The 144,179-nt window shown below is 35.2% G+C and overlaps 1 protein-coding gene across 6 annotated transcripts; it reads left to right on the forward strand.

The window, feature by feature from the left end:
* Positions 1 to 22,303: 22,303 nt before the first annotated feature.
* Positions 22,304 to 119,573, forward strand: LOC138715529 (putative polypeptide N-acetylgalactosaminyltransferase 10). 6 transcript variants are annotated; one of them, XM_069848571.1, is made up of 4 exons: positions 22,960 to 26,739; positions 53,069 to 53,211; positions 87,836 to 87,979; positions 92,991 to 93,551. In XM_069848571.1, the coding sequence occupies exons 2-4, from the start codon at positions 53,188 to 53,190 to the stop codon at positions 93,159 to 93,161; spliced, it is 339 nt and encodes a 112-aa protein (XP_069704672.1). In that variant the 5' UTR covers positions 22,960 to 26,739; positions 53,069 to 53,187; the 3' UTR covers positions 93,162 to 93,551. The 6 variants fall into 6 exon arrangements, 2 of the variants coding, with proteins under 2 accessions (XP_069704672.1, XP_069704670.1); XR_011336378.1 differs by lacking the exons at positions 22,960 to 26,739; positions 53,069 to 53,211; positions 92,991 to 93,551 and adding exons at positions 71,220 to 71,581; positions 113,242 to 113,387; positions 118,891 to 119,573; XR_011336379.1 differs by lacking the exons at positions 87,836 to 87,979; positions 92,991 to 93,551 and having other exon boundaries at positions 22,960 to 25,494; positions 25,534 to 26,739; positions 53,069 to 53,379.
* The last annotated feature ends 24,606 nt before the right edge of the window (positions 119,574 to 144,179 follow it).

Below are 144,179 nucleotides of genomic sequence, written 5' to 3' on the forward strand. Positions count from 1 at the left end.
ATTCAAGTGATTCTTTCCGTTGGTTACGTATCATTCTCCAAATTCTTTTTTGTGCTCCATAAAAATCTCTTTGCATGTCACTAGTATATGCCTGCCAATACTCTTGCTTATTTCTCTGATTCGACTATTACATTCATTTCTAATTTTCTTATATATATATATATATATATATATATATATATATATATATATATATATATCGTAAGCTGATTTTGTATTTTGAGATCTAGCTCTTAAGTAGGCCTCTTTCTTCTTCTGGGCTATGTCTTTAATTTCTTCGCAGAACCATGGAGTATCCCTCTTCTTTGTATTGGATATTCCTACTTTCCTACGTCCTAAAACTTCTTCTGCTACTTTTATAATGTTTTCTTTCAAGATTTTCCAATTGTCGTCTATTGTGTTCTCTTCTGATATTCCATTTTCTTTAATGGAATTTTCTAATCTTCTTTGAAAAAGATCTTGGATACTGGGATCTTCAAGAAGTTCTCTGTTAAGTTTCATTACAAAATTATTACGTTTCATCTTCTGCTTTTGAATGCATAAACGTATTTTGCAGAGAACTAACTTATGATCACTCCCAATATTAGCAGAATTCAAAGTTCTTACATCCAATATTTGTGAGGGGTGTATACTTCTATTGGATCTTGAAAGCAAGAAACTAAATCTAGAACTTTACTAGTTCTTCAACATTAATCGTAAATTACTTTACAGGACAGATAAAGGAAAGAGAAGGAAGAAGCAGTGGTACATCTGAAGGCTTCGCAAGCTAAACCAGGCTTCGGTATGAAAGATAAATTTGCTGCTACTGAAGTTCAGATGAACTTCGGATGAAGCATCAGCACAGCTTAAGCAAGAGTTGCGGACACTGAAAGAATATTTCAAAGTCATTGAAGAAGACGAAGGTAGGTTGGCTGGAAAATTGGCAGTGTTAGAGTCACATGTAAATGACTTGAAGAAAGAAAATCAAGTTCTTACAAAACAAAAAAAGCAATTAAAACAGGATTTGTGTGGCAGTAAACAGGAAGAAGCTGCACTGAAGAACAATATCATTGATTTGGAAGGAAATCTTTACATACTGGGAGACATCAGGGATCAGAGAGACAAACTACTGCGTGAAAATATTGGTCTTAAACAGAGTCTCAGTGGGACATATGACGAAATAAAAAGGGAGTTGAAAACTACTAGAGAATTGTAAAGGAATTAGAAGAGAAAGAACAGTTACTGTACAAAATTTAAGGTTGGAAGTTGAAGACCTAAGAAAAAAATTGCAATTGTACAGTGGCATAGAAGATAATTTGATTGCATTGACACAAAAGGCTGATGCGGCCGACAGATTAAGAAAAGAACTGGACAATTTTCATGGTCGTGGTGCTATGCCATTAAATTTCTGTTCCCTTTCTCCTAACTAATAGGCCATCTCTCTCTCTAACACATTCGGTCATATAAATTCTCGACTTATTTCAAAAGTCCATATTCATTTCCCATCTAATAGCAAAATTAAAATCTAATCCTTACACAACTTAGCCTACATATATTCCTCTTACCATTGTCATCAACAATAACAACTCCGCATTATGTCAAACTAGCTATATTGGGAATTACGTCTCTGCACGATGTCTGCTAAACTGCCTACATCCACAATTACATCTTCACACTATGTCTGCCAAGCTGCCCACATCGGCAATTACATCTCCATACGTTTCTGCCAAACTGCCTACATCGGCAATTACATCTCCATACGTTTCTGCCAAACTGCCTACATCGGCAATTACATCTCAGCACTTTTCTGCCAAACTGCCTACATCCAAAATTACATCTCCACACTTTTCTGCCAAACTGCCTACATCGAGAATTACCTCTCCACACTTTTTTGCCAAACTGCCTACATCCAAAATTACATCTCCACACTTTTTTGCCAAACAGCCTACATGGGGAATTACATCTCCGCACTTTTCTGCCAAACTGCTTACATCGAGAATTACCTCTCCGCACTTTTTTGCCAAACTGCCTACATCCAAAATTACATCTCCGCACTTTTCTGCCAAACTGCCTACATCGAGAATTACCTCTCCGCACTTTTTTGCCAAACTGCCTACATCCAAAATTACATCTCCACACTTTTTTGCCAAACAGCCTACATGGGGAATTACATCTCCACACTTTTTTGCCAAACTGCCTTCATCGGGAATTACATCTCAGCACTTTTCTGCCAAACTGCCCACATCGGGAATTACAGCTCTGTATTATGTCGTGGAATGCTGCCTCCATCCACTGTTGTGACTGCATGCTGTCTTCTGATGATGTCTTGCTGCATGACAATGGCAGCCCGCAATCTGCTACATCAACTAAAAACTTCTTCAGTGATTTTAATAGGAAGTGTTTGATCCCTTCAGAAGTGGTTGGGGGAATAGCATTTTCACTCCAATGAGGAGTTTTGGGACACCATGCAGACTTGGCTCCACGGATAGATGAGAACTTTTTTTGCAGAAGGTGTTGAAAAGCTGGTGCATCGGTATGACAAATGTTTCAATCTTCATGGTAATTATGTTGAAAAGTAGGTTAAAGGTGTACTCAACTTTTGTCAATAAAATTATTTTGCTAGTCACTCTGGTTTTCATTTCATGCCGTATCAAAGGTTTAAAAAAAAAAATAGCCCTCGTATATTGCTTACCTTTTAGATATATGTCGCACACCATGGAAAAATGTGTAAACTCCACTATAGTTACACGCTTAATATTGCAATGTTTTGGTTTAGGAGGATACCGATGGCCTAGGTCTAATACCACATGATTTTTTTCAAAATTTTCAGGAGAGACTTAAAACTATTTATTATTTATACATTCTATCTACCGTATTGGCCCGAAAATAAGTCGTCCACAGATATAAGCTGCACTATTAATATTCGAAGAGGAAAAAGAAAAAAAAAAAGTTTATTCACGAATATAAGCTGCACTTGGATTAAGGGAAGAAACATTTATTTTCTTGTACTTACACGTAAACATTTTTCCTAACAAATGGTACAGCACACTCGCACCTAACACATTACCTTTATTGTCGTATTCACTGTCAGTATTCACTTCATCACTCTCATTCTCACTATTTTCTTCAGTTGGATTATTTCTCGTGTGATAGACATTCCATCTTTCCTCTTATTTTGCACATAGGAAAGAATTCTAGCTTCAAGTTCCGGATATTTGCCACATTTTGATCTCCTGAACGATTTTCTCGTTGAAACTGCTTTTTTCCATTTTTCTTCTGAAGCAACCCAACGTCGCACATTAGATTCGTCCAATCCATACTTTCTTCCGGTCTTTCTGTTAGTTGTGGTTTTGGCATAACGCACAACTGCAAGTTTGAACTTGCATCGTAGCTATGCCGAATTCCTTGGTATGATGATGCTTTTCGCTCCAAATGATCATTCATATCAGCTTTCTTACCATTACCCAACTTTTTACTGAAACTGAGCTGAAAATTACAAGCTTATGGAACAATAAGTAAACACAATTTTAACGCTAGGTAGAATTTCGCATTGTTGCGTCATACCATAATTTTTAAACAGCACATGGTATGTAAAAGTGTATGTAGCGAAAGTGTATGATTTTTTGCAGTTGAAAATTGGCTAAATAGTGAGGCTTATGTTCAGGTCAATACGGTATATGAACACTTGAAAAAGCACAACAATCAGTAAGAATGTAGTATTCTTACTGATTATTGTGTTATTCAGAGGTTCAAATAGATAAAATGTATAAATAATAAACTGTTTTAAGTCTCTCCTAAAAATTTTGGAAAAATCATATACATGGTACCATATTAGATCTAGCCCATCGATATACCATTTGTCGACCCATGTTCAAAACTAAAATTCACACTGGGATAGAGTGAAAATAAACTTTAATTGAAACTGCTGCGGAATTAGTTGAGTCTCCCCTATAACAACACGGTTTTTCATATTTGCCCAGGGTTGCCAGATGTCCTGATTTGGCGGGACATGTCTCGATTTTCATATAAAAATCCCGAGTCCCGCTTCGATTCCAGGTGGGACGCAAAAAGTCCCGCCATTAGAAAATTAACGTCAGTTGTATAATTTTATCGTTACCTAGTAACTATTTTCTACTCAGTCTAAATAATAATTACATTAAATTTAAATTAATTTTTTTAACAATATAGGTTTGCACATTAGAAAAAAAATCTATTTTGGCAACTGTAAGGTTTGTGACAACAAATTCAGTTGTGAATATAATATTCCTGAAAATTTAAAAAGAGATGTTCATCAGAAATGCATGGCACAGATAATGGAAAAATAGTTTGTTGAAAATGCTAAAGTACAGTGATAAATATGTATATAAGCTCTGAAAAAGTATACCGGTACTGTATGTTAAATGATGGGTTTAGAGCGGTATATGTTAAGTCACAAAATAATTATGAATCTAGCTATCAATAAATTTTATGTCATTGTAATCAATGAAAAACATTGAAATTTAAATATTTTGTCATCTCATATGTGATGCTATCTTATGGAATATGTGCTAATAATAAACAGCTGGGGAAATCTATGAGACAGAACTACAATTAAGCCATTGAATTAATAATAATTTGACATAACATATTATTGTCACAAGCCCTTCAGAAAGATGCCAGTTGTGTAACTTACAGCCAGATAAATATTGTTTTGTGCTTGGAAACCTGTACCTACAATATTTATTTTATTAAAATTGCAATTTTGATATTCATATTATTAGTTTCTTTAACTGCATACAAAGAGATCATTTTTAATAATTTTTTGCAGTCACGAAAATGTCAACTCTGCCCACATTCATTTCACTCTTCCTTTAAGACAAAACATAAGTACTGTATGTGATGGAAGAAGGATGTCCCTCCTTGATAGATCTAAAATCTGGCAACCCTGTATTTGCCACTTGATTTGTGGTCTATATACCAAGTGTCAAATTCTTCTTTGGTTCATATCTGTTCATATTAGGAATAGAAACTACAACAGGGTACCATATTTTGAAAGAATTTTAAAATCAAATTATTAATCCAGTCAAGATATCTAAAACTACAAGTACCTATAAAATACAGTGATGAATGTCTTCGCATCATACAAGTGCCATTGTAAGTGCAGTGGAGTGTCTACAATGTCATTTTACTCATCAGCAAAGCTCGGAACTTGGGGACTTGCGTGTCGTGCGCTTGAGTAAGGTTACAGGTACAACATTCACAAAGCTCACGCTGCAAGAGCTCAGGGACAGTCGTGTGTACTAAGAAAGTGGTCACATCGAATGGCAAGAAGACGAACGAAGAAACTGTGTCATGTCGAAGCCAATGACATTAAGACAATTACAGGTAAATGGTCTCTTTGAGAAATTAAAAAAATGTATTTTCAAACTTCTATAATACCTATTCGAATAACAGGTATTTTCTAATTTTAGGTACAGTATTTAGTGGAGGAATTCGAAGGAGATGCATTATTTTCTTCGAATGGAGAGTTTATAATTTGTAAGTTGTGTCACACACAAACTAGAGGTTGGAAACGGGAATTCATTGAAAGACATTGGAGTCCTTTAAATTGATGGAAAATTTGACCATAGCCATGGATCAAGTCATAGAGGACCTGCCTTAGTAGTGATACACAAATTGAAAACTATTTTCGAGAAAAATTTAGGATATACTTATCTTTCTCAGATATCAGATCAGCTAGCAACTCTTGAAAATCGAATGGAAAACAGTGATAGTCAAATCATTCAATATTTTAAGTTTGCTCCCGTCACTTCATGTGATGTGGAAATAAGTGTTTCTCGTTTCAAATCATGTTTAACTAACAGGCGAAGAAGTTATGGGTTCGAAAATCTTCGAATGTCGAGTGGACATATACTGTAATAAAATGTACAGAGTAGAACAGTAAATTTTATATATTGCTCATGTTTACTTACTTACTTACTGGCTTTTAAGGAGCCTGGAGGTTCATTGCCGCCCTCACATAAGCCCGCCATTGGTCCCTATCCTGAGCAAGATTAATCCAGTCTGTACCATCATATCCCACCTCCCTCAAATCCATTTTAATATTATCTTCCCATCTACATGTCGGCCTCCCCAAAGGTCTTTTTCCCTCCAGCCTCCCAACTAACATTCTATATGCATTTCTGGATTCGCCCATACGTGCTACATGCCCTGCCCATCTCAAATGTCCGGATTTAATGTTCCTAATTATGTCAGGTGAAGAATACCTATATATGCTATAAAATTATGTACCTACCATAATACTTTCAATATGTTGTTCCAGCCAGAAACCACTTTTCTAGCAGACCTGGCAGTACCTCCGTGCTGGAAGAGGGAGTTTGTTGACATTGAAGTCCAGTCGTTTAGCCACGTGCAGACACAAGTCCCCAAGTTCCGAGCTTTGCTCATCAGAGACCTCTGGTATAAGATTTTGAATAATAAACAGTAATCCAACATGCAAAATTAATCAGATTATCAAATACATACCATTGGAGAAAGTACAATGCTTTACCACCTAAATTATTTACATAGGAAGGGTTCATTCAAAAAGTGCATAAAGTTAAAAATCACCTCAACTTTCCCAATCATATAGAAAAGTTTAAAATAAAAAGGAATCCATTAGAATTTGTTAATATCAACTCTGAAATCAGCCTTATGAAGAATTTAAGAAAGGAGATATTAATTTCAGTAGAAGCAAAACAACTAGCACTAGAAACAATTCATAATAATTTATTCTTCTGAAACCTGGCTTCATATTAAACGTACACTGATGGCTATTTTCAGGAGCGGGAGGCATATGTATCGGTAACTTTTTTCATTTTATGAAGCAGTTGGGAAGGGTACTACAAATAATTGATTAATTGGCGATTTTACTTGTGTTAATTATGTAAGCATGTGCGGCTTACAGCTGTTTCGGTGCTTTCGACACCATCCTCAGAGTCTACTAGATCTCGGCGCTATCTCAACTTTGCTGCCTGTTGTGTGGGTGCGTTGATGTGATGAAAAGTTGTATTAAATAGTGTGTGTGTTCTGAAATTGATCTGTGTGTTGAGAATTTGATTAGGGTGTGTTTTAGTGTGTCTGTATATTTCGTATTGTTCTAGTGTGTTGAGTTTTTGGTTTTTCGGTTGTATGTGTAGGATTTCCATGTCTGTATTTATGTTATTGTATGTGTGGTTAGCATTAGTTATGTGTTCGGCATATGTAAATGTATTGTGTCCTCTGGTTATTGCTTTAATGTGTTCTTTGTATCGAGTTTGGAATGATCTGCCTGTCTGTCCACTGTAGAAACTGTCGCAACTATTGCATGTGAGTTTGTATACGCCTGTGTGGTTGTATTTATTTGTTTTTTGTTGTTTGTGTGTTGAGATGTCTTTGTAGTGTGTTTTCTGTTCTGAATGCTATGTTGTATTTCTGTTTTCTGAATGAGGATGCGATCTTGTGTGTGTTTTTGTTTTCGTATGTTAGTGTGATGTGTTCTTGTGTTTATGTTGTGTTTCGTGTGTTTTTGTGTTTGTTCAGTTTTTGTTTTGTCTTCCTTATGTTTGGGTTGTAACCATTTTCTTGTGCTATGTATTTGATTGTGTTCACTTCTTCATTGTAGTGTTGTTGGCTCATGGGTATGTTGAGTAAGCTGTGTACCATTGTCCTGAATGCAGCATATTTGTGTTGTGTGGGGTGATTAGATGTGTTGTGTATGTGTGTGGTGGTGGTGGTGGTGGTTGGTTTTCTGTATATTTTGAAACAGCTGTAAGCCGCACATGCTTACATAATTAACACGAGTAAGATCGTCATTTAATCAATTATTTATATTCAAATGTTAAAAGTAGTGTACGAAAGATTCAACTTTGATGGGGATGTGGGAGTCATAGACACTGTTCTTAAAAACATAGTTCGAACAATCAAAACATTCTCCAGTGCTGTTATTTTTACTGAGTCCAAAGCCGCTATCCAGGCAATAGTCAATAATGATTCACTTCAAATATTCAAAGCATACCGGTATTAATGTAGTTACATGATGAAACAGCTCCAAAATCATAATAAGAAAATAGTTTTACAATGGATTCCAGCTCACTGTGGAATTGAAGGCAATGAATCAGCAGACCAGCTTGCTAAGAAAGTTATTCCCAACTACAACATCATATTACAACCCAACCTTACATTTACAGTGAAGGAATTATCTAAAGATCGTGCATGGTAGCAATTTCTCCTCAATCCCAATCTCATACCAGATAATCCTAAGTTAAGGAATTCTGATGTAGGAGCCTTTTCGTCTCCTGAGTGTACATGATTGCCTGGTGAAACACCTGTATAAGATTGGCACTATTCAATCACGAAATTGTGTTTTTTGTGGAAGGGATGAAGCCATGGACAGAAACCATCTAGTTAACTGCAAATTTCTCCTGAACATTCATAAGATTACGCAAATACTGGACTGCAAGACAGCTGATGGCTTCATTGCTAAGGAGCATTGGATAACAACAACAGCAACAGCAATGTCAATACCAACACACTATCATCGTTTTTTTAAATCTGCTTAAGAATATGCCTGTCAAACTGCAGCATGAGTTTCACTTAGCACTTCATTACTGAAATCGAATCTTTTTTTCTGATAAAGTATTTTACTTACCTAGGCTATATGGCTGCTATAAGCAGTAGAAGACAAGCTTGATATGCCTGTAGCAACAGAAAATGTTTCCTTGTTTGCATGTCCTTGATCCATATTTAAAATGTGTTCACAATAAACTTCAAATATGACCTTGCTACTTTCACCGGTGCACATACAAGTACTGGGTGCAATTTCTTTCATATTACATTTATCAGCACTTTTCTTCTGGAGAAAAAGGTGGAGGAACTCTCTGTAGAATATTTTATAGGAGGTGGGGAGATGATTACTGTTCAGTTCATGGGAATTTTGTCGTTTTTAACCTTCCTTTTCCTCCATCTAAAACAGTGGTCCCCAACTCAGAGCACTGTGTTGTCATCAAGCCTTGCCCGCTCGCTCGCTGGGCAAGGGAAAGTCGTAGCAGGGCAGGTAAGACGTTCAGCGGCGGGACCACAATATGAATTTACTGCATAGGTTTATGATTGTTTTCTGATGAAAAAAGATACGGGCTGAATGGAAATATCTAAATAAACTATCTTAAGCAATTTGAAAAAAAAAAAAACATTGTAGCCTATTTTCAACAAAGTTAGAAGTTAATAAGTTTATAATTACTTTCAGAAATATAATACACATTTCGTGTTAATTATTCGGGCAATGCATGGCAATTACTGTAAATGTATAAACTGCTTCTGTTAAAGAAAATGTTGAACAAAACACATAAAAACCCTAGGAATAGTAATGCAGAAATTTAACTCCATTCAGGCCACTCAACATGGCATTAGCACTGATTTTTCGGGATTTGTTTAATTCTCTTTCCCCTCAGCAATTTCTCAACGTTTGGAACTATTGTTTGTATAGTGCAAAATGTGACAGCACATTTTAAGTTGTGATCTGATACTTGGCTTCCATGACATGGCTTGTTTATCTTCATCATAGGAAAAAATTACTGTTCCCACAGATATGTGAATCCGAAAATGTATGTCTGTACAATCGGGGAAATCTAACACATGGAAAGTTCATATAAAAGTCAAACAACTTCTTTTGTTTTGATATTTGTCCTTCAATTCACTATCGTAAAGTAAATCAATGAGTTCCAATTATGAATAATAATCGAAAATCAAATCGAAAATTTTCCTAGTCTTTAAATCTCGAATCAAATTCCTGGCGCAGATTGCATGATGTGTGAATGTATTCTTCGAAATCCAAAGTCTAAAGAAACTAGTATGCCTATATCGTTGTTAATTTTGAAAAATGTGATGTAACTTATCCTTTCAGTTAAGCTAAGGTTCCATAATTAGAGATGGGTTCATATTAAACGCCTTCACTGTCATATAACTTTGTAATAATCTTGTTCTTACCTTGTAGAAAACACTTTAAAGCATTCAGGTAATTCCATTAAGAAGGCAAGTTCACAAATTCATTTTTTCATTTTTCAATTATGATACAGACTTTTCTTCTTTCTCCGTGAACGATGATGTTTCCTCCCTCAGTTCAAACAACCTATCCAATAATTTGCCACGACTTAGTCACCGCACTTTACTATATTATGACAGATCGCTAAGAAATAATTTCATGGGATAAATTAACGCTTTTCACTTTGTCCCTTAGACTCCTTATTACACCCGTTTTACTTCCAACCGTGGAATGAGCACCATTGCTTGCCAAGGATATAAGTTTAGTCCAAGGGAGTCCAAAATAATTTCTACAGCCTCTACATGAAAATATCGGAACCAGTAGTAGTATCTTTTATGAGAACAATATATAAGAACTCTCCTTAACCTAAAGGTTTTCAATAGCGCCTCTTACAAAAATCACCAGTTGGGGATTATCGCTCACATAAGTATTTTCATCTACTGCCAAAGAATAACAAATGAAAGACTGACAAACAATTACTAATTGCACCTGAACGTCCTTGGCTAGACCTCGGATGGGATGCATCATAGTGGAAGGACACAAACTGATAGATTCGAACTCCTACACTTGTTGTGAGAAAAATTCTTCAGTTATAATTAAACATTCTTCAAATTTTCAATCTTTAAAATGTTTCTAATATTTTACTATTACAAGTGAAATTTTATATCTGAGTCACATAGCCGATTCACTAGCACTGTGATCTTAAACAACTTCTAGCTCAGTTTCCTTGAATTGTTGAATTAATGCTGCACGCTCTTCTCTTCGTATCTGCCATATTCGTTCCTGTTAGTTGTATAATGCATCTGTAAGTTGTATTTCTTCAATGTGGCCTACGTTTTGAAGTGTTTTCTGCTCCTTACATCTCTTGTTTGAATGGATGGCAAGAACCGCCTCTGTTCACTACAACACAACGTCACAAACTAGTCCTCTGTCTGGTACAGTAAGCACGCATCAGCCAAGCACTGCCCACGCCCGCTCATACGCGAGTTGATGATCACTGATCTAAAACTTTCAAGGTCTAAGCAGAATTTAAAAAAAATGTTAAAAAGCAATTATTCACACATTTTTCGGTTCTTTGGTGAAAAATGCAACAGTGAGGTGCCAGAACTCTGACAGATTACTAATATTTTAAAGGCAAAGCCTGATATTATAGTTATTTTTGTCTTTAGAGTTCCCTTACCACAATGAAAACACAACATTACTTTGCACAGTCAAGATCTGTTTGAATTATGCCTGAATCTATAATAATCTCGAAAGCTCTATAATTTGGATTTTTATGACTAGCACTTGTTGTAGATGGAACAGATTCTACCACAGGTGAAGTTCTTTGTTATAATATTTCCATATTTTCAGTTTAAACCCATTCTTCACTGTTTTTTAGGTTAGGTTTTCACCATTTCTTTATCAAAACCCTAGATATATTACTCTGTTTAAAGGGTCTTTTGCCCTTGTTACGGAAATTTTTCAATCTTTTCATCTAATTTTACAATTATTTACCCTACTAACATAATATATTCTATTTTCACTGAACTAACATGTATTATAGGCCTAACAGTAGGCTGTATTCACTTATTTTCTTATATATAACTTGCAGAGCGTTCTTATACAGAACAGTCCCAGGTAGTAATGTTTCAACGGCTTAATGACAGTAGTGCAGAGCACCTGTCCTGAGGGAGCTAAGCGGTAAGGAGTGGAGTGGGACTTGTCAGTGTAGAGAAGTATGCACAGACTTGTCAGTATACCTGACCACTTGCCATCCTACAACAGATTTGTTGGAGGTTGGAGTGGGACTGGTCTGCATGGGAACTCTCTGTAGGCCTATACATTCCTTTATACTACTTACAAACGGTCAAATACACTAAAATAATATTATTCTATCTACAACACGTACTAACAGACGAAAGTTTTGTAAACATACCAGTGACAGATCACACACCATCGAACTAAAACCCCAATATGTTTTCCTCCATTGCTGGACAGCACAGGATTATCTTGTTATGTAGGATTGCCATATATTTTTGATTGAAACCCAGAATACATTCATTATCGACTTGTTATGCTGCTGAATTCTGTTCCAGGCTATATATTTTTTAATGCTCATACTGATTCTCCTAATATTACAAAAGTAACCTAAAATTATTTTAGGGGGAACTTCCAGCTTAACTGATACAAAAAACAGATATATTTTATTTTGTCCAAAATCTGGAGTACAGAATTTTCTCTTTTTGTCTGAAAGAATTTGATAAATTCCTAAATTAGTTTCCGAGCTATGGCCCAAAATATGCACCAAGAGAGTTCTAGTCAACACCACCTGTCTGTAAGTTTGTCGCTTGTTCTCTGAAAGTTAAAATTTTTTTAAATTTTCAAACCATTTCCCTCATAATGAAGAAACTATTAAAGAAATTTTACGTGGATAATATATATATCATGATCCAAAATGTGAATTAATATCTTATTACTAATAGAAGAAATAAAAAAAAATATTTGAATGAAAATTTTCAGGAAAATTAAAAAAATTTAAAAATTACTACTACAGTAACACTACAAATAATTGGATGATATTAATTCACACTGCTGCCACAACCTACTGGAACAGGATGGACACGAGTTTAAAAATACTTTTAAAATTGTGGGAGCTAAGGGGGAAATGATGTTTGGTTGTACAAAAAAAGATTCCAAAATTTCGAAATTTTAAGATATGGCAGAAAAAATTTTTATTTCAAGTAGTGGTTCTTGTGAATGAAGATGTGAATAAAAACCTTGTAAATTTTCAGCTTATTTCATTAAGGGATATATCAATCAATCTTCTTAATGTATCCAGCTGTTTGCTGACAACAGTCTATTCAGTTGTTTTTCACGAGAAATGAGGGCTATTTTGATCGGTGTTCATTATAGATGCCTGTTGCTAGTAGCCAGAGGTGGGGTGTAGTCAATATATACTGCAGGGCTATGTCTTCTGCAACTGGTACTGATGAGTTTAATTTACTTCTTTTGTGGTTCATGGATGGACAGTATAGAAGAATGTGTTCCAGATCTTCATCATGATTATTACACCACAGACAAGTAGGATTATCAGAAATGTGAAATCGGTGTAGGTATAATTGAGTGACAATGTGACCTGTTCTGGCTCTTGTTAAAAATGTTTGAACATGTCTGGGCAAGTTTTTGTACATTTCCAGGTCATTTGGTTTCTTTTGTACAGACTGTAAAATTTTTCCTTTGTCAGAAGAGAGCCAATTGTTGATCCATAGGTTTGTAAAATGAGACTTTACTGAAGCAAAGAACCATATAATGAGACAAAGAGGCAAATATAATACCAATAGGATTGAAGTGTGGGTCAGTCCAATGCAGAAGCAAAATCCATTCTCTGTAATATAAAAAATGAGGCTAAAAAGAATAAATTCATTAAGGGATACATGAGAAAATTAAAAAAAAAAAACAAAAAACAAAAAGTTTACTGGTAGGCTACAACTCTCGCAAAAGATTTGACAACCTCGCAACTGTTGAGATTTAAAACGCAGGTACTGGTTCCTGGTCAGGCATAAAGTCCACTTGCAAAACATTTCTCTCTGTCAGTCGTTCGCTCGCCAATAGGTGCTTGTAGTGAATCTCTTTGTGTTCCTCTAGGGAAGTTTTATGTATAGATATTCAGTGATAGCATTTATAAGTGTGTGCATGTATTATTATGAATATTATTGATTATAATAATTTGAATTACTAATGTAATCATAATTAATTTTTACCTGAAGGGAATATTGATAATGTGACATAATTAGGAATATCAAATCCAGACGTTTGAGATGAGCAGGGTATGTAGCACGTATGAGCGAACCCAGAAATGCATATAGAGTGTTATTTCGGAGGCTGGAGAGAGAAAGATCTTTGGGGAGACCGAGACGTAGATGAGAGGATAATATAAAAAATGGATTTGAGGGAGGTGGGATATGATGGTAGAGACTGGATTAATCTTGTTCAGGATAGGGACCGATGGCGGGCTTATGTGAGGGCGGCAATGAACCTCCGGGTTCCTTAAAAGCCATTTGTAAGTAAGTTGTTGTTTTCTCATGCCAGGTGTTTGACAATAAAGTCATTTAACCTCTTGCACTCCAATATTTTTCAAAGATATTGTCATGGTCAGCCACTGAAGCACAGATTTTGAGGTGTTCAGAATCCATTTCTTGATTTGAATTGCACAATGAGCAGTTAGGGGATTGATATAGTGCAATTCTATGCAGGTGCTTGGCCAAACAGTCATGGCCTGTTGCCAATCTAAATGCAATTACAGACGATTTGCGCGGTAAATTGGGAATTAACTGGATTATGATGCAGAGAGTTCCATTTTTTTCCCTTGAGATTGTGTTATCAAATTTTGTTTGTTGAAGTCTAATTTTTGTGAAACTAAAAAGTAAGTGATGACAGAAATCTGACAACTCAAGAAATTTTTTTGAAATATGAACAACGCAGTCTGTTCTTTTTTGTTCATGGCTTTTTTAACACTCTGACTGAAATAAACAACTTGTTCGTTAGGTGAGTGCAGTGGTGATATTCGGCCAGCTCGCACCAGTATTGACGAACCGGTTGTTAAAATATTTCTAGGTAATATTTGGAATTACCATGGGCATATACTGTATATGTTTAACATACATGAGAGAACTGATTGTTAAACTTTTTGAATATCACCACTGGGTGAGTGGTATTGTATAAACACAGATTGCTGTTTTGAAAACAAGTTGTTGGATTCAAGGAACCAATTGAGACGTGCAGCAATCATTCTTTCCATATTTTCCATATCTGGCTTGTCAGAGAAATAGGTCTGTAGTTATTAATATTAGATGAAGTTTTACCTTTCTTCAAAATGGGTATAATACTGGTAATGATTTTCTTTTTCAGTTAGCAGGTACCGGTACTGTAAAACGTTCAGTATGGTTTTTTAGACTTGTCTCCAAGGTTCTTGATAAATTCTGAATGAATTAAATCTGGACCAGAGACTTCATTGCATTTAAGAGTCCCAATAGCTGCATCTAGTTCATGGATTGTGAAACTAGCAACAAACACTTCTCTTGTGTTCATGCAAACACACTTCTTTTGTTCACCTTCATATTTTTTTCATGCTTTTTTCTAACTTTTTGTGAGTTGTTGTGATTCTATGTATTATTGCATATGTACTTAAAAAGGCGTTTGCAATAACCTGGGGGTCTGTTAGTTGTGTATTTTTGTAAATTATAAGTGAGTTACTTGGTGGATTACTCTTTGTGATATTAGATATAAATTCGGGTAAGCTTTTATACCATCTTTTCTATAGACCATTTTAGAGATGAAATTGTTAAAACTTTGCCTTTTGGCTGAGAGTACTTCTTTCTTAAATTTGGCCACTTTACAAGCTTCCAGTCTATAAAATTGTCTCTATTACTGTTCTCTTCTGCTTGTTTTCTGGCTGAATCACGAGCTACCGGTACTTTTAATGTCATTGATTCTGGTTCATGTTAACACTTTGTTTAAAAAATTTAAAATTGTTTAAACACACGTTAAAAGTGTTAAAATTTTTTAAAAAGGTTATGTACCTTAGACAGACGGCCCGTTTTGATGCCGGTTCTGCATCATCTTCAGTATCCTACGAACTACTGATGTTCCTGTTGATCTTGCATACTGCCATTTGCATTCGTCAGTTGTAGGGGTGGGGGTGAGTTGCTCCTATGGTGGGGGTGTTTGTTTGTGTGCTATGTATCATGATGTCGAATAATGTGTGGGTATTGAACTGTAATTGTGTATTAAGTATATGTTGTGGGTGTGTTATTGTATGTTTGTATATTTCGTATTGTTCTAAGATGTTTAACTGTGGACTTTTTGGTGTGATGTGTAGAATTTCCATATCTGTTTCTATATTATTGTAGTCATGATTATTGTTGATAATATGTTCTGCGTAATTTGATGTGATGTATGGTTTGGTTATATCTTTAATGTGTTCTTTATATCTTGTTTGAAAGGTTCTTCCTGTCTGTCCTATGTAAAAATGTGGGCAACTATTGCATTTTAGTTTCTAAACCCCAGTTGAATTATATTTATTTGAACGTTTGATATGATTATTTAGATATTTCTGTGTTGTGTTATTTGTTTTGTATGCTATCTAGTATTTTAGTTTTCTGAATGAAATTGCAATTTTGTAAGTATTGGTTGTGATATGTTAATGTTATTTATTTATTCTCACGTGGTGTTTGTGTTGGTTTGTTCTGTTTTTGTTTTGACTTTTTTATTAGTGTGTCTATCATGTTAGAGTTATACCCATTGTCTTGTGCTATATATTTTATTGTGTTTATTTCTTCAGTATAGTTGTCGTTGTTCATTGGTATGTTAATTAATCTGTGTGTCATTGTACGGAAAACTGCATGTTTATGTTGTATGGGATGGTTAGACGAATTGTGTATGTGTGTTGCAGTTGTGGTGAGCTTCCTGTATATTTTGAATTCATGTCTATTATTTGTTTTGGTTATGGTGATGTCTAAGAAATTTATAGCTTGGTTACGTTCTGTTTCTATTGTATACTTTAATTTGGGATGTATTTTGTTGAGTTGTTGATGTAGGTTTTCTATTTGTCTTTTGTTTCCATTATATAGGGCTATTATGTTACCTACATATCGATGCCAGTACATTATTCTCTCTGCGTGTTTGTTGTTGTCAGTGTTTAGTATGTGTGTTTGTTCTATATTATGAATAAAGATTTCAGATAATATACTTGATATAGGTGAACCCATTGGTAATCCTTCAGTTTGTGTATAATATTTATTGTTATGTGTGAAATAATTTTGTTTTGTATTAATCTTTTTTTTTAATGTTTCTTCCCTTTATATCCCAAAGCAAGCAAAGAGCTAGTGGCATACTAGTTGGCATCAAAAGAGGAATACGGTAACTTTAACCTTCAACATTATTAAACAAATGACTGAGGAAGACAAATCTGAAGTAACGAATATATTATGCAAATCTGGCTTTCAGGTAGAAGCTCCCTGTTGTAGAAGTGTCATTTGCAGAATTTGATAACAAATCAGTTCCATCAATTCATACCCTTCCAATTATTGCATTTATACTGGTAACGATAGAGTTATAAATTCCTAACAGTGAGTAGTTTCAATACTAATGTAGTAAAGTCACAAGAAGTATTTCCTTGATGTGCAATATTTCACGAGAATAAAATAAAATTCTCATAGTAACAGCTAAAATGCCTTGTCCATACTAGTTAAGTATTTAAAATGAAGCACGATTATGTACAGAAAAAGCACTGTTTAATAATGTAATTGAAAAAAAAATTAAAGAAACATTTGATATTATCAAAACTTCTGCATTTGTGTCTGACTTTATATTTCCTTATAATACGATTGCATAATTACTCTAGTCCAGTAAATCAGTCAGCTCTGTTACACCATTCTGTTCCTATGGGTACACAGTTGAAAAAGAAATCCACCAATGTCAGCACAAGCCAAGATGATGCACAAAAAACCATCTTGATTGTACTGCTATGTTCACCCATTTTGATTTGTTTGTGTGTCATACTCTTGCTTTATGTTTTAGTCTAAGCATTAATTTTTACTCTGTCAGATCTGTTAGTGTTGTGTTTTCCACAAATAACAAGATATAAAGTCAAGATCAAGAGGACATAATAGTACACGAGTGCAGTAGCTAAGTTGCTATTTTGGAGATTTTTAAGCCAAAAAAAAAAAAAAAAAAACTTTAGGTTCGCACATGCTTGTTTGCTTTGTCATGTCTGTTACCTGTCAGATCTGTTACTCCATGTCATGTCTGTTGCATCATTCAAAACAGAGCCTCAATTTTTTTCTAATTATCTATCATTAAAGAAATTAAAGCTCAAATATCTTCGCCTTAAGGGCAATCTACTAAGATAATTGTTACTGAAAGAATGGTTTGGAGACTTGAAAGCATATAAATGTCCTACTAATCGGTTGCTAGCCGAGGAGTAGTAAGTTCAGTGGTGGGGTTGCCACCTTATAGCCTTTGGACTGGCTTTGGGACTCCGTTCCAGACTCCCAAGACAAATTCTCCACTATATACCACATGGAAGACGATCTTTGGGACGCCCCCTGAAAAGATGGACAGAGACCATAACAGGCCACTAGGCCTAATACCTGCAATGACGATGATGATGATGACGATGATGATGAAGATGATGATGATGATGGTTTCTGTTAGTTACTGAACAAGTTATTATTTTATATTAGGTAAAAGATTTGATATTAAGATATTTAATATACTAATTGTTCATTTTTGATCTGAAGTTAGTTCTGTTACTATTCTAAGAACTATGCACTGTTTGAAGAATATCTGATATAAAAACAAAGGAATTCTATTTCTATAAAGATCCACTGTCTTGTCCCATAACACTCCTGACATTTCGTCGTGCCATCAAAGATTCATCGATGCTTGTAGAGAATGCTGTAAAGAAAGGTCAGTGTACAGTGGCTGATTACTATGGCAGAGACATTGCACTATATTAATACATGCAGAATATGCACTAAATAATACTTTAATTTTGACGTTCTCAATCGTCCATTTGTTATACAAATTTCGCAAATGACCCAGAAATGTATTGTAGTTCTTGAAAACAAAGAACTGTAATTGTTCAGCTGCAACATTGGCTTCCATTATTGCAAACATATCAATGTCTTTATCTATTAGAATTTTATGTATTTTAGTTTTCTTGGCTTGATTAAGGCCCCCAGCATTCCACTGTAAGACCTTCAGCTGAGGTAGAATTATATTGTGTTTTGTCTTCTTATGTGATGCTAAAATATTCCCCGTCCGGAGATCCGAATGAGGGGACTTTTTTACCTCCGAAATAATTTACTTCGGATTGTATTTGTCATTGGAGCATGTTGGATGGTCGTTTTTTTTCTATGTTCATTAAACATAGTTCAGGGGGTACCACGAGAAGGCGACCATCATCACCCCCAGAACACCAATATAGCGCGACATATTATTTTGGCAGAAGGCTAGCCTTGTTTCATACTGAGATGTAGTGAATTGATATCTCCTCTCTTGTCCCCTTCAAGCTTCCGAGTCAAGGTCGTAGCCATGCCTTTTTAGAGGTTTAGAGACTTCTACCACAAATCTCGCACCAAACTCTGCATCCTGGAATGACTGTCAACAGTGAAGGATGTGAGTGAAAACCAAGTGTTACGATACATCATTATTGCAAACGTATAGACCTATTGTTACTAGGTATAATAACTTAATTTTTTTGGGTCTGCTAAGAATCAAAATCTATTAATTTGAGAAAAAAAAATTCCGGCACCTGGAATCGAACCCGGAACCTCTCAGCTGTGCGCGCTGAATGCTCTTTCCATCTGACCCACACCGGGACATGATCCATGGTGACGGCCGAACTTCTCTCATTGTATTATCAATAGCCTACTACCTGCATTTAAGACATTCAAGCCATGTATGCAGGATTGCATATTTAAATGGCTTCATGGTCATTTTCAACAACAGTTCATGAGTTACTGTTAACATTGATATATACATATATATGTTCTTATATGAGGTCTCGCCATCCTCATTGAATAATCAATGACTATAAGCAGCCATCAGAGGTCTGCATCAGACGTTTTCGCTCGAGCGCTAAGTAGTTCATAGCATAATCGATAGGTAGCGCACATGCATGATGGGTAAAATTGTCACGAGCGATAAATCCTCGAACGGTATAAGCCGAGCGTTAGACATTCGTTCTTGTTACAGTGATGAACTGTGTAGTAACATCAAAGATGTTTATCATTTCAAAACTTTGCAGTGTTTAACTAACCTCTCCATAGTACAATTACAAAACTTGCATTAAAATGTAATATAAATATTGTAGGTAAATGTTCTTTTTTTTTTTTTTTTTTCCACGCAGGAATGATTCTGGTTTTGCCATATCTGATAGATGTTATTGGATGTAAATGTAATTATTATAAACGGAGAACACAATCACGATAATGCAAGAACTGTATCAAGTTTTCTAGTAATAATAATAATAATAATAATAATAATCTCTAATAATTAGTGTATCAATCTTTGCGTCTGTAACAGTTGTGCAGCTTGATTATTCGTTTTATTATATTTTCTGTGACGTTATCTCTGTACTAATATTGTTATTAATCTACTGCTATATCAATAATATTTTGTAAAACGTTTCTACATTGTCGCAGTATATAGGCGGAACACTATGTATGGACCTATCAAATTATATATGTGGTAAATCAAATACTGAATAATTATGAATTAGCAATAATAACTGTATATCGAAGTTTTTCATACTATTTTATTGATAACTTCATGTTCCTGTTTTGGTACGTTCCACTGACTGTTCCATTAAACGTTTGTCATAAACGCAGAAAATAAAGCCTTATTTTTACCGTGTGAGCAAAACATATGTGTATCTTATTTGTCGCCTTCCATACAAGATAAGACATGTTGGTGAGGTGACCTTGTACTGTGCTTCTATTTATTACGAGCATATCACGACCGATCTTACCTCACTCGAGGGTGCGACACTCGACCGAGTTCAAGTGAGCGATTTAACTCCAATGCAGCATTCTGATAGCTATACTGTAAATATCTATTAATTTGAGAAAAATTCGTTCCAGCACCTGGAATCGATTCATTGATTATTCAATGAGGATGGCGAGACCTCATATAAGAATATATATGTACCGGTAGGCTATATGAGCCTCAAAAGCCTCTTAAGAGCTTAGTCACTGACAGATATTCCCCTCAGAATTTGTCATTTGAGCTCAGCAGGCGCTACATGGCCAGCAGAGTAGGCGAACTGTCTGGTCTTGCCTAGGCTCTCTGCCCTGATCATGGAACCTGTATGTAGTTTCGAAACGTTAGAAATGTTAGCTCCAGGACATAGTGCAATATCCAAATCACATTCACCGTGAAAACCTAAAAAACACATATAATTTAAGGTTATATAGAAGGTCTAACTCCAAACTTGTTAGCAGAATTTTTGTAATGTGACATTGTTTATGCATTGCCAAGTAGAGACAAATGATACTTTGGAGAAATTGCATTAATGCAATCTAAAGCATAAATGAATTCAGAACTGTGTTTTGTACATGTCGAAATGGAAATTAAATAAAACTTGGTTTAATGTAACATAGTAGCAGCAGCAGTATCTATTGCCCAGACACTTGGAAGTTCTCCATTCACCTTCTAACTTTGCAGTATAATTTAGAGTCCGAATCCAAAAAATCTGATGCCAAAGCTGGACATTTTCGTAAATGTTCTTGATTCATCAAAGAGTCTTCTAGATTACACAGGATGCATTTTGGTGAACAAATAATTTCAATTTTAAACAGGGTGCTGCAAACAGTCATGACCGATTAGCATCCGAAATTTTGCTACTGAATCATGTCGAAAAGAATCAGATACCTTATATATTCTTTTTCAGTAAGTAATACTGACCAAGATTTATTATTGCTGTTTTCTTAAAATTTCTTCAGAATTTTCATTTGAAATTTAATTTTAATGTAACATAACATGACTTAAAATACAGATTAGCCTAAAAAAAGTATACACTGTTCGTTTATAAATAACTTAAGAACAAATTCAGATAAAATTATCATTTTCGGGGAAATTGTAGCTTAATGGATAGGTCGAAGAGGTGCTGTCGAGTACCCAGCACAGTCCCCAAACCTAACACCAATTTCTACATATGGGGGACCCTAAAGGATGTTGTTTATTGGGAAACGCCAGCTACACTGGATGTGCTACGAGAACAAATCAAAATTTAACGTCATGTGCAGCTATGACACTGGACACATTACGGAACTTAGTTCGTGGAACAGTTCGGCGGCATCAATAGTGTTTGGATGCTGTTGGTGGTCACTTTGAACAATTTCATGAAAAACGAGAATTTTTTCTCAATTTGTTTCACTGTTTTAGGACCCCATCTTCTTTCATTCAGAGCAAAACTAAGTACAGATCTAATACTTTTCTTCCTAGGCATAATTGACAACTTATCCAACTAAATATAACAACGATAAATAAACTGAACACTACAACTATACTTATTTCACTATTTTTAGGTCTATGTAAATGTTTCTGTGTAAATGGAACACTCAGCAAACGAATATAAACCCTCAACACAAAACTAAACACTCAACTAACGATTATAAATGCACAAAACAAACCAAACAAGGCTGCAGGCCGAGTTGATAACCAGTCTACTATTGCAATATGAAGTTACGACATGTGTACCGTACAAAGTTTCATCCGCTTTGATAAAAAAAAATAATGTAAAATTGAATATTGTCTAAATGTAAAATTTTTATTGCTAGCTATATACATTTGTTTTGTAGGTGATCGATTCATATAGAGGGCCTTGTACGAGAAACATTTGAAGCTATATACATTTGCTTTGTAGATGATCGATTCATATAGAGGGCCGTGTGCAAGAAACATTTGAAGAATGTTATTATTGTCGGTATTGTCACCATGACTATTTATAAATATAAGTGTCAATGGTATTGCATTAACAGCTGTACTGATTTATTAATTCCAACAAAATCGCGACAGAGGTATGAAGAGGAATATAAGAAGTTTTAAGAGTGTGTAAAAAAAAAGTAGAGAATATTTCTGAAAAGTTTATGCTTGAATATTGTTAAATGAAAAGTGAAAAGAAGAAATCAAGTTCTCAGTGGATTCATTATTCTATGCTGCGGTGTACGGTATCACTGAAGAAAAACGTGGACATCAATCAGTAAGTAGACACAATAATTGTTAGCTTTTTAAAGCAAAAAAGTGAATTGTGAAAATGTTACCATTAATGTGTATAACAAATAAAAAGCTTACAAGGACAAGGATCCTGCTGATCCAAAGTTGCACTCGGGCATGGGTTCAATTCCAGCTTGCGCTCATTACTGGTAGTTTTTCCGAGGTTTTCTCCAACCATAAGACGAATGCGAATGTCGGATAATCTATGACGAACCCTCAGCCTCATCTTCCCAAATACCATCACGCTATTACCAATACAATCAATGCCAAATATCCTAGTAGTTAATACAGGGTCGTTAAATAACCAACTAAAAAAATTGCAGAGAGCAATCAGAGTAGTATAATGAAGCATTAATGGTTGAAGTGTTGATCAAAACTTTTTAGTGGTTGTGGTAGCAGTATGTGTAAGAAAAGTAAATAGTTGGTGTACTATGGTTGATGTTTAAGAAAGTGCGAAGTTAATACAGTGCTAATAGTACCTCCATCCATGCCAACAACTCTGCTACAGAAAAGAATAATAAAGTTATGCCTGAATAAACTCTTGATAACCCTTCAGAACTGTTGTATTCAGGATTTAAAGTATTTGACTTCCATCAAATTTATAACAATGTATTATTGAATTTCGTACATAAAAACCGAAATATATTTAATTTATATTCACATAAATCAGTGATGTCAATTGATGCCCATAGGAGCAAGCGCGTGCTTTAGAGCTCAGGAGAGCCTGTTCAGGGATGGTCAGCACTAATTCAATAGATAAAGGGAAGAGAACTTATTAAAACTGTATCCATGTTAAATTTTAGATTTGTCTGGAAGTATTGCATTATAAGAATGTAAGTTTTAATTTTAATGTTCATTTTTCACAAGTTTGATTTTTTTGTTCAAAAGAAATATTTTCTCAACTTTCTTTATAGACAAGTGAAATTTTCAGATACAGGCCTATTTATTTAGTAGCCTTACAGAATGTTTTCGTTAATTTAATATACTGTAAATGCATATTACTGAAGATAGTGTATTGAAAGTTTTGAAAATATTCGCATGGAAATGAATGACTAACAAAGCAACTACTGTTACATCATAAGCAAAAGATACATCCCCATGTGTTGTAAAAATGTCAGCTCTATAGCTTCAGCACATTTCGAGAAAATAATTTAATATTCTGATGATAGGAAGTTGCTCACCAATATCACCTTAAAAGCATAATGTGGTAAGAGTTTTGTTATGGAATATTAGTTACACTTAAAACATATACAGCACCTAGGTAACTTTGCTTTGTACTGTAATATTTTCTTGATTAGTTGATTGATTATTTTTATAGGGCTAAAGGTATCATCAATATCAATTACAACTTGTCATGTCATACTCAATCTCTTTTTTTGGGATATTTAGTACAGTATAGTTGTACTACTATGGAATTTATGTGAATATTCCTTCTTAACTCTTAATTATGTTATTAACATTTAAAAACAACTGCAATATTAAGAAATTGGTATTAGTACTTTTGTTTTACAGACAATATAGATAATATCAAACAGAAAGAAGCCATATAAAAATAACGACATAAAATGTCACGTTCCGTTTGAAGTTTGTGCACCACTGTTTTCTTAATCCTACAGGCTGCTTACTCATATACACAACCTTTCCTCTTTCCATACTTAGCGCTTGATGCCCGCGCACGACGTCAAGGTCAGAAAAATGCGCTTGCTTTGACATCACTGACATAAATATAAAACCAAAAGATCAGAAAACATATATTATGCTTAACAGAACCTAAATGTATCATAACTGTAGCATATAATCACAGTAGCAATTTCGGTGCAAGGCTTTATAACATGGTAACTTAATAGCTAAATTCCCAAATATACACTATCTATAAAAAAGTAATTGGGCACTATTTTTGCCCCTTTAGAACCTCGTGGTACCACCTCTTGTTGCTATAACAGCAGCCACCCTTTCAGGCATGTTTTCCACTAGTTTGTGTGGGATATCCACTGGAATGCGTCGCCATTCCTCTTGCAATATGGCACTCAGTTGGACAATGGAAGTTGGCCGAATTTCCCGAAACCTCAATCGCCGGTCCAATTCGTCTTAAAGGTGCTCAATGTGATTGAGATCAGGACTCTGTGCAGGCCAGTTCAACTGGTCACCTTATTGTCTGCATACCACTGCACAGTAGAAACATGACTTCTAGCAATTACTTTTTGGTAGATAGTGTACAATTTACTAATGCTCCTTATTTTAAAAAATCAATTAAAAATTCCTGTCTAGAGAGAAAATTTAAAGTTCAATTATTCTGATATGTTTTTCTTCTTCTTTTTTCTTTTTCTTTTTTCTTTTTCTTTTTTTACTTTTTACTCTGTTATGTAATAAAATATCTTAACATTATGTGGAATGCCCTCTGAGCACGAGTACGTAACTTACTCTTTCTGGGGATGCTAGAATGTTTTTGTATAAGAAAGCAATATGTATCTTTGTTCTACGAGGGCTATTCATAAAGTAGCCATTTATTTTTTACAAACCTGTGAATGACGTTACAGAATTGGGTTAGAATACGTTTGAAATTGTACACTCAAATTTATTTTTCCACACATTTTCCAGTCACATTGAGACACTTGTCGTAGCATTTGACGAGCTTTGAAATTCCACAATCGTAGAATTCGGCCAACCTACGACGCTGATTCTCAACTCTTCGTCATTGTCAAAGCACTTCGAGCCAAGTCACGTCTTCATGTGCATGAAGAGATGGTAATCGCTAGGTACCAAATGTGGGCTATAGGGAGGGTGATCCAATACTTCCCAGTTGAACTTTCGGAGTTTGGTCACAGTATGACGCGCTGTATACGGCCGGGTGTTGTCATACAGGAAAATCACCCCAGAGCTCAACATTTGTTGTGACGTTTGTTTTAAATTGCGCTTTTCAAGTTTGTTAGTGTGTTACAGTAACGCTCAGCATTAATTGTGGCATTCCTCTCCAAGAACTCCATTAGCAAAATTCCTTTTCTGTCCCAGAAGACAGTTGCCACAAGTTTCCTCGTGGAAAGTGTTTGACGACACTTTGTGGAATTTTTCAGGGAGTGAGTATGGCCCCACTGCATTGATTGAAGCTTTGTTTCTGCATTCACATACCGCACCCAAGTCTCATCTCCTTTCATAATCTGATCGAGAAAAGCATCACCTTCTCTTTCGTAATGCTCAAGAAAGGACAGTGCTGCTCCCATTCACTGAGCCTTTTGTTCCTCAGAAAGGAATTTAGGCACTCATCTGGCAGAAAGTTTCCAGTAGCCCAAATCTTTGGTAATCACTTTGTACACAAGAGTACGACTAATCTGTGGAAAATCCTCACTAAGCTCTGACATGGGAAATCTGCGGTTTGCTCTAACCTTTTTGTCAACCAAACAAATCAGATCTGCATTCACGATACTCGGTCGAGGTTCTCTCTTCATCATGGACATTGGTTCGCCCATTTTTGAACATACGGCACCATCCAATTTTTAACAGTCTCCCGACTTCCGCATTTCTCTTCTCTTCAAACTTTTTCCTACCTTAGTTTTGCATAATGTAAAAATTAATTGAAACATTTAATTTTTACGTGGTTGAAGGTGATTTATATGATGGATTCTCTTGTTCCAGAGATGCCCTGGAATGTGCAGCTAAGCTTATACAAAGAGTGTTTTCTGTTATGAACATTAAGTAATCAGATATATACATACATTCGTATATATGGTCTCGCATCCACATTGAATAATCAAGACTACTATTTTTTGTTAGTAGTCAACATGTAGATACCTATTAATTTTGAGAAAAATTCGTTCCAGCACCGGGAATCGAACCCAGGACGTCTCAACTCTGCGTGCTGAGCGCTCTTTCCAACTGAGCTATGCTGGGACACGATGCGCGGTGCCAGCCGAACTCTCCTCATTATATCATCAATGGCCTACTACCTGCAATTTAGACATATACCGGTAAGTCATATATGCAGGAGCACATATTTAAATGACTTTATGGCCAATTTTAACAAGCTTGTTAACATTGATATATACCTATACTCACATATGAAGTCTCGCAATCCTCAGATGTTCGAAAAAGGAGCGCGACACTTTAATCAAATCAGAACTGCAAATCACAGTCAACTTCAATTACTCATGTAGGAAATTTTTACAATTTGTTTGAAACTATTATGCTAGGTAAAATATCTCAAAATACTTTAATTTAAGCCTAGCTGCCAAAATGTACAATAAAATTGTTTTTAGTGCCGCTAACTGAATTTAATAATTTTTCAATTTTTTATGTGAAATATTGTAGACCACTTAGTCTCCCATATTTTCTTCAAAAATAGTTGGCAACCCTAGCACCAACACTATTTCTACCCAAGTCTTCAACAGAAATCAGAGTGAAAAGTCCATGTGCTTGTGTAATACTCATACATGTTTTCCATCTATTAGGAATATTCACAGTTTGCTGTATCTTCAAATGATTCTTTGGACATTCTGTAATATTCTGTGAATTTGTCTGGATGCTGTTCTAACTCCACCAATAAAACACTACAAGCACCATGATTTTCAACGTTTTGAACCAATGAATCCGAAACCTATACCTTTATCTTCGCATTCTTATTATTGACAATAGCAGAAGATCTCCATCTGATGACTCCACACTGAATGACTCATTAGATCAAATAACATGGCGTTATGTGTCACGCTCCATGTGCCATGCATCATGTTTCTTGCATCATCCGGTGTGTTAACATGCAGGGTCGAATCTAGCTACTTGACGCCTCTAGGCAGAGAAAAATATTTCTGCCCCTTGTTTCGCCCTATATGCGTCATTTGGATCAAATGAAATAATTGATTCTGCATCATTATTACTGTTTCTAATATCAGAAACGCCTGACTAAAATGAACCACACGCTGCACTATTTTCGGTAACTGCTGTTCACCACGTTATTACACTCTGATGTACCTGGACTCGAACTGGAACAAGCTGGCTATGTTTGTTTTTTAAATAACACATATTTTTGCACTTTTTCTCACCATTTCCTCTCTTTTTATTGCCTTGTCTTTCTCGAGTTTCCGGTATTGTTGTTTAGTCAACTGTCCGAAGACAGGTCTGGAACCCACAAGTGACACCATCAAGGCATCACTCATAAGGCAACTAGGCCAGGAGATAATGGGGTAGGGTGACCAGTTCCTTTCCCCCTCCATTGCATACAACGCTAACTAGCTACATATTACACTAATGAGATTTTAGATGCAGTTCATCCTCTGACACATATCGTCAAATGAGATGTACTGTCTGGTAATAGATTTACATATCAGCCAGAACCTCAATAAGAGGTGTTTCTAGTATTGAGAACCACTGAGATTTTTCCGACTTTCACTCATTATAATGAATATTAAAATATAAATCACCTAGGTACAAAACAACTGCACCCTTTACCGTTTGAAATTAAACTGAACTCCCAAGCGTCCGGCTGATACAATGACTGGCGGTATTTTCTTTGAATTTAAGTCTGAATGGGGATTGCTGAGTGTTGATACTGGCTACTCTTATGACAGAGTTAGCGGCGTTCTCATCAGTTCATCACAAAGCTTGTGATTGCGAGCAACGAGATTTGCCTTCCTAACATATCATAATATAATACCATAAGTTCTTTAATGTTATTATGTGACACTCTCACAGTGAGAGGGCATAACACTTTTTCTGTGCGTTTTCTGACCATTAGTTAATGGAGAAAATGGTGTTAAAAGATAGAGAGAAAGACTCTGCGCTACACTACTACATTTCCAGAAAACTTTAATTTTTCTCTCTGAGTAAAGAACACGTCTGCTTGTCATGTGGTTCTGAAAATGGGTATATTTCCTGCTTTTGTTGTGTTTATTTAATTTGTGGGATAACGTAATAGTGTATTTGTGTATTACGCTGTGCTAAGTAGGCCTCCTTGAACTTATATTTTTGTAGTGAGTTATAGCGAGGCAATTACCACTTTGGCATCTGCCGAGTGCACAGGTAATGTGTCAGAAGTCTACAGATAGGTGTTCTTATTTTCTACCAATATATAAAAGGTTAAGTAACACCATAAAACACTATTTTTAAAAATGAAGAGAGCCTGAAAATTCATATCCACATCTTGCCAATTGGACGTACTTGATGCTAGAAAAATTTGAGCTTTAATTGAGTGTAATCAGTGCAGTGCTTGACAAGGTCAGGAGAATTGAAGGAACTCTCTTAATATGGTAACAGGCATTGTGATGGATGAACATTACAGTGCAATGTTGAGAACAATGTATACGGTAAACTGTAGAAAGAACTGTTTATAATAGCATTTGGACTTTGCTCTGTGTTATGGATGAACATTGCTACGTCTTTTAGCTAAAAATTTCCCGAAGATCTGGCATTCATTCTCTTCATGTTGCCTTGCTGCAGATGCCATCAGAATTTCAAATATGCCATATTGAGTCTCTATTCCTCGATTCTTCGCTTTTTAGACATGAAGGGCGGATATAAGGCGTATTGTCTTTATTATTGTTGTTCTTTCTGTTTCTTTTTTAGAAGTAATGGAAACCAGGAAAGTTCGAGGGGTCCACTCTGTATTATTCTATCTGTGGCATTTGAAGAGTCAACTTAAAAAAAAAAACTTTTATTCATTTGGAACAACTGGATAATGCATACCATACAGCAGTGCCAAATATGCTCGCCATTGGGGCTCATGACAGGAAGAACTTGGCTCTGAGATCAAACTGCGCATGCACAGACTTCTCTTGTAGTGTCACCGTGATCCTTATCTGGATTTATTTTCGCGTGTACATTCCTAATCAAATGAAGTTCCCTTTGTACTCCAGTTACACATCTTGTATATACGAAGATTAGGTTTGGTTAGTTTAGGTTTTTATTAACCCATTAACGCCCAAATTATTTTTATTAAAAAAAGAACGAAAATAATATATCTATTTCATAAATTTAATCCATAAGATGCCAAGAATATGTTTTGTTTATTCTGCCGTGCACCAAGTAGCTGAAAATCACCCAGTCTATAAATAGACCGCTGGGCACTTATGATATCTGCGTATTCATTTGCAATAAAGTAAATATATTTTTTTGTGTATTTAATGTAGTATAACCAGAAACATTTACACCAATATAAATAAATTTATTTATGACATTTTAGTATTTAATGCAACAATACAATGCTGCAGCAATAATGAAACATATTTATTTTAGTAATGTCTGTCTTTACCGAGTGTGGTAAGGCTCAAAGCATTTTTGACAGAGGGTTTAATCACACTTCTTGCGGAATGTTACTGGTCTGCATTTACACCATTCCATCTGGCAGTGTTTCTGAGAGGGTCGTTTTGCCATGAAATGACCTCTACTATCTATCCTCATACCAAATTTCACTCATCGAGGTGATGGAATAGGGCACTCCATTCTCTTGCAGTTCGAAAATATCTAGAGATATTGAATTCAAGTAGGTCCAGGGAGTCTCGTCCATGTATTTCTCTGTAGACAATCCAACCATTTACTATAGCCATATCCAGCATTCTGACAAAGAGATCTTAGTACCACTTTTTTCCATGAATTGAAGTGGCATATTTCCCTGCTAACCAATCATGATGGTCCACTCCACACATGTACTTACCGTATTTCTTGAGATTTTTCCGGAGTTTTCTCTCAGCCCAATATAAGCAAATGCTGGGTAACTTTCGGTGCTGGACCCCGGACTCATTTCACTGGCATTATTATCTTCATCTCAAACAGACGCTAAATAACCTAAGATGTTGATAAAGTGTCATAAAATAACCTACTAAAAAAATATGACCTGTTGTTGCTGCACACTTATATTCTGTCTTATATTTCTGTCCCACCTGCTTGCAGAAGCCCCTACATCAAAGTTTGATCCTACAGGTACACATCTGTTGTCATCCCACTTCACGAACAGAATTTCACTATTAGTGTCAAATGTATAATCGCAGGACTCTCGTACTGCATTCTGTAGTAATTTCGTATCCTGAAGAGTAAAGGCATCCATTCTGTTTTCTCTCACAGTTTCTGTAACCCGGAAACCAAGATCCTGAAGGTGGAGCAAAAGGTCTCTACTTATAAAAAAATTATCAAATTATGTGTCGTGAGCATGAGGATGTACAATGCAATCGAGCACATTCAGCACAACTCTGCTGCCTAAGACAAAGTCGTGCCTATTATTGACGTCATTTAAGCTGTGTCCTTACCAGAGATTTTTTACACAGGGAATAGAAAACCTCAATGTGATGTTGGCCACAGAAGAAATTAGTCAAAAGTGATACCATCTGACATAATATTACGAAAGAAAACGAAGCAATATGTCGTAAAAAAGTAAATCCTTGGTGCTACAGCCCATGAAGGGCTAAGACCGACCAGCCGGCTACTGACCTTACGTCCACGTGCCGAAGCAGAGGTGGACGATCATCCAATCAGAATAGAAGTACCGTGTGGTTAGCACGATGATCCTCCCAGCCGTTGTAGCTAGTTTGTGAAACCGGATTTTTGCTACCTATCGTAGCTCCCTAAGTGCATCACGATGCTGGGTGGGCACTTGTCCCATACACTGGCCGAAATTTTATGACAAAATTTCTTCCCCCATGAGGACTCGAACCATGTTCATTCCGTAACGCGAGTCCTAGACAGGATGCCTTAGACCATGATGCCACAGCACAGGACAGCAATATATCGTACCATCACAATATTGAATTTTTTTCTGTTTACTGTTATAATATGTTGGTGAAAATAGGATGCATGGTTTTCTTTATTGGTCGAGAAATATTATTGCATATTTTATAGACCTTTGGTGAGATGAAGTGAGGCCGAGGATTCGCTATAGTTTATTTGGCATTTGCTTTACGTTTGGGGAAACCTCGGAAAAAAAAAAACTCAACCAGGTAATCAGTCCAAGGAAAAATCTAACCCAAGCCCGAGTGCAGTTCCTGATCAGCAGCTAGCGAGTTTGCCGACTAACGTAAGTTACCCTGGAGTAGGTTATTTTACGACGCTGTATCAACATCTCAGGTTATTTAGCGTCTGAATGAGATGAGATGTGATAATTTGCTTTGTTTGCATTTATTTGCTTTCAATTTCCAACAACTGTCCAAGAGTTACAGAATGCAAAAAGGAAGTATTCATTTCCTGACGTCATTGAAGCTGTGAATTATACCAATATTTTTATTTAAAAAAATCAACATGCCGATGAGTATTTTAGCAAAACAAAAAGGTATTGCGAGCTTTAATGTACGAGCTACCTGCAATGTCAAGGAAGAATTCACAAGCGTGGATAATTATTTCTATATTAGGCCTATATGGAGAAATTCGGATGTTTCTAGAGTAATGATTGGCAATAATGCCAATGCACTTCTTCTAGGTGATATGGGCTATGGAATTATGTGGTTCCAAGGCAAAACATGATATTTAAATTTTTGTTGAAAATGAGATTTTGTGATAATGTGTGCATCCTGCTGGTATCTTTATTGTGGCAAAAGATAACATGTATATCTCTATTATTTTTTTGTCTAATCCATTGTTATGAAACACAATTCCTACGATTTTATAAGGTTATTCAAATTATATCTGTACATGCTCGCTCTTGAAAAGTGAAAGAAATGACATAGAGGCCTAACACATTTTGCCTTGGAGCCACAGAATTGCTCCTTGGCTTATTACTTTACCATCACTCCACAGCAAAGAGCCTACAATAAATATATACCGGTAACGAAAGAACGTGCGATTATAGAGGTGTTTCGGCCAAGTGAAGCAACAATTTCCAATTTTCCGTAGCAAAATAAGAGTTACAATGGAAATTGTCTTTGATCATATTGTGCTGCCTTATATCGCACGATGTAACTAAACACCTATTTGAAGATTATGAAGTTTCATTACTGTAGGACGAAGTGAAGGAAGATAGAGTAGAATTACCGAACAGGTTGTATCACTCAGACGAGTCATTAGACATGAAATACTAAAAATATACAGCGTATACATATAGGTAAGTTTATCATCACATTATATTGTTACACATTCATAAGATTTTTTTTTTTTTTTTTTTTGTGAAGAGGAAAAGACTTCCTATTTCTCATTTCCGGTAACTGATTTAGTGAATAATATGTGGTGTTGTTTCAAAATATTAACAAATGAAGTTTGAAACTGCACACTTTCCTCCTCTATGATAGAAACAAAAGTATATTTACAAATCGAATGTGAGGAAGACTTCCCTCTGCAAGGAGCTCTAGTCTAAACATTGATAACTTGCACAGCTATGTCTAGGCGATAAAATGCGAGTAACAACTCAGAGTCACGAGTGAGATATGTCCAGGAGGGGAAAATATTTATTAATATGAAATTCAGACTAATCACTCACTCGACCCTTTACCACTCACTGAGTTGTCCGATACATCTCACTCACTCTCAAGCAGTTTTATTAATATCTGCCATTAGCTCTCTTTCAAGGCTGTAGCCACAGCTGTTAAAACATGTTGAATAGGAGATAGGAAGAAATTCAGAGTCGGTTTCCAAATGAGATGGGACTTCTTGTGGACAAACCTAAACCAGGAGAGAGTGGAACCTCAAACAACGGAATACTCCTAGAAGATTCTTCTCAAATCCCGAATTAACATATTCATCACTGGGATAGATAAAGACTTAATTATACGTTTTGCAGTTGTTCTTCGAGTAATTTCTAACGGAAGATATATTAAAATTGATTCTTTGGATCAATATACGCTAGAAAATGCAAAATTGTTCATTCAGAAGTATCCCTAGTTTAACCTCCCAGCTAGCATACACAAAATTCTCATCCATGAGTCTCAGATTATTAACTCAGCTCTGCTTCCAATTTCACAGTTATCTGAGGAGGTTCAGGAGGCTCATAATAAAGATATCAAAATATATCGAGAGCCCCACACAAGGAAAAGTACTCGTAAAAATACAATGACAGATTTAGTCAACAACCTTCTCATATCTTCCGATCTTCTCATTTCAAATATCAAGAAAGTCACATAAAAAATACAAAACTTCCTTGTGGAAGGAAGGATTACAACTATTGAAAGACTCTAGTGAGGAAGAAGAAGAAAGTGCCATTCATGAAGAAAATGTCAGTAATGAAAATGTAATGATGAGGAATCAGATATTGAATAAAAAACTATTATGTTGTGAAAGTGCTTTTAACTTAAAGAAAAAGTGAAAACTATTGAATAACTATTGATTTTATGCATCCAAGAAAACAATAGAGACATAAAATAATTTTGTCCCATTTTGGGTCGATTCTGGCCCACTGTGAAGTGAAGTGAGTAGGCATTAGATACACGCACACATTTAAGCTAGTTTTTACTAGATGAAACTGGTTTTGACGGATTTCGGGTTTTAACGGTATTACCGGTAACATATAAATTTTCAAATTAACATACACATACAGCCTACACAGCATAGATTTACCTTTAATAAATATGGTTTCTTTGCAGGTAGATGAATGAAAGTTATTTAGAATCATATATTGATTTCCTGCTGCCTCTAACTTTTTCCTTTCATTGCCAGACTCTTTCAACCTTCCCTTCTTAATGACTGGTTCAGGAATTTGAAACAATATATTATACGCAAGTACCTAGTTATACTCGCTAAGCTATAACACCAAATACAGCAGACCAGCTGTTACAATATGTTGAAGGAGGGCAATGCACATGAAAATCATTGCTACTTGACACATTTGTAAGGAAACTGGCGTGGTTAACTGGGTTGTGACGTCATTGAAGCCATTTGATGCTCATACATCACTTCTACTTGAGATACGCTACTAGTTAGACGTGTGCAAGTGGTTCTATATTTTTGTGTAATAGTTTGTAGTAGAGAAGTGTCTAGATTCAGTGACAGTGTTTCAGTGTTTTTATTAAGCCTTTTTTTTCACGCTTTCATATTATTTATTCTTTGTTCGATAATCTAGAGCCCCTTCGGGGGTCTCTTACTACTCATACATGGAAAACATTCCGGAAATCATGGAGGAAGCTCTGCCCATTACATCATTTCCGATTGAGCAACAATCACTAACCAGTACCAAGCCCCTTTCATCACTTAGATCTAACGAAAACCAGGATAGGTCTGATATAATGAAACCTCAGTTATCTTATCAATATATATTTTCAGATTCTGGACCCTTCTTTGTCACTATTAGAAGCAAGACTGTGAACATCAATAAGATGCATCCGATGAAGTTCGGTAAATGGCTATACACTAATAATTATGACGTTTTGCAAATTTTCAAGTCAGGATTTAATCAACTTGAAATACACTTTACTTCAGCCGACCAGGCTAACAAATTCCTTGATTCTGATTTCGATGAGCTGTTTCAGACGAAGTCATTCATACCCAATTACAATATCATGGTGCATGGGATCATTGGTGGAGTTGACCCAGACATTTCAATCACGGATATTATAACCAATATTTCGGTATCTGAAGGATTTATGGTCACAAACGCTTACCGCCTGAATTATAAATCCACGGACGAGAATGGAAAAACGATTTACAAACCTTCCTCTAAAGTTAAACTTATATTTCGATCACAGAAACTCCCTCAATACGTGGTCTTATATTATCAGAGACGTGTAGTGCATGTATATAAGGAGCAAATTATACAATGCAATAATTGTGGATTATTAAATCACAAGTCCAAGTTTTGTCACAACGCTATTCATTGCATGAAATGCGGAGGCCCTCATACCACAGCTGAATGTCAATCAGAGAAACCTTGTTGTGTAAATTGCAAACAGGCCCATTATAATACGGAGTTGGATAAATGCCCGAATTATAACCTAGAAAAAAATATTGCCGATACCATACAAAGTCTCCCAGTATCCAAATATCAGGCGAAACAAATATTTAAAGGGCACACTACTTATGCCACTATCCTTAGAACGAACAATAACACTCAGGGTAGCCCAGCAGCTAACTTTCCGCCCCTTCAGACATCAGCACCAATCTCGCCAAATAGTAAACCATCATCTCACAACCCGTGCAATGCTAACAGTACCCCGAACCCCCATACATCTGACAAGAGAGGGTAACGAAAACTGCCTTACAATACTACAGGCTACAATGTTGCTGAATATAAACGGGCACTCAAAGACAACTTTGATCATCCAAGATCTAAAAATCTAACATAGGCGTCAGGAGGGGTAAATATGAGACAAAATCAAAACTTTAATGTTTTTAAACAGAAAGCAAATAGTTAAAATTTTGGTAAATTATTAAAATGATGGTAAACTGCATGTTGAATTCAATTTTATAAGTAATATTGCTTCAATTTATATATTTTTTCATCAATAAAATAAAAAGTGTCTTTTTTTTTACCCACCAAATGGGGTAAAAAGAAGACAGTTGGGGGTAAATAAAAGACAGCATTTAATCTCCATACCTAAGAGAGCTACAGGAATGGGAGTGCAAAAATAAGACACAGCAGTTTTTTTAAGTATAGTATGCTGAACAAACTTTTAATTTTCATTAAAAAAATACATTTTTATAAGAAATAAACAGACCCATGAGGCATTTTAGACGCTGATTTATGTTTATCTTAGTTTAGTTCAGATAGTATTAGTATTAAACAAAAATGATTGAAAAACATTCCAGACAACCTGCACATATTAGGCCTACTTTTCACACACATCAACTGGCTGTGCGAAGCAATATTGCATATGTTGTCCAGTGCAAGACATAAATGGTACTGGAAGTATGCCTATAATATCATTTTTGTGAATTAGTGACACATCTGCTTCATTCAACTTGAAAAGAGTCTTATTTCCAGATATCATATTCATACACATTACATCATACTCATCAGTTACAGGATATGTTTTCTGCACAACACAAACATATTTATAAATAACTGTTTTTCTTTTACCGCCTTTAAACTGAACTAACACATAATCTCCAATCTTCACTTCATTTGGCTCAATCACCTCACATATTTCTGCAGGTTCATCTTCTAAGAGATCAATGTCCTGTAAACTATCACCGCTTTCCAGCCATTCTTCATCCTCAGAAGTTTCAGGATCTTTTGGTATGTTTCTCTTCTGCTTTCCTAACTTAGTTTTTCTGTTTCCTACAGGTTTAGGTCTACCATTTTTCAGTTTGCCACACTTGTTCTTTATCAAAGTCATATCCTCTTCTGACGTAACAACTTCACTATGTTGTTTTGTTTCAGGAATGGGAGTAGTCTTTTTAACTTGTAACAGCAAATCTGCAAAAGTGACACTGCTCTTTCCACAGTTTTGCTCAAGAGAACTGATAGGTTCAGGCCCATCTGATGTATTTGAAGGTTCTGGAAGAGGCTGTGACTTGCTAATGAGTGATGCAATTGTGATAGGAGGCCTATTTGATATATTCGAAGGCCCTACAAGAGACTCTTTTCCAACAGGAGATACCGTTATGGTAAGAGTTCCAGGCTCTGATGCATTTGAAGGTCCTGCCATAGGCTCTGACTCTCTAACAGGTAATGGAGTTGTGGTAGGACTAACTACCCCATTTGTATGGCCTGTTTGTATAGTCATTGCATAATATTTTTCTAATTTACCAGGATCTAAACGATGTTTCGGATATTTCTCTCTGTTACAAGCAAATATCCCTGTTGAATTAAACCCTGCTGGGATAGTTTTTTGTGAAATGCTTTCCTCCCATATTCCACACAACAAATCCACCATTTCAGATCGAGATGTTTTCCTCATATTAAGGCGCTGCCACTCTTGTAGTCTTTCATTCCACATATCCTTCAGAGGTTTGAAGCATGCTTTGTCCAGTGGCTGAAGGGTTTCTGTTGTGTGTGGAGGAAGCTTTAATATGGTAATATGTTGCTCTCTAGCTTTTTCTAGAGTTGTCAGGTCCAAATGTGATAGATATCCATCAAATATTAATAGCAAAGGCCTTTCTTTAACCAGACTACATAATTTTATAAACCAATCTTGAAAAATGACTGAAGTCATATACCCTTTGTCAAAACTTGCATAAAAAGTTCCTTTTATGTCATGTTTTCCTTTCCTAGTTGTCCACAAGTGCTGACCAGTAAAAATTATTAATGGAGGAAGCACTTTTCCATCTGCTGAACAACAAGCAAGAATGCTAGTGTTGTCTTTGCCGGATCCTTGTACATTCTGATGTGCCTTCTGACCTTTACCAGCAACACATTTCAATCTTACAGGATTACTGCAAATGTAAGTCTCATCCAAATTATAAATATGAGATGGCTTACCCCCAATGCCTAATGAAGCAGTGACTTCTTCTAATCTATCATAAAATTAATATATGATAAATGGATCGGCAGTGGTTGTTCTTCTGTTCATCTATAATTTCTCCAAATTTCTAATGCTTAGGTTATGTCTTCGTAAGAAATTAGTCATCCAATCCTTTCCTGGCCTTCCTGTGTTGCTATTAAAGGGTGTACTGATGTTATTTTGGGAAACATAGTCAGCTACTACATTTTTTATTTCCTTAGTGGTTAAAGCAAATCCCCACTGAGCCATATCCCTTAAATGCGAAGCCAGCTTTCCTTCAGCCTCTAAACTTATTGCTGTCTTTCTTCCACGTTTCTGCAACATCTGTCCAGAAATACGCCTACTTAATAATGCTTTATCTAAATTTTACTTTTTTGCAATGTTTCTCAGTGAATCTTTCTTTTCTTTCCACTCTCCCACAGCACTCTGTGCATCATCTTCATTGATTTTATTCTTTTTCGCATAAGACCTAGGCATTTTTATAGGTTAGACCTAGGCAGTGCACAATGCTAGTCAACCTGCAACAAATGATGCAGCCAAAATAGCAATGGTTCCAAAAGCACCAATAACAATATCACTGCGAATAATTGCACATGCTCTTACCTGACTGTCTTCTTTTTCCCCCTCTTCAATATTTTCTTTTGAAACTGAATTTCAAATCTTCAAACAACACCATTTCTCTATCAACTCTGCAGCAAACTAACCAGAAAGCACTATGACTGCTGTAAAGCCTGGTAACAGTTCACCCACCGTGTAGATACAAAATAACTAGGAAAGTTTGGAGGGAAAATTTGAATTTGTTCTACGAAAATTAGTATGCATGCATTTCCCCCCACCCCCAAATTCATTAAATATTTTCTTACATTCTTTATCTTGTAAAGGATCTTTCTATACTTACTGAAGAGTGTTGTAAATTAAATATATATTTTTGTCTACTAAAATATACGCATAATAAACTTGTTCTACCCCACTTTCTCTGTGTCTCATATTTACCCCTCCTGACCCCTATGTGACTAATCCCACATCACCTAAGCCTTCTCAATCTACTTCTAGGACAACTGCATACCACAGCGAAGAGATAGAACACAATTCACAGGAATTGTCAACTACTCAAAAAGAGGTTCAATCTCAAAAACGAGTCTCTACTAAGCTAAATAAAACTCCATTCATTGCCTTTATTAATAACATTATACAGGAAGCACCTGACTATATCAGACCCTAGTTGGAAGATTTGAAAACTACTTTTGCATGGATAGACTCCAAATCCTATATTGGAATGCCAGAAGTCTAAACAACAAGATTCATGACATATCATACTTGGTATCCAAAAAATTTTATCATATAATCATTATTACAGAGACTTGGTTTCAAAATTATCGACAACAGAACATTAAATCCTACCATTTAATCTCCGCCAACCAGGAACATATTGGAGGTGGTGTCGCAATGTATATCCACAAGTCTGTTCACCTTACTAAGAAATATGAAATGTTTAATATTAATAATAAAATACAAATCATCTCTATCACAGTCAACAATATAAGTATCATGGGTGTATACTGAAAACCCAGGGAGAATATATCATTACACCAATGGAATCATATTTTAACAAACGTTTCTACTCTTTCAATACTAATATGTGGCGATTTTAATATAGCCAACTTTCATATGCATAGACGATGGCAGCAAATCCATCATCCTCTCATAGAATTTGCTATATTACATGATTGGCAACTTGCATCTGAACATATTTTAACTAGAAAAGGAAGATGGGGTCAGGATGATTCTCAACCAGACTTAATTTGGTCATCCGAAGACTTACTACAGCATATTAATATTAATAAAATTTTGGATACTATGAATAGTGGTCACTATCCGCTTGATATAGATTTATACTTAAACCAAGCCATTTTCCTCAATCAACCTAATCCAGCACAACCCAGACATATTAATAGTAACAGGGTGGATGAGATAATATCTAAATTACAGAGTTTTCAGGATACAATAAAGGATTTTGACGACATACATAACTTGTTAATAGAAGAATGCCGGAAATGTCCTCTCTCTAAACAATCTGCTAGAAATAAAACTCCTCCCAAACCACCTTGGTGGAATGAAGCCTGCAACAGAGCAGTCGCCAAACAAGAGGGCTTGATATATGAGAGGAGTTCATAAGCCGGATTAAGTGTAATCTGTCAAGAAGCTTCTCTCAACTACCAGAGGAGCGCCACAAGCAAGCAAAAAATTGCGGGAATTTCAAAAGACTTCTCTTCACCTGCCCTGTATAGCCTATTATTATTTACAATTTATTACTTATAAATACTCTGCACCTCTCTGTTATATTAATATTTATATCAATGTTTGAAATATAACCATCCCTATTAATATTTTGATTTTTTGTCGTTGGAATGAAGATCTCGAGTCAACACCATCAGCATTTTCAGATCGTGATATGCCAGGAAGTGAAGGAAGGAAAAGGATTGTGAAATATGAAATGAATTAGACATGACCTACCAAATCTGTCGTGGTTAGAATGCATTAAATTTATTTAGGTAACAATATTTTTTTCATAAACATACAATATTATATTTTGTTACAATTAACTTCTACAGTCTTATTGCAATACAGAAAGATTTCATGATCCTATTAGTGCAATAATAATTACAATTAACAACATCACAGGGAAGTGTTGTATAAAAAAATCATATGTATACTTGTCTATTGGAAATCGGAGATTATTTCATAAAAAATGTAAAGGCAGTTTATTTAATTTTCTTCAATTTCTAGATATATTATTAGAGTTATTGTGTTATCATCCTCAGTAGAAATCGAAGTCTGCAATGCTGTATTCTTAAAGTCTTATACAAATATATATTGATGTTGCAAATAAGCAGTTACAATGTGTGTGTGTTTTGCCTTGTGATAACATAGAAGGCTAGTGTAACTGTCATTGTGTTTAAATTATATGAAATGTTAAATATGATATATGCAGTACCTTTCACAAGCTTTGTTTAGTGTGTCGAGAAGATAGCTCCTATGTTTTGTATACAACCCTGGCCACAATGTGTATTACACAATAGTGCATTACCAGGATCACTTTCTGCATCCAGTTTCACAAGCACATGTAAAGTCAAAAAGGCACACAGCTCTTCAAATCTTCGTAATGAAATTTTTATTCTGATACACCATCAGTGCTAAGAGGAACACCTAGATGAAGAAGCTTGACATTGCCCCAGAAGTTTCTCCACTTAGAATGCAGACAGAAATAGTTGAACAACATTCACTCCCGTTCTCTTCTGGAAAGACAGTAACACCAAAAAGGAGGAAAATTCGAAGTCTTCGCATCCAACTGTACCGCTAGAGTATGGAAAGGGAAAACAAGGTACGAGAAGAACTGAAGACAGAACAAGCCCTGTGCACAATGAGGCAAGTTGTGCCTAGGCAATTACATGAACCAATAAAGAAATTGTACAGCTCTTGTTCACAATTTGCTCAGGGATGTCACTGCTCATCAGAATTGAAATGTAAAACCCTTAATATTTACTTACAAAGTCCAAGTGCAACAGAATTTTCAGAAAGTCATTGAAATTTCCTTCTGAAGCCATACTTCTACATAAGTTTGCTAAATATACAAATGATGCTGATTTTGTGAGAAAATATTATATGAGCTAAAATATGCTTGTGACAAAATGACTGCCAGGTGAGCCGCGCTGTCACATATGCAATGAAATGCCACTAAATATCAGTTTAACTTGTAGCAATAATAATGAGGATACTGTTGATGGGTTTGGAAACACTCATTATCAGGTAAAACTGCAAATCAGGTGCTTGTGTGTGTTTACGGCAACTGGTCTTTGTCATAATTACAAGCAGGTACAGAATTAGTTTTTAACAAATTCCGGTACTCCTGATACATATCTAGTAGACTTCATTTTCAATGCAATCCAGACATTACAGAATGTTGGCCTTAAGGTAATAGCAACTGTATATGAGCATAGGCTTAATAATCAAAAAGCTTACATCTTGCTTGGGGTAAAGCCAGATCAACCATTCTATTCAGCAAATGGTCAGATAAGAATTGTTTAATTTTTTTACACAAACCATCTCTTAAAATGTACACGAAATATGTCGAAAAAGTATAATGCAATAGTTCAAGACCAATATAGGAAAATGGAAACACGGACATTAAGCCATGCAGTAGCTGCAGACATTTCCTGCTAGCCAAGACTGGCAGTACATGCAGGAGATGCAACACATAGAGCAGAATTTGTAGGCAACATGGACAAGACATTTGATTCTCTGAATGAAAGTACAGTTTTCGAGAATAGGAAGACAGTATGTGCGGCTGTGGAAGAAAAGTCTATGCATGTATTCACCTGGAATGAAATGTTGAATTTTTAGTAGTGTCAATTTTATAAATAGTGACAAACTGTGCATGTGCCATCCACATCTCGTTGAATTTATGACTTAAATGGAGCAAAATTACTATGGGAAGTTGTTAAAAATTTACACTGATATGCACTCGCTCTAAATTTGGAGTATTAATCAAGATTATTTAGAGATTTACTTTTGCATAATTAGAAATAAGGATGGTAGAACAAGCCAGATAACTCTTCCTGCAATGATATTCAGTACAGTAATCGGGCATTGCTGCTTAAAATAATGTTATGTTCTAGTAACAAATGAAATTGTGAAAGAGGTTAATAGCTGGTGAGGGAATCTTTTAATTTCTCCGATGTTGATAATGAGATCGTGAATGCAAATGCATTATAATATATTGCTGGTTATATTGGTAAGAAGGCATGTGATGCTAAACAGTGTGTTTATTGTCGTGCAGCTCTTTCAGACAATGAAAAATACTTACAAGAGGGCATAACATTCATGTTCAAAGAATATGAAAAAGTAAATGAAGATCCTCAGTTGCCCTCAACGCATTTATTAGAATGTGTAACACTGATGACCAAAATGTTTCATAACAGCTTAGAAAATCTGCTGTCAGACAATGATATAATAAAGCAATTTAATGAGCTTTATTCATGATAGTGTTAATTTTGATTTTCTTTCACACTGTAACTTCGAATGCAAAAGTTATTTTTTTTCTCACTATAATGTTAAATCAATGCAAGACTCAGAAAACTGAATGAAAATATGTCTTCTGATAATATCAAAAAAAAAAAAAAACAAAAAAACAAAATTCATCTTGCACCAATAAATTGCTAACATTAAATAGCATAAATGTAATATAATCTGAAATTATATTACATAAAACTCCATTTTATTGATGCAGGACTTTTTTCATTTTCTTTCCTTCCTTTCTGTAATCATCACTTGACAGATTTTCATTCATTCGCCGTAATCTTGCATGAATCAGCACTCTTGTGAACAACGAAACCAAATATCTTTTACAATCAGAATTACAATTAGGTGCAAGGAAATCAAAACAAACTTCATCCTGAATGAGGCTAGTAAATCTCTGTACTACATCAGACATAGAAATCAGGTTTTTGAAGTTATTATCAAACTTATGTGTCATATCTTCAACACATTTAAGTAAATTCGCTGAAGGATATTGGAGAACATTCGTAACTTTTTCATATTCCTTAAAAATAGGAAATGTTATACCAGCTGGGAGGACTTTTTCAGAGTCAAGAACAGCTGTGCAACAGTAATTACAGCACTGTTTTGCAGAACAGAGCTTTTTGGCAAGATAACCAGCAACATAAAACATAGCATTGCTGTTAACAAGATCATTACTCAGGTCAGAGAAATTACAACTGCGTGCAATGAACTGATTCACCTCAGAGTTTGGTGGGTTAACCACCATCTCACAACTAGTACCTGTTGACCCTATAGATGCTAGGACAACATCATAGTCAATTTCACAATTTCCCTTGTCACTACATATTAGCATATTCTGGGCAGCAACTGCTCGGAAAGCATAACAAAAGTCGTTACACGAAGGGTTGTCTCTATTACCACCTTTCCTTCTGATTATACAAAATGTTTTCCAAACAATTTTGGTTTATCCTCCCCATCAAAAGTGAGTGCATGCCCTCTTTCTTAGCAACCTCCCACAACAATTTTGCAGCATAAAAATGTTGTACCCAACCATATGTGGATGGTGCATGTATTGTCTTTCCTTCAGTATTTATAAATTGGACAGACTGAAAAAAACTCGCCATTTCCTCCCAGACTCCATGGCGGCTGGTACCTTCCTTCACTGCACCACATAATGGCTTCATAATGTCCGTCATCACTCTGCCATTTAATGAATCAAAAGCTTTATCCACATAACCTACGAATTTTCCAGTGTGTACTCCTCCTTCAAGCATCCCAAAAGATGACATCGTGAGAATGGCTGCAGCAAACAAATGACTTAAAACTCTTGCTGCTGTGTGCACCCTCGTAACTCTGAAACCAGACACATAAACATCTTTATCAGTTAGTTTAGTCGCACGAAACTCATTATCTTTATCTGAGTTATATAACTGCACAATGTGCTCCCATTTTGCAGTGTAATTATCGTAAAACTTAGCAGAATACTTTTTGAACATGTTTCGTGTACTTTTAATCAAGTGTGGACTGTCAAAAAATGGTACAATTTTCCTGTCATTTATTGTAAAGGAGGGCTGATCTGTAGTAACTTCCAATAAATGATACGCCTTTTGATTGTTAGAGCCCTGATCACAAACAGTAGCTACTACTTTTAAACCAATGCTTCTCAGCTTCTCTATTGCTTTGACAATGAGTTCAACTCATGTATTGCTAGGGGTGCTTGAATGTGCTAAGAAATAGCCCAGAACTTGTTTGTAATTACTTCAAATATCTCTAACCATAAACACAAGACCTTGGTTGGCAATTCTATCTGATGAATAATTGCCAGAATACCTCTCAAAGCCATCTACGATGTCTTCATTACTATTGTAGCACAAGTTTGCTTTTAAAGACATTTCATCCCACATAAGGCAACACAGTTTGTCAGTCTCAGTTATCTTACTACAGGCATTCCTTAGTATGTCAAATAGTTTATCACTAAAACCATCATCAGTGGTAACTAAAATTAATGACGATCTGGACTCAATCTGGACATGGACACGGAAATTACGACTTAAACTAAATCCAGAAAAATCATAGTCAATCAATGTGGGCCATTCACGTTTGTTAAGCACTATTACCATACCAAATTTGTCCCCGATTAAAATATACAGCACCGAAATTCCGTTCAGTGAATCAGTAAAGAATCCAGGTGTTTATGTGGATAAAAGTTTAAATTGGAACATTCAAGTTTCAGAAACCTGCAAAAAAGTATTCTAATTAATACACTCGTTATGCGATTGAAGAATTTTCTACCATTTTCCATGAAAAAAATATTAATGCAAACACTCATGATGCCCCACTTCGAATACTGTGATATTCTGTTTACTGACCTAAGCGTTACTTCGGCGCAGAGACTACAACATGTTCATAATATGTGCGTCCGTTTCGTCTGCAATATTCGCCAGGCTGATCACATAACACCATCCCTCGAAATGTTGTCCTGGCTCCGTCTAGAAGATCGTAGGAAAATCCACTGTCTTTCCCTTGTCTTTCACATATTGCATTTCTCCACTCCTGTCTATCTTGTGCCTCGTTTTCAGAATTTATCCACCCATCATAACTTAGACACATGATCACAACACTCCTCAATGTTATCCATTTCCTCCCACCGAACATCCTCATATTCGTCTTCTTTCACTGTGGCTGTTCCTCAGCTTTGGAATTCCCTACCGAGTAATGTCAGGGACTGTCAGACATTAAACCAATTTAAGAATACGCTAACAAAATATTTTTCTAACAAATCTTTTAACAATAATAGCTGTTTCAGGTTTCTCAATGTTTAATGGTTATATATATATATATATATATATATATATATATATATCACAATTAAATATCTAAATTATCTCATTATTATTATTATTATTACTATTACTATTATTATTATTATTATTATTATTATTATTATAACTATTTCTTACCAATGTTTACTATTGTCACACTAACATTACTTATCCAACTTTAATTATTTACTTTCATGTTGTTTTATGGTCTAGATATTAATGTAATAACTATGTAAGCAATTGTATTCAATTAGAATTAGAGTCTGGCTGGGCGGAAGAGAAGGCCTACTGGCCTTAGCTCTGCCAGATTAAATAAATACATAAATTATTATTATTATTATTATTATTATTATTATTATTATTATTATTATTATTATTATTATTATTATTATTATTATTACTTTTGCAATACTCTAAGCAATGGAGGCTTTGAAGGGAAATTTAATAACTTCCTAATCATCCTATAGGAACTTGGGCTCTGTAAATAAATGTTAAGAGCCTTTGTTTTCATTTCTAGTGACCACCAATTCCTCTGTACACACCGTGCATCTGAAGAGATACAATTTCTTACTGGTTGATATAATGGCCCAGGAACCTTACTCTTTATACATGCAAGGGCAGTGTGTATCTTCGGTTCTTTCTGCGTAGTCTTGAGAACTCTTCCTCTCGAACGATGCAATTGTACTCAAAGATGCGAATCTTTCTCCTCTTTGGTGTTAGGTCCCGCAGAATCTGTATAAAACGAAACAACAGAAAATATATAATTATAAACTAACAGTAAGAGTAAGCAGGCCTATAACACCACGAATAGAGGTTGCAGTTATGGGGTCTACTAAGCCCAATACAGGCTACTTATCTTTTCCTATAAATAACAATTACATAATCTTCAATTTTGACAGAATATACTGTATGTGTGTAGTTCTGAAGCATTGAAATTGCATATCATCGGCTTATTTTAAAAAATCTTGTAACTGCATTTCAGAAAATTGCACATAAGAACTTTTTATTTTTATACCCAGCTAACAATTGTTATGCATTTGTTGTATACAAAAAGTAGAAGCATTTTCATACTAACGAGGTGTTATCAGGAGACGCATTTTAAAAAATAATAAATTTTGACTTGGTTTTAGAAGTAAGCTGATGATACCTAAGAAGTATATGGTTGCCTTGACCAATGGAGATAGCCTGAACTTTGCAAGGTATGGCTTCTCTATTCAAATGTGTGCAGAGGGTACTTGTGAAGTACTTATCTTCAAAATGGTCCGCACACACCGAAAGCTGTTATGCAATTTCTTGGGCAGATTCACCTTTAGGTCTTCTCTGCCCATTGCTTCTAGCCATCCCTTGTATCTGAAATAAAAAAGGGAAATAAAAATAATAGGATAAATATAAATAATATAATGTATCTATAATACAATATAATATAATATAAATATAAATGATGAGCACAGGAACACTATTTCGTGGTACCTTGTAAAATCACTGGGATATGCTAGAAAATGAAAAGAAATTGCTCCAGTGACCTTAAAGATAAAATATAAATAATTCCTCCATTTGTAATACTTTTTTGGTTAGCCTTTTTATATGTTGAAAATTTGTAGTAAAACGGTTTAAGTATAAACTACCATGTCTCAGTGCATCTGATCCCTTCGATTTTCTGCTTTATCTGAGTGATTTTATAAAGAGATACAAACAAGCGTTCCTGTGATTATCATTCGGTACTTTGCCTCATCACACATGACAGAATAAAGTTACTTAAATCACTGAAAATAACTTCTAAAATTGTAGCAAACCAGATAAATCAAACATCGGTGTCGTGTGCAGTAGGGTACCGGAGTTTCAGTACAAAGAATAACTGCAATAGATCCTTCTCTTGAAAAATATCCACCACGTGGTATTGTTAATTTAGATGAATACATAATACAGAAATTAAATATAATACATATATGTATTATGGAATGGCCATGGAATGAGATCGGAGAAACAGAACAGTTTGACGTTATTTATGTGAACTTATTAGTGTCATTTAAGGTGTTTCGACTTATTTTATGTAAGATATACATAGTAATTATTGTTTTTTAAACAAAGTGGTATTCGCATAATGATTTATTGAATGACTTTTGGAAAATAGCGACTTTTTCGCCTTGTTTCCTGCAATGTTGTGTGTTGCTATAGACATTTTATCAACAACGTCCAGGTTTTATTGGTTTTGCATATCGTGATATGAAAGTTTTATAGTTCTGTGCTGTGTCTGATATAAGTTTTGGAATATACTGTAGGTGAGACTATTGCGATATATGAGACTTTACAAATACCATATATTATTATTAATTTATAGACCCTTACTTGGTCAAGTATAAGCAAATCTTTTATATTTCTTACTACATGGAGGCTGCAACAGGAGAAGAGTCAACCGACATAAATAATATTTCTTTAGATACTTGTAACACAACGCAGAGTTCTAATCAAATTCAGTGTGATTATTGTGAAAAATGTTTCTTAAATTCAACATACATATTAGTAAATCCCACCCAGATATTCATCGAGAACGTCTCATTCGTAAACAACCCCGATGTTCAACCACCGTGTGGAAGAACAATTCCAATAATTTAACTAATAATTCTGAAAACGACTCTACTGCTAATACAAGTCCTTTATCCTTCTACAAACAAAATCTTTCTACTTGGAATGATAAATTTAGCGCACAGTTATCCGACAATGTGTTTGATGATGTGACACAGCAATTCCTGATTTTCTTATCCAAAGCAATTGATTATCTACCTGGACCCAAACATCCAACCAGGAAATATTACGAAGCAAGAAAACTAAAGAAAAATTTAAATAACCAGAGGACTTACAGCAGATCCACTAACCCAGAAAGAGCCACAAAACGAGACCGACAGAAAAGAAAAAACAGATTTCTTTATGAGAAAACACAATTTGATTACTTCAATCAACGGCGGAAAGCAATAAGAACAGTACTGAGTCAAAATAAACCAACGTGCAAATTAGATGTCAGCGAGATGCAACAACTTTACAGTTCAAATTTTTCTCAACCAAATAACAATATTCGATCAGAATATCCATCCCATTACACCGAAGCAGAAATACTCGAATTAGATGAAACATTCCAGAAATCTATCACCAAGTCAGAAGTTGCGCTTTCAATATCTCGAATCGCGGTGGACACCGCTCCTGGCCCAGACCACGTCCTGATGAGAGTTCTGAAGGATGATACTGCTGCAGAAATCATCTCCTCCATAGCTACAAGAATGCTCCATATTGGGCACGTACCTCCATGCTTCCAGACCGCAAGAAGTGTTCTCCTTTATAACTCTGGTGACGAAAATGACTTTAAAAACTGGAGACCAATTACTATTTGTTCCGTGTTACGTAGGGTAATTGAATGTGTCCTCGATAAATGCCTTCGGGAATACATAAAATTCAATCCTCATCAGAGGGGATTTACACATTCTCCAGGAACAATAGTTAATACATCCCTTCTCAGGTCCACTTCAATGTCCGCAAAATCTAAAAAATGTGATGCAACTCTCGTTTTCCTTGACGTTAGTAAGGCATTCGATAATATCGGGCACTTGTACCTATCAAACACATTAGATAGCTTGGTTATTCCAAGCTTGTTGAAAACGTTAATTTTGAAACTTCAACTAAATATTTCCACTAGAGTAGAAAACAATCATAAAAAAACTAATCCCATTGGTTTGCGAAAAGGAGTTATGCAAGGATTGCCCCTTTCACCCGCATTATACAATCTATGTACTGATCACATCCTTAATGAAATGTCAGAAGACTCGATCGCTGCCAAATAAGGTTTCAATCTTGTTTCAGGTTTAAAACCTATTACTGTACTTGGTTTTGCAGATGATACTGTTATCATAGCTAAAAACAAAAACTCTGCTTTAGAACTCACAAGGATGCTATTGATCGTTTCAAAGCTATTGGTTTAGATATAACTTACTTACAAATGGCTTTTAAGGAACCCGAAGGTTCATTGCCGCCCTCACATAAGCCCGCCAGCGGTCCCTATCCTGTGCAAGATTAATCCAGTCTCTATCATCATACCCCACCTCCCTCAAATCCATTTTAATATTATCCTCCCATCTACGTGTCGGCCTCCCTAAAGGTCTTTTTCCCTCTGATCTCCCAACTAACACTCTATATGCATTTCTGGATTCGCCCATACGTGCTACATGCCCTGCCCATCTCAAACGTCTGGATTTAATGTTCCTAATTATGTCAGGTGAAGAATACAATGCGTGCAGTTCTGTGTTGTGTAACTTACTCCATTCTCCTGTAACTTCATCCCGCTTAGCCCCAAATATTTTCCTAATCACCTTATTCTCAAACGGTTTAGATATAAATGTAAATAAATCTGTAGCTATTAATATTTCTCGCGGTAAATTGCATCCAAATCAACTAAACATTTCTGATGACACTACTATCACATGCTTAACTGCAAATGAGCATGTACGCTACTTAGGTGTTAATTTTTCTGATGTTTGTATATTCGATTCCCAAACCGTTTTAAACGACCTGAAAACTAGATTAGATTTGCTAATTTCGTCTCCTTTATTACATCCTGATCAAAAGTTTTGTATATTAAATTCCTCAATTTGCCCATCATTAATCTACACATTTCAGACAATACCCTTGAAAACAATACCCAATACTTTTTTAGATAATGCTGATAAAATTATTAAAAGCACTCTGAAAGAAATTTTGCAACTACCAGCTGACACACCCGATTCTATGATATATACACATCGTAAATATAAAGGTCTTGGTCTTTTTAAGGTATGCTGGGAATCCATGCTACAACACATTAACGGCTTAAGGGTATTACACAAAACTAATGATCCTTACATTACTTCCACTAGGGACCTTATTGAGGAGAGTAAAACATGTTTAAAGAGCCTTAAATTAACTCCTGCTAATTCTTTTTTAAATAATCGTGAAAATTTTGTGGACTCTCGAAAAGTTAGAGACGCTTTAAGAGACAAAGAATTTGAAAATTGGTGTACATTGTAACAAAAGGGTAAAGGAGTGATTCTTAACAAAGAGTTCCCCCCAGCAAACAGCTGGATAAGAAATCACAAAGGTCTAACGCTCTCAGAATGGATAGACGCCCTTAAAATGATAGGCTATGTCGCTCCGGTCCGAGCTGTACCGGGTAGAAGTCGGAATGGTACCCGCTGTAGGCGCTGTCTCAGCGAGATTGAAACTCTTCCCCTATAGTGAGGCCCTTCGCAACATCCGTCACCATGCTGTCTGTTCTATGCTGGCCGAGGCACTGAAGGAAGTAGGGTTTACAGTCCATCAAGAGGTGCAGGGACTAGCCACACAAGGAAGTGTTCGGCGAATTGATATCATTGCCATTAAGAACAACTCGGCATATATTCTTGATCCCACCATCAGATTTGAGACACATGCAGATCAACTGCATGAGGTGGACAGTGAAAAGAAACGGATCTATGAACCAACAATCCCGTTCTATAAAGATAAATATAGCCTGTCCCACATTGATGTGATAGGTCTGATGGTGGGAGCACGAGGTACCATATCCTCCTTCTTTGCCAACACATGTAAAAACCTGGGGCTAACCACAGCATTGTGAAGGAAATAGCCATTAGTGCCCTCAGAGGATCAGTTCAGATATTGAGAAATCATTTGTATGGGAGTGATAATGGAAATTTCAAGTTATCTTAACCGATGGATGTTAATTGGTTTAGATATCAATGCCAATCAATCCGTACTATTATTTTTCTCGTGGTATATGGCATTCAAATCATTCTAACCTATCTGATGATATTTCCCCCCCTTTCTTAACTGTAAATGATCACAAATGCTACTTAGGTGTAAATTTTTCTGACATTTTGCATATTCGATTTCCTAACCATTTCAAATGTATATCATTTTACCTTTTAGGTGTGTTTCCAAATTGTATGTAATACGCTTTATCAAATCTGGCAACCTTTCCATAAGGGAAGCTAAATTTATTATTATATATAGATATATATATATACATATACACACACACGAATAGTATCCGGTATCTTATATAATTTATAATGATGCACGTGACTAGAAAAATCTACAGTACATCAAATTTGTTTAAGTGATAAAATTACTGTTATTGTAAATGAAAACTCACCGTTCACTATCTCGCGATATTTTGAAGAAACACTTATTTGAGTGGCTGTCCTTCTTATTTCTATAATTCAAATATTCACACTTCACATACGATGGCATCTTTCACAGTACACAACAGATACAAGACAAATCAAGATGTCTTCCTTCTCCTTCGGTTCTTTCTTTCACCTTCCTACCTTAACAGGACTGACAACTTAAACCAAAAGCACGCATGCTCATTGTCCATTTCTTGGCATCTGAATTCAGTGCCGGAATGTTGGTAAGAAACGATGGTAGTGTTCGTAGTGTCGGTTAAAAGAGTTAGCGGCGATTGAACCCCTCTATTATATTTAAGTCCTCTTGGTCTGGAATCAATACTCCATTTCATATAGAAATATGAGAACAAATGGATGAGCCATTTGCAATGTATGAGATCCCCTAGAATCCCAAAAGCTATGCTTCACTATCAGTCCCATTGGAAGAGATCTCTGGTACGTCCCAAAAAGAGCTGGGGAGAAAATTCCTCTTTATTATGAGATTGTAATGGCCTACAACTTGTATAGATGATGATGAAGTAGAGGTGTTTGGGAATGCTTCTTGTAGCAAAGGCATAGTGTGGTGGTTTTGGTTTTTGCACACCCACACTGCATATGCAAGGAATTTATCGCCATTGGGTACAATTTAAGAGAAAAATATTATATGCTGACAAACATTTCAGAATATTATTGTTTTACAAAATATCTTAATTTGGGGCTTTATACCTGAAAATGTGCTACATTACATGCTCAGCAGTCTCTTATATACAGGAACACCTGAAATATGCAAAAATATGTAGAATTGATTTTGAACATTCTGCATTACAGCTGTTTAAAATGATTTTACATCACTTGCAAATGGACAGTAAAATATGCAGTTGCATATGACTCCTCACCCTATTAATATGCCATTCAATGAAAGCCTGTGAATGCAGTTAATTTTGCTTGCAGGCTACCCAGGACCATTCGAGGCCTTGTGTGTTATCCCGCAGCTCCCACATCAGCAGAAGATGAGGAGGAGGAGGAAACAACGAAGAGTTGCTGCTGTTCATGTTTGAGATATATATTTTATGGGCTTTGTAGTCGTTTTATGCGTAAGTAGTTATAAATTGTATGTCTAAAGCCATTTTTCAGATAGATCGCCCTCAGCCTGTTCTTATATTTCCCTCCCCACTTGTTCAAAGTTGAGCTGTTACAGTAGTAGTGAATTATGTGCACTCCTTAATGTTACCAACCATTAAATCTTTCATTTTGTTTGGCGATCTCTTTCTTTATGTGCTAAAAATGTCTGAATCTCATGCTCCGTCCCTTGGTTCCACTCAATGCTGCGATAATTAAGCACATGTGGTCGCATTTTCCATTTAATTCCTTCGTTTTCCGATAGGCACAACATGCTTAGAAATGTTTGGAGCTGTAGGCGTATTCTAAATTAATCATATTTTTATGGCCATGCAACAGGAAAGGGGTGTACGTTTTTCTTGGTTCTTCTTGTTTTAACACTTCGTCCCAAGAAATTTCTTTTCTTTTGCTGCCACTAAAGTGCACTGAAATTAATCTGTGAATGGCAACAGACTTACTGCAAGCTAAACTCATGCATTTCCTTTGTTTTCTTGAATATAGTTAGTAATTACGAATGTTCTAGAATTTTTAAAGATTATGTGGTATTTTGTTGGAAAGTATATTTAAAGACCATGTTGGGTCCGATAAGCTGTGAGAAATTCCAAAAGTTTTATTAATATGGCTATCAAACTTATCCAATTATATTACAATAACATAAATGTTTTATTTTAACATTTTGATGAATGTTTTCGGTTCAAGGAACCATCATCAGATCCCCAATTAACCTACAAAATCTTATGAACAAAGTATTATAAACAATCGGTGAAACCATGGGTTTTATAAAATAGATTCGGATGCATAATGAATTATGATATCACATATTGAGTCACAAGTAAATGAGTAAAATTCATAATAGTACCATAAAACAGTAAAAACTGTATGTACAAGAATAGAATTGTTAAAAAGTAAATGATCAGTCCACTTTTATGAGTATAAGATTAAGCTATATAAATAGCATAAGCACCATTCAATGTGACTGCATAACAAGATTAACATGAAGGCTGCATTTACAAATGTCAGATCGATATGCTGATGCGAATTGGCAGAGTAGTGAAGAGAGGTGAATATGCAGCTTCATGTGTGGTAAGACTGGAGTAACACTTGAGACATGCGTGGTCTTGTAATCTGAAAGTATGTACAAATTCTTATTTACTATATTGAAAGGATTAATAATGAAAATTATTTATGATTTGTAACCAAATGATGGTAATTCACGAAACACGAAAAGAAGGGGGGCAACCAATTAAATAAAGAAATTACTTACCTAGACGGAGCAGAAGAAAATATATCCGTTCTTGTATAAAGTTCAGCCACAAATGTTGACGAACGTTACGCTTACAAAAGGACTAAGTAACATCAAATTGAAGGGTGGGGGGGGGGGGGAAGAAACATATTGGAGTATCGGAAGTCACGTGTGTAAGGAGAATTTAAATTATAAAGCAGACTATGTATGTTTGGGAATTGCTCATTCAGAAGGGATAAACCATTATTTAATGCTTGTGAAATATAACATTCTTCAGCAATATGTATATGTGGATTGTCACCCATAGGATGAATGACCTGTAGTGTATTATTTATATTGGTTAATTCATGACCTTGTTCTGTCAGATGGGTTGCAAACTTTGATATTCGTTTACTGTATTTGAAATCGGAAACATTTTCATTAAACTGGGTTGGTAATTTCTGTGAGTTTGACCAATGTATTTGCTAGGCCAATTTTTCCATTGTAGCATATATATGCCACTATTTTGAAGTCGATCTCTATTATGAAATTTTTTATTAGGTATGACGTTATTTAATTTATTATTAGTGCAGAAGGCTATATTCATATTGTGTTTTTTGAAGAAGTTGTTCAATTGGTTAGAAATCGGTCCAAAGTAGGTCATGTTTGTCCATGTTTTTAGGGGTTATTGGTTCAAGAAAAGTGTGTTGAGTTTTTTGTAAGTTGTTGTTACGTTTTTGGAGGAGGCTGTCTACTGTATGTTTTTGGAAACCATTATCTTGGGCTAAACAGATAATATAATTATATTCTTTATTATAATTAGATTTACTTAGTGAAATAGTTAATAATCTATCAATGAGGAAACGAAATTTACTAATTTTATGAGTTTCTGGGTGGTTAGAAAGGCTGTGTATAGAATGATTAGTGAAGGTTGGTTTCCAGTATGTGTCAAAATTAAAACGGAAATGTTTTATAAAAGTTTTGAGGTCTAGAAAGTTTATTGATTGGTTAACAGCTGACTCGGAGGTGAACTTTATGATAGGGTGTAAATCATGAAAGGAATTGGTAATATTTATTTATTTCTCTAATGGCATGGAACATTAACAAATAGTCATCAATTGTCCATCTGATTCATTATCTTAATCCAGGCTTCCCAATAGTTTCTGTTCTGCGAAGGGCCAGGCATCACATTAAGTGGACCCTGTCCATATCTTCATCCAGATTACAGAGCATGCAGGTGGGCGTTTGAAGTAACCCAAACTGATAGAGCTTCTTGTCTTGGCCATGTAAAAAAGTCTTCCAGTTTGATTCTAAACTCATGAGGTATTGTTCCTTCATTTGTAGAGTTTAGAGCAGTGGTATGATACTGATTTGAAGCAACTAGTGAGCATGGCAGCTTTTTTCCTAATGTATCTGCCTGTTCATTGCCAGAAATGTGACAGTGTCCAGGGATCCACAGGAGCTAATTTGAGTTTCCTCAGTGTCTCGCAGCAGTCATGAATCTCCACTGATGCAGCAGCTCAATGGATTCTATGGCAGATCTTGAATCACTCAGGATGACAGTCTTGGAGAATTTTCCAAGATGCAGTAGAAGTTGGTTTAATGCTGTTTGAATGGCTTGATTTCTCCATCGAACGCTGTTTTGAATGATCTGATGGATTTATAAATAGTTGTCGTTGTTTTCTAATGCCAGGCATTTGACAATAAAGTCATTTGACCTCTTGCACTCCAAAATTTTTCAAAGATATTATCATGGCCAGCCACTGAAGCACAGATTTTGAGGTGTTACGAATCCATTTCTTGGTTTGAGTTGCACAATGGGCAGTTAGGGGACTGATATATTCCAATTCTATGCAGGTGTTTGGCCAAACAGTCATGACCTGTTGCCAATCTAAATGCAGCTACAGACGATTTTCGTGGTAAATCGGGAATTAACTGTGGATTATGATGCAGAGACTTCCATTTTTTCCCTTGGGATTGTGTTATCAAATTTTGTTTGTTGAAGTCTAAGTATGTAGATTTAATAAATCTTTTAACAGAGTAATACGTAGATTTAGTAACAGGTCTGTAAGTAGCAGTGCTTTGCTAAAGCATCCACATTCTAGTTTCCCAGGATTCCACAATGGGATGGTATCCATTGGAATACAATTCTTTTATTGAGTGATATTAATTGAGAGAGCATTTTAGTTATTTCTGCTGTTTGAGATGAAGGTGTGTGTTTAGATACGATTGATAGAATAGCTGCTTTGGAGTCTGACAATATAACTGCATTTTTAAATTTATTGATGTGGCATAGAAGATTCCTGAGACTTTCACTTATTGCAATGATTTCTCCATCAAAACTTGTTGTTCCATACCCAAGAGATCTATAAAGTGAGAAGAGACAGCACGTAACACCTGCACCGGCACCTTGTTCTCTGGAGATCAAGGATCCATCGGTGTATAAATGAAGCCAGTTTTGTGGAGGGTACCTAATATTAATTGTCTCTAAAGACAATTGTTTCAGTATTTCAGTGTTTACTTCTGATTTCAGTATTTCTTCTGTTAAATTTAGATTTATAAAAAATGAAGATGTAGCTGTATATCCCTGTTCCTGCATTTGGGTAACCATGTATTTGTGAGCCATCTGTGTATATTCTGAGCCATTGAGGTTCTGGGTATTTACTGTTGATAGTCTCCAAGGCCAAAAGCTTTAGACTCATTGTGTCTGTTCCTTTTTTAAAAACACTTTGGTTTAGGTCTGTGAAGCAGTCATGGTATTCTATTTCAGTTGGATTCTGTATCATGGGTTGGGGTTCATTGGATATAATTGAATATAGTTCTTTTAGCTTACGTACTTTCTTCGCAAATCCATGTTGTGTTTTGGGGTTTCTTTCTTATTTTCGTATTTGTACCAGTATTGACCATCCGATAGTCTGATTAGCTCTTCATACAACAGCATGGATCTCTCTGAGGGTCAACATGGCATCCACAGCAGTTATTTTTACAGTCTTAGAGTCGACCAATTGTGTGTTTTACATTCCAGGAAGAACATACTTTTGATATGTAGTGCTTAAAGTTGAGCGAGCACATTCCCATTTGCATCCTGGAAGGCGTTTTAGGATCCTCAGTTGGTTTGAAGTTTGGGAGCTAATTTTCTCCACTTGTTGTTTCCAGGATAACTTATTATCAAAGGTTACGCCCCAGTCACCTCCCAGTCAGCTGTTAACTGATCAATAAACTTTCTAGACCTCAAAACTTTTATAAAACATTTCCGTTTTAATTTTGACATATAATGGAAACCAACCTCCAATAATCATTCTCAACACAGTTTTCTAACCACCCAGAAACTCATAAAATTAGTAAATTTCGTTTCCTCATTGATAGATTATTAACTATTCCACTAAGTAAATCTAATTATAATAAAGAATATATTTATATTATCTGTTTAGCCCAAGATAATGGTTTCTAAAAACATACAGTAGACAGCCTCCTACAAAAACGTAAGAACTCAACACACTTTCCTTGAACTAATAACCCCAAAAAACATGAACAAGCATGACGTACTTTGGACCAGTTTCTAACCAATTGAACAACTTCCTCAAAAAACACAATATGAATATTGCCTTCTGCGCTAATAATAAATTAAATAACGTCATACCTAATAAACTTAATAATAATAATAATAATAATAATAATAATAATAATAATAATAATAATAATAATGGCTTTATTTAACCTGGCAGAGTTAAGGCTGTAAGGCCTTCTCTTACACTCAACTAGGATTAAAACTTGCTTACATAGTTGAACATGCAACTGAATCGGAATTAAGTAATTACATACTGATACATAATAGAGATCAATTTAAAAAAAGTGGCATATATATGCTACAATGCAAAAATTGGCCTAGCAAATACATTGGTCAAACTCACAGAAATTACAGAACCCGGTTTAATGAACATGTTTCCGATTTCAAATACAGTAAACGAAAATGAAAATTTGCAACGCATCTGACAGAACAAGATCATGAATTAATCAATATAAATGATACACTACAGGTCATTCATCCTATGAATGACAATCCACGTATACAATAATGTTATATTTCACAAGCATTAAATAATGGTTTATCCCATTTGAAACCTGTGAGCAACAGTAACAAATATGAATGATACTCGGGAGGAAATTAAACACAGAATAAATATGGGAAATGCCTGTTAGTATTCGGTTGAGAACCTTTTATCATTCAGTCTGCTGTTAAAAAATCTGAAAGTTAGAATTTATAAACAGTTATATTACTGGTTGTTCTTTATGGTTGTGAACTTGGACTCTCACTTTGAGAGAGGAACATATGTTAAGGGTGTTTGAAAATACGGTGCTTAGTAAAATATTTGGGGCTAAGAGGGATGAAGTTACAGGAGAATGGAGAAAGTTACACAACACAGAACTGCACGCATTGTATTCTTCACCTGACATAATTAGGAACATTAAATCCAGACGTTTGAGATGAGCAGGGCATGTAGCACGTATGGGCGAATCCGGAAATGCATATAGAGTGTTAGTTGGGAGGCCGGAGGGAAAAAGACCTTTGGGGAGGCCGAGACGTAGATGGGAAGATGATATTAAAATGGATTTGAGGGAAGTGGGATATGATGATAGAGACTGGATTAATCTGCTCAGGATAGGGACCGATGGCGGGCTTATGTGAGGGCGGCTATGAACCTCCGGGTTCCTTAAAAGCCAGTAAGTAAGGTATCCCATTTGAGTGAGCAACTCCCGAATATATATATAGTCCGCGTTATAATATAAATTCTCCTTACACACGTGATTTCCAGTACTCCAATACGTTTCCTTCCTCCCCCCCCCCTCCACCTCTACCTTTCAATTTGATGTTACTTAGTCATTTTGTAAACCTAACGTTCATCAACATTTGTGGCTGAACTTTCTACAACGGATATATTTTCTTCTGCTCCGTCTAGGTAAGTAATTTCTTTATTTAATTGGTTGCCCCCCTTCCTTTCGTGTTTCGTGAATTAGTTAGCCAGCATCGTGCTTTTTACCTATCATTTGTAAGAAGAGGAAATTCATAGTGGAACACGTGTGTTGTCAGCAAATAGCTGGATGACCTACGAAGATAGATAATGCACAAAAACTAATAATGATAATATATTATATTATATTACAAAATAACTGATTTTATACATTAATGTGACATATTATTGAAAATATCGTCACTGTCATGAAACACACAAAAGTGCAATTAGATCTTCATCAAATTGTTTGTACGACGAAAAATAATTGCAATATCAACATAAAATTCATATGGTAGATAGTGCTAACTTAGTACTACTCATTGCAGTAAAAATCTCGATTTCGCTAAAAATGTCAAATAGAACCTCATTTTTCTGAGCCCTCACAATGTTGCCAATGTGGAGGGGAGGTTGTACGATCATCCACTCCTTCTCTTTATCTTTCTTATATTGGCTGCTTTAGCCAGGTGGACGGCACATTGAAAGGATTGGGTGTGCGCAGTGGAAGACTTTTAGAATGAATAGTGTGAATTTGTAAAACAAATATAATTAACAATAATAAGTAACAATGTACATAAATGAAAAATGAAATAACAAGAAACATGAAATAGATAAGTGAAAATAGGACAAACTAATCTGAAATGATATCCCCAGGATATGTAAATCATGTAAGTATCACAAGACTGAGGCCAACACACTTATAAGTGATTAAATCATCTAATATGGCCGTCTCTCGACCATCAGTGACTAACCTATTAACCATATGTTCATGAACCACTCTCTAAATATATATATATTAACTATCTGAGTATGAATCTGAACACAACAGCCAGCCAGCACATTAACTTAATACATGATCCATTCGACCATAGATACCACTCAGTCTGACTAACCAAACTAAAAATACATGTACACTCAATAAGAGATAATCTCTACCCAGCATAAGGCATTACATGACAGATCACTATACATTACCCATTGCACATATTGGTCACATAAACTGTGCAAATAGCACCAACACAAATCTCTGCACTTTACAAAATGAATACCCAACGGAGAGAGAGAGGGATGGAGACAGATGCACGTAATAAGTAACGGACGATAATTCCAATTTCAAGGATCATTTAAATAGCAACTAAACTCGACGCACATGATATGAAAATAGCGGCGAAGGAAAGCGACAATCAAACTGGAGCAGGGAAAACACTAAAAGCATATGTGAGACCGTAATCGCTGCCTTATCACTCTAACCGTCTCGGAACATGAACTCACATTTCAAATCATATCTCCTTACATAATTCCCAATACAATTTACCTCAAACACATATATCTCACAAATATGTTACTCGATGCAAATACTAAAACTTGCCCCCAAGACGTATCACTAGCAAGCGATATTTCAAACTACGATCCACTAAAATCCCAAACACACACGACGCAATTTAACTACTCCACTGATCTATCTCCAGCATGTACAAAGCCCGAGTCACATTATCTATATCTGCCGCGTACCAAAATGCTAAGTCTTGTTAAATGTTTCTGTCGTGTACGAGAGCTTGAATCTAAGGCAATTGTTTCCGAATATCTCCGCGTACGAGAGCCTAAATCTTATTAAGTGTATCTGCCGCGTACCGGAACCCAAGTGACGTTCCGTGTATCTCCGTTAAAACAGGTAAACTCTCTCCCCCTCTATCCTCGTGAGACGTAATGACCCGGCCAATAGGATTATTTGGAAAGAACAAATGAAGGGATTGATAGCGCTATCTATTCTGTGACGTCTGAGAGCGCTCTGATGGATGAAGTGACGTAGTAGGTAAACGGCCATGGTAGTAGGCACGGCTCACCAATGATAAGGGAAAATTATATTTCCCAGCAACTCCCACCTCCATCCCCTACTTGAAATGGAAGGAGGTGAAATTAACTTCGGACATAATGATGTTTTCTTTTTTCATATACTATTAATGAATTATTCTATAAGCATTCATATTCCTGCTTAATATTAACTAAATAAAAATAGGTTACCAATAACAAAAGAAAACCTTTAATACAAAAAGGAAAGGAATAGGGAAATTCATTGCAAATGCTACATGGGATGTTAAGGAGAGAGAATGACTTTAATATTGTGAAAAACCAGTGAATTAAAAACAATATGTTTACTGTAAAATACATTTCGATGTGTGAGAAATATATATTACATAAAATTTAATACGAATTTATGCTCTGGTGCACAAGGTTTTCAAGGGGCAAGGATGGTTAAATGTGGTGGAAAACCAGTAAACTTTTAAATGAAAAATGTTGGTTTAAAATAATCTTTGAAATTTGAAAATTTCATCACACAAAATTTTAAATGTATTTAGAGCCTTTTGTCTGATTAGTTGAATATTACATTCAGTTTCTAGGGCAACAGTGATGTGGTTTTTGGTACTCCTAGGCATAATCTTAAGGCTGAGTTTTGAAGAACAGAAATTTTTTGTAGATGAGTTGCTGATGCTCCTCCCCATATTTCACATCCACAGGTCAATTTTGATCGTATATAAGCATTATAAAACAGACGCATTCCAAAATATCAAGAAAGTTATTTCATACCATGTTCATCCTCCTCCAGTCTTGACACTGAATTGCTAGCTATTGATGCTGCTCTTCAGTGTGTTACTCAAATTCCTGAAAAATCTATTTGCATACTTACCGACTCCAATTATATGATTAAATATGTACCAAACCTAAGTGCACATAGAATTATTCCACTTCGGAAACAACTAAGTAAACTAAAAGAACTCCAAAAGGAAATAACATTTCAATGGATACCTAGTCATTGTGGTATACCTGGAAATGAGAAAGTTGGTAATATTGCAAAACAGGCAACATACCGTATTTACAACCAAGACCTCTTCAAGTGGTATCTCTATCCGTGCATTTGCTTCAGTGAAGTCTCATTTTACAAACCTATGGATCAACAATTGGCTCTCTTCTGACAAAGGAAAAATTTTACAGTCTGTACAAAAGAAACCAAATGACCTGGAAATGTACAAAAACTTGCCCTAACAAGAGCCAGAACAGATCACATTGTCACTCAATTATACCTACACCGATTTCACATTTCTGATAATCCTACTTGTCTGTGGTGTAATAATCATGATGAAGATCTGGAACACATTCTTCTATACTTCCGTCCATAAACCACAAAAGAAGTAAATTAAAATCATCAGTACCAGTTGCAGAAGACACAGCCCTGCAGTATATATTGACTACACCCCAACTCTGGCTACTAGCAACAGGCATCTATAATGAACACCGATCAAACTACCCCTCATTTCTCGTGTGTGTGTGTGTGTACGTGTGTGTGTTTTTTTTTTTTTTTGCTCTGGATTTCACAATGAAGTCGTCATCCTTCTTGCTTCCCCACATTTACAATAAAAAAGTGGTCTTCCAATGGATCCCGGCCCACTGTGGACTGAATGGTCACGAGAAAGCAGATATGTTAGCAAAGAAAGGAACTAAAATCAGCTTAAAAACAGATTACAATAAGAAGTTTGATGACACAAAATGTGATGCACATTTATGAACCTTTTAGCTGTCACTTTTAAAGCTCTGGTGCACATAGTTTTTAAATTACACTAAACTTTGTTTGAAATTTCTGGTAACTTTAATTGTTTGCTTTATTCTCACACAAAATAGTTAATAACTTTATATCTCCGGAACTATTAATGTTATATGCATGATATTTGAAACACACATTCTTAGGCTATTAGGAAACTTTTCTGTGTAACAGAGATTTGTTATTTTGTTACTTACTTACTTTTGGTTTTAAGGATTCCAGAGGTTCATTGCCACATTTACATAAGCCTGTCATCAGTCCCTATCCTGAGAAAGATTAATCCAGTCTCTACCATCATAACCCACCTCCCTCAAATCCATCTTTATATTATCCTCCCACCTATGTCTCGGTCTCTCCAAAAGTCTTTCTCCCTTCGGCCTCCCAACTAACACTCTATATACATTTCTGGATTCGCCCATATGTGCTACATGCCCTGTCCATCTCAAACGTCTGGATTTAATGTTCCTAATTATGTCAGGTGAAGAATACAATGTGTGCAGTTCTGCATTGTGTAATTTTCTGCATTCTCCTATAACTTCATCCAGGGGCGTATTTTGCGGGCTGCCGGGGCTACCGGCGGTAGCCCAAGGAAATTACAAAAGAAAAAGTTTATAATATAACATAATGTAATAATTTTGTATTATTAGTTTTACCATAGTAATTAAAATTAAAGTAATTGTTAGATATATTTTGTTTAATAATAGGGTCAGCTGTAGCCCAAACCCTTTAACCAGTATACGCCACTGACTTCATCCTTCTTAGCCCCAAATATTTTCCTAAGCACATTATTCTCAAACAACCTTAACCTCTGTTCCTCTCTCACAGTGAGAGTCCAAGTTTCACAACCATGTAGCATACGTTTTTAGAAAAGTTTTTATGACCCTTAATTTTGCAGGTGTCTATGATCACAATAATTACAAGCTACAAATCTCTTTCAGTATATTTAGTCATGGATCTAAACCAGGGACAATCGTGTTCACATTGATTTCATGCAGGCATTGCCCCTGTAGTTTAAAAAACCCTTCGTGCTCTTCTGTTTGATGGGTTTTCTATAATGACTTTTAAAACAGCTCATAATGAATTATTATTATTGACGTAACATGATATGGACATAGATTTTATAATAAATGTTTAATGATGAATTTCTGTGAAGTTACATAGTAAAAAGGCAATATGAATACTGTATAATTTATGAATCTGATATACAGTAGGTTACCTTTTTTATAATCATTAACACTTTTGTTAAATGTAAATAACATGCAAAACAGACATTTCAAATAATATTACTGATGTAACATTCACTTGTTACTGACATAATCACTGCAAATTACATTTATCTCTGTTTAACTTATGGAAGAAATTTATCGTATTTAAATTACGATCAGAACAGTAAAAATAAGTATTAGAATATAAATGGACGATTCTCCTGGACTTAGTAGATATTGTAGAGTTTTCCAAGACGATATTGTACACTTTTTTGACAAACAGAATGTGGAAATATTCTGTTCTTCGCTGTGCATGGCATCTTCCAATATGGTTCTGTTGAATGTTAATGCTGCTCCTTTTACATGTTACACATCATCAGTGACCAATGCATATGATTTTGTACTGTTTAAAGTATTCAAAACAGCTGAAAATGTGATAATACCCTTGTTCACTCAATGTGTGGACATTTCATCCTTGTGTTTTATTCCAACATTTTCTGCAAAATCTTTTTGTAATAGCCTACAGCATGTTAGGTTGTAAGATTTCCTTTCAGATATTTTATTTCTTGCAGTTGTGTTTTTGCATAGAAACATAGTTTGCATAAACCCTTAAGATGTCTGATCAATATATTTCTTGCAGTTTCAGGAGGACAGGTGACTGCCTCCATTTTATGTGTCTGTCCACCTGTACTATCTGGGAATAGATTTGTTATAAACTGTTCAGTATTACTACATTTGGCTTTCCAAGTAGCATGCGATATTCTAGTCACATGTGGACATTTCTAATAATTTATTAGTAGAAAGGATATTCCAGTGCACTTGCATAATCCGTCAGTAAGAAGGTCCACATTTGACAACAGCAAACATTTTTATCTTTTTCAGAAACTGGAAGTATATACTGTATTTTGGTCGTAAACTAGCAAACTTAGATTTTTTAATTGAACATTGCATATTCACTTTTAATAACTATATGCTTCCATTGCTGTCATCATGAACACTCTCTTCTGTTTTCTTTCTTTTTCTGGATCTTTAATGATGAAAGTGACAAAATCTTTGTGCTCTGGAAATACAGTAGACTCTAGACCACTTTCGTAAAATTGTGAAACAGCTGAATAATCATGAGAGTTTTCACCTTCCTTCTGCTTAATTTCGCAAGTTTCTATGACTCCAAACTTTTCAGCAAGTTTCTTCACAACAGCACGTTTCTTTCTTGGAGATGTTGGTAATGACCTTTGTGCTCGATGTACTGTCTTCCCCAATGACTGAGACTTGGATGTGAATCATATCCAACATCTCTTAACATTGCTTCAGCCTTTAATTTCTCTCTGTACTTTCTCATTCGTAATTTACTATTATTTTCAGTTTATTTTTTCTTCTGCACTCTAGACCATTTCTTTCTTAAAGTGGTTTCTGCTGTGCATTCTTTTCTTGATTTCTTAATTTTTTCGTCACTTAGCTTCTCCCTGTATTTTCTAACCTTTTCAGCAGAAGATTTTGGAGGATGTTGTCCTAAACCTTGATATTTGAAGTTGATAATTAAAGAGTGTTACGTCAGTAACATCAATAGCTTCAAAATTAGTTTCGAAAAAAAATCACAGATTGCATGAGCTGAATGGTAATTAAGTTTGTTAGAACCTGTATAGTCTTCCCTGATAACAGTCACGCTGTCCCCGCAGTGTTCAGGCTTAGGGTGAAGCATGCGTCTTGCAAAATATACATTACTTAAACTGATTTATTATTAATTAAAGTATTAAAATACTCTTGAACCATAAATGTAATAAAAACATTATGCAAAATTATTTGTTGCAACTGAAAATAATAATGTGGACATGTTTACAAAATGGGTGTTTGTAAATGTGTTTAAAAGATAAAGGGATAAAAATAATCATAATTATAATTGCTATTTATGCAACAAGTTGCGAAATAATAGCATTTTAAGCATGACAAGTGAAGATTGTCCAACACGGCAAGTGCTTAAAACACTGGTTTCGCATGTATTTCGTGCAAAATATTTTGAACAGTCACTCGAGAATCCTAAATGTATTTATATTTTAAAGAGAATGAAATTGTTGATTCGTTATCACGCAATGGCGAACTTATGATGTTGAAGACGAAAGTGTATTATATTCGTATAAAAAGAGATAGATTTCATGGCCTTTGGATATGTAGTGATTGTTTTGCTGGTTGTTATGAAGTTGTTTTCTGCTTGTTATGTAATTTGGAATATACAATTATTACAATGAAAGTGATAAATGTAATTAGAAAAGTGAGTGATTCGGAAGTGAATCATTTATATATCAAATCTCCAAATGTAATTTCAATTTTAAATAATTGTGTTGAGAATATTTATAATAAATAAATAATTGGAATTTATGTTTTCAGTATTTCTAATTAGTGTGCTTAAAAGTACTTCAGGCATGGAAATTTACTTTTTAAGCACGCTAATATATGGATGCAGAATTCAATGAATTTTTTATGCTAAAATGAGAATCGAAAAGTCATCACCATGAAACGAATGTCTAAAAAATAATTATTTCTGAGAAATGTTAATCTTTCGAAATGATAATTGTTTCTCTTGAAGTCGTCAGCATCAGCCTCCCTGTATTTACTCAGTTGCATACCGACACCTCTTGTAAGGCACTGCTCTGTATTATATCCCAAAATTGTTAGTCTTAATTATGAAACAATCTGTTTATCTGTATCCAATTAGAACTTCACAGAACATTTACCTTCAATAAATAGCAATACTCTCTAGTTACTGCTAGCCTCTTCATATAAACAGCATAAAACACATTCTTATTATTTTTGCAGCTATCTGTGTTTGAAGCTTGTAGCTATGTTTAAACACAGGTGTAACGTGGCTTTCCCGCAGTGAACAGTTTCTCAAACTCCAACCCATGGAAGTTATCCTTCTGTTCTGCAGGACTGCTTCTATTCCAACAAATGTAAATCAAATATTCAAAGTTCGTGATTTCGCACCCAGCTAAACTTCACATTAATTTGGAAAGTAATCAGTAATGACGAGGATTCCTCTGCTAAATTTCATATCCATATGTCCTAAGTGAAAAGCTCTGAGAGGATTGCCTACAGGTTGTCGTTTGAGAATCACTTGTGCAAAGGTTCACACCCGTGGCACTGGACAGAACCAGAAATCTGGTGATGTCTGGTGGAAACCATCACCTTGATGAGGTCTGGAAGCTTCTGGTTTGGTGCCGGCTTGAAGGTGAAGTTCTGCAGCAGGACACTAAGGATCAACCACATGTTCTGCAGCCAAATGTCTGACCCACACACACACACACACACACACACACACACACTTCCCTGCAACACATTTCGAAATTATCAGATGGTACAGGAAAAACATTGACGAGAAAGTGTACTAGTGAGCACTTGAGTAAGTGAATAAGATACTGGGTAGTGAACCAACAAATAAATTAGTATGACTTGAGGCTTTCCCGGCGTTTGATATAGAATAACTCTTCTTGGGTTCTCAGCCAGGTGAGTTGGAGATTAGATTCCAATCTTTCGACGGCTAGCTCTGCCATCTTCTTCAGGGAAGAAGCGCATGTATGAGGGATTATGTGGTTGGAGTTGTAGGAAAATGGACGACGTAGGTATATAGGCCTAATGACGCAATAGAGGAATGGGGCGCGGTGTTGCATTCACCCGTGACTCACATCGGACGCAGGAGCAGCAAAATCGGAATCCCAAATAGAAGTTTATTTTCGAAACAAGTCCAAGGTTATAATCTATCCATCTGTGAAGATTCTCACCACCATAACTCTGCCGAATGTGCAGCGGGAAGAAAGCTGATGTAAGTAGAGCAGAGAGGTCACCAAATTCTAACTGCAGTCCAAACAACACCCTTTACCCTCGAGCATATGGATGCTAGAGCCCGATAAAATGTTAAAGAAAAGAACATCCAAATTGGCTACTCGGAGGAGACTTTTTTAGAAAACGAGAACGAAAGGGCTGAGATTCCCGCATGCTTTACTATAAATCATTCCACATTAAGAAAAAGTCATTGGTTTCATGGACCTTGCAGAGCACATTGTGGAAGCTGTGGCAGGCAGGCGTTTCTGTGCCAACTGATCATTTGATCGAACAGCCCTATATGCTCAATGCGTTTTTCTTAACGTGGAATAAGTCTATAGCAATCAGTAAAAAAAATGAGCTTCTCCACCATTCCTGACAGACTTTACGTGAGATAAAAGTTTTTGAGCCTATCAAAAGTTGTTGCTTTGTCAGCTGTCCGAAGACAGGTCTGAATCTCATAAGTGACACCAATAAGTCATCACTCATGAAGCAACTAAGCCGGAAGATAATTGGGTAGGTGACCAATTTCTTTTCCCCTCCATTGCATACATCGCCGACTAGCTACATATTACATTAATCAGACTTCAGAATTATATGATACAAACAATTGTTCTTCCTCTGGCACGTATTGTCAAGTGAGATGTACTGTCTGATAATAGATGTACATATCAGCCAGAACCTCAATCAGAGGTACTATCAAAAGTGGCTGGGAATATTTCAGCCTTAATTCTGCAGTAGCCAACGACTGGACAAGAAGTGTATGGTTACAGAAGTAAGAGAATTGATAACTTGAGTTGTCAAACGAAAAGACGAATAAAGGATTATGAGAGTAAATAAATAGGTCTATACAAATCAGTTTGCTATTATATCACTGTCTCTATAGCACTGATGAATTCTTAGAGTTGCTCTATCTTAGATCTTGTCTTCAAGATAATTCAGAGTAGTTAGATGAGAGTCTATTCTACAATTTTACAAGTATTTGGTTTACACACTGCAAATGGTCCTTTTAGCTGAAGTTGGCTCAGCCTATAGTTTTCTAAAATTAAGTTCCAGATTTTGTGTATTTGTATTTAATATTATAGTCATTTATTATATTTAATACAGCACTGACGAAAACGAAAATAATGGCTTTTAAAGGAAAGGACCCAGTGAACTCAAAAATTGTAGTTGATGTTAAAATTTTCAAGCAGACGTCACATTTTAACAGTCCAGGTTACAATGTTTATTATAAGAAGGGTATACATGCAGATGGGGCTCATTGCAATTTTACGAAAAATTGGTTTATTGGCTCCGTCTATAGCATTTTCAGAGGACTTTCATTTAACATAAAGTGAACTGGAAAAAAAAAAAAAAAAAAAAAAAAAAAAGACTAACAGCGATTAGTTCATTTTAAAAAACACTGAAATTTAAGGGGACCTGGTAAGCCAAAAAATCTTGAATTTTTCATTTTTCATTTATCTTTCAGATGAGCCATGATTTAAGTTTGTATCTTATTCCTAAGTATGTTTTTTTTTTTCGGTTTAAATGAACAGTGACATTTAAGTGGGCGTGTCCATAGGCGGAGAGAGGACCATTTCCTTGGGGTGGCAAAGAAAGACATAATTAATTACCTCCTCCTCCGTTATAGCTTGACCGTGGTACAGTATATTGGAATATGATCAGTTAATAAAGGTATTTTCGGGGTGAGGGGCATGTTTTTTACAGTGTTACATCCATATCGGCGATGTTTCAAACCGAGTTGTATAGGGCTTGAACTGTAGGTCTGCTACAAATTATAATAGGGCATAACTTAAAACAATCTCCCTCTTTTTCTCTCTCGTGCAGAAACACATGCATACATCAATAAAACTACGTAACAGTGCTAACAGAAATATTTTTATATGAAGCTTACCTTCCGAAGATATATGAAATGTAAATTCTAATAATTATTTTATTTAATCTCATTTTTTAAGTTTACACATTATACTGGATCACTTTTCTTTTTCCTGCATTGTCGTGCAGTATGTTATTCATACATTTCGAAGTGGTGGCCTCAACAACTGCAGACTTCAAAGACAATAGTACAGGCTGTTACGAAAGAAACATTACAGTGCTTCCATTCCTCAAATGAGGTAGTATAGGAATTCTTATACATTCAGAAATTTAAAATAAATAGAGTATTATAGTCCAGGCACATTATCATCAATTTAAGCACAAAAACTTAATCATAAACAAAAACAAAAAAAAAAAGATCTTTTGAATTCAATAGAATAATAGAAAAAAAAAAAAAGAGATCAGACAAGTTGGGGGGGGGCAGTGGCCCCCATTACTCCGCCTATGGGCTTGTCTCCTGTTCATCTAGCACACTACCACAGTCTACTATATACAGTCACGAAGGTTGAGTTTTGAGGGTGCTAGAAACAATAGACTGTGACGGTACTATTTTGTATTGCCTGTAATGAGGCGATATTAGCGATCCTAGTGGTGAGCAACTATCTAATGTTTGCATATTTACTACGTATTGAGCTTCGCGACTGTATATACTAGACTGTGATACTACTATGTTAGTTTCAAATTTTGCGCCTTATGTGCGAAATTTTTTCATTGTAGGGAATTTATGTGTATTGGTACACCTGGTTTACCGTCTGTGCTTTGTTTCGTAGCAACGGATTTGTTTACAGTGTTGTGATGTTATACACGTGCTGTACGGAGTTCTATTATTAATTGTGTTACGATACAGTTCAGTTGCATTATAGAGGTGCATTTTGTGATATTTTCTTACAATATGGGTTACAAAAGTAGCTTGAAAGTATTTAAGAAGAGAAGAAATGTTGGTAAACGTAAGAACTCTGTTAGTAAGGTGAATTCTAACCTACAACCCTCTAGCACACGTGGTCAGTGTGAATCTGTAAATAGTGGCTGTGCATCAGGAAAGAAACTTGAAGATTCTAAAATCAGGTATGAAACCCTCAAACAAGAACACAGTGTTAGTGATACCAATGGGGTTATAGATGTTGGCATATTATCTAGTGTACTGCAAAATAATGTATTCTGTAAAGGCTGTGGCAAAGGTGGGATATCTCTTGAGGTAAAAAAGCACATTGGTCTTGCTGCAGAATTAGTTTTAAAATGTAAATACTGTGCGTTTGGTGTAAATTTTTACAACTCTTCATCTATTGATATTTCAAAGATAAACCCAATAACATGTAAACTCTACACAATAAATGTTAGACTATGTATGGCCTTAGGGCTATAGGAAAAGGTAAGACAGGTGGAGAGACTTTATGTGGCATTTTGAATTTGCCACCTCCTCCAACCAGGTCTACTAGATATAACATAATAATTGGATCTGCGATTGAAAATGTTGCATTACATAACATGAAGGTTGCTGTGGAAGAAGCAGTTGCAGGAAATGATAATGTCAGAGGCATATCAGCTGCCTTTGATGGGACGTGGCAGAAAAGGGGTCACATTTCACTAAATGGCGTTGTGACGGCAACTAGTGTGGACACTGGCAAGGTAATTGATTTTGCTATATTATCAAAACATTGTAGGTGTGAAGGTAGAACAACAAATAAACATGAAACCGATTGTGAATGTAATTACAGTGGGTCAAGTGGTGGAGTGGAGGTTGCAGGTGTGACGAACATTTTCAATCGGTCACTCAGTTCATATAATGTGAGATATGTGAAATATTTAGGAGATGGGACTCTAAGTCATTCCTTGCTGTTGAGGAATTGAAACCACATGGGAATGACGTACAAATTAGCAAATTAGAGTGCATAGGCCACATACAGAAGAGAATGGGCATTTTGAGGAGACTGAAAACCAGTGTGAAGGGACAAAAATTATCGGATGGTAAGGGTTTATTAGGAAAGGGGAGGCTAACTGACTCAGTTATAGACAAAATTCAAAACTATTACGGCATGGCCATAAGACTTCTATTTACTATTTTCCCGAAACACATAACCACAGTGGACCATATGACGATTCACCACTGTTATTCTCATCCCAACCGACACTTGAGACAGGCATTGACAAGAACCGAGTTCTGAATGGGAGAAGTGAAGGCTGATGGGTGGGGGAATACCTGCTAGGCCACGAGGCCACAAGAAATGTATCTCAGTTTCAGCTTTCCCAGTGCAACCATAAAACCCGGGGAAATGCAGAAGCCAGACACGGCATGAGTGATCCTGGCTTCAGGAACAAATTTTACTGCAAGACAGGTCTATATACATCACAAGGTTTTCTACTTCTACAACTCTATATGCTTCATTGAAAGAACTAATATAATAGCTATGATATATACGACTAAAAACCACTAAAATTTTGAGTTTAAGAAAACAAAGTGACTGAGGCCCAGCCTCACTTGCCTCAGCCAATCAGCCGCCACTGTACAAATCTACCAACATGGAATTTCATCTCAGACTAAAACCTGTCTTGACCCTTTATACCCATTGGTGACTGCACATGATAAGGTCGCAGGGCAGATCTTGCCTCCTCTGCTATACCAGATAATGTTGTTGTTGTTTTCTAATGCCAGGCGTTTGACAGTAAAGTCATTTGACCTCTCCCACTCCAATATTTTTCAAAGATATTATCATGGCCAGCCACTGAAGCACAGATTTTGAGGTGTTCCGAATCCATTTCTTGGTTTGAGTTGCACAATGGGCAGTTAGGGGACTGATATATTTCAATTCTATGCAGGTGTTTGGCCAAACAATCATGGCCTGTTGCCAATCTAAATGCAGCTACAGACGATTTTCGTGGTAAATCGGGAATTAACTGTGGATTTTGATGCAGAGAGTTCCATTTTTTTCCCTTGGGATTGTGTTATCAAATTTTGTTTGTTCAAGTCTAAGTATGTAGATTTAATAAATCTTTTAACAGAGTAATACGTAGATTTAGTAACAGATCTGTAAGTAGCAGTGCTGCTCTTCTTTGCTAAATCATCCGCATTCTTGTTTCCCAGGATTCCACAATGGGATGGTATCCATTGGGATACAATTCTTTTATTGAGTGATATTAATTGGGAGAGCATTTTAGTTATTTCTGCTGTTTGAGATGAAGGTGTGTGTTTAGATACGATTGATAGAATAGCTGCTTTGGAGTCTGACAATATAACTGCATTTTTAAATTTATTGATGTGGCATAGAAGATTCCTGAGACTTTCACTTATTGCAATGATTTCTCCATCAAAACTTGTTGTTCCATATACAAGAGATCTATAAAGTGAGAAGAGACAGCACGTAACACCTGCACTGGCACCTTGTTCTCTGGAGATCAAGGATCCGTCGGTGTATAAATGAAGCCAGTTTTGTGGAGGGTACCTAATATTAATTGTCTCTAAAGACAATTGTTCCATTATTTCAGTGTTTACTTCTGATTTCAGTATTTCTTCTGTTAAATTTAGATTATATTCTATATTTAATAGAATTAAGGGGTTTGGTTTAATTTGTAAGTTTTCTTTTAAATTTGGGATATTGATTTTCTGTTTCAATTCTTGAAACTGTGGAGAATTTAAAAAAAATTCTGGTGGTGTACAGTGCAGATAATTATAATAAAGTCTGAGCATGGAACTGAATTTCAATAACTTAAAATGAGTAATCTTGATATCAATAATCATTATTTCATTAGTTTCAATATATTAAATTTGTGCAGCTCTGTTTATAAATATAACATAGTATTCTTTTTTAATGTTTAAACATACTTTTTTGTGCGTATTTTAGTGTATAACTAAAAATTTCAGTGAAAGAAATAAGTATGATACGTTGATGTGCCTAAAATGCCTATTTTCATTAAAATAGAGCCTAATTTTACAAATTTTGAGCTTATTTTAGGCGCCTAAAACTGCAATTTTTAGTGCCTAAAAATCCGATGTCTATTCATTATTCAAAAACATAATTTAAATAAATAAATAGATTTTCAACTACAAAATACATTATGTTGTTGTTGTTTTCTAATGCCAGGCGTTTGACAATAAAGTCATTTGACCTCTTGCACTCCAATATTTTTCAAAGATATTATCATGGTCAGCCAGTGAAGCACACATTTTTAGGTGTTCATAATCCATTTCCTGATTTTCTGAGAGTATATTGGCTAGTTCAGTCTTCTTAGCTGATATTATACCACCAGCATTCCATTGTAGGATATTTAGTTGATTCTGTACGATTAAAGTAGTCCCCCCCCCCCCCCCAGAGATCCGATTGGGGGACTATTTTACCTCCGGATAATTCTACCTTAATGGTACTCATTTCATATTGGAGTTAAATGGCAAGTTGTAGCCGATTTAAGTGAACACCATATTTTAACGTTTTGGTGACTACACACAACCCCCAGAATGTCTGGAGGCCACACCTGCTGTTGGTCGACGGGTCCATTGGACCTAGCTGGGAGATCTTATTGATCACCAGCTTTCCCTCCTTAAGCCACTGGAGGACGATTTTAGTGCCATAGCAGGTCAGCACTAGGAACAGAAAAGTAGAAAGAGGAGGAAGGAAAGGGAAATGAACCCCAAGGCCTCGAATGCTCTAATACCGTTGGGGTCGAAGAAAGTAAGAGTTCAGTCAGAGGACTGGATAGGAAAGGGTAAAGAGGGAATTAGGTATTGAATAGAGGAAAATTATACCAAATTCAGTCATTAACTCATCAAGCTGACCAGTGCTAATTGATGAGTAGCCCCTCCCTTTAAAATATTGTAGGCCTATTAATTAGTATATGATTTAGCCTAAAATCTTTAACCAAACAGATTACCGCTGTCTAGACAGTTCTCAATAAAAATCTTAAATACATTTTGGGGGCAAAAGCTTTAGTTTCGACTGTAAAGAAGAGACAATATATGAAAGTAAAAAAATGTTCAGTCAATGTAAAAAATCTCTTGCATATGTCTCACTAATAACGAAGGTAGACCTAAATTACAATCACAAAACAAGGCAGCTTGTTCTTGTCTTATTATAAAAGTTGAATTAAAATTTTATTTAATTTATTTCTCAAAAATATATTTTAAAGCATGCGGCAACTAACAGTTACAAAAATGTGTACATTATTAAGCACATTAATAAGATAGGGTAAAGGTTGGTAATATCGTGATATGAGTAATATCGTGATAGTTGGTATGAGAATTTATTACAATTTTACTTATCGAGACAAAAATCTGTTTTTTGTGACAATGTATTAAGGACAAGTTCGTGGACAAGTTGCTGCATGAAATCGGTCCTTCTCTCACTCTGTAAAAGCATGATAAGAAGCTATCAAACACAGTATCACGATATTACTCTTATCACAATATTAACAAGATTTACCCTACTTCGTTTTCCTCTCTCCTACAATTTGTTATTCCATTTGAATGAAATATATTATTTCCTTCTTTTAAAGTATTGACAATTCATAGGGAATGGAATATTTCTCGAATTTTGGAAAAAAAATATTTCTCAACATCTAATTACAGTAAATATACATTCTTCAATTCATTTATGCCTGATTTGAATTCGTGAAACATCGCGAAATCCGTATCAAGTCGGGAATGGGGTTTTTTAAGCAATTAGCGAACTATGTGCGCGAATTTTCAATTTTTAATTTTTTTTACTGCAATCGATAATCGATAGCTGTCGCACAGATAAGGTCGATATTTATGGTCACTAGTATTGCACATTCGATTCTGAATCTGTTTTAGTCAACGGTCAACGAGCTAGAAGGTTTTAATTCAAATACCTGGTCTAAACACACTCCTGACATCATATCTGATATATGTAGCGATGTGCGAGAATCGTATTGTGAGCGTTGTGAGTCTGCTGAATGCATATTACTTTGGAGCGTGTTGAGTGTGTTTGTTTTATTTGTTTATAGTGTCACACATAGGCGAAATAACATTATTGTGTTCCCGTGCAAGTGAGGCTACAAGAATGCTTAATAATAAAATAGCTCCAATAGAGCTTTCCAGTATATAAGGCATAGGTTTTATTGCACAGACAAAAGTACAGTCATGTGTAAATTTTGTAATTGTGAGGTCTCGTGGGAAAGAAGAGATACTGTTGAGAAAGATTCGAAGTTGGTAAAACATGCATCGGCAATTAATTTTTGCAAGGAAGACGAACAATCTCTTGTGCTGACTTCTATTGCCACTTGTTTTTGCAGTGTGCAAAACAAAAAGAAAACTTGCGAATATCTGGGAAAAAGTGTTGTAAAGACTTTATAAAAATGAACATACCAATTTCCAAGCTCGAAAACGAACAATGTGAAAATACTGAAAAATTCAATTGAAAGCACCGATTTTCCCATTTGAAAATCCCACATTTTGCACTTTGAACTCAACAAAAAATTCCAGTCTCTAACGATTCAGAATGCTTTATGGTTGCTGGGTCGTTAGTAGTCAATAACATTTAAGCTGTGCTCATGTTTGAATCTAAATCCACACAGCAATCAAGTCTTCAAAAGGCTTGTTTTTTAAGATCCGATGCATGCGAGGTGAGAGACCACACTATACGAGCAATAGTGAGTGGTTTGTAAAGCTAAGAGGTGCGCAGTCAGAAGTGCATTCCACCTTGATTGTCTCAAATTCGGCAATCCTGAGTATGAGGCTTTTACATGAGGTGGGTCCTTCATCTTTCCAGGCAAGAAATGTTTATCATCAGAAAGATTGTCAAGGGGTGACAGTACAAAAGTTCATGTCAGTTCACATCATGTTTCAACCAAGCTATCACTGGTGAGAGAACAACAGGATGGAGTCTGCAATAGATCGCCTACCAAGAAAAGTTTATCTTCTGAGAGAACACTAAGTCTGCCAGAGATACGTACATGATACCGAATCTCTTACAGTCCAAATAGAAACAGTAAGATTAAACATGCAAAATACATTCGATACCCTCAGTCAAGTACTTAGTTATGTCAATATTCTAGAATCTGACATAAGAGATCTAAAAGACAACTCTTCACTTAAAAATTACATGTGTTTGCTAGTAGCTAACAGAAATTCCTCCAGTGTCTTGACATGGTAGTGTGGTGCAAAAAACCGAACTTTAAAAAATTCAAATTCCCACAAGGCTAATATTATGCATTAATGTGTAAAACAAGCACAAAAAATTTCATTAAAATATTACCATTTACAAGTTGCTCCAGAGGTGAGAAGTTTATAATGTGTAACATAGTGAAAGAAAAAAGTCAGAGCAGCTTTTGAAGGAGTAGAAAACTCTTATCAGTGTTTGGATAAAAGTTATAGAAGAAACTGTTTCTATTCATCTTCGTCAATGTCTCATTGTACTTTTGGAACAGGTTGATAGTGCGTTCTGTCGTGTCATTTACTACTTTCGTCTAAGAGGAGCAATCACGAAGTTCCTTGAAAACCACTCTTTAGGAAGTCTGTGCAGGAAAGATTGAGATTTGTCTCTTCCTATTTCAATCTTCAAATAAATAACCGGTTCTTAATGTTACAGGATTCTCCAATTTCAGGTTTTCCAATTTAGCCATGGTCTGTAGTCATTGAGGAGTATCAGGTTTCTGTGGAGGCTGCAAGTTTGTTACTATATTTTCCTTTTTTGCTGGTTTAACGAATTGAGTCCACAACAGACCACATTATCTAAAGCCTGTTTAGTAAATGATGATGATGTTGATGATGATGATTTTTCTTTTTCTCTGTGGTCACTTGGTCATCAAAAAAGCAACTAGATGCTCAGAGAGAAACCAAAGATGTTGGCAAAATGCCGTAATAGCCTATAATTGTTCTTTCTTATCTACAGTTTGGTTGGGATATTTCTTATGGAGAGTAAGAAGCTTGTGGACTTTGAATACCAACAAATACTCTCTAACATTAATACTGGAAAGCTTTCCTGTTTAGCATTGCAAGCGGCGGCGAAAAGTGACAGTGCTGCCATCTAGTGGCTTGAAACGTTCACACACTCTGTGCGCCGTACTGGATTACGTGAAGAAAAGAGGAGAGGTGTGCATTTGATTTCAATAAGAAGCTGCAAAGCAATAAATAGTATACTTTAGAGTCACTTTGTTCATAACATTTTTAATTAATAACAAATTACAAAGTTATTAGAATAGAAATGAATTGATAAATTCTCATATTTTCAAATTTGATGAAATTTAGTTGTGCATGACTTTAGCAGCTTTCATACATCGCTTGTTTTGTTTTTTAGCTGTATGGTTGTCCATTTTATTTTTGCTGTAACAATTTATTAACACATTGAAATATTTATCAATGAAGACATTGGCACAGTCACTGCAAATGGACATGTTAACAGGGAGCACTACCATTTTAACTAGTTCTTTTTTTACACCAATTCTAGTTTTATAAATAACATGATCAATTTCTTTAAAAACATCAGAACACAATTGGCTGAGCATTAGAGAAACATCATTAGGAAAAACAATTTTTGAATCTTTACAGTATTTTTTATTTGCGATGTGCGTTGTTACGTCATTGTTGGGGTTTTCTTTACAAGATAAATTTCTTCGACAAATTTCGTGATTTATTCTGCTACACACCCAACCTGCAACATAAGCCCTTGCATTTTCTTGCAACACGGTTTCTTCATTTGTATGCTGTACATTTTTGTCATCAACAGTTACATCCAAATCAGAGACATCTGTAATGCCTGGACTGCAAAAATTCAATTTAGCTGCCTCGATATCTTCTTTCTTGAGTAAGAAAGAAGAAACATCAGCTTCACAGTTGCTTGTTTCAGGAGGACTTAGGAATTGTTTCGTCATGGTTGCCCGAATTGTAGCTCTAAACTTCGATTAGTCTGGAGTTACGTTGTTTCCACCTTTAGATCGAATAATAGAAGAGAGATTTTCTATGCAGCCTTGTGTTAATCTTCTTGTTATTAAAGATTGTAAATTTTCTAGCCAGCCATTTATACATCTTGGGTTCATTTTCCTATTGTTTATTACCTGAATATTTCCAAATGTTTTTTTCTATTTCATTAGAAATTTGTGTGGAATTTTCACTTAGTGGCCTATTTAAGGCTTTACTAGTTTGGAAACTAGAAGAGTTAAAACAATCAAAAGCTTTATCCATGAACAGGATGAAGTCTGCAGTAGGTTGAGCCTCCTCTGGTAACTGTTTGAATTTTATGAGTGTTGCCATAGCTTTTCCTACAGAATGACTTAATAACTGTGTAGCAAGGCACACTCGCATCGGTGTGAATGGTGGTAGATTCAAGTGATTAAGTTTTACTTTAGGACAAAGTCGGGGATTCATGTCTTTATCTATAAAATAAAGTTTTTCTAGGTATTCCCACTTAATTAATTTATCAAATAGCTTAAAATTATAATGTTTTAAATTATTCCTTATGCTCTTAATCAAATGTGGTGTATCATGAAACAAATAAATTTTTTTCACCATCGTGTTCAAAATAAGGCTGTACTTCATTACATCCAAGCAGTCTTGTCAATTTAGTGTTGTTTGATCCTTGGTCTGAAACAATTGCTTTAGGGATAAATCCCGTATCTTTTATTTCATTTATTTCATTTCAAGCAGATGTGATTTTAAAATCTCTGCAGGCATGGCATCTTTCGATAGAAAATAACCAATGGTTTGCTTAAAATTTTTACACATTCCTCGAATCATAAAAACCATTGCTTGGTTTGCAAGTGGTACCTCTGAATCTTTTACATTAGTTTGAGATTGTTGGTTAGGGCTGTGTATACCCAATTCAATGAATCCCTAAAAAATGTCCACTTTAGCATTGTACGTTATATTTTCCTTCAAATACATTTCATCTACAATAATTGTTACTACCTTTTCATTTAGTGGCAGCATTCCAGACTTTACTTTTAATAATTGTAAAATGGTGGGATTTATACCGGGGCCTATACCAAATCCATGAAGCCAATTTCGGAGAGATCTGACTGTTGGCAAACACAATTTTCTCCTTAAAAATCTGTAGCCCTGAGGTGAGCAATAATGGAGTGCAATGCAAAACTTTTATCGTAACTGGAATAGCGCCTTCCCATTTTTTTCTTTCTTTTTAAACGCACTTGCGACATAATGAATTCATCATTAGAAACAATTTTGATTAAATCAGTATTTGAACTGGTTGTCTTCAGAGCTCTCACTTCCGCCCGAAGAGATGAAATAATTTTTTTGTGTTTAGATACCAACTTTTGAGCTGGAATCAATTTTTTAGAAAGTGTCTTTATCTGAAGATCTTGAGCCATCTTTGACCTTTTAGGATTTCTTGCATCTTAAAAAATAAACAGGGACTTAATTTAGTGAAATATTAATAACGTCTTGAAAGTCTAGGGCTAGGTAAATAATATTTTCTGAATAACTAACTGAATCAGTTTGTATGAGAAAACATGAGTTCACACACTTTCTTCACAAAATCAATAATCCGTATTTTTATGTTGCGTATCACAATATGCGTCTATTTAGTTTGAAAAAGTCATGACTTTCAGTATTTTGTATGGAGAAACTATAAAGAAATTGTGTTTGGTATGATGGAAGTAAAGTAGTTTTATGCAGTTTAATAACTGATTCACTTAGCACAGAGAACATGTTATTGCTAATGTACTATCTGATTATGAGGTACCTGGTAGAGGACTATCGTCGTTTCTGTCTGGAATCGGAGAACCTGTCGCCTCCTCGATGGAAGGTCTAATGCGTTTCTTTGGGGACCTTCGCGGTTCTTTCATTGTACTTTGACCCATATTTTCGGAAGAAGGCGCTGTTAAATTCAGTGAAGGAATAGCTGTTCTCTTCAGTCTGTTATTAAAAAAAATATATTAAAAATTAACAGGTCTATGACTCATTTGAAACTTCGGTACTTTTCCAATTACACCTTATTTTTACTTACTCCTGACTTTTCAAATTAGGGTTATTGAAGTCCAATAATCTAAAGTGATCTGAACATATTCTGTGATTTTTGTACAGATACTTTGTTCCTCTAGTTTTAAACGTTTCGTCTAGGTCCTGTCTTTTACATTTATTTACCCATATGGCACATCTATAAGACAAAAACAAATAACAGTAATAATAATAATAATAATAATAATAATAATAATAATAATAATAATATGATGATGATGATGATGGTGAGGACACGAGACCTGTCATGTGAATCGTGCAAGTGGGAAAAGAATGAGCTAACAGAAAGAGAGTTTGTTTCATGATTAAAATTATACGAATCTACTGACACGAAAGTTCATCTCAGACTAATTATCTTCCTTCTCCATACCCATTGGTGAGAGCCACAACACATGATAAGGTCACAGAACAAGTTATCTACTGACTCTACTGTAATAATCATCATCATCCTGTGGCAGAAAAGTAATAGACTACTTGTATTTACATGACTACTCACTCACCTACTCACTTCGGAAATCTGAAGAACGATCTAGCATCTTTTTGCCAAGCGTAGTTTTTACAGAAGAACACAGAACAAACAATTCCACTTTCCCTGACATGTTGTGGAACAGCCATGAGAATAATCCTTACGACTTACACCACGTGTTGAAGTACAAAACTCTTGTTAGATGCAGTTTACCATGCTATGTGCCACGTTATCCTCACTGTCAACATTCCCTGCTGCTAGATAGCACTGATGAGTCATTCGCCTCTCTTATCGTGAACTGTCCAGTATTAATGTTAGAGAGTATTTGATACCAATAGATGCTTTGTTCCACTCTCTAATGTTATCTAGTGTCTCAGCAATGGCTCCAGCTACAAATACTGTTGCACAATCTGGAAGACTGACTCTATCCAAGGCACTGACTTCTTTAGGTGACTGGAATATGTTGTTAGGGACGCTAGGTGTGAGGAGGGAACCTTTGAAGCAAGTAATAATGTTGAAAATCAAGATAATGGTTCAGACAGTCGATATGCATTCTTGCTATCAGATGTACTAGGTGATTAACATGATGAAGAGGGTCGGTTGCTCTTCCTTTCATGGATATAAATTCACTTCTTCATGTCCACCAAGTTAGTGCTGTGGTAATGCGACTGCCTTCAAACTAGCCGGCTCAGGTTCGATTCTCAGCAGGTTCAGAAATTTTCATGTAAGATTTCTACCTCGGGACTAGGAGAGATGGTGGTGCACAACTTTTACTCAATAAATTGTGCAGCAGTATGCCTGAATTAAATCCCAAATCTCTCCACGTGCATATGAAAAGAAGGCATATGTCACTGTTGATAGAGATTCACCCATCGGATGGGGACATTAAGACTGGTGGTCCCCTGGGTGCTATCAACAGGAGTAGGCTACGTGTCAGCACCGGGTTTCCCCCTTTCTTTCTTCCTCACCTTTGTCATCGTCCTCATCATTTCCTACACTACACTTACACATATACTCACTCTAATACACGACGTAACTCTTAACAGATACACATTATGCATATTGTGGTCTGTCGAAGTGGTGTGCAACTTGAAAATGGATCACAGTCCTGTCATCTATCCGCGGTATGCAAAATCACGCAAGTGAAGTGGGTAGGCATTAGACACACACAGATTTCACTTCTTCGTACCGAGCTCTGGTTTCTTTTGCAGCTGTTTGAGATCACTACCTTCCATGCTACTTCAAAATACTTTTCTCTTTGCTTTTCAAGAAACATCTGGCCCTCCTTATTTCCAATCTCTTTCATTGCATATGTCAAACAACTTGCCCAGATCTCTTTAATGTGTTTTGTTTCATTACATTACTTTCTTGCTGTCTAGCTCTTTTTTTAGATCCAGATATTTATCATAGTTTGGGAAGTTTCTTAACACACAAATCTATTCACAGAGTTGGAATCCTTGCATGCTCCCTTAGATCAATTTGTAAGTATGTTGGAGGGGCTTGTCTTTGTCCAAGTGATGAAACTGTACACTTGGACAGTGGCGTGCGGTGACCATTCAGACAGCCGAAGCACTGAATATTATAATTGTTAGATAAATAATAGTAAATCAAGGGGCTTGCCTTGATAAAATCACAACTGATAATAATTTAAAAGAACATATGTTAAAATAAGTAGACCTAATATCAATTTAAATTTCTTAAAGCTACCATTATACAACATTTGATATAAAATAACAAGCTTCTGGCTTTAAACTCACCCTTGGCACTTCTCACAGTAAGATCAACGGAACTGAAATTCAATCCTTCTCTCCTGGGAAGCAAATTTGGTAACCACCTCATCAAAGAACTCTTTTTTTCTTTCTGAGTTCTCCTAGTAGGCATGCTTCAATTGGAATAATTCCAACATGAGATAGTCTCTCTTCTCCAGTAGAATTTCGAGAGTAGCTTTTGATTCTCTTCAGCATTGAAAACGACCTTTCTACTAAAGACGTACTCACAGGAATTGTACAGTCACGGAAGAAAAATCTGGCCGATGAGCAGCAAAACTCATAATGTTACTTATGCCGGTTTTGTTGTGATTATCACAGTACAGAGTGTCTAAGAGGGATAGTGTTTACCTCCCTTCGAAGTTCCTGGGCTAGGAAGGAGAGGCTTTCGGACTCTTTCTGTTCAGAATGTCTAATAGGGACACTATTGACTTCCCCTCATAGCTGCTACGCTTCGAGAGACTGACGTTCGGAATGGTTTTGTTTAAAGTCTACAATATACTGTATTTGTATAATTGCAATGTTTGTTGTGTTTTAGTCGACATATAGAAAGTTGTTTTGCCATTGGTTTTGCCATTGCGGATATGAAGAATGTTGTTAATGTAATTTTCATCCCCTATGTTCGTCTGTCTTCACTCTACAGGCATACTACGTTTATGATTTATGACCACTGTATAGCCTACTTCGTGTTTTTTCTAGAGTCCTAGACACGTGACCCTGTCCATCTTTACCAACAGATTTTGTCTATAAATAGCCACAACCACTTCGAAAATCATCATTAGTTTTTCAGTTCGATAGCTATGGACGTCAAAGCCAAAGTAATTGCACTGATCGAGGAAGGCGGATTTAGTGCGGCGCAAGCTGGAGAACGCTATGGAGTTGCGACTAGAATAGCGTCCAGATGGTGAGCGCAGTATCAAGAGCAAAGATACGTAACTCGTAAACCTTTTAGCGGAAGACCCAAGGCATCAACACCACAACAAGATCTTATGTTAATAGAACGTTCGAGGCACTTTCCATTTCACACTTCTAAAATGCTTGTTGCCGACACGGGATTTCCTGCTTCCAACAGAACGGCTTCTAAAAGGCTCAATAGTGCCAATATTGTGCCGAGAAGAGTGGCGGTAAAGTTCTGACTGAAGACCATCGAATTGATCGTGTCGCATTTTGCCAAATGCATTACAACTATCCATGGCAAGAGGTCATCGTTTCGAATGAGAAAGTGTTTATGAACCACAGCACAGGGCCAGTGCAAGTATATCGACCGAAACAATCCAAGAGATTTGACCCTGAATATGTGGTCCAGAGGCAACGCATTGGTCGTTTGTCCATGTCGATGTGGGGATGGATTTCTGGTTATGGTGGCGGCGCGCTATGGAGGATTCATGAGCATATGAATGGGCATCAGTACACCAATATACTGGAAAATGTGATGCTACCTAGTGTGCGTGTGTTTCAGCCCGAAAACAAAATAAAATTCCAACACGACTTTTCTTCCGTACACACATGTGTTGCCGTGTAGCGGTGGTTCAACATTCACAGGGATGATGTCGTAGAGGTTCCATGGGTGCCAAAAGTCCTGACTTAAATCCCATAGAAAATGTGGGGTGGAAGTGTAACGCGGTGTTAATGAACAACTACAGGGTCGGCGTCCTAGGTATATGGACGAATTGTGGGATCTCGTTTCAGATGCTTGGGATGATGTTGCATTGTCAGATAGATATATCCACAACCTTGTTAATTCTGTACATAGAAGAATGGATACAGTGAACAATGCCAATGGTTTCTGGACAGATTATTAAGTCCAGAAGGAAACTATTGTATATCACTAGAGCTACATAGAAAGAAGAACATTTTAATTTGTGATAAAAAGAACATTCAATATTAATTATTTTACTTCAGGAATGTATATTTTCCCTTATTTTCAGAACTAAAGTAAATACTGTAGGTTTAAAAATAGAATAAATAAATGAGTTATAGTAAACCGCTTATATAATCAAACGTTTCCTTAAATCGCACAAAAATTATTTCTAATTAACAAATCTATTTATGTTCCTCTTTCGTCACTATTATTAATTGTTTACCTAAATTAATTTATATATATTTATTTCAATTTATTTTAATGTTCACTTATACCGTTTGTATTGGATTACTTCAATCAATTTATATTTATTCTAGTTTATCTGACTGTTGACTTCTATATCGTCTTAGAACGAAGTTCCTATGTATTGTATCTTTCTCAATTTTGTTTACTCTTCGTCATATTGGCAGTCTGTTTTGCCAGGAAGATATTAAAATAAGAATAAACCATAAATAAATGTAGTATGAATAATTTCAAGGGGAAATTGTTCCGGGGCCGGGTATCGATCCCAGGACCTCTGGTTGAACGTACCAGCGCTCTACCACTGAGCTACCCGGGAACTCCACCCGACACCGTCTCAACCTTTCCCTTTATATCCACACAACTCGCATGGGCTGACGAAACGCCAGAGACCCACAACGAGTGCACACAAGCTCTGTGTGACTTGGAATTGTGGTTTTCTGTTAACGTACACAGTAACGTATATATTATGCAAATCTAGTCTTTCAGGTGAAGCTCCCTGTAAAGCAGATTTGAATAATTTCAATTCTGCTTTACAGGGAGCTTCACCTGAAAGACTAGATTTGCATAAATGTAGTATGTCTATAGCAGCTGTGCCCAATACTAAAGTTTCAAACTTAAAATTAAAAAAAAATATTTGAACAGACCTGTATTATTAATTAATATAAATTACAATAATCACTAATTAGCAAGACATTTATGTAAATAATTTATTATTGGACGATGTCTGTGGCCCTCCAATAATATATTTTTTTTAATATTGGCCCGCAGTATTCATAAGGTTGAGCATCCCTGGTCTATAGACTAAAGAGAGACGAACAGAGGAGATGATAATGAAATCAGTAACATTCCTCATACCCGCAATGGTAAAAACAATGAAATAACAAATTTCTGTAGAATATAATATAACATAAATATTTATTTTTTATTCAGACTAAATGACTTATCAGTGTTTTAAAGAAGATCAATAAAATTTATAAAATATATATTCATTGAAGTTGAGGTTAAAATAATGCTAACTTTTTGCGCCTATTGGCATCTTCAGGCACTTGAGCCAACAATATCATGTGATACATTAATTTACAGTAAAAGGCATGGCTGTTGAATATATGTACATTAATCAATCTTAAAACTAACAGATTAAAATCATTTGTGCAAATTAAATGATAAACTATAGTTGAGTTAATTATTGTTTTGATATGTATGATAGTTGAATTAATTATCCTCATCTCTACTTAAATTTACGACAATAATTAAACAACTATAGGACACAAAGATTAAATTGTAGATTTAAAATGAATTCAAATTAAATAAAATATTACCTTGTAATAAAAATTGATTACTTCTATAATGTCTTATTAATGCTTACATTTGGTCGTATAATTTTACCAATTACTGGTATGTGCCGTTGTTATTGATGTAATTATATGTATTATAATGATATAATCTTATGGTTCTTATTGATTCCAATATTAAACTTCATATTGAGTGGACGTCGAAATAATTTCAGATGTTGAAACGTAGAATGCAGGTATGACTTTCAACAGGAAGTTGAGCTGTTCATGATGCAATTCGTTCTATAATATATACGTATCGTAAGTAACTAATATAAAATATTGCTCAAATGCCTAAAGGTGGTAATAGGCGAAAACGTTAGCATTATTTTAATCTTTAACTTCAATGAATATTTATATTTATACATTTTATTGATCTTTTTTTAAAACACTGATAAGTCATTTAGACTGAATAACAAATAAATATTTATGTTATATTGTATTGTATATTGACTTATCTGAAAATTACTACTACAATGCTTACTAAGAAAATTTTTGTAGGCCTATGTCGACAAGAACACAAGAGTTTCAACTTTATGGAATGTGAACAGAAACAGTCCGAAATCCTCTCCTTCCGAGACCAGCAACGTCGGGGGGAGTAAACAGTATCCCTCTTAGATACTCTGTACTGTGATAATTACAAAAAAACCGGCGTAAGTAACATTACGAGTTTTGCTGCTCATCGGCCAGATTTTTCTTCTGTGACTGTACACAGTAATGTCACTAACACATTAAACTGCTGAAAACTTTTTTTCAGCATTGAATTAGTACTCAATAGTTTTGCAAGTTCACTCATGGTTTTATTTCTAAACTCTTCACTGCTGTACACTACAATCAGCTCATTTTTCAATCGAATGATGTCGAAAAATTTTCCATATGTATCTATGAGATTTTGAAAGCAACTTTCTGGGAATTGGTTAGTATATTTTTCATAGTTTTGAGGTGACAATAAATTAAAAAATTTCAGTTTAGGATAATCTTGAAATCTTACATCCAAGTGGTTATCAATATTATCAAACACTTCGCAATAGATGTGTTTATAGTTGATATTTTTTCTCTTCAGAGGCTCACCTACTTGAGACACGGTTTCTTGGAAACCCCTTCATAATCGTGAAAGAAATTTTGTTGAAACTTAAAAACTGTGGGCCAAGGACTAAAACAATCAAATTTCAGTAATTGTAATTGTTGTGTAATGTCTCATTTAAAAGACTGACAATATTCAGAGACATTGAGGTGATGACAGAGTGGTAAATGATAATAGAGCATTGAAAATGTGATGTGGTTGTTTTGCACAGAATTTCATACTGACATGGCACAAAGACATACGTCCCAAGGGCCGCACCATGTGTTGGGACGTGTCAGATGTACAGAACAAGGCTGCAGTGAACTTATTCCCCTGTCATGGCATGCAGGGAAATCAGCTGTGGCGATACAATCCGGTGAGCTAATTGTGCCTTCGAATTCTATTTTATAATTGAATCAGGAATTTTCAAAAGGGACTAAGTCTGGAAAAGTAAATTTGAAGAAAACGACAAGAAACCTTTTGTATGGATCTGGATATATAACAGTCCAAACATGTTGATACACAATTTAAATGTGTACATTCTAAAGGACTTCGTTCCTTTTAATGCTGAAATCCAAGAAGAGTGTATGGAGACCCAGAAATGGGCATAAACTCAATTTACAAAAAATATGGACTTGGTCCCTTTTTCAAATTCCTCATTCAATTCTTTCTGTCATATATGAGGAGCTCACAACCAGAGTGGATCAAGTCTACCAGTGGTCAGTTTGTGGATTAATGCAATCTCAGATGAAGAAAACTTAGATTTATTCATTGCCTTAACAAACTAAGTTAATAACTCATTTGTTACTCCAGAGAGGGCAGCATTTCCTATGGAAAGTGAAGGTTGCTAAGCATGAGTCAGGTACTTTTAAGACTCAATTTCTCAAAATTATTCCAGAAGGACTTGGTCCACTCTGGTTGTGAACCCTTCATATATTTTTACATTAATTTCTTTATTGACTTCTAGAGTTCCACGAAAAATTTACTGGTCTCATTTCTTGCCCACGTCAAATGTAGCTCTATCAGTCATCATTTTCAACCATGAACGCATCATTGTAGGTAACGAATTCGGTGTTAAGAGATACTTCTGTCTCTTTTAACTGCCAGACTCATAGAATCCATGATGGTTGGAATGACCATAACCAAATTTGTTACCAACTGACTGATCATCAAGCTACTTGTTTATATATTAATTAGTTCCTTCAGTCCTTCCTCTGTTCTTTACTTTGTTAGTTCACTTATTTATCTATCCATTAAGGTAAGATTAGAGACCTTGTATTACCAGTGTTAAATTCACCATCTTTAAGTACCCTTATCACAGAAAGTGTTACAGATATGTCTGTGAATATTTTAAACTGATTCTTTGTTATCTTAAAAGTGCTGAGCTCTTGTTTAAAAAGTGAACTTTGTGAAAATAATAAGTTATGACTTTCTACTACTTTTTAAGAAAAATGAAATTGCATTAATATGAATGCACAACAAAGTTTTTAAGCAAATGACCTGAAACTAGACCTCAACAATCAATGTAATACTAAAAATAAGCTGTAAAAATTTCATGCTTCTATCTATCTTAATTTCTGATAAATAGGTACACAAGTTGGAAATTTTGAAAGCCCAGATTAAGTTCACAGTTGAGCATGCTGACCTTGTACAAGAGCTCAGCCTCACAGTGCTGTACTTGTACAAGCTACCCAATCATTCACAGAATAGGAGTGGTAAGCACAATAAGCCATGGGCTGCAATGGAAACTTTTGGGTGTTTTTTCCATACAAGACAGAGAAAAAACTCCTGATAAAAAAGAGCGACAAAGTACATTACCGGTCAAAAGTTTTCGATCAGTTTTCGATCACCTATCACAACTATGGATTTGTGGTTAAAACAGGGATTTCGTTTTGAATATTCTATTAAATCATAATGCTAGAGAGAGAAAATATTTATTTTGTTGATCTATTTAGCTTTTCCAATGTGTTTGTACATTGAAATAAAATATATAGTTTTTTTTATAGGTGATCGAAAACTTTTGACCGGTAGTGCAAATGTTAGAAAACGTAAATTTTCAAAAAAACACAGAATATTAAACTTGTTTTGAAAATTCACAATAAAGATAGCCATTACAGTTTTCAACAATACCGCCAATTTACGAAACAATCATTCAGCTTCAGAAACTCCAAACCACAACCTTTCCTTATCAAATAATTTTAGATATATTTATATTTGTATGCAGTAGTATCGATGAAAAAAAAAATAGTAGTTTGACACATAAAACGTATTACATATTTAAAAGCACTTACAATTCAAATTTTTTCAATAAATTATTATACCAAATTGCACAGAAAATTCCAAATTATTATTTGAAACAAAGGTTAAACGAGTGTTGAGGGACTTCTGCTGATTTTGGAATAGACACCAACCCACTTAGGTTAATTTCAATTAAGAAACACGGCAAACGAATTATCTTTGCACCAAAAATGGATGCTCCTTGGACCAAATTACCGTATTTTATAATTATTTGAATGCAACAGAAGTGAAAAGTCAGTGGAAGTCCCTCGATGCTTGTTTCACTGAAACAAAAACCAAATTAAATTTTTTTTTTTAAATTTGGCCTCTGATCTCACCTTGATTAGTTAATAATGTCACTGACGTGTATATTATTATTTTTTATCTTTATGTGGAGAAGGGACTCAAAGGCTAGCCGGAGGCTTATTGTGCCTTAGAATCCTTCATGTGAGCAGGGTTGTTTGAGTCTGGTGCGTTACAGTGTTGCAACTTGTTACATTTCGTACTCTCCAAACTGTTCGGCGTATCAAAAAACTTGTTTGACAAAGTTGTTTGCATGACTTCATCTATTACCTCTGCGAATTAATGTAACAGATTCCCTTTCACCCTGTATATAAAACTGAGTCAGTTATTGTATGATGTTGCTTAACTGTGAACAAACCAGAGCACAGTGCACTGCATTTTGAACTGGACATGGAATACAGGCTTATGATCTGATACGAACTTCGACAATGCTGAGTGTTTGATCCCTTACATAAAGAGTTATAAATTGTGATTGGGCAAAGTGATGCCAAGCCTCCATGCATGCATGTTTGCCCAGGCAGTGTCAATCACAACCTTATTTCTCATGCACTGTATATTTACATATTCTTAATACCTATTAAATTTAATTTTAGCAAACACACACTTACAGTAAATTCCCTTAAACATATAATATGATACTGTCACAAAATCACACATATTTTTGAATACTCTAATAAAATTTACAATTTCCGTATGCAAACATATGGCATTTCTACTTACTTACTTTTCTTTTCCTTCTATAAGAATGTGGGGAAAAGTACCAGTAATTTTGGTGGAGGAGTTGAAGCTGTTTATACATTCTTTCAAAATTTATTTCTTTGGATTCATCATTGGAAGAATATAGACATATTATGTGATTCTAGAGCCACAATACAATCAGTAGTACCAGCAAATCAATCTAAAATGAACAAAAAATAAAAGAAATCTATTTAGTGATTAAAGAAATTCAAAATTTAAATAAAATTATAGTTCTTCATTGGTTTCCTGCACGTTTTGGTATAAGCGAAAATAACATTCTGGCAAAGAAAGGTTCTAAAATGAAACAAAAAGAAAATTATAATTTTTCATATTATTCCATAAAACAAGCTATAAAAATTAACCATTTTCCGCATACTGGGACAGATATGGCACATACAGGTTTTATATTCATATAACTTATAATATAAGAATACAATATTTGAAACTGCATACTGGGACAGATATGGCACTGGAAGAATAACTGGATTTGACCATATGTGACATCAGTTGAGAAAGAGAGAACTAGTTAAGTTATTTGAATATTAAACCAGTGTGTACAAAGCTGTCCTATGCAGTAAGGGGTAAAATAAAAAATAATTACAATATCCAAATCTTAAATGCTACAGTAAATTCTCATTGGAAAAAATCTACTGGAAAAGCTTGCTGTAGCCATGTTCAGGCTCTTTACTGCTCATGATTGTCTCGGTAAACATTTATGTAGAACTGACATCCTGTCTATTTCAAATTATGAATTGTATTTTGAAGAAGAAGAAATGGATATAAATCATTTAACACGCTGTGAAGAACTTAAACAAAATGAAAGTCTTACATTTAAATACTGTGAAGCAAGAGAGAAAATAACTAACTCTATTGTGAAATCAAGAGCATTAGATACCTATGTTAGTTTCGATACCGTTGATCATCAGATATTAGGTTTGGTATTGTAGGTCAGTAATGCGCTATAAATATTGTTGAAGGTGGCCAGCCTCATGGTCTAGTGGTCAGAGCTTCTGGCTATAGTTCATGAGGTCCCGGGATCGATTCCCGGTTAGAGCACAGGAATTTTTCCTTAAAGGGGATTATTCCTGTGTTCGTCCATGGGCTGGAATTTAGGTTAAGTTTAGATTTAAGACCTCTCCTGGCACGACATTATCATAATCATCCTATCACATCATCGGGGTAATGTAACTCCGCTTTCCAGGCACCCCAACCTCAGAAGTGGGTTACAACTAAGCCACGGCCAGGAGAGAAGACCAAAAATGTCGAAAAGACAACCTGGTGGCATTGGATAAAAAAAAAAAGAAGATACCTACCTACTTTTAATCGAGATATCAATGCACACTGTTAACTGCAATGTACTGCTGCTACTGCCACACTGTTGTGACCATAACTCGTATAGGAATAGACTACAGATGCGTATAACAGTTTTGGAATTTTGATAAAACGGATTGTGTATTCCAAAATTTATTCAAAGTATCAAATCCATTGAAAGTAGGATTTTCTTTAAAGTGGGGTTTCTCGAATGTGGAAATAAGTTCTATTGTTTTTATGGTAATTCTTCTGAGACTTTTGAAATCATTCCTTGAAAAATGGGATCATCAAAATTGAATTTTACTGTATATGAAAATTTTAATGAAAATATCGAACCTTTCATCCTTACAGCACATTTTGTAACATTGTCTGGATTATATCAGTCTGTTACATAGGGGTTTTACTGGAGTAGTGAAGTAAGAATGTAATTTTTATACCATTCGCATAGATCTCATTTCTTTTGAAATGTGTGTGTGTGTGTGTGTGTGTGTATCTAATGCTCTGGATTTAACAACGAAGTGATCATCCTTCTTGCTTCCCAATATTTTGATGGAAGATCCACAAATGTCCTAAGAGTTTCACAATTAGCCAGGTGCTCCATCTCCATGTCCTCTTCTCTGGTGCACAGTAAGCATTTAGGTGAATTCAGTACTCCTATACGAAATGTACTCTTATGGAATCAGTAATTCTCTCTATTGCTTCAAGAGAACAGTGTGTTGTGTATTGAACAGATAATAGCTGTTGCTTGTTATAAATAGGAGCAACAATGGCTGGTCCATGGTGGCAATCCGAGATGCTTGGATTCTGATCCAGGTAGACAAATGCTTTATGTCTCAGCATGTGATTCCTCATCACTTACACAAAAATGGAGGTTTGAGAGCGTGGACTTCAAGGCCCTCTCGAACTGGGACAACGCGGGGCCCAACTGAGTTCACAGGTTGTTCGTGTGTCATGGTGCTATTGTTATACCAGGGTGCAGTATCAGGAAATCAGTATTTCGAGTCTGCTGATACTTTTCTGATACTTACTGAAGTGACGATATGTTTCAGCAACTGTACAATGATGTTTTTAAACAAAAAAAAAGACATTATTACAAATGTTAGAACGTGGTTAGTATAGTATTTAGCTTTCGGACTAAGCCTGTTACTGTTATTTTTATGAGGAACTGTGATACAGTAACAGTTAAGACTGTTATTTTTTAAAGATTACCTGTGGTAGTATTTATATAAAGCTAAGGGGTGGAGGGAACACTTTTAAGCAGTGTTTAATTTGCAGGCAAGGAATTTAAGTTGTTCCTCTCAGGTTACATTCTGCTGCTTAACAATGAAGGGAAAGTAGGAATATATATATATATATATATATATATATATATGTGTGTGTGTGTGTGCTTATTGGACTGGACACTGCTCCAATGGAAGTATAATGCCTGTCACTTTAGCATGAAAAGTGTGAAGTTCATTGCAAAACCCTGAAACTTCAGTTTCAGGAAGTTACTGACATTTACTTTTGATGGTTGTCTCTGCTTCAGATTTATGGTAACACAATTGAAATATTTCAAGGCTTATGACTCATATTTGTAGGTTATATATTGAAATCCCTTTTAACTGTCACCCAATTAACCACCAGTACCAAAACAAAATCACTTAAAAACAAACCTATTCAATTGCCATAATTTCACAGCCTGGCCGTCAGTGTTGCCACATTAGTAAGTTCGTGCAAACATTCATGTTCAGTGAATATTCGAACCTAAATTAGTGTACTATTTATGTTGTGTGATGTATTTTTATAAGGAAAATCCACACCGTTTTTATGCTTTTTATGAAGAAAATCGACAGTTCTTATGTTTACTTAGTTATGATTAAGTGATTGAGGAATGAGCTCAGTGGCAGCTCCTGCATATTTCTTAAGAGGAGGAAAGAAGTTGACAGCACGAAATGACACCTTCTTGAATGAAACATGCTACAAATTAGCCTACATGCATACATGTAAGACCAGGTAGTGTTGGGGTTGGCCTTCCCTTCTGTATAGCAATAATCTGTTCTTGTAAACTGAGTTTCCTAAATAATTGTCCTAAATATATAATGTTTTCACTTCCATTCATTGTTGAATAATTGCGAAAATTAACAATTACAATGAAATTCACAACCTCGTAGCATTTTTCGAGCATACTACAGCATCACACGTGTTGGAAGAGACTAGCTACTAACTCGTAACCGGAACCGTTTTACGGAAATGGGAATGGGAAATGATCTGAGGAAAGCGAGAACACTGCACCCACCCACGTGGTCTGTGTTGCCACATGTACATTTTACAAGTTCATTATCACATGCTTTTGAAGAATGTCAGTTCTTGTAAAGTCATACTATCATTATTGTTCAAATCTCCCGGTGGCCGATTAATTTTTTATGTTAAAAATGATGTAGTTTGGAGTATCTACTTTCAGTTTCAAATATATTTGTTCAAAACTGACAACTTGGCTGTTGCCCTGTCTAGTAAACAATGAATAGAAGTGAATTTCAGGGGCCAACTTCGTAGAACTACTTCCTCTTTGTTTTACATAAACCCGAATTTAACTTTCAAATATCCACGAAAGTTTTAAACCATGAATAGTAGCCTATATAAAGTGCAATGAATAATATTTTTGATTTATAATTAAAAAAAAGTTTACATTATGTCTTTCATAGTGTTGCGTTAAAACTGTTTTTGTTGTGTCTCCTTCTAGATGTGTTATAGTCTGGTTGAATGCAGCATCGTTAGGTGGCAGCGGTAGCTAGCTTGCTGCACGACCAGTCGGTTTCTATTTCCCGCCCATGCGCTGATTCAGAGGAGGATCTCCTCCCTCTCCGTACATTTACTTGCTTTAAAACTCTGCTTCTTTCTCTGGCCACTAGTGCGCTGTTGTCTATGTGTGTTAACTGCAGTATAGGAGGAATGGAGTGCCTTTCCTCTACACAGACAATCTCGCATCTTTGTCACAGTTTTCTACAGCACATGAGCGCGCGTTGTTTAAAACTTGATCAGCCGAGTTTTTCTTGTAGCTGTGAACTTAAAAATTATCGAATCTTCCTCGAATTTCAAGGCACATATTTTATTTGGTATTTACTTTCAAAAGAAGAAAATGTGAGGAGGACGTTCCTCCCTCCCCTCCCCTCCCCTGAGGAACCGCCACTGAGTGAGCTTCACATGACTGCAGTTTCAACAGTTGGCATCATGAAATACAAACGGGTGATTTTTAAAACTATTTATTCAGTTATCTGGCAATATCTTGTATCTAGAACTAGCCTGGTCCCTTTGGTGCCGGTTAAGAGGGATTCTACTATATTTCACGGAGCTTCTTATTCTAGAGTAATTCAGATTTCATTCAGTGTTTGTCTGTTAAGGGCACAGACTCCCTCAAAGTCTTCAGGTCCTTTTCAGAGTAAAAATCTGAATAGCAGTGTTCTTCGACATCATCTTATTGTATCATAAAAGATGGAGTCACAGTTGAGTTGAGTAAAACTGTATTGTAACGAAACCCATGAAAAGTTGTAGAATCTGAAAAATAGATTTGAACACATCTAAATTGCTAGTGTACCATGGTAACTTAGTGCTAGAGCACTTGAGTTATAAGCCCAGGTTCAAATTCCCTACAACTAAGATGGAAGTTATGTCAAGTCGATCACATGCTCACTCGCTGTACTGTAGATAGTACAAGTATTTTGTACTGAAGAATAACAGATAGTGCTGTAACCTGTATAGTCGACATCTAGCAGCCTGCAGTGTCCATGCGAGAGCAGGAGAGAGGGGACAGATACTCTGCTCCCTGGTAACCATGACAACAGCAGTTAAACTAATAAGATAGCTGGTTAGCGGAGTGTTTAAACTTAACTAGAACTCTCAAGGGGAGCTGAATTTGGAGATGTCCTACCCATCGCTGACAACTGTACTGCTAGTCATGGCTGCTTTCGGCTGTATTGGCAAGCTCACTCTCTTTTTCTCTCTTCTTTGTTTTAGAAAAATGAGTCACGTGTTGTTAGTTTTCTCTCCCTGAGTAAAAGTTTTCTTTTATGTTGGTAGATTTTTCTCTTGTGTACGGGTGTTCCTGTTATTTTTTCTTTTGTATTACGAGATATTTATTTATACAGTATATTAAATATATCGAGAGTTTAGAAACAAATGCAGATTTAAAAGACATGTTGGTTCAGAAAAGTGTGAATACAATTAATAATTATATATAATAAATAAATAAATTTTCAGTCATATACACTTTTCAGTTTGTGAGGTCAGATAATCTGTTACATCACAAAACATGTAACGTCGGGTGAAACACGCCTCCTTGTCTGGATGTAAACAACTGAACAACTATACAAATATGGCATTCACCACGACAAATTAGACTGCGTGCTCTCCTACCAACAGCATTTGCACAACAGCTTTTTCCATCCCTTTTAAATTTATATATTACATATAGCATTTTAACATAGTTAATATTAATTTTAATGATATGACTTAATGAGAATATTTAGCCGTAATTGTATAAGGTTAATATCATGCTGTGCCTTTCCTTGTTTTATATACATACGAGAATTTAGCATCAGTGTTCAGCTTTACCATGTACAGTTTACTCAAGAGGCACGAAACTTACATACTTGTAAATGCCAGCATGTGCATTACTTACTATATTATTAATTGTTAGATCAACTATCACCTAATTTAAAATTGTTTGCTTCTCATGCACCTGATGATGACTTTTTAAAGTCGAAAATATTAGTGACTTTGTATTAAATATTGTGATGTAACAGATTATCTGACCTCACAAACTGAAAAGTGTATATGACTGAAAATTTATTTATTTATTATATATAATTATTAATTAAATGCAGATTTGTCTAGCTTCTTCTAGTAGCAGTTGTTCAGTATGTTATGACCTAATTGATCGGTTTGCAAAGAAAGAGGATCATGGAGTGAATTTGCTGTAAAATTAGGCTATGTAATAGTAATGAGCAAGCCCCAGATTCTTAGGTTCGAAACCATTTTTTGCTATCTCGTTACTCTCGAAATATTGCTTTTCTTATTCGTTTTATGTAGAACATTATTAAATTTAATATGACCTAAAAGATCTAATTCGTAGGTTAGGACTTAAAATGTCCTAAAGAGACCTAATTCATATTAGCAGCACTACTTAAATGAGTGGTTAGCGAGTGTAATAATTTAATAAAGATACAGTGTTGTAAACATAACAGACTATTAATATGTATTAATATTGGTAAATAGTTCCATAAAACATTCCATCATCACCACGTGAATCAGCAGGCTACTTTTTAGATTTATATTGTTAGGCCTATAATAATGAATATTTGAATGTAACTCTAAGAGTATTGTAATATGTTAACAGTATGTTGTTTATTTTTTATTTCTTTTCCCCATAAAATCATATGAATTCCTAAACATAAGATTTAAAGTTCTAAAAAAGTACTAAAACATAGATTGGAAAATTAATTTTAATTTCTTAAAACCTATAAATTCTGCGCTTGGTAATGAGGTACATGACAGGCCTTATATTTTTAATACATGTAATGCAAACTCTCATCAGTCATGTCTTGGCTTCGTCAACTTTCAAACCCACCATCCGCCACTGGTATAAGCTGCATTTTTTCCAGAAAATTGAGTATAATTTGTGTGCTGCTTATACTGGAAATCTTAAAACACATATTTTATTTATTGAAAATATTTTTTATTAGTGGTACCTTCGTTTTTGCATGCTTGTATTATTTATCATCATTTATCAGTTTTCTTGGGCTATTGGACTCATTGACACCAGACTGGGTTGTCTTCACTTCATCCATTGCGTTAGAATTGAACTTCACCTTGAAATTTTTACGACCATATTAGTGGGTATTGATTTCCATGCTGACATAATCGACTCATACATTTGCTCAAATGAAGTGGAGCTTTCTTCAGGCAACCAGCCAGTGTCATTTCTATTAGTGCTGTACTGTAATCTATTGGGGTCCCCTATATGAAATAAAAGTAAGCACACCTTAATGGAAAGTATATTTCTATATAATAAACATAGGTTGGTACCTAAATAAATTGACATAAATTTGGGTACATAATATTGTAGATATTTATTGTAGTACAATAAACTGATTAAATTAAAAAATGAATTTATGAACACTGGGTATTCTAACTTCATTAAATTGTTTGTATGGTGATTAAAATTTGAAATATTTGTCACTTGTTTTTGCTGATGCAAAATCATTAATTGCTGTTCTGCTAAAATTTGTTTTTTCATTTTTAATGGACAGCAAAATGGACAATCTTACCCTGTAAGCTATGTAGACAGTTTCGAAAATGATCATTCCACCTTGGGTACAGTCACTGTTAAGTAAATGAAACATACTGTGTATAGATCAAAAAGTTAGTTATTATAAACAAATCAGCCAATGCTTTAACATTCTTCATTTTTTCAAGCTCGTCTTTAAAGAAAGTTCTGATGGAAAACACTTGAGATTAAAATGATGGAGATGTATCTTCGGAAAATCTTTTGCAAAAATCATCTTCTGCTCTCTTCCCAATTTCTGGCTCTTTGGAGTTCACAAACATTGTGGTTGTAAATCGTGTGTTGCTCCAATAGCCTTCATGCCCTGTAAACAGTTGTTGAACTCTGAAGAAATAGTGTCTATCATTGGATAAGATACAGTTGCATCGAAATGGTGCTCTAAAAACAATGTATTATCTTGTTAAAATTGATGGAAGTGAGTTTGACACATGGAAATGTTTGATAGCAATAATAACATTGCCACTAGTGGAGTACTGCTTGACAATAATCGCCTTGTGCTCAGGTTGTATGCTTCCATTTTGTATTCAGCTGCCAACTGACTCCAAACCTTTCACTATCACAGGAATATCTTCTTCTTCATCAAGGGTGTATACTACTACAGTATTTAGGCACAAATGACCCATAAACTGGAAATCAAGTAGACCACAGTGTGATACCGGCTTTGCAATGCTACTGGGTTTAATTTCCTGAATTTTCTCGGGAGACAGCATGTGTCACAGGAATATCACAAAGTCACCAAAAGTCGCACACCTACGTCACTCCAAAGGAAACAAAATAATGGTGTCATGAGCAAAAATTCACGTTGTAAAAACCAAAAATAAAAATTTACAAATGATTATCAGCGTGTAGACACCTGCAATTCATTATCAATTATCAACTGTTGTTAACAGTGGTAAAAATGTTCATTTGTTACAAATGTTCGTTGATAGTTAATAGTAGTATTGATAATTTTAATACTTAAAGATAATGTTTTGACAGTAAAATTACAAATACCCAGAAAACTCATAAATCAGACTTTCAGGAATTAACATTTCAATTGCTGCCACAAACATAAAAAATAATTAAACAGCTTTACTAAAATATAATATAATATTTGTCTTCGTCATTTTTAAGTAAGACTTCTTCCTGGGGGAGGGGGTGTTGTTTCTTGAGTAGGATTCCCAGTGGAGATAGGCACCTTTTCCCTGTTGTAAATGTTATTAAGCTTTTCACTTGTTGTGTTGATGTACACCCTTAGATAAATTCCAAACAAGGAGAAAAATACATAGCAAAATAATATTTGAAAGCTCTTTACTGAGTGCTGAGTGCTACTTTCCTTTCTGGGCTCTGTAACTGGACGAAGACTGTGATAGTTGCTATCTATGTTGTTACAGACAAATGTATTGACTGGCTTAATTGTCTCCCCATTTAATGTTCATGCTAGTTGATGGCTTTTTCAGTTTTTTCTCTGCAAAATTTACACAAGTCCCTTAAGTGTGAATGAAATGAGACAAGTTGTCTTCAGGCTAGGAGCTCACATAAATGTTAACGGGCCACTATACTGAAATTTCCAAGTTCCATATTGTAAAGGATTCACGATAGTGAAATAAATAACTTCCATATTTATCAAGCTAGATTCATCAAATTGTGATCACTGGTATATCTAGTTATTAATGACAAATGTACAACATTTCATCCACCTGTGATAAGTGGTTTGCATTTTATAATATTTTATTAAAATATTGAATCACTTTATATAAAAAGTCCCTTGCTTCACAGTTTACATTATTCTTAACTGATATTCACTTATATGGATATACTATAGGATTTTGCTGTAAAATTAATCAGTAAATTACTAGAATTTTTTTATTATAAAAGAATAAAAAATAAAAATATTAATAACCATAAAAAATGTCTAGTAATTTACCGATTCATTGTGTAGAGAAACCCAATAATAATGTTTGTTCCAATGTATATAAAGAATCATATAGGTGAATATCAGTTAAAAATAACGTGAATTGCGGCGCAAGGGACTTATTATATGAAGTGATGTAATATTTCATTAAGGTATTAATAAAATGCAAACCATTTGTCGTAGAGGAATGAAATGTTGTACATGTCTTATTAACCAGCTACACCAGTGTTAAACGTCTTGTGAATTTAGCTTTACAAATATGGAAGTTAGTAATTTCAGTATAATGTCCCCTTGAGATGAGTCTTGCCCTCATTGATTCATTGATTCATTGATTCTCTGTAGAGAACAACACTATTACTGTGATTGAATCCAACCAAACAATGAAGTAAGCGATGGAGTGGAAGTGTACATTGCGTAAATTTAAACAGCATTTATCAGGAATATAGTTAAATATAAACAGATCTTAAACTAAGATTAGCCATCATCATAGCCTAGGCGCTCGCGAATAATGCACAATATCTCCTGTGTTAACAGGGAAAAACTCCACAAGAAATTTAACCTCTCAGGTTATGCCAATTTGGACTTGAACCCAGATTTTCAGTTTAATATTCAGTATGCTAACTGTACTACACATATTAGTCTTAACTGAACAGTTGGAGTGTCACCTTTCTACACTGGAGAACCAGGTTCGAATTCTGGCGAATGTAAGTGTGATTTGTGGTGAAGAAATACTTGGAGTTCTTCTGTTTCTCTATTAATTCAAAATATCACTATACTATAAAAAATCGTCTACACAGAAAACAGGAATGTATGAATATGCAATAGCAATTCAAGAACTTCCGATAGTATTTCATACTTTATTTTTTACGTGTAAACTGGGGCCTATGGGAGAGAGAGCTGAGACACTGGTTATTTTATTTTTTGTGTATTTGCACCAAACAAATCCCCATACAAAACTGTGACATCGATCTGACAACCTTTCCTTGTGCTATTAACACGTGAAAGTAATTATTATTGTATTCCTAAGTGATATAGGCCTAGTGTTAAAAGTTGTATAAAATGAATAAGTGTACTAAAGGACAATGTATTATAGCTGAAAAAAAAATAATTGCATTTCATCAGCATCCTCTTGGATTCCAGAATGGGCACTATTTTCGTTGAAATTAATGAGTTTTCCAAATAATGTAAACTTCGAATGCAGTGTTAATTATCAACTTCTTCTTCTTCTTCTTCTTCTTCTTCTTCTTCTTCTTCTTCTTCTTCTTCTTCAACTCTCAGGTGAAAGTTTTGGCCTTCTCAACAACTTTCTTCCATTCTTTACGGCTTCCAACTGTCTTTGTCCAGTTTTCCACCTTCATCAATTTCAAGTCATTCAGGACATCATCCTCCCATCTATTTCTTGGTCTACTCTGCTTTCTGTTAACTATTGGTTTCCATTTGTATATTTGTTTGACCAGTCTATTATTCTCCATTCTATTTATATGACCAAACCATCCTAATCTTAATGATTTATATGATTTATTATGTTCCTATTCTTCATCAGTTCATTCAGTTCACTGTTACATTTAATTCTCCATGTACCATCATTCATTTTAGTTGGACCAAACATTTTTCTTAGTTTGCTCTTTCAAAAATTAGTAGTCTGTGTTTTATGGAGTTTTTAAGGACCCATGTCTCGCTGGCATTAGTTACTACAGGGCTTATTGTAGTACAGTATAGCTTAAATTTGGACTGTTTAGATATCAATTTACTTCTAAATAACTGCAGGTTGGCATGGTATGCTTTGTTTCCCATTACAATTCTTTCTCTTATTTCTTCCTCAATGGCGTTGTTGTTATTAACAGTTGATCCAAGATATTTGAAACTTGGTACTTGTTGAATCATTTTATCATTTATTTTAAAATCTCCTAAAGTTTCTCTTTTTGTGCTACATTTTAAGAATTTTGTTTTCTTGTCATTAATTACACTGTGTAACAAAAAAAACCTTTCGGTTTAAGTAAATTTTATTCATTTATTGGATAAATTAGATCACAAATAAGATAAATTGGGTACTCCTACCTTCTTGTAATCGTTTCTCTGTTCCTAGTGGTCAATTATGTAATTTAATAGTTTACGTAATATTTGCTTAGCACGTTTTCTGTATTTTTTGTAATATTCATCTTATATTTATAGAGTTAATCCAATTTACTGCTTCACAGACAAGGTTGATTAATGATGGTGTCTCCCAGTGATTGTAAGCATGATCCAGACTGGTTTGCTACGTGTGCGGGTCTTCCTGACCTCCAGAGTGCTGAAGAACAGAATCAAGTATGCCAACAACTCCCGCTCAGCCTGCAAGTCATATTGCGGCGTACCTATGGGTGACCAAGACAAAGTTGGGCACCACATGTTGTGTGTAGGAGCTGTAGATTCATTCTGAGGCCTGGCACAGAGGAGAGAGCAGAAGAATGAACCAGCAGATCACCGGAATATCTGCTATTCCTGTGTTGTTGACTTATCCCATCACAGAAGAGGTACGAAAACAATGTGTAGGCCCTACCATCATCACTCAGGCCTATTGCACACAATGAGGAGCTTCTGGTTTCTCCTCCTCCAGGACGGCAGTAGTCTGACTTTTCCAATAGTGAATCGTGTCAGCAAGGAAGAGGACTTCTCAGAGGATGCAGAGGCTACACCTCACTTTCCCACTCAAAAGGAGTTAAACAATTTAATCAGGGACTTAGGATTAATAAAATCTTGTGCAGAACTTTTAACATCAAGATTAAAAGCAGTGGAACATTTTGGACTGGAGCTGCAAGGTATCCGGACAAGAGGAAGTGTCACCAAACGTTCTCGCAATACTTCACTCTCGCTGACAAACTGTGTTATTGCCACAATGTGGGGACCTGTTAAAGAAATAGGGTTTCCCTATGATCCAAAGGACTGGCAGCTCTTCATTCACAGTTCGTGCAAGAGTCTGAAAGCTGTCCTCCTCCACAATGGCAACAAGTGTCCCTCAATTCCAATTGCTCATTCAGCCCATCTTAAAGAAGATTACTCCCATGTCCAGCAGCTTCTGCAGATGGTTAACTATGCAGAACAACAGTGGAATGTAATTAGTGACTTAAAAATGATTGCGTCTTTGATGGGACAACAAGGTGGAAGCATAAAATATCCCTGTTTTCTCTGCCTGTAGGCTAGCAGGGATATAGCCAGGCATTTTCAACCAGTGAATGGCCATTGAAGACGGAGTTTGTGGTTGGTGAGAAAAACAGGTGGGAGCTTTCTGTGAAGGAAAACAAGATTCTGATGCCTCCGCTCCACATTAAGGTTGGCCTCATCAAGCAATTTGTAAAAGTACTAGATACAAATTCAGATATCTTCAAGTATCTGTCTTCCCCAAACTCTCAGAGGTGAAGTCAAGGGAGGAATTTTTGTGGGCACCCTGGTGAAGAAATTACTTCACGATGATGAATTCATTGTGAAACTTCTACCTATACAAAGGGGAACCTGGAAAAGCTTCCGTGATATAGTGAAAGGTTTCCTGGGTGATCGTAGAGTGGACAATTACAGGGAGGTGGTGTAGGGTCTTCTGAAGAATTACAAAGCAATGGGTTGAAGAAAGTCACTCAAGTTACATGTCCTCCAGTCAGATGTTTTCAAGTCACACATGGATGCATACTCATAGGAACAGGGCGAAAGATTCCATCAAGACCTACAACTGTTAGAAAAGAGATGGACTACCAAGTACAGTATAGTGGCGACTACATCTGGGGTTGATCAGAGTCTGATGTAAGCTGCGAGAGAAAAAGTAAGAAAAAAAAACACATTTTTAGACACTGTGAATATCTTTCCATGATGTGTAAGTGTTTTAACCTACAAAAGAGAGAGTAGGAAAAAATACATCTTTAGACACTGTGTATGCGTTTTTATGATGTGTAAATGTTTTAATGTACTTACATAACTTCTGCACATTTGCTCAGACCCTGTATATGTTTTCTGCCTTAATATAGAAAAAACTATTATTGTAAACTCACTTATATAGTACAAAAGGAAGATATTTTCTTGAAATTAAGAAAATCGATGCCTTATCTCTAAAAACAATTTCACACATGGGAAATTGATGTTTTCTTGTGTTTTGCAACATACTGAATTAGAAACAGCAAAAAAATTAACTTAAACAAAATCATTGTTACACAGTGAATTTTCAATCCATATTTCATTGCCTGTTCTTTTAGATTGTTAAATGTTTCTATCAAAGCTGGTTTGTTCTTGCAATTATTATTATGTCATCAGCATAAGCTATACATTGCCTTAATTTTGTTGTAATGTTTCCAGTTTCTTCAATATAAAGTCTATAACCAAACTAAATAGTGCAGCTGAGTGCAGATCACCTTGTTTCGAATACTGAACTTTTCACTTATCTTATTGGTCACCTTTATTTTTGCCTCAGTGTTTCTTAATGTTAGGACTATTAATCGTATCATTTTATTAGGTACTTCATAAAATTTTAGACACTCAATAATTCTATTTCTACATATTGCATCAAAAGCATTACTGAAGTCAATAAAGATGTTATATAGGTCAATATTAAAATCATGGCATTTCTCAAATATTTGTCTAACTATAAATATATTGTCTACAGCTGATCTGTTAGCTCGGAAACCCATTTGATAGTCATCCAGTTTGTTGTCTATTATTTCAACAAGTCTTTGGTTTAATATAATGGCATATATTTTATATGTTATATTTAATAACATAATACACATTAATCTATCTCCTTTTTTAAAGATTGGGCAGATGATTCCTTCATTCCATTGTGTTGGTAACTTCTCTTCTTCCCATATCTTTGTCATCAATTTATGCAGTTCTTGTTTGAGCATTCTTCCCCTGTATTTTATCAAATTCGGTGAGATGTTGTCTGATCCAGGAGCTTTATTTGTTTTCAGATTGTTAATTATATGACATACCTCATTAAAACTTGGTGAGGATACTTGTTGATCAATATCTATTTCCATTCCTAAAATTTGTGTTATTTCTGTTTCATTAGTAACTTATTTATATTAAGGAGTGTCTGGAAGTGTTCCTTCCATCTATCCAGTACCTCACTTGGTTGCATTTGTATGTTGCCATTGGCACTTTTACATATCATGGGACTCACACTTTGCTGACATTTGAAATTCTTAACCTCTTCAAAACATTTTCTTGTTTCGTTCTTGCTGGAATTTTCTTAAATTTTGATGATCTTCTCATTTAACCATTTTTTTCTTGTTTCTACATATTTTATTAGCTTCTTTCCTTTTTTGATTATAAATATCATTACTAGCTCTTGTCTTATTATGCAATGCTCTCATTCTTGCTTCATTTTTTCAGCTATAATATTCCTACAATCTTCATCCTACCACTCATTTCTGTGTTTCTTCTCTTCCTTACCAATTGTTTCATTTGCCGCTTCATCTATTGCCTTTTTTAATTCCTTCCCATTTGTTATTAACAACCTGTTCTTCTGGTAGGCCTTTAAGATTTTCAAACACCTTTGTTCTATATTGCTTAATTTTCTTGGTATTTTGTAAATTAACTTTATTCCATTTAATCATCTGATCAGTTTTCTGTTTCTTGTATATCTTTGGCAGTTTTTGATTCATGATGACTTTAACTAAAAAGTGATCAGAATCAATATTTGGACTCCTCAAACTTCTTACGTCCTCTATAAGATCTTTCTTCTTATTATTATTTATAACGTGGTCTATTTGGTTTACAGCATTGTGGTCAGGTGAGAGCCAAGTACCTTTGTGTATCCTTTTGTGCTGAAATTGTGTACTCATTATTATTAAATCATTTGCTGTCGCGAATTGACATAAGAGTTCATCATTTTCATTAATTTTTTCATGCAGTGTATGTTGACCAGTGACGTGTCTATATATTAATTCTCTTCCTAATTGCGCATTGAAATCTCCCAAGATCACAAGTGTCACTTCCAGGCACTCCCTTAACTAACTTTTCTAAATCATCATAAAACTGTTCTTTACTTTCAATGTTCTTGTCTTCTGTTAGTACATATGCACTTATTAAGGTAATCTTGTTATATTTGCTCCTGATTCTTAGTTTACACATTCTTTCATTGAAATGTTTAAAATCCATTGTTATTTTGTAACTTTTTTAAAACTAAAAAGCCAGTACCAGGCTGGCCTTTTCTTTTATCTGAACCACTATAATATAGAGTAAAATCTTTTTTATTTATTATGCCATTTCCACTCCATCTAATTTCTTGCAATGCTATTATATCTAATTTGGTCTGAGTTATTTGATCTACTAGTTCTTGCATTTTTCCCGGTTTAGAAGAGCAGTTACATTCCATGTTCCAATATTTAATTTACTCGTGTTCCTTTGTCTTTGCCTTAGTCCGATTCCATTTTTCCTTCTGACTTTCGTTTGTTGAGACTTTTTAGCAAATTCTTTTTTACAGTGATAGGTAGCTGGCCTAACGACCAACCCCCCACCTGGAGGGCCAGGGACTCTGCTGTAGGGGTTACCATTCCCGATTAGGCACCGGATTTTTGCCTTTGGACTTCCCTGGGGAGATCGCTGGTTCTTCAGATGTTTACCTGAGTTTTTGTAGATATCTTTCCAATGCATAAGAATATCTCACAGGTTTATCAACCAGCCAAAACCTCACCGGATTACCATGTGTTGTTGTTCTACATGTCGGGGCTTTTTTATCGACTAGCCAAGTCTAGATCCGCCATGCTTTTTTTATTGGGTTATTTTACGATGGTTATTTTATGGTCCACCACCAAAAGTTACCCCGCATTTGCTCGTATTGGGTTGAGGGAAAACCCCAGAAAAAAAAACTCAACCAGGTAACTTGCCCCGACTGGGATTCGAATCCGGGCCACCTGGTTTCGCGGCCAGACGTGCTGACCATTACTCCACATCTGCCATGTTCAGTATAAGCGGGGTCACCTCTTGCAGGATGTGGCGCTTCGCCATGCATGGACGGTCTTGACTATAGCATCCTCAGTAAAAAGATCTTGCAATTGCCTCCGCTTAGCCCTGGGTAGATGAGGACCAGTGTTGTCAACCCCAAACAAAGGTACTACCTCTATCATCCCCTTGACTCCGTTAATTATCAACATTCGTTTTAAAGCAATTACTAGAGAAACAGACATTTATTCCAATTATCCAGTGTCGAATTAGGTAATATATTTCTATTGTATTATTATTTGAAAAAGTTTTGACCCTTACATAGGTTTCTGATCTTTATTTTCAGTCAGTACGGTCTTACTACATGACTGACATAATGTAGTATGATAGAGAAAACTGTGAAATTTCAACTGTCTTCTTTCACTTGTTCCAGAGAAAATGAAGACACATGCAAAGAAATATAATTTTTTAAAAACCAAATACACGGCTGAGCATGTGAGAAGAATTGTGTTTATATTCAATTGTTATTATTATCAAACACTTTCCCTAAACAGTACACCATTTACAAAACAAATTTTGAATTGTACATATTACATGGATAATTTGTTAACTGCAGTCACAACATTAAGGTTCATCTCCTAACCACAGTATAAGAAGAATTCAGTCCTAACTATAATGAGAACACAGCCAACATAGTATAGAATGAGTTTCACCTTTCAGTTACAAAATTAATAAAAGTGGAAGAAAATCTTCAAGCCAAAGAATTTTGAAATTAATATTCTCAAGAAAAGTAAAGATTTGTGATAAACATCAAGTAACACGAATGCAGTGCGTGGCTCTGTAACTGCTCATAAAATGTAAGTTATATCAATTTCTTCAAAAAATTTAAAAATATGTTTTAAATATAAAATATGAAAACAATATTTAAATTTCCTTGAGGCCAGTTGACTATATTTTAAAATCAGGTCGATAGTATTCGACCCAAGTACTATCAATTTATTGTCTTATGTACAGCTTCTACTCACTACACTAGATCCATTTTTTCATTCTCTATGGAATTCACATTCATCTCTTAACGTGTAACAATGCTGTCTTCAACAATGTAAATGACATATTGGGTCGCCATTATGATTTTCTATTTCATTTAAAGCACGCAAAGATAACGTTTTATGGAGAGTACATGTATTGAAGAGCTCGGTTCGATTCCCATGGGACAACCAGGATGAACCTCTTCCAAATAAAGGTAAGCTTCCTAAGTTATATTACGAGTCCTACTTGAAAACTGCAATAATAAGTAGGGAATAAAAACATTTACGTTTTGTAGCGGCCATGGCGATTCTAGGAATAAATGTCTATATTATTGGGGGCTGATAATAAATTAAGCCTCTATTGGACAGGCACATTTAGAAACACTACCAAACACGTGGCGCAGTTTAAAAATCGCTGAGAACAATGAGGTTTTATAGTTTTAATACATGATATTTTTTTTGACCAACCTGCCTTATCAGTAAATACAAGCAAAATAAATCGCACAATGCAGCGCTTCTGAAAGTTTGGAATTCTGTGAATCGTAAATTTAAATTTGGAGAATACTGCGAAATATATACAAAGTCACGAAAATACGAATCAATAAAAACATGAAAACTCACCAATTAATATAATATACGGTATTCGTAATATTACAAAAGAAATATTAATAATTAAATTTCATTATTATTAATATCATTATTACTATTAAAGTTCTAAAAAGGAATGTAATATCAGTTTCATATCTGGATTCTCTGAATATCCATGAAAACAAATTACCGACATTGGCTAAATGCAGAAGCAATAAGGCTACAGCTTTCCTTCCTAAGGGTGAAGCCACAGTATTTCTGTTCAGAAGAGACCAGACATAAAATGAGTGGAAGACAATTGTGTAATACATCATTTTAAAGCTTGAAATCTCTATTACTTAGATCCATGGATAATTTTGCAAAAATGTACAGAATTTTGAAAGGGAGCTTGAAAATGTTTCCAGTGGTGTAATTTTGTGTTATGTATGGGACAAAGTTTAAAAGGGCTTAAATTTTAAATAATTTATTTGAAAAATTTCTACCTGTGTTTTTAAAGACATACATCTAAACTGACATTTTATTTTGTGCCTTGGCATACTACAGCTCAAAACCCATCATTTAACATACAGTATACATTTACAGAGTTTATATAGACCCTACATATTTATCACTGGAGTTTAGCATTTGCAACAAGCTTCTTTCCATTCCCTGTGCCACGCATTTCTGATGAACGTCTCTTTTTAAATGTTTAGAAATATCATATTCACCACTGAATTCACCTCTACAAACCTTACACTTGCCAAAATATTCGTTAAAAAACAAAAATTTTAAATGTAATTTAATTAAATATAATAATTACTAAGATCATACAAGTGATGTTAATTTTCTAAAGGAGGACTTTTTGCATCCTGCCTCGAATCGAAGTGGGACTCAGGATTTTTATATGAAAAGTGGGACATCTGGCAACTCTGTTGAAGTCTCTTAGTCGTACTAGAATGTGAGTCAACTAAATTTAAATTGAAGTCCCCCATGAGTATAACGTTCTCATATTGCGGCGTTACGTTTAGTAAGGAGATTTTGCTGCCTATCATAGCTCCCCAAGTGCATCACGATGCTGGACATCCATATGCTGGCAGTAATTTCATGAGAAAAGTTCTTCCCCCATGAGGACTCGCACCAGCGCGCATTCCATAACTCGAGTCCTAGGCAGAAAATAAGAAAGATTGGAGAAAGCTGAGTTTGCAGTAAAATACCTGCTCTTCGGCAGGACACTAAATGAATTAATGAATTATTAGAGTGGTTGGGGTATAAAAGCAGCCTTGTTTAAGTTACGCGCCAGTACTAAGCTCAAGTTAGGTTACTTGGTGATGGCTGCATCATATGCAGGATTATTTTCCAATTTAATTTTGAATTGTGATAAAGTCCGGCAGTCTCTGACGTCATTAGGTAACGAATTCCAGATGCGAGGTATTTCTTACAGTAGGCTATAGAACAAGCTTGTGGCCTAATGATGTGGTATTCATAAAGTTACAACATTACATAGAAATAAACTAAGAAATCATATGCGCAGGGTGGAAATTACTCGTACTATTAAAATATTTTTTCTAGACTATCTTGTCTTGAATTATCAGTATGGACTTTAAAACTGATATCATAAGGTTAGTTGAGCCATTTGAGATGTAGGTATACAAGATAGTATTAGAATGCTATGAACGATGGAAGCTAGAAATGTGTTGTGAATTCCATAGTTAAAATTTGTTACACAGTGTTATCGAAGTGGTCTCAACGATGACAGAAATTAAAATGATATGATATGTTTATTCCACATCAGTAGTGATGGCCCTTCACATTTCTGTATATGGTGCCATCATCCGGCTATTACATATAAATGACTCAGCTCACTTTTTTATTACGTCACTCACCTCTGTTTCCCTCCCTTCTTTTTCTATTTACCCTGCTCATTCCTAGTTATCTATCTTATTCTAACTAATCTCATTTAACAATACAATCACTTCTCTCAACCTCTTATTACTTGTTCCCAACATTGTTTACATTAGTTGAACTCTTTCATAGTTTTTAACGTATTTATTCACTTGAATTACTAACGTTCACTGACCACTTATTCCCATTAACCTACTCTGTATATTTTCAGACGAAGAAGTTTCTACAGTTTCATTACATTTCCATTCCTACTTTTTTTATTATATTTGTGTCACTACTGACGGCCTTTTCTCAACCAGGTTAAATAAATAAATAAATACTAAATACTAAAAAAATACTAAATAAATATTTATTATCACTCTCTGGTTATTACTTGTATCTTATCCTTTTTCGCTATCATCCCCTTGCCTTACCGTCTTTTCTGTCACCATCACCATTTTCACTTCATCACTTTCCTATGTTTTGTTACTCATGCACCAACCTCTTAAGTTATAACTTTTCTGTCCCCTATTTTCTTCCCACTGACATAACTCTGTTCGGTGTTGCTAATATTACTTCATCCCTTCCAGTTCTTGCAGAAGTTTGACTTCTTATCTTAGTAGGTATCTTCTTCATCTGTCGATCCCTTTTGTAATTGCTCACCCATATTTTTCTTCCAGCTGGATTCACTGCACTCTTTTTGCTGTTCTCAGCTCCTGTATGCCGTCCTTCTGTTCTCCCCTGTCTACCTGATGGCGTCATCATAATTTTAGTGCAAGCCTCTTGTTTCTTCTTTAATCGCTTGTTGACATCCTCGTCTGCTGCTGTTGCTGCGCTGTGCAAACTCTGGTCGCTGGCCTCTCTTCCTGGCTCATTTGACTCGCTGACTGATTCATTCCATCGCTTGCTATTATTTCCTCTGTGATGACCTCTCCACCTTCTAATTTTTCAAATAGTTCTCCCTTCGTATGTTTCATTATAATGTTCCTTATCTCCTCTTTCATTGTCCCTATCTCTGTATGGTTCAAATTTTCCAAACAGAATTCCACATCAAACATCTCCCCATTTATCTTTAATTTGTCTCCGTATAATCTAGTGAAACGACCATTTTTCCTTGCAGCCTTCATAAAAGAAATCAATATTCTTTTGCTGCATCTTACTTCATATTCAAAATCATGTTCCAGTCTAATATTTGAGTTTATTAAGTCCTTTTGTTTGTTCAAAATTTTTTCTTTTGCCATTACACTTGAGAATTTAACTAGAGTAGGACTATTTCCATTTTTCCCGATTCTGTATGCTTCTTTTATTTGTCCATCACTCACATCAATCCTGAACCGATCCCAGCAAACTTTCATCACAGTCTCGTATGTTTTTAGTGCCTGTTCCTCCTTTTCCTCGATTCCAAAAAATATTAAGTTCTTTTTTCTCTGATTTTCTTCTAGATATTCACCTTACTTTTCATTAGGTCGTTTTCCTTCTGTAGAGTTTCCAACTTCTTGTAGATCTCTTCAACGTTTGCTTCCATGTTTACTACTGCTTGGCTATTATCTTCAATATTCGCCATTATTACACTGCTACGCGATGTCGGTGTCAATGCCTCTACACAATATTTCTTCGCTGCCGAACTCCCTCTGCACACATGTATACTGATCTGCTGTTCGCTGTGGACTGAGAAATTGAAATGTGTTGAATTCCATAACTACTTGCATCCCACTTGGTCTAATCACTTGCTTGGGTCACGTAATCCCGTAGCTCATCATCAATTCATTTTGCCTTAATATCATCTCCATTCCACCAATTCAGTCGACACTAAGTGATCTCGTTAAATAACAGACTTACAAGCTGCCAGAAAGGAAAAGGAAAGTGTATACATTTTATCTTTCCACGTTTGTATGTGAAAAGTTGCACTGTGTGTACTGCATTTTCGGCATTGCCTCCAATAGCGTGAAAAGAAAAAAAAAATATGTGCACATAATTATAATCAATCAGCCGGAGTGTAATCAAACTCACATCCCAGCACACGAGTCCTTTTTCCTACTCCATTTACGCCGGTTATCACCAGCTGTGTTAAATTGCATTCCAAATTTTAGGCGGCGTTTACAAGTCTTTCAGAACTTTCGAAAGAATTCCAGGAATCTTCAAGTAATTCACTGATTCGATTATCGAAGTTTCTTGCAGTATTGTAGGTTTACAGACACATCTTTTTTGAAAGAGAACATTTTCAGAGAAAATGAACTCTCAATCTTTCATAGAATCCACTCATTCAGGAATAAGACTAATTTAATTGCGTCAATCTGTATCATGGGATATCTCACTTTATTTTTGTTCTAAAGTGAGACAAAGAGCCCTTAAAACTTCACCATCGTCGATTAAAGTTTTACCATTTATTGTTCCACATTTCTGAAATTTTCTAGGAACAAGAGGAGCCCATGTGGTGGGAAGGCATCGATGCCGACAACGACCTGCAGCCCATGGGTGAGACCCTTTAACTAACCCAGTCGAACATCAGGATTCCAGACAATGGAATTAATGATGGTGGACTGAACGTTTCGCCAACAAGGTAAAACCTTGCGGCTTTCATCTTCTTTATTAGGTCTAATAATTGAATTAGCATGAACTATTACTCCAGAAATATTCCGCATTGCAGTAGCAGGAAACTAAGGGTTTAAGATTATTTACCTCTAGAAATATAAGACTTTGGCTTTGAGAAATATTAATGTTAAATTATTGCATGTTCATACCATCTTGAACGGGCAATTCTTCTTAATTCTTGAAATTAGTTAGTAGAGATTTCTTGATAGTTTCTGCATTCAAATTGTGTGAAAATATGTTGATTTTAACGACGATAAAACAGTATGTTCTTCCTTATAGGGGTTTGTGTCTTTCGGGGTTTAGCAGCACAATCAAAGTTATCCCATGCATACCAGTGTGCCTTCCACTCCATATGAATATAAAACTTGAAGTTAAAACTTTTTTTTTTTTCAGAATTCTATCAATCCTATAGTTATTACTCTAATAAATTATATTCAGTTCACGAGTTTTCTTTGTATTTGTTTCACAACTTCTCTTATCACTGCATAAATAAATAACATTGAAGTGTTAGCTTGCTTAACCCCTTCAGGCCTGATGTTCCTACATTATACTGTACATTGTTTCTTTTTTTCTTTTTGGAATGTTTTCGATACTTTTAAATATCCCCTGAAGGGATTAATCTTGATAGAAGTTTAACTTTATCTTGTTCCTGTCTCGCATCTAGTTATTGTACAAACTAAAAATTAATTAATAGTATTTGTGAACTTAAAAATTATGTCGTTCTAATAATCTTATTATTAATGTAGACAGAACTTCACGTTTATTTCTTAGCATGTAGCCTATATATCTAATGTCTACTCGCTTCACTTTAAGTGATTCGGATTCCGCATATTGTGGATAGATGGCAGGACTGTGATCCATTTTCTAGACTTGTGTCTTGCGCCTAACCCATCAAAAGCTTCCACTTGAGTAAGTAGTTATAATTTCACTCACCAGGTGGCAATGGTGTTAATACAAAAAATCAAGGTCGGTAAACTGTCGGTTGCTATCACTCTCACAGGTCCCTTCGTAACAGCATTTAAAGAGGGTTGTAAATCTGTGACGTCACCATGGCAACATTGTCAACCCTCAGCTTGCACTTTCTAACGATAACCAAGTGTTTTAAAGACCTATATTTATATATTTGTTTGGGTTACATACACACTGGAGGAGTAAAGGCTTAGAGGTAGAACTCTCACTTCAATATCGCATCCTTTTTTTTTTTTTTAATTCAGTGATCGTTTACTTTCCAAATTCTCATAGCAATATAAAAACTACTGTGAATGCTTCATTGTACCTACTTGCTTTTGTATCTCTAATCTTTGTAGAATATTTCAGTCCAATTTTAAAGAACATTATTAACGAATACACATTGCACAATAGGTAGCCTATATTGAATTTATTTTACATGGCAATTTCTGTTTCCGAGCCTCAAAATATTAATTATATTACTGGTGAAGGACAGAATTTAAATTACGCATGCAAAATGTATTAAATTTCTCTTAATAACAGTGGAGTAGAGTGTGTACTAAAACTAATTGATAATTAATTTTATACAGGATTGTCAAATGAAATTTTGTAAATTAACCTATTTTAGTGAAATGGTTGAGGATGAATTGCAATAGCAGCGGAGAGTAAAAGTATCCCAATTGTAACACTGATTGTACAAATACAACAATTTATTTTAAGAATGTTTCACAAAATTTGAACTGACTCAAATAGTCTTGTGAAGGATGCGACGGCCATTGCTTCTGCTTCATACGGTTTCTTCCTGTTTTCTTCTATTTAGGTAACGAATTCTAAAAAATGTTCGTGCTCTACTAAATAACTTCAGTAATTCCGGATCTTCATTTGGAAACTTTGCCCTCAAAATCTAAATAAGCAGCCTATTACATTCTTTTTTCTCTTGACTGATTTTTTATGAAATTTTCTAAATATAACTTCACACTCTTCAATTGTTGCCATCCACTGAGGAGAGGGATGAACCAGTCCAACACGTGTAACGACCTCTATCCATCCTGGAGATTGTTGACTGGAATTAGCATTCGAAACAGCATTTCTGTTGTTACATTTTCTAGCAATATAACCAGCAACATATCTGAGCAATTCTACTTCTTCCCTTTTCATTAGCTCTGTTGTGTCAATTCTATCATCAGTATCCACTTCTAATGAGTTTATTTCCTCAAGGATTTCGTTCACGCTTTCATGAGAAATGTCCACGAGATCCTGAAAAACTTGCTTTGTTATTATTACTCCACCTGAATCTTCTACTGGGGCACTTGTAGGGTGGGGCAGGCGACATCCTAATATTAATAGGCGCAAGAGATTTTTCACTTCCACAGTCGGATGATTATTATAAAAATGTCCCATCCCACGAATTTGGGAAAATAGGTTCTCCAGAGTGTCCTGATTGAGTTTCCTGGTCATTATAGAATCAATTCCTTTTCTTTTAAATCGCTATACAACCGTTTCAAGCTCTTAATAGAGGTAAGGAAGCCATTCTGAAAAGGTAGACTGTTTCCTACATTCCTTCTCTACTTGGATCTTTCGGAATTCATTACATCTGTGAAGTCATTTGTGAATTAAAAAATTCATGAACTTACTCACTTTCGGTTACCAAATATTTAATCAGCGCAGCAGTGTGATGCGAAAAAAGTTCCATGGCTGGTGCAACTCTTTGCCCATCATTCTCTTGCACAGTAAAGTGACCCCAATGTCATTTCGGGAATAGTTCAACTCCTAAGAATCGGATTTAATAATCTGTTCAATTACATTTTTTTCTATAATTGTGTCTTTCAATTGAAACCCACTATCAATAAAATGGTTCCTTAATAACTTAATCAGATGGGGCAAATATTTTCTTCCAAAGCAGGATTTGAAAAGCAGGTCTGATTTACATTTATTTGTAACTCATTCCACAGTCTTCTGTTGTCGCCACCCAGATCAGAAACTATTGCAACTACTCTGAAACCTGCCACTTCAATTTCTGTTATAATTTCAAACAGTAGCTCTCTGTCCATTGTTTTATCGAAATCATAATAGATGGGCTGCTTCCACCCACCTGTCAATCCTCGGATCATTACGATTTGAGCACTTCTGTGAGGGCCCAATATCGAATCATCCTCGTGGTCGTAACAAATGACACCATTGACACTCTACTCATCAAATAGTAACACTGATAACTTATCCATTTCGCTCAAAGACAGTCCCTGCACTTTTAAAATTTTCAGTACCGGTGTAAGAATACCAGGAGAAAAGGGAAATTTTTTTGTCCAACGCTGCAGGGTAGCAACGCTTGGTAGAGGAATTCCCACCTGTGATCTCAAATGATTGTACAGTTTATCACTGATTGCTCGCTGAGCTAATGCAGGGATTATGTCTTGTTCTTCCCTTCTTTGCTTCCTTTCCCCGCTATAAGCATTTTTATTTGCCCTGGAGTGAATACTTTAGCTAATCTAAAAAAAAAAAAAACAGTCGAAAACAATCTGAAAGAAGAAAAAATAAATTTGACTTTGAACTAGCTCAATTTTATTACTATTATCAAAGGAGGAAAATTGTTCGTCATGTAATATCTTCTTCTAATTCAGTTGAATGTAAACTCAATACCTCAACTGTTTCCGATTATTTTAATAACCAGTTTGGATCTACAAATGATATTCTAATGGAAAGATATAACCTATATGTTGATCTTGATAACTTAGACCAAGAAAGTATACTAATAACAGATACTGACGTCATCAAAGCTTGTAGGAGTATACGCATTGATACTGCCCGGGAGAGGATGGAGTAAGGATGAAAGTTATAAGAGAACTTAAAATATATAAAGCAATTTCTTACCTCACTACATACATGCTTCGTTGGGGTTATGTCCCACTCCCTCTCAAGCATGGTCGAACAATTTTAATTTTTAAGAATGATGACCCAGCCGAAGTTAAAAACTGGCGCCCAATCACAATTTTCTCCTTAATCTGCCGAATTGTTGAAAGAATAAATGACACCAAATTTAGAATGTTTCTCTGCCTTAATGCCAACTGACGACGATGTATGGCCACTCCAGGAGCTTACATTAATTCATCGATTTTGAATGGTTGTTTAACTGATTCCAAATTGAAACATAAAGATTGTACAGTAGTATTCTTGATATAACACGAGCTTTTGATAATATTTCTCATGCTCACATAGAACATACTCTTCATACTTTCCCTATTCCTTCTAAATTGAAAAATCTCATCATTGCTTTGCTTAAGGGCAATACAACTAGTGTTTCCATAAAAAGAACATCTAAAACAGGACAAATGTCAATGCAAAAATTAGTTGCACAAGGTGCTTCTCTTTCTCCTATTCTCTTCAATATGGCACTAGATTTTCTTTTAAAAGAATTGAGTGAAAAGCAAGTTGTAGAAGAATATCGTTAAAATATCATTCCTAACTTTGAAAACATATCAGTGCTAGCTTTTGCTGATGATTTAGTTCTTATAAGTCAAAATGATAGTGCTGCAAAACATCTGACAATGTTACTATACTCCAGCAGGCCGTGATATACGTCTCTCTTTTTTTTCCCCCCAGTCTATAAATGCGAATTTAAAACAAACGGTAAGGTTATGTAATGATTTATTTTTCATTTTAATATTTTAACAATATTATTTATATAACATATTGCAGTAATAACATCGGCAAGTTTGTTGATTTTTTTCACGGCTTTCTTAATGTTACTTGCATCACGAATGCAGTAACTTTAATGGAGTTGTAGAGTTTACTTAATTTTTGCAAATATTTAAAAACAATAATTAACAGTGCAATTTAGGTGAAATTGCAGTGGTAAGTTTCCAATTTATAATTAGGCTATTACTATATTGAACGCCTCTAAAAATAATATGTTAAAAGCCTAAAGCAGTAAAATCAATATGTCACTTAAGCGGTAAGAAGAGGAAAATTGTTGTGTGTGTTAGGTTGGGAATACTGAATGTGGAATTTTTGACTTTCTGCGGATTGGTTTTGTGCGGAAACCAAGCAAATACGCACGATCTCGCACAAAATAAACTGCAAACAAAAAGCATTTTGATGACGGGATGAAGTGCACAGGTTACATGTTTTATTTTTCATTTTATGTATGCCTTAGTCAGAATGTAGAAAAAATAACCTAAAGCATAAGCTATAAAATGATTATAGTTCTTTAAAATCTTAGGTGATCCACTTTTTTGCTGGTCAGTGTAACAAAAAATTGGAAAGAACTGATCAGTGTAGGTAACTTAAAAGTGACTGTTTAACATGTAAAATAAAGAGGTAGAACACTTAAAAATGAATGCAAAACGTACATTTCACTTCACTTAGTATATGCAAGGCATACCAAAAGCCTGAACTAACCTGTCACAGATTTCCACACTACAGAACTTAGAAAAATGCAAGTTGGAAATTTCAGTGTCACGTGCTATAGAAAAGCCCTCGTGTCTATGCAGACTAATCTAATCTAATGCTTTTTTTTTTTTTTTCAGGGACAGATTGTGCTTGATAAACCTTGGAAGGAAAGATTTAATGGATAAGAGTGTTGACTATTTATATAATAACATAAAACTGTGCTCTAATCATTTCGAAGATGGGCAGTTAGGAACACTAATAGGAACAAGTTAGTGTGGAATGCTGTTCACACTATTCGATATTCCTAATCCGCCTCCTCCAGTAAAAAGAAAATTGAGCACCAGAAAGTATGAAGTATTGCGGAAAAAGTTACGTCAATCCTTTAATGGTGACTCTTTACTGCAAGATTGTGCGTCAGCTGAACTTGATGACTTTACCAGTGATCTCCCAAATAAAATGTGTGATGCTTCCACACAAACAGAGCTTTCTTTGAATGAAAATGACATTATGCTAGGTATGTTACGAGAAAAGTATGAATATAAATCATTAGAAGTTGTTTGGTTCCAGAAAAAATACAAGGACGTCAAAAGAAATCGGTGTGTGCGTGCAGTTTCAAGAAAAGGTACAGAAAAATAGACAAAAATGCAGTGCTAGTGGATAGTTAATATTAGATGTAAATGTATTACATTTCATTTATTGATCAGCATTATAGCTTTGTGATACAGAATAAGTCAAAAGATATACAAAATTATATGTAGGCCTACATAGCAGCCTGTGTAGGTTAATACAGTTTATAAGAATAAACAAGTCATGAGCTGGAGGGGTGCACAATAATCTATTCTGCGCTTCTAGGGTTGGATTAAATAGATATTTGGACATTATAAACATAGTTAGAAGAACGAAAAAAACAGTTATTATCAGTGTCTACATTTGACAATTGTAATACAAGAAACTTTAGGCTTACTCAGTTATACTTCACAAAGTAGTGGTTTGTAAAGCATAATTTATTAATATAATTTTTATACAGTATTTGAAGAAAAAAAATTGCAGTAATTTCGAAACAACAAGAAACGAACAAGTATTTCATTTTACGTAGTAGATACTAATTAATTTAAAGTAATAGACCCTAGTCTATCATTGTTCGTCAAGCATTATTATTTACTGTGACCATTGGTGCACAAATGTTGAAGAAAATATTATACTCCCAATTAATTACATGCAGTAGGACATTGTGAAGTTTTTTTATATTGAACTCATTTCTTTGCTGTATGTCAATATAAATTAATATAATATTAAATATTAATAAATATAAATTAAGCTTAGAATTTAAATTTAGAAAATTTGAAAACGTTGAGAGCAAGTATTGAAAAGTTGGGAGCGTTACTCAAAGAAATTAAAAGTGTAGTTCACAAGCTGTGAAGCGATGATATTCTCTTTATGTCAGATTTAAAGATTTATTAATACAAGTATATTGAATTAATATTGTGACGTGAGATGGAAAATGTGCCATTATATATTTTTCCAGAAAATTTTTCCGCCTTGCAAATAGTTGTTTTCTTCTCTTCTTACAACCTCAAGAGCCTCACATGTATTCCTCACTATTTTCTCATCACTTACCAGTTTATGAAATGAAAGTCGTAAGTCGTCTAACCTTTGATGGCTGTGTTAGTACGTACTGCAAAACAACGCCATTGTCAAGTACGTTTTGCTATGAGAGTACTGATTAAGAAATAAGCGCTGGCAATATCATATTTTGGGAACTTTACTAATCTGATCTAAATTGTCATCTCACAACACTATTACCTCGACATAGGCTGATGAAAGCCTTCCATTTTAAAATAATTATTATTGTTGGCTGGGGAAAATATTATAACAATTTAAGTGTATAATTTTCGAGGCATTAGTAAAATGTGTACCTTCTAAAATAATTAAGAAAAATCCGGACCCAGAATATTACACTAATTATATTCGCTACTTAAAGAAAAAGACAAGGCGCGCATTTAGCAAACGTAAACGGAGCCATGAGCATTGGGAAAAATATGTTGAATTAATTAAGAAACTTGAGTGTGAAAAAAGGTTAGCTCAGGAAAATTTTCTAAAAACTATTTTAAAAGAAGATGAAAGTAACAATTGGAGACAGTTTTATAATTATGTACGCAGGAGAAAAGGAAAAAATGAAGGAGTAGTGCTTTTACGAAATCAGAACGGAGAGAGTATAACTGATGACAAAGAAAAGGCCGACTTATTAAATTCCTATTTCATTTCGGTTTTCAATAATAATAATAATAATAATAATAATAATAATAATAATAATAATAATAATAATAATAATAATCCCGCTGATAGGAGTGGTTGTGTCACAGACCGTAAATGTGAACCAAATTCGACTTTCAAAATAACTTCCAAAGGGGTTAGAGAGAGAATAACGAAATTAAAAAATCGGAAGTCTCGAGGACCAGATAGTATTGCTACAGAGATTCTTAAATTAGGTTCCGAGGCCATAATTCCATACTTAATGCGTATATTTCATGTTTCCATAAACAATGCAGCTATTCCATGTGACTGGAAATCAGCTATAGTGGTACCCATACATAAAGGTGGAAATAAATTAGATGTCGGAAACTACAGACCGATTAGCCTTACATCTGTCGTATGTAAAGTCATGGAGCATTTGATATCGGATTATATTCGTCATGTTCTAAATGCGAAAGACTGGTTTCACAACCGCCAGCATGGTTTTAGGGAAGGCTTCTCATGTGATAGTCAAATTACGTCGCTGGTTCAGGATCTAGCTGAAGAGGTAGATAGAGGCGGAAGAATCGATGCAGTTGTGATTGACTTTTCGAAAGCATTTGATTTGGTGCCACATGACATATTAATAGATAAGTTAAGTAGGCTAGGAATAGATAAAAGAGTGGTGCTATGGATCCAAGAATTCTTAAAAGGTAGAATCCAGAGAGTTAGAGTAGGTCATGAAATATCGGAAATTGGAAATATAAGTTCAGGGGTGCCACAGGGCAGCGTTCTGGGTCCATTACTCTTTATAATTTACGTAAATGACCTATGTCAGGATATTACATCAAATGTGAGGCTATTTGCAGACGACTGCATTATCTATAGAAAGATTAGAAATAATTCAGATGTAGATGCTATTCAAACAGACTTGAATAACATTTACAACTGGGCGTTAAAGCATAGGATGAAAATAAATGGTTCTAAAAGTAAATCTATAACATTTTGTAAAACCCGAGAGGAAACTAGTCTAAATTACGAATTCAGTGGTGTTGTAATTCCGCAAGAACAATGTTGTAAATACCTAGGAGTGTATTTAAACTCCAAACTTTCTTGGGGAGAGCATGTTGATAATGTTACAGGCAAAGCATGGAGGGCACTTCACTTTATTATGAGAATCTTGAGAAAGGCTAGCCCCAAATCGAGGGAAATAGCATATCTAACATTAGTGCGACCGTTAATGGAATACGGAACTACGTGTTGGGATCCCTATAGAATATATCAGATAAATTCCTTAGAAAGAATCCAGTATAGGGCAGCTAAATTTGTTAAAGGTAAAAGAGAAGATGGGAACGATACGATAAAAGAACTTAAATGGGAAACTTTGGAAAACAGACGTAGGAAAACTAGAATAACATCATTGTATAGAGCACATCTAGGTCAGAAAGCATGGGTAGACATAACGGCTCGGTTAGAAAAGCCAACGTACTATGGTAGGAACGATCATGATTTTAAAATCAAATGTAGGAAACAGAAAACGGATGTAGGTAAATTCTCATTTTTAAATAGAACTATAAATGATTGGAATGACCTACCTGCAGCGGTCTTTGAGAGCTGTCCTTCCTTAAGGAGATTCAAGAATAATTTAAAGAGTTGTGTATAAAGTGAAAATTAAAATTAAGGTGACATTCAACACTTAATTTTTTAAGGTGGCATGTATTTATCTAGCCTGACGAGTTTACTTCCTTGGTTTGAATTGTAAATTATTTAAAAATAGCGTGTAAGTGGGCCTTACACTAGAAATGTTTAGTTTAAATGTAGTTCTGTTTATAAGTATGCATAAGAATGCAATTATTTGACTTATTTGAACTATTGTATCAGTGAAGCGAGATGAGTCAGTGAAGTTATGGTTTTACAGTGCAGTGAACAGTTCCGATCAGTGATAATTTATAGCGATAATGAAATGTGTTCTATAGTGTCAGTGAAATGTGTGCTAAAGTGTCAGTGAAATGCGTCATAGTGCCACTACAGGGAATGAGATGAGAGTAAAGTGAAAGACTATTGAAAATTATGTAGGACCTATACATAATTATGTAGGTTGTGTTGTAAAATTAGGTGTTTTATTTTATGTTTAATTATTATTGTGTTAAATTGTATTGTGTATTCTTATTGTATTGTGTATAAAATTGTATATGTGTTGTAAATTTTATTATGTAGGCTATTGTAAATTTTATTGTGTATTGCTTATCATTTTAACTGTGTATTGTTAATATTGTATATACCACTGCCACCGGGTGCTTGCCCACTTGCAGTGTAAATAAATACATACATACATACATGTTATATGATTCGTAATTTCTCTTCTTCGTTATCTGTGAACTCCTCACTTTATTTCTCATAACTCATTCACAGAACAGCCAAATCGGCACTCGTACTGAAACTGTATTACTGAAACAAAAGCTGCTGCAGGTATTGTATAGCCCTGTCGCGTTCCCCTCCAAGGTGATTCACTCCCTTCAGGTAGAGGAATAGAGAGTGCACATTGCACAGAGACAGTTGCACAATGTGCAGGTTTTGACATGCCTGTAATAGATTCTTTTTTATGCTTTTCTTTTTATTATTTAATGAAGCAATGAAATTGTGTATTTTAAAGAAGAGATGGAGAGATATGCTGTGAGGACGGAACAGGCATTTTGCCTATACCGTGAAGTGCAGAAGAAGAAGAAGAAGAACTTGTATTTTTAATTTTATTGTGTTTTTTATTATATAATTGATATGTACATCCATGTATAGAATAAACAATCAATCAATCAATCTGTTCTGTAATCAATTCTATTCAAAAATGTTTCAAAAGACTGTTTTTTTGCATACATTACTTCCTTCCTAAGAGATGCTGCTGCTTTCCTCCAATGTTTTTACTCTTCTCAGCCTTTTCCTTGCGTTTTCCCGAAGTATTTTGTATTCTGAGAGTTTTCTGTTCCAGAAGGGTTTATATTTAAAAACCTTTCCTCATGGGATATTATGACTTGCTGCTGATAACAGCCTACTATATTACAAAATTTCCTATTTTATCTGGAGGTTCTGTATCCTTAATTTGAAATTGTAAAATTTTTGAGTCAATGAATACTAACACTGGGCATTTCTGCAAACCATTGCCTATGGAAAGTGTTGTCTGAGCAGTAGTTGTGTGTTGTGCTGACCATCATGGAGACGTGCAATGTGTAGGCCTACCTATCTTTAGTTTGAAGGTAAGACGGTAGGCCAAAATTTGGGAGGGGGGGAAATATCAATTTTTTTTTTCATAATTAAATTGTCTGTTCTTTTCTGAGCATTTCTGTGTATGATTTATTACTGAATTCCAATTATAAGTGCGTTATTTATTTTTTTTTAAATTATGACAGCTGTCAGTTTTTAATAAAATTATACACCCTTCCACATAATGTCCCATATCTTTGGTTCTATTTCAGTTAGAAAGCTGGGTTTTTTTTGTCTTGTAGTGGAGTTTCTATACCACTTATTGATAGCGCTGTCATCGCGTATTTCGATAATCGAATGTCTCGATATTCGCTTCTGATTGGCTTGTGTTGGTAACAATTTGCTCTTTCGTGTGAAAGCATGGCTGGTTGTACTTGAAAGCGTGTGTCTTGTAATTTTTGGCGTGTTACAAAGTTTGTTATTTATAAAGTGTGTTATTTTTGTTTCCTATAATGAGGAAACCAAAAGGAGTCTTCAAAAAACGGAAATTCAATGGCAATCAACAGGTCATTAGCTGTTCAAAATCAAAACAATAACAGTAGACCTCATGTTAGTGGAACTCCTAGTGCCTCTAAAAGGAAGATAACAGGCAATGTAAACACATTAGATAATGTTTCTGATGTGAATACTAATGTCATAATAGGTATAGGCATACTAAAAACAATTCTGTGTGACATGGTATCCTGTAATTTATGTGGAGGTCAGGTTACTTTGAAGTTGCAAGTGCTAGAGTACGTTTAGTTTGGAAATTGAAAATTATGTGTAATAATTGCAACAGTGAGAAATCATTTTATACCTCACAAAAGTGTAATAATAGTGCCTATATGAGACAAATGTGAGGTTAGTGTATGGCCTTCGATGCATGGAGAAGGGGCTTGCAAGTGGTAAAGTACTGTGTGGTATGATGAATTTACCAAATCCCCCTACAAAGTGTTACAGGTATACCAATTGTATATTAAATGGGATGAGTACAATAGCAGAGAATTCAATGAAATCTGTGGCTTTAGAAGCAGCAGAAATAAGTGAAACTGACAAGGAGATTGCCATTGCATTTGATGGAAGCTGACAGAAAAGGGGACACACTTCGAAAAATGGTTGTTCAACAGCAACGAGTGTCGACATGGGAAAGGTGGTGGATTTTCAAGTTCACACTAAATACTGCCTTGGGTGCACAATGGTAGGTAAGAATGAACAAATGAACCTACATGTCTGAAAAATTATGAAGGTTCTAGTGGGGGCATGGAAGTAGCTATTTTCAATAGGTCTGAGACAGAACGAGGTGAAAGATGCACCGAATATCTAGGCAATTGTGATAGTAAAGCCTTCAATGCTGTTTGCCAAAGCAATCCCTACAATGTCCCCCATAAAGAAGTTAGAATGTGTAGCTCATGTGAAAAAGAGGATGGGTACACATCTTCGAAACTTGAAGAATAAACTTGGTAGACAAAAACTTTCTGATGGCAAGTCTTTGAAATGTAGACTAACCGACAAAATTATTGAAGAACTCCAGAATTATTATAGAAATGCAGTTATGGAAAGTTCTGGAGACTTGGGTGCAATGAAGCAAGCAGTTTGGGCCACCTTCATATCCACTGATGTGAAGCCAATTCATGCACTGTGTCCTCGGCCACCTAACACAGAAAGGCAGAAGCAGCTGGCACCCTCGACAAATTCAACCATAGACATTCCATCCCTGAGGCAGTTATACAAGAAATCAGACCAATTTACAAATATTTTGCTGATCCTGAATTGTTGAAGAAATGTCTCCAGGGCAAAACGCAGAATGTGGATGAAGCTTTCAATAATACCATCTGCATTCGAATTCCTATAACTGTCTTTGTTGGCTTCAAGACTCTTCAAATAGGTGTGCCAGATGCTGTGATAACATGGAATAATGGCACAGTCTAAGGAGGCAAGAAGGATCTGGCTGGCCTACAAGATGATCAGGACCCTGATTATGGAGCAGGCTGCTTCTAGTCACTCTTCAAGCAAAAAATTGTAAGTTTTTTATGCATGTAAACTTTAAACCTTGTTTTCTCGAAAATTAAAATTTTCAAACATTTGCCCCATTTTCTCAGAAACTATTAGAGATATTTGCATGAAATTTTTACAGATAGTAAGTACAACTAGTTGTACTAAAGCTATGCAACCTCAGATCATGATGATCACTTGCATAGATCCCCAATTAAAATATTGTTTAAGTGGTTTTTTTTTTTTTTTTCCAAAAAAATTGTGACATGTGGGGAAAAAATTCTATAGGACCTCAGTATGTAGATACAAGTTTCACTGAGGTGCAGTGGTCTTTAAAAGCATCATAAAATATACAGTAAAAATTTCATTTAAATCCATTAAGTATTTCCTGAGAAAATGGATTTCAAATTTGCTTGTTTTAATATTGACGGGATAGGGCCTACCGTCTTACCTTCATCCATAGATAAGTGCACAGCACATAAAATAATCTTCACACGCAATTTATCGTTCACGTCAAATGTGAGCTCTGCTAGACATATTTTCACTCAGGGACACCAAGACTCTAGGGGCTTTCGTAGCACAATCAAAATTACCCCATACCTACCTATGTGCCACCTACTCCACACAACAAATATAAAAAAATGAAGTTTTTTTTTTTTTTTTTTTTTTTTTTTTTTTTTTTTTTTTTTTTCAGAATTCTATCCATCCTATAATTATTACTTTAATAAATTATATATTCACAGGAGAAACGAGTGGGGCAAACCGGGATGCGACGTAACCATTTGGCTGGACAGTACCTATTTATCCTCTTCATAGTTGGCAATCAGTGTGTTACGAAGATTTCAACTCAGAACTTTCTGCCTTTTAGCTCGACATGACAAGCTGATGGTGGACGCTGCCACCCAGACCTTCAGGAGCGATTTCTTGGTGGACTGGGACAGCTGGTACGTCAGACCTGGTGGTAGGCGAGGGTCATGCGGGGGATGAAACAGCTGGGATATGCATTGTATTGCTACCAATTCGAAAACTACAGAGGTACAGTAACTGTGTACATCCTGACGTAGTGGCACTTTCATCTATACACAAGCAGAGTCACATCGTACTTCACGAGCACGTGCAATACAAATAGTGCAGGAGAGAATTTAAATTATCAAAAGACAATAATGACCTTAGCAGTTGATTACTGTAAGCATGGCACCAAGCAAAGCCTCTTTCGTTCACTAACAATATTATTTGCACGGTTCTCAATTCCAGCATCAAGATGGCCGGCAGAGTTCTGCTCGTTAACGTTTTTAAAATAATTATACACCTTAAACACTATCTTCTGCGCCTGCTTGTGTAGTACTTGTCTTTTTACAATCTCTTCTTCCATTTATTTACCTTACATACACACAGTAAATGTTAGTTTTACTTATTCAATGTATTGAAACACTCGCACGTGAACAAACGAACTTGGGAAGTGCTTGTTATAGACTGATTCTGATTGGTTCTACTGTACAAGCTTGTGACGTCACATACCAGAAATGCTATGGCACATATAGAAGCTAACTGCCTTCCGAAATGCTGTCTAGTCTAGTGTCCCTAAAAACATATTCGAGTCACCTAAAGTAGTCAGTGCTTTGGATAGAGTCAGTCTTCCAGATCGTGGAGCAGTATTTATAGCTGGAACGAAGCATCTCTTGGTATTCAAAGTCCTTATAATGACATCAAGCTTCTTATACTTTATAAGAATTACTCCAACCAAACTGTAGCTAAGAAAGCACAAGCTGTTATGGCCTTTTGCCAGCATCTTTGGTTTCTTCTGAGCATCTGGTTGCCCTAGCCCTTTTTTGATGACAGAGTAACCACAAAGAAAAAGAAAAATCATCATGATCATGATCATGATCATCATTATTTACTAAACAGGCTTTAGATAATGTGATTTGTTGCCAACTCAATTCATCGTTTAGCTGGCAAAAAAAAAAAAGGAAAATATGGTGACAAACTTTTGCAGCATCTTCAGAAATCTGGATGACAAGAGATTATGGATGAATCGGAAGACCTGAAATTGGAGAATTCTGCGACATTAAAAACCAGTTATTTATTTGAACATTGACAGAGGAAGAGTCAAATCTCAATCTTTCCTTCAGAGAACTCCTACAGTGTGTTTTCAAGGAACTTCGTGATCACTCCTCTTAGACGAAAGTAGTAAATAACATGGCATAACGCACTATCAACCTAATCCAAAAGTACAATGAGACATTGACGAAGATGAAGAGCAGAAACAGTTTCTTCTTCATCTTTTATCCAAACACCGATAGGAGTTCTCTACTCCTTCAAAAGCTGCTCTGACTTTTTGTTTTACTATGTTACAAATTATAAACCTCTCAGCTTTGGAGCGACATGTAAATGGTAATATTTTTTTAATGAATTTTTTGTGCTTGTTTTATACATTAATCCCCTTGTGAGGATATGAATTTTTGAAAGCTAAGTTTTTTTGGACCACACTACCATATCAAGGCATTTGGAAGAACATTACTGGATTACTGTTTATCTTCGAAAAATGTCGGAAGTGTATTCTGTTGAGTACAGCTAATTCACTCAATCTTACTTCAGAATATATTAAATTGGAATTCCAATAATAATAATAGTAATAATAATAATAATAATAATAATAATAATAATAATAATAATTATTATTATTATTATTATTATTATTATTATTATTATTTATTACTTAAATCAGAAAAAAATATCTTACCTACTGATTCATAAAGAAGATGGATGTAGCTAAATGCTGTCTAACAACTTTCTTGTGCAGGCTCACATTATAACTCTTTGCAGTATGGTGACACCTAATCTTGATGTACAGTTACCCTTAAAAAGAATGAGACGATTCTTGGTCGTCGGAAGTTAAAGTTCTACAGTGCGGTTCACTCGATATCGGCGTAACGATACATAACATGACAAATAGTACAAGAATTGTTACAAGGACCACAACAAGGACAAGGACCAGAATAAGGATCACGAAGAAGACTGCCATTTAAGGCCAGGATTTCACAACATAGCTCGGGTAACAAAATATCATTGCTTCACTGTACCGAATGGCAAATGCCTGCTAAGGGATCTACATTCTGGACTGCTGCTGTCACTGTCTTGTCTCGGTAGCTCATATAGCAGTGTGTCGGTTCCACTGTATAACCGAAATGTCTCGTGTTCGATCCGGGTAAATTTTTTTTTTATTGAGGTGTAATTAATTTGTTCAGAGTTCCTCGACTGTCTAATTTGTCGAAAAATATGGAATAATTTATGCCCATTTTCTGGGTCTTACAAGTGGGCTGAATCTCGTCAAAAAAATAAATCTTACGTAGAAGTTAAAAGTATTCTTCCTCAAACAAAAATCATAAGAAACAAAAAGAGACCTGTTAACTTAAAATCTTGACCACATGCCATCAGCTTCTATTACAGCTCTAAGTCGATCCGGCATGGATGTCATGAGATTGTGGAATAAGTTCTGATCCCCGGCGAGATCTTCCCAGGTGTCAACAACTTGATCCCACAATTCGTCTCGATTTTGAGGGCGTCGTTGGGCATAGGTGGCTATCCTTCTCTTTTTCAATTCCGTCCATAAATTTTCGATGACATTCAAATCAGGTGACTTCCTAGGCCAATTAATGATTTCGATCTCGGGTCTCCTTTGAAACCATCTTTGAATGCTTGCAGCATAGTGCATGGGATGGTTATCCTGCTGGAACAGCAATGTTCCTTCGGGAAAACGTTCTTGGGTGGAGGGAAGGAATATATTTTCCAGAATGTGCTCGTAAGTTCCCGCATTAAACCGGCCATCGATGCGTTCTATAACTCCAGGTCCATCATAAGACATCCACCCCCAACACGATATGTTAAAGCGCCCCGATCTTTCACGTCGGTGCACATAGCGCTGGTCATGTCCGAGACCATCCTCATGATAGACACGGACATGAGCTTCGTAATCACTCGAGATGTTGTTTTGTCAGAGAAAATTACATTTCTCCAATCGAAATCCACTCGATTGGTAGCGAAGGCAAGACAGTCGACAGCTTGTACTTCCCCCAATATTTCCATTTGCGCAGCCCTCCAGCTCCTAATACTGCGGTTCCTCAACCTGCTGATCACAGTCTGTGAAGAGCTGGGAAAGTTAGATGCTGCTCTTATTTCGTTAGCAGTCAGAAAAGGGGTCCTGTCGAACTGTCTCGAATAAGAGAGCATCCTCTTCCAATGAAGAAATCCGCGGATGCCCAGGAATAGGGCGATTTTCGACCTCCCCTAAATTTTGGTAACGATGAACCCACCTCACGGCTGTACTTCTAGGAACACCGACCAAACGGCCAGCAGATCTAGCCTCATATCCAGCCTCAACTAGAGCTATAACTCCCTGTCTCATGTCACGTCGGTTCGCCATTACGATGAGAAATGAGGGATGACGATAATACTATAGTGTAGACAATGACTTTTTAACGTGATATAGAATTATTGAAATAAGAGGCATCTTGCATAGTAAGAGTTAATAAATCAACCCTAAATTAAATATCTAAATAACAGGATATAACAGGAAGTCCAATTGTTGCGAAACTAATCACATTAAATCTAAGCTGAAGTAGCACAGGATAAATGTTTTGTACACAGAATTAGACTGAATTCCTATTTGACAGAACCTATAATCAATGGCTTGTCTGAACACCATAAACAAATCCTAAGTGTTTCCAGTGTCACTGAACAATTTCAAAATATTAATTTAAAAACTAAGAAAGGATCGTAAATGCTGTATCTAGTGATTATTTACATTTATGTCTACAAAATGAATCTTGGAAAAACATATATGATACTGTTACTACTGATATTAAAAGTAAATGTATTGAATTTTTCACTTAATTTCATAATCACTTCAGTGGATGTTCTCCACTCAATGTTGTGAAAAAAATTCAAAAGTAAAATCATGTAGATAACGCAGAGACTTCAAAATCTCATGTATTAAAAAGAAGAACCTATATGTAATGAGTTGCAATGTAATGATCCTCATGTTCTGAAATACTGCAAGGAGTACAGTGTAATTTATGAAAAATTATGAAAGAGGGAAATAGAATATATTTGAATAGAAAAGTACAAAATTCAGATAATGCAATTAAAGCTATTCCGAATATTATTAAAGTTAAACTTGTAGATATCCTAAGAAAGAAAATATTTTTTCATTGAAACCAATGATTATAAAGTAGAGGATCCCAAATCTATTGCAAATTCTTTTAACTTATTATAGTATATAGTACAGAAATATTATTGACAACTTAAACATTCAAGATTTTGCAAAAGATACTGCAATTGGTTACTTAACAGATGCATTTAATAATTAGTATTAATATATGTAATTAGTCAATGACTGCAACAGTGCTTTTTCATTCAATCATAATATGAATAAATTGAATGCACATTAAATTAAACACTATTGCAAACACTTAGATAAAATAGTTAAAATTAACTGAAGGTGTGAGAATGAAATAATCAAAAGCCATACTTTTAACAAAAATTGTTTTGTGCGAGTGCATTTCTTACACATATGGGAAAGCTATTAATAAAATATTGTAATAATTACTCAACAAATGACATAGCCTAAGGACTCTAAACTTTGTAAAAGTTTGTCTATTATTAGATATATTTTTTAATTTCATTTTAATTGTTAGTTTTTAATATATATGCATTTACATTGTATATGTATGTGTATAAATGCATTCATTAGATTAACGTTTATAGTATTATAACTTGTAATTTTGTATTGTTTGCGATCATTAACACTTAATCTCAGGACTTTGTAAAACTCTATTTCAACGTTACTTAGCTATTTGAACATTATTTAGATAAAAAAATCGTTGTGTAGACTAAGAATCGAACTCGCACTCTTCTACACAACACGCAGAAGTCTTACCGTCTGAGCTATTGAAACGACATGAAAGCTTTCCTTTCTGTGCGGAGTGTCGATCTAGTCATGAAGGTCCATTGTCGATTTAACTACACGATTTATGTATATATTTATCTTTTATTTACGTAATATTATCATATTTTTTTGCAGTTTTTGAAGTGAATTTCAGAACGATGCTAGTAACAAAGCAAATAGCCTGAATTTAAGTAACTCAATATTCGTTATCTTGTGTATCAGTGCTCTGGTCTCCGATCATGCGCAGTGTCTTACATCTGAGACTTAGGAATATTCAATCGTCTCATCCTTTTCCAGGGAAACTGTACATGTCAATGGTCAACTTAACTATTCTCAGGATACGATTTTCTGGAAACTCGTTTTCTAATGCATGGTCATGTAGATGCAAAAACATGTTGGACAGATTGAGGTGTTTCATTACCTCCTTCCTTACAATACAAAATACTGGGCCTTTGGGTGGCACACCATTGTTCTGCTTCAGCAACAGTCTAATTGTAGATTCACACAGCCTACATACCCTTACTATATCATCAGATGGAATCACAAGACCTCCATTATTTTTTCTCAGCAAAAGTGTCAAATTACTGCCGGAGTTGTCTCCATAGAGAGATTCTTCACATTTGTCACAGAGCATCTTTTTACTTATTTGTTTCACAACAAACCCTGCAATATTCAGAATTTGAAAAGATGAAAAGAATAGTGGACTATATACATCATCTACAGTGGGATTTTCCATTGTATCCAAATGTCTCTGATTTTCAAAACACTGGGGATCATGTATCGGCTGAAATTTTTTTATGTCCCAGGACAACAACTTTGTGAAACCAGTTTCTGTGCAATTGCCTGTGCGTTTACATTTGACTTCATTAGCAACTAATAAGTTCTTGTAGGCTGCCTTGAACTGCTAGGAAGATGGGTTATTGTTATATCCTAGTCTGCTCCTAATCATATTGAAAACAAGTTCAATGTGATCTTGGCTAAACTTGTATGTTGCAAGATAATTCAGCTTTTCTGACTCAATCAGTTCATAAAAAATATTCCTCATACCTACACAGAGACAAGAAGCCAATGATAGCCATCTTCCTAGGTGTCTGATAAATAGGTCTGTTGTCACTATTTTTAGGCCAAGCAAATATGATTCAGCTTAGTCTAAGAAATTCAACAATACATTCTTGTTTGCTTTAAAAAATACACTTTTGTAACCCTTTGCAAGTGGGTTCTTTGAATTAAAAACATCAAAGAGCTTATCAATAAACAAACAGAACTCAGCAGTTGCTTCTGCACCCTCAAATTCTTTAAGTTTTATATCACAACACAAAACAACAATGCATTGCCAACAGAAGAACTTAAAACTTGTGCTGCTGAACTGACTTTCATTTTCTGTTCTTTGTATTGCATGCGGTGCTTCGTAATTTTGTTGGCCAGGACTAATGATTCAGTATTCTGAACTTCTTCAAGTGCCTGTATGTACTTCCAGTCAATGATTCTGTTGTTATGATCTTTCAGAATTTTCATATCCCCAAATAAATTTCCCATTAATTTCAGTATGTGACAAGCATCGAACATAATCTGTATATCATGGTCTCCTATACTAAATGCTGTATTTAGCTCCTCAGCACTGAAATTGCAACCTAATTTATTACCCATGACTATGTTACTGGACAGACCGTCACATGTGACAGATACAACATTTACTTCAATAGCTTGTAAGCGGCTTATACATTCACTGATTATGTTGCCTTTTATATCAGCTGACATTCCATTGATTAAGAAGTAAGTGACTGGAATCTTCCAGGAAGCATTTATAGCAACTACCATAATAACAAGCACTTCTTGGCTTCCTCAGACATATTCCATCACCTAAATCCACATATCCCGTGAATCAATGGGTTTTTTTATGGACAATTTGTCAAATGTTACACTGGCATAAATAGGATATCTTGAAAGTGATACACGTTTCTCTAATGCCAGGAAAGCTTCAGGAGTGAACCCAGGACTTCCATCAACTGAATTACGCCACTTTCTTAAGGTATTTAATGTGGTAAAGACATATTCAGACATTTCCTAAGGTACTGATAAGCACTCGGTGAATAAAAATGCATTGTAAGAGCAAATTTTTTTAAACTGTCTGGGTACTCTGAATTAGGGGATATTGTAGCTGTCTGTATCAAATCAAGCATCAGATCTGAAAAATTGTTGTTTACAATATCATGCAAATTTTCATTAATCAGGTTTTTTTCCTTCAGTTCTTTCGTCAAGCTTTTTAAGTTAGATATTATAATTGCATTTCTGTCACATTTTCGTTTACAAGCTAGGTTTTCTTTCTTCAAACTTCTAATCCGTTCATTCTTTTTCTGTAATTCGTCTTCTATTAATCTCAATCTTTTCTTCGGACTGAGTGTATAATTGTGTTCCGAACTAATATTATCAGGGGCATGTGAACAGTTGGCGATAGCACTTACATTATCTGGTTCTGAGAATTCAATACTTCTATTCAAAATCCTCCTGGGTGGTATTTCGACCTAGAAAGTAATATTTTACCATGAAGACACGATATGCCATCAAATACTTTTAATGGATGTAGTTCAGGTCAATGAAAATTAGGCCTATGTAAAGTGAACTTGATTAAGCAACGAACTTACCTTCATAAGATGTTTTGGAAAGTTAAAGAGAGATGGAACTGCATCATCTTTCAAAGTTTTTTTAAATGCGTTTTCCAGAAGCAATCTTCTGTGAAATGTTCTGAACACAGTTTATGATACTTTGTTGGAATAAAATTATCTCTTTTAATGGCAGACAGCCAGTTCTGCTTTTTTGAGAGGAAAGCTGGAAATAACACGTATTTCATTATTATGATACTCTAAGTGTCATATTTAAAAATAATTACTACCAATACGTTCGTCGAAATAGTTTTAATGTTAAATTATTTGTCTTGCCACATGCTGATGGAATAATTCAATCTATATGGAAGTGCTGTTTACTGCCTGCATTAATTCAATGTTAAACTATTATATACAATTAAATATTGGTATTTACCTATGAAAAGCGATACAGGAGTCTTTCTTGGAGCGATTTGTGCAGTTAAAAGCCGCACAAGAATGCACCATTGTGATATATTCATCAAATAAACACTGGATACACTCGAAATCACTATCACAGCCACGTGCTAAATGCCACAATGATGACGATGTGCCAGTTTTGTGCAGCACAGCAGCGCTCGCTGCGACGTCATGGTGCTTGTGTGTGTTTACGTCTTTGTCATGATTACAAGCAGGTACAGAATTACTTCTTAACAAATTCCGGTACTCCTGATACATAGCTAGTAGACTTTATTTTCAATGCAATTCAGACATTACAGAATGTTGGCCTTAAGGTAATAGCAACTGTATATGAGCATAGGCTTAATAATCAAAAAGCTTACATCTTGCTTGGGGTAAAGCCAGATCAAACATTTTATTCAGCAAATGGCCAGATAATTGTTGAATTTTTTCCACACATACCATCTCTTAAAATGTACACGAAATATGTCGAAAAAAGTATAATGCAATAGTTCAAGACTAAAATAGCAAAATGGAAACATATACGTCTATAGTATACAAATTTGATAAAGATAACCAGTTTCAGTTAAGAAGAATTAATGATAAACATGTGTATGCAAGTGGATTGAGACTGATGAGAGTAACAACTGCAGGACGGACATTAAGCCATGCAGTAGCTGCAGACATTTCTTGCTTGTCAGCAATGGCAGTACAGGCAGTGCAACATGGACAAGACATTTGATTCACTGAATGGAAGTACAGTTTTCGAGAATAGGAAGACAGTATGTGTGGCGGTGAAAGAAAAGTCTATGCATGTATTCACCTAGAATGAAATGTTGAATTTTTAGTACTGTCAAATTTGTAAATAGTGACAAACTGTGCATGTGCCATCCACATCTGGTTGGATTTATGACTTAAATGGAGCAAAATTACTATGGGAAGTTGTTAAAAATTTACACTGATATGCATTCACTCTTAATTTGGAGTATTATTTACTTACTGGCTTTTAACAAACCTGGAGGTTCATTGCCGCCCTCACATAAGCCCGCCATCGGTCCCTATCCTGAGCAAGATTAATCCATTCTCTATCATCATATCCCACTTCCCTCAAATCCATTTTAATATTGTCTTCCCATCTACGTCTCGGCCTCCCTAAAGGTCTTTTTCCCTTCGGCCGCCCAACTAACACTCTCCATGCATTTCTGGATTTGCCCATACGTGCTACATGTCCTGCCCATCTCAAACGTCTGGATTTAATGTTCCTAATTATGTCAGGTGAAGAATACAATGCGTGCAGTTCTGTGTTGTGTAACTTTCTCCATTCTCCTGTAACTTCATCCCTCTTACCCCCAAATATTTTCCTAAGCACCTTATTCTCAAACACCCTTAATCTATGTTCCTCTCTCAAAGTGAGAGTCCAAGTTTCACAACCATAAAGAACAACCGATAATATAACTGTTTTATAAATTCTAACTTTCAGATTTTTTGACAGCAGACTGAATGATAAAAGCTTCTCAACCGAATAATAACAGGCATTTCCCATATTTGGTCTGTGTTTAATTTCCTCTTGAGTATCATTTGTATTTGAAATTTATTTTGGAGTATTAATCAAGATTATTTACAGATTTACTTTTGTGTAATTAGAAATAAGGATGGTAGAACAATCCAGATAACTCTTCCTGCAATGATATTCAGAACAGTAATCGAGCATTGCTGCTGAAAATAATGTTATGTTGTAGTAACAAATGCAATGAGGGAATCTTTTAATTTCTCTGATGTTGGTAATGAGCTCGTGAATGCAAATGCATTATAATATATTCTTGGTTATATTGCTAAGAAGGCATGTGATGCTAAACAGTGTCTTTATTGTTGTACAGCTCTTGCAGACAATGAAAAATACTTACAAGAGGGCATAACATTCATGTTCAAAGAATATGAAAAAGTAAACGAAGATCCTCATTTGCCATCAGCGCATTTATTAGAATGTGTAACACTGATGACCAAAATGTTTCATAACAGCTTAGAAAATCTGCTGTCAGAGAATGATCTAATAACAATTTAATGAGCTTGATTCATAATAGTGTTAATTTTGATTTTCTTTCACACTATAACTTTGAGTGCAAAAATTATTTTTTTCTCACTATAATGTTAAATCAATGCAAGACTCAGAAAACTGAATGTCAAAAAAAAAAAAAAATAAGAAAACAAAAATCATCTTGCACCAATAAATTGCTAACATTAAATGGCATAAATATAATCTGAAATTATATTACATAAAACTCCATTTTATTGATGCAGGACTTTTTTCATTTTCTTTTCTTCCTTTCTGTTATCATCATTTGACAGCTTTTCATTCATTCTCCGTAATCTTGCATGAATCAGCACTCTTGTGAACAATGAAACTAAATATTATCTTTTACAGTCAGAATTATAAGTAGATGCAAGGAAATGAAAACAAACTTCATCCAGAATGAGGCTAGTAAATCTCTGTACTACATCAGCAACTAGTACCTGTTGACTCTATAGATGCTAGGACAACATCATAGTCAATTTCACAATTTCCCTTGTCACTACATATTAGCATATTCTGGGCAGCAACTGCTCGGAAAGCATAACAAAAGTCGTTACACGAAGGGTTGTCTCTATTACCACCTTTCCTTCTGATTATACAAAATGTATTTTCCAAACAATTTTGATTTATCCTCCCCATCAAAAGTGAGTGCATGCCCTCTTTCTTAGCAACCTCCCACAACAATTTTGTAGCATAAAAATGTTGTTGTATCAACCATATGTGGATGGTGCATGTATTGTCTTTCCTTCAGTATTTATAAATTGGACGGACTGAAAAAGCTCGCCATTTCCTCCCAGACTTGATGGTGGCTGGTACCTTCCTTCACTGCACCACGTATTGCCAGTCATCACTCTGCCAAAAGCTTTATCCACATAACCTACGAATTTTCCAGTGTGTACTCCTCCTTCAAGCATCCCAAAAGAATGACTGCAGCAAACAAATGACTTAAAACTCTTGCTGCTGTGCGCACCCTCGTAACTCTGAGACCAGACACATAAACATCTTTATCAGTTAGTTTAGTCGCACGAAACTCATTATCTTTATCTGAGTTATATAACCGCACTATGTGCTCCCATTTTGAAATGCAATTATCATAAAACTTAGCAGAATACTTTTTGAACATGTTTCGTGTACTTTTAATCAAGTGTGGAGTGTCAAAAAATGCCACAATTTTCCAGTCATTTACTGTAAAGGAGGGCTGATCTGTAGTAACTCCCAATAAATGATACGCCTTTTGATTGTTAGAGCCCTGATCACAAACAGTAGCTACTACTTTTAAACCAATGCTACTCAGCTTCTCTATTGCTTTGACAATGAGTTCAACTCATGTATTGCTAGGGGTGCTTGAATGTGCTAAGAAATAGCCCAGAACTTGTTTGTAATTACTTCAAATATCTCTAACCATAAACACAAGACCTTGGTTGGCAATTCTATCTGATGAATGGTTGCCAGAATATCTCTCGAAGCCATCTACGATGTCTTCATTACTATTGTAGCACAAGTTTGCTTTTAAAGACATTTCATCCCACATAAGACAACACAGTTTGTCTGTCTCAGTCATCTTACTACAGGCATTCCTTAGTATGTCAAATAGTTTATCACTAAAACCAACATCAGTGGTAACTAAAATTAATGACGATCTGGACTCAATCTGGACATGGACATGGAAATTCCGACTTAAACTAAATCCAGAAAAATCATAGTCAATCATTGTGGGCCATTCACATTTGTTAAGCACTATTATCATACCAAATTTGTCCCCGATTAAAATATACGGCACCAAAATTCCGTTCAGTGAATCAGTAAAGAATCTAGGCATTTAGGCTATATGGATAAAAGTTTAAATTGGAACATTCAAGTTGCAGAAACCTGCAAAAAATTATTCTCATTAATCTACTCGTTTAGGCGATTGAAGAATTTTCTACACTTTTCCATGAAAAAAATGTTAGTGCAAACACTCGTGATGCCCCACTTCGATTACTGTGATATAGTTTACTGACCTAAGCATTACTTCGGCGCAGAGACTACAACATGTTCATAATATGTGCGTCCGTTTCGTCTGCAATATTCGCTGGGCTGATCACGTAACACCATCCCTCGAAATGTTGTCCTGGCTCTGTCTAGAAGATTGTAGGAAAATCCACTGTCTTTCCCTTCTCTTTCAAATATTGCATTTCTCCACTCCTGTCTATCTTGCGTCTCGTTTTCAAAATTTATCCACCCATCATAACCTAGACACACGGACACTCCTCAATATTATCCATTCCCTCCCACCGAACATCCTCATATTCATCTTCTTTCACTGTGGCTGTTCCTCGACTTTGGAATTCCCTACCGAGTAATGTCAGGGACTCTCAGACATCAAACCAATTTAAGAATAGGCTAACAAAATATTTTTCTAACAATTCTTGTTAACAATAATAGCTGTTTCAGATTTCTCAATGTTTAATGGTTATATATATATCACTGATAGATATCTAAATTATCTCATTATTATTATTACTATTATTATCATTATTATTATTATTATTATTATTATTATTATTATTATAACTATTTCTTACCAATGTTTATTATTGTCACACTAACATTACTTATCCAACTTTCATTATTTACTTTCATGTTGTTTTATGATCTAGATATTAATGTAATAACTATGTAAGCAATTGTATTCAATTAGAATTAGAGTCTGGCTGGGCAGAAGAGAAGGCCTACTGGCTTTAGCTCTGCCAGATTAAATAAATAAATTATTATTTTTAGTATTATTATTATTATTATTATTATTATTATTATTACTATTATTATTATTACTTTTGCAATACTCCAAGCAATGGAGGCTTTGAAGGGAAATTTAATAACTTCCTAATCATCCTATAGGAACTTGGGCTCTGTAAATAAATGTTAAGAACCTTTGTTTTCATTTCCAATGACCACCAATTCCTTTGTACACACCGTGCATCTGAGGAGATACAATTTCTTACTGGCCCAGGAACGTTACATGCAAGGGCAGTGTGTATCTTCGGTTCTTTCTGCGTAGTCTTGAGAACTCTTCCTCTCAGACGATGCAATTGTACTCGAAGACTGCGAATCTTTCTCCTCTTTGGTGTTAGGTCCCGCAGAATCTGTATAAAACAAAACAACAGAAAATATATAATTATAAACTAACAGTAAGAGTAAGCAGGCCTATAACACCACGAATAGAGGTTGCAGTTATGGGGTCTACTAAGCCCAATACAGGCTACTTATCTTTTCCTATAAATAACAATTACATAATCTCCAATTTTGACAGAATATACTGTATGTGTGTAGTTCTGAAGCATTGAAATTGCATATCATTGGCTTACTTTAAATATTTTGTAACTGCATTTCAGAAAATTGCACATAAGAAGTTTTTATTTTTATACCCAGCTAACAGTTGTTATGCGTTTGTTGTATACACAATGTAGAAGCATTTTCATACTAACGAGGTGTTATCAGGAGACGCATTTTTTTAAATAATAAATTTGGACTTGGCTTTAGAAGTAAGCCGATGATACCTAAGAAGTATATGGTTAAATAAGTTACCTTGACCGATGGAGATAGCCTGAACTTTGCAAGGTATGGCTTCTCTATTCAAATGTGTGCCGAGGGTACTTGTGAAGTACTTATCTTCAAAATGGTCCGCACACACTGAAAGTTGTTGTGCAATTTCTTGGGCAGATTCACCTTTAGGTCTTCTCTGCCCATTGCTTCTAGCCATCCCTTGTATCTGAAATAAAAAAGGGAAATAAAAATAATAGGATAAATATAAATAATGTAATGTATCTATAGTACAATGTAATATTATATAAATATAACTGATGAGCACAGGAACACTATTTCGTGGTACCTTGTAAAATCACTGGGATATGCTAGAAAATGAAAATAAATTGCTCCAGTGTCCTTAGAGGTAAAATATAAATTATTCCTCCATTTGTAATACTTTTTTGGTTAGCGTTTTTATATGTTGAACATTTGTAGTAAAACGGTTTAAGTATAAACTACCATGTCTCAGTGCATCTGATCCTTTCGATTTTCTGCTTTATCTGAGTGATTTTATAAAGAGATACGAACAAGCATTCCTGTGATTATCATTCGGTACTTTGCCTCATCACACATGACAGAATAAAGTTACTTAAATCACTGAAAATAACTTCTAAAATTATAGCAAACCAGATAAATCAAACATCAGTGTCGTGTGCAGCAGGGACCGGAGTTTCAATACAAAGAATAACTGCAATAGATCCTTCTCTTGAAAAATATCCACCACGTGGTATTGTTAATTTAGAAGAATACATAATACAGAAATTAAATATAATACATATATATATATATATATGTATAGATGTGTGTGTGTGTGTGTGTGTGTGTGTGTATATATATATATATATATATATATATTAGTATCCGGTATCTTATATAATTTATAATGATGCACGTAACTAGAAAAATCTACAGTACATCAAATTTGTTTAAGTGATAAAATTACTATTATTGTAAATGAAAACTCACCGTTCACTATCTCCCGATATTTTGAAGAAACATTATTTGGGTGGCTGTCCTTCTTATTTCTATAATTCAAATATTCACACTTCACATGTGATGGCATCTTTCACAGTACACAACAGATACAAGACAAACCAACATGTCTTCCTTCTCCTTCGGTTTTTTCTTTCGCCTTCCTACCTTAACAGGACTGACAACTTAAACCAAAAGCACGCATGCTCATTGTCCATATCTTGGAGTCTGAATTCAGTGCCGGAATGTTGGTAAGAAATGATGGTAGTGATCGTAGTGTTGGTTAAAAGAGTTAATGGAAATTGAACTCCTCTATTATATTTAAGTCCTCTTGGTCTGGAATCAATACTCCATTTCACATAGAAATATGAGAACAACTGGATGAGCCATTTGCGATGTATGAGATCCCCTAGAATCCCAAAAGCTGTGCTTCACTATCAGTCTCATTGGAAGAGATCTCTGGTACGTCCCAAAAAGAGCTGGGGAGAAAATTCCTCTTTATTATGAGATTGTAATGGCCTACAACTTGTAGAGGTGTTTGGGAATGCTTCTTGTAGCAAAAGCATAGTGTGGTGGTTTTGGTTTTTCCACACCCACACTGCATATGCAAGGAATTTACCGCCATTGGGTACAATTTAAGAGAAAAATATTATATGCTGACAAACATTTCAGAATATTATTGTTTTACAAAATATCTTAATTTGGGGCTTTATACCTGAAAATGTGCTACATTACATGCTCAGCAGTCTCTTATATACAGGAACACCTGAAATATGCAAAAATATGTAGAATTGATTTTGAACATTCTGCATTACAGCTGTTTAAAATGATTTTACATCACTTGCAAATGGACAGTAAAATATGCAGTTGCATATGACTCCTCACCCTATTAATATGCCATTCAATGAAAGCCTGTGAATGCAGTTAATTTTGCTTGCAGGCTACCCAGGACCATTCGAGGCCTTGTGTGTTATCCCGCAGCTCCCACATCAGCAGAAGATGAGGAGGAGGAGGAAACAACGAAGAGTTGCTGCTGTTCATGTTTGAGATATATATTTTGTGGGCTTTGTAGTCGTTTTATGCGTAAGTAGTTATAAATTGTATGTCTAAAGCCATTTTTCAGATAGATCGCCCTCAGCCTGTTGTTATATTTCCCTCCCCACTTGTTCAAAGTTGAGCTGTTACAGTAGTAGTGAATTATGTGCACTCCTTAATGTTACCAACCATTAAATCTTTCATTTTGTTTGGCGATCTCTTTCTTTATGTGCTAAAAATGTCTGAATCTCATGCTCCGTCCCTTGGTTCCACTCAATGCGACGATAATTAAGCACATGTGGTCGCATTTTCCATTTAATTCCTTCGTTTTCCGATAGGCACAACATGCTTAGAAATGTTTGGAGCTGTGGGCGTATTATAAATTAATCATATTTTTATGGCCATGCAACAGGAAAGGGGTGTACGTTTTTCTTGGTTCTTCTTGTTTTAATACTTCGTCCCAAGAAATTTATTTTCTTTTGCTGCCACTAAAGTGTACTGAAATTAATCTGTGAATGGCAACAGACTTACTGCAAGCTAAACTCATGCATTTCCATTGTTTTCTTGAATATAGTTAGTAATTACGAATGTTCTAGAATTTTTAAAGATTATGTGGTATTTTGTTGGAAAGTATATTTAAAGACCATGTTGGGTCCGATAAGCTGTGAGAAATTCCAAAAGTTTTATTAATATGGCTATCAAACTTATCCAATTATATTACAATAACATAAATGTTTTATTTTAACATTTTGATGAATGTTTTCGGTTCAAGGAACCATCATCAGATCCCCAATTAACCTACAAAATCTTATGAACAAAGTATTATAAATAATCGGTGAAACCATGGGTTTTATAAAATAGATTCGGATACATAATGAATTATGATATCACATATGGAGTCACAAGTAAATGAGTAAAATTCATAATAGTACCATAAAACAGTAAAAACTGTATGTACAAGATTAGAATTGTTAAAAAGTAAATGATCAGTCCAGTTTAATGAGTATAAGATTAAGCTATATAAATAGCATAAGCACCATTCAATGTGACTGCATAACAAGATTAACATGAAGGCTGCATTTACAAATGTCAGATCGATATGCTGATGCGAATTGGCAGAGTAGTGAAGAGAGGTGAATATGCAGCTTCATGTGTGGTAAGACTGGAGTAACACTTGAGACTTGCGCTGTCTTGTAATCTGATAGTATGTACAAATTCTTATTTACTATATTGAAAGGATTAATAATGAAAATTATTTATGATTTGTAACCAAATGATGTTAATTCACGAAGCACGAAAAGAAGGGGGGCAACCAATTAAATAAAGAAATTACTTACCTAGATG

Source organism: Periplaneta americana, chromosome 15, assembly GCF_040183065.1.
Source record: "Periplaneta americana isolate PAMFEO1 chromosome 15, P.americana_PAMFEO1_priV1, whole genome shotgun sequence".
Lineage (NCBI taxonomy): Eukaryota > Metazoa > Arthropoda > Insecta > Blattodea > Blattidae > Periplaneta > Periplaneta americana.

What these genes read in the sequence shown, in the direction of transcription:
- LOC138715529 (XM_069848569.1), top strand. Translation starts at nt 71,297, where the DNA reads ATGTATGGCCTTAGGGCTATAGGAAAAGGTAAGACAGGTGGAGAGACT. An exon ending in CTAGTGTGGACACTGGCAAG is followed by an intron (nt 71,582 to 87,835) that starts GTAATTGATTTT and finishes TGTTTTGCACAG; the next exon opens with AATTTCATACTGACATGGCA. An exon ending in AGCTGTGGCGATACAATCCG is followed by an intron (nt 87,980 to 92,990) that starts GTGAGCTAATTG and finishes TGTTATAAATAG; the next exon opens with GAGCAACAATGGCTGGTCCA.